This window comes from Meriones unguiculatus, assembly GCF_030254825.1.
Source record: "Meriones unguiculatus strain TT.TT164.6M chromosome 13 unlocalized genomic scaffold, Bangor_MerUng_6.1 Chr13_unordered_Scaffold_33, whole genome shotgun sequence".
In the NCBI taxonomy this organism is placed as follows: Eukaryota; Metazoa; Chordata; class Mammalia; order Rodentia; family Muridae; genus Meriones; species Meriones unguiculatus.
In genome coordinates, this window is record NW_026843645.1 from 414,482 (window position 1) to 554,211 (window position 139,730).

Below are 139,730 nucleotides of genomic sequence, written 5' to 3' on the forward strand. Positions count from 1 at the left end.
CTTGTGTTAAAGAACTTTTATATAGGTACACAGTTATGTGTACAAGAGATGTACTAACTTACCTAATATACTATGACTAGAAGCTGTGATTACAGACTATGCCAATATCAATGTCAAATATTACTGATTCCCATAATACTAAAAATTACATAGTTTACTAAACATTCACAGTTCTTCTTTTATTTACTTATCATTGACTGAATGAAAAGTTCAATTGACTTGCTCAGCCATCTTCTCAATAATACCCTCCTTGAAGGCTTGTATGTTTAAATGAGTCCTAAGTTTATATCTACTTATCACTAACATCTTGAGATATGGCCCGGGTTCATCAGTACTGTCTGTGTTCTAAAATTTAATAATGGAAACAGTTTTGGTTTAACCTTCAACTTACCTTATCAATACTCAATAATCTGTGAAAGCATTTACTTTTCAATTTCTGCTGACTGTAGAACAAGCTATTTATCATCCACAAAAGGATCTTCTTAAAGTTTTGTGTCGTAAATATAGATTGTATTTTAGATTAAATGGATGCTTTGGATATGACCCCTTTGTCTGTATCTTATGGCATTGGACAAATTGAATGAAAATATAAAAAATTTTGTTTTTTAACTTGTTATATTTTACATTGATTACCCATATATCTTTTTTATGACTTCTTTGTCATTTTTATTAAACTTTTATTTTTTTATATTATTACAGTTTATTTACTTTGTATCCCATCTGTAGCCTCCTCCCTCATCTCCTCCCAACCACTTCTCTAAGTCCACTGATAGGGAAGGTCCTCCTCCCCTTCCTTCTGCCCCTAGCCTATCAGTTCTCAGCAGGACTGGCTGTATTGTCTTCCTCTGTGGCCTGGCCAGGCTGCTCAGGGTAGGTGTACAAAGAGCCTCCCACTGAGTTCATGTCAGAAACAGAGGTTCATCTCACCCTAGGAAAACATTTGCTGAAATATATTTAAATGCAATGTCTTAAAGTCAGTGCTTTCAGTCCTAAAATCATGTAAGATAATTACTTATATAGACAAATAGCCTGTGATAGAACCTTTTTTCCATTTAAACTTATGTATTTAATTATAAGAAAAAATATTGTATTGGCTTGACAACTGCAAATTACTTACCAGTGATGTTAGATCTTAATGCTTCCGATGCTTATGAGTGAGGCTTCCATGCCATGGTAGAAGCCCCTGCTTGTTTTAGTCTTCTTTAGACCCTTTTCTGTTTTGCTCAACAGCATTTTACGGAGGACATAGGCCACTGCATACACTGCATTCCATATTTTGTAGATGGACTCACAAATGGTCATCACACCATTTTTTTTCTGGTTTAATCTTTATAAAAATATTTGCTGGGCATGTTTTATGATTTTCAGATAGCAAAGCAGGAAGTAAGCAATCAAAATTGTCAATCCAGAATTTATGGAATTAAGACTCTCCTGGGTACACGTATACTGGGAGGGTATATGAGAAAATGCTTCAAGCCAGTGATAGTTCTTGTCTTGGAATATGAGAAGCTTCCTCTGAAAAAGTTTACCAAACCATTATTATTAGATACAGACTCTAAATATAATGTGTTGTTTTGCCATGTTCCACACCTTCCTTCTGGTTGAAAATATTTTATTTACCATCCAGAAAACATCAGTTATTCATGTCACTATAGAATACCTGCACATTTACCTGTGTATGTTGGTTCAAATAAAGCATATCAACACTAAATCGTACCCATGTTTCAATTAGCTGGGAGTTTTTCTGTAAAAACCACACAGATATCTTTCTTACTTTTCTTCTTCCCTTTCCTCTTCTTTATCCTCCTCCTTTTTGTCTCTGCCCACGTGTGTATGCTTTCAGGCCAGCAGAGGTGACAGGATTCTTATGTACTGAGTCCCAAGAACCCTAACAACAAAGCACAGAGCACCTTAGCTACTCAGGCCCCTGCACCCTCAACACTATTTATACACTGTTCAGCATGTGTGTATACCCTCAGGTCAACAGCTGCGGTGAGATCCTTATGTACTGAGACCAAGTACCCTAACCACTAAGAACAGAGCACCTTACCTAATCAGTCTCCAGCACCCTAAAAATTATTTATAGTGTCCTGCCTTATTGCTTACCTGAAGGCTAGCTGAGGGCACCGATACAATCTATACAAGGTCGTGCACAGCCTGAACCCCTGGCAGTGTGCACCCACCTCCTCCAGGATGCATGCAGACATGGTGGAGCCTCATGCACAAGCCGCTCATGGACTTCAGGGAGACAGAAAGATGGACAGCCTCCCCGTGTGAGTGGGACTCAGAGTTTAGGCAAACAGCTTGGGATAAGAAGGATGCTGACGAGGGAAAGCCAGTCCTACAGTGGCGCAGGTTAGCAGAAGTCCCGCCCTTTCAATCTTTGCTCCCGGATCCACCCTACTGGGAGCAGAGACTTCCAGGATCAGAGTCTCCAAGGCCATACCACCATCTCCCTGGCCTGGCCGCTGCTCCGGGGATGTAAACACAAAGCTTCTAGTCACATACAGAATTCTATCCCTTCAGGTCCCACTTCAGAGTGCTCCCTGGTCAGGGAAGTACCAACCATCCCAAGATTTATTGCAGCAGAGGTCCACCTGCCTGATAACTACAAACATGGCTTCAGACCATGGACTTCTGGGATTGTAGCTGAGAACTATATAAACGGTATACTGGCGTTGCAATGCATACTGGGATTGCTTAGAGTCAGGCATCTATGTCTCTGCCAGTATTCTGCCTGGACTGTGGCCTGGGTGCCACCTAGGAATCCCAGAATCCACCACGTGCTATTCCCAATATAAAGTGTCCTTCTTCCTCAACTTCACTCACTTGGTGAGCAGCCTGGAAGTAGGAGGCTCAGAAAGCCTCTTCATGCTGCTGTAAGCAGCTGTGGCCCATTGTCATCCTCAGAGCCCACACACCCTTTCCCCTGGTCTCCCTGCAATGCTGTAGTGTCCCTGGGATCACAACTGGCCAGGAGCTGCGTGAGGTCATCGCACAGCCACTTTTCCCAGAAGTCACCACATCAGGAGCTGGTGGTGCTGCTTCATTAAAACATGTCCAGTCCCTGGCATTTTGAGAAGGTAGTCTTGGGTCTTTGCGCCTTTGATTATAGCATTGGGAGTCAGACACAGATAATCTTTTTAAAATATTAAAAAAAATAAAGCTGGTGTGTCGGCACATGCCTGCCACCCCAGCATTCCTACAAGCAGTGGCAAGCATGTCTCTGACTTTTTAAATATTCATTTATTTATTATATTACAATGTTGTCTGCATGTACACCTGCACACCAGAAAAGGACACCAGATCTCATTGTAGATGGTTGTGAGCTACCATGTGGTTGCGGGGAATTGAACTCACGACCTCTGGAAGAACAATACAGTGCTCTTAACCTCTTAGCCATCTCTCCAGCTCTGGGTCTCTAAGTTTTATTCACCCAAAAATCCCACTGCCAGATGAATTGTATAGTTTTGTTTGACAGTAATTAATACTCTTAGCCATTTTGTTTGTGTGAGGGTGTGAGATCCGCTGGAACTGGATTCACACACAGTGGTAGGTGTTGGGGATTGAACCTAGGTTCATCTGGAGGAGTAAGCACCACTTTAACCACTGAGCTGTCCCTCCAACAGTTCATCATTATGTTTACATGGTCAAGAGGAGGAGAAGAATCCACTGCCCTGGAAAGTTCAGGGTAGAGGGTTGGCTGTAGAGTTGCCAGCCATGTAAGCTAACAGGTAAGGACTGAGGAATGCTGGGAGAACCTGGAACTACCTGTACTGGGACTGAAACACATCATGCTGGGCTTTTGATAATAATAAGTGAATAACGGGTGTAGATTCTCTTCTGGATATGTCCTGCTGATACTGGGGGGCTCTGTAGGTAGGTCAAAAGGCTGAAACTCTGGTCAAGTCCAGGAAGAACAAGCTGTTTTGATGCTGTTCAGTGTTTGTGAGAACATCCATGGCTGGGAGAAAAACTGAAGTCCAGCTTGAGGAAGTGTGTGAGGTCAGACTGAAATACTTGTGGTAGATGCTTTGGTGCTGTTGTGGATATAGGAAATATCTGCATCTGGCAGGATACTGAAAAAAATATATTTGTATTTTATATATCTGTATATATATATGTATATTTGTATTATATATTTGTATTCTTTCTATATATATGTATTATATATTGGTATTCTGTCTCTATATATATACACACATATATATATGTATATATATAATACAAAGTCAGGTAGGTTATGCAGAAAATTTATTCAGGTGTACATTTAAAACTTTTGAGAGAGAGAACAGAGTTGGAAACTTTGGGTCAAAGAGACTTGAACATGGGAACCTCCATTTAATTGAAGTAACTTCCATTTACCAAATCACTGGCTGTAATTAGGAAGGGTCTGCTTTGGATCTGTCATTTAAGAAAATTAAAGCCAACTTTGGATACAGAGGTGTGTAAGCTTAGAGGCCCTTAAAGTGGGCACTATCTGTAGAAATCTTAAGTTCTCCAGAAGACATCCCAGAAGAGAATCTAGAGGAATGGAAGAATGGACTATTTACTGGACAGGTAGGAGTCAGTGACTGTCACGGCATCCAAAGAGCAAGGTTTAATTAGAGTAGTATGTACAATCTGTTCCAACAGCTGGTCAGCACTGGCCAGAGATCAAGGGCACAGTAGCATATAGCAGATATGGTTTACCTAGCTAGGATTTTCATAGACAAGTGAGAGGTGGATGGAGAGAAACCATGCCAGTAGAAGGAAAGTCTTAACCAAGAGAGAAGGAGGTCCTAGGGGAATGGTTTGAATGTAGGTTGGTGAGAATGGTAGGATTTGCCCCAAGCAGAAGTGAAGACTCACCAAATGGCTGGTGTTGGATGTATGGATGTAGCAAGGAATTGATACCAACCAGAAGGAAAGACTCACCAATAAGCCAGTGTTGGATGTAGGAATGCAGCAATCAGGTATCCAGGAAAGGGAAGTCCCAAAACCAGGGAAAGGGGAAGAATACCACCCTCTGATATAGACAATAAATGTAGTCCTTACCTGGAGCCCAATTGACCCGAGAGGTGGATTCTGATGAATTGCCTTCAGTTTACAAGAATTATTTTTAAGTTTTATGAAGGAGATAAAACTTAAGACATGTTAGCATAACAACTGTAATCTGCACTGAAATATAACTTGTAGAAAATGGAGTAGACATACAATTTGTGTTAACACGATAAGCATTCTTTAAGGTCAGCTCTGAGAAAGCAAAAAAACTTTTGTGAAGTTGAAGGGACAAAGCTCACTTGATCTGAACCTTATAGAGATTTAAAATGGAACCATGAAAGTGTGTAGTATAGCGGAATGTTTTGAATTAGAGTCAGATGAATAAATCAGAACTCTATTGATAAAGGTCAAAGCTCAGGACCATCAAAGTAACAGTAGCATAGCAAGAGGAGGAAATATTAAGCCTTTTTACCTATTTAGGATACCTTAAATCACCTTAGACCTTGCAACATTTATATCTTGCATTTACCAACCTTAAAACATTTAAACTTGCAAACATCTATAAGTTTTCACCAACCTTAAAATATTTTCTTAGATACTCAAACATTATTAGGCCTAAGAATCTAGTCACTTACTATGAGACATAGTTGAGACTGTTATGAACATTTATTGTCCTTTAGCTATCGAGATGACAAAAGGTTATATCCTGGCCTATTTCTTGAGTCTGACAACAAGGCATGTTGTGTCTAGGACTGACAGTAAGAGCTCTAGGACCCAGGCTTAAGCCTGGTCTCCTGCATATGAACAGAACTCAGAAGACATCTGAAGTCTCCCAAGACAGAAGTTGGTAACATGTCTGTGTGACCCCTTGTAAGGCCAAAACAGACCTGTAATGTTATCCTGGGGTGAGCGAGGGTGGTGGAGGTCTCTGAATCAAGGAGCCATTTGTCCTTTGCCAGGCCAAGGAGTTGGAAGGCTGGAATTGTCTATGGCTCTTGTGCTGGTTGAGCCTCCATGGCTGGGCACAGAGAACAAGCCTGCATGGGAGCATTTTGACTTCCAGAGGCAGTCTGCCAGCAGGCAGCCATAGCTTGTTGAGGCAGCTATGCGACCAGCATTTTCTGGCTGCATTTGAAACACTCATCTGTGGAATTGACTTTTGGCTATACCCCAGTGAAATGGGGCATTGCAGACCTCTTGTTTTCTGTGCGGGAAAGCCAAATGCCTGAGACCAGCAGCCAAGTTCTGGAGCATACTTTTTGCTGTAGGTGAGCCTTTCGGGAAGGCTCTATACTTTTACCACCTCCGGTATGGTGACCTAAGGACCATTCTCAGCTGTTTATTAAAGAAGGCAGTGAGACCATGTTTGCATCTGTAGGACTATAAATATATTTCTGGATTTGTTAGAGGACTTGATCAGCTATGAGATGACTGACTATTAACTAGCATTTATTAACCATCAAATAGTAGGACTTTAGGTTTTGTTCCTGTTAAGTTGGAGCCTTAAAAGTCATTAATATAGTCCATTTAAGTGACAACACAGAAATTTTATTGTGTGATTTAGTATATAAAAAGTTTATAGCTTATAAAAGTCTAAGGCTATAGAACACATTAATAATGATACCATTTTTTTAAGAAAAGAAGATCAAGCATATTTTAACCTTTTGATAGTGAAGATATAGCACAATGATCAAGTTTTAACATAAATAAATGCCTCTAAAATTAATAGATCCTAATTTATTATAACAATTGATAAAGTATTATTACTAATAGTACATAGTAACCCTTGAGTTATGAGTTTTAAAACAAACAATAGAGTAGAACAGTATAAAACGATTTTAAATTTACATTTGAATTTAGTATAGCAAACCTGTTAGCCAGAAAGCCTAATGGTGAATCTGGATCACAGGCAGTTCATAGCAGGAGACACAGCATTTATTAATTTAGGAATTGATAAAGACATAGGCAGTTAGACATACATTTTAAATTAGCTTAATTGAATAGACTTTTTAACTTTGCAATTTTAGCATTATAAAAATTATTTTGAACCAGGGCTGAATCATATATATTGTAAAACATAACTGAATTTTAATAGATACCAATTTAAAATGAGGCTTGTTGTTGTCCTAGTCTAAAAGGAGATAAAATAAACAGAGTTAGTTATGATTAAGGGAATCTTATGTATGTAAACACAGAGAAAATTATAAAAATAAGTACATAAGAATTTATAGCATTTAAATATATTCATATATTAAGAGCATACTGTACAGAAATCAGGAAGAAAAGATTTTTAAAAGCTTGGAAGTAGTACATTTGAGGTCAGAAATATTGAGAGCCAGTGTTTATAATGTGCTGTATGGAGTTTTGCAGGAATGAGGGTGGAGCAAGTACATGGCGTGGCTTCTCTATTTTAAAATCAACATGGCAGCTTGGCATGTGTGGTGTGAAACTGTGGCAACACAGAGAGGCCAGGTGCTTTCTGGTGGGAAGGCTGTAATGCCCTGGTTTGAAAATCTGCCTGCATGTGGCACAGCTGATTGGAAGTCTGCACAACTGAAAACCCTCCTCTGCAAGACAGCCTCTCAGGGCAGGCATTCAGCAGGAAATTTAAAATCTCTCCCATGGGGCCTGAGGCAGCAGTGCAATTTAAAGCCATCTCTGTGTGCACAGGGTCCCCAGCAATTGCTTACCTAACAGCAATAGCTTAGAAGCAGGCTGTGTCTGCGTCTGAAGTGGCAGTTTCAGCGTATGGTGTGAGCAGTTTTCTCAAACTGGTTTTGGTGCATCCTGAGTTAGCTTCCTCCCTGGTGCTTGGTGGTCAGAGCATCTGACAGGATGCTGAGTCTGAGCAGCCTTGAGCAGAGGTACAGGCGTGTGCAGTAAGGGCAGCTGAGAGAAAGTGTAGGCTTTAAATTGTGGTTAGGGATAGATAGAACAGGAAAAATATTGCAGGCCTCTTGGAGAGATTAAAGGGGTCCTTTAATGACTAGACCGGGTGCTACCAGGACAGTCCTTCCTGACAAAAAGCCCAGATGTCAGGACCAATGAAATGATGATGCACACAGCAGATTTTATATGAAAGAGGTTTATTAGATGGAAATGGAGAGAGTGAGAAGGAGAGATTAAGACATAATAGGGAGAGGAGAGTAGTGCGCCCCAACAGAGAAAAGGGAGATGATAAGAGACAAGAGGGCAAGAGAGAGACAAAGTGGCAGGTTGATCCTTTTGAGGAGAAACTTAACGATGCCTGTCAGGTGTGGCTACCTGGCAGATGACACATGATGACATCAGGGATGCTAGGCAACCCAGAAGCAAGCTGCCTAAATAGTAACAACTGTACCTTGGTACCTGGAAGAACACACCTCCTCTTATCCAGGCAGGCCCTGATTGGCCAGTGTGTCTTGAGTGACATGAGCCCCTCACTTAGGGTTAGAGTGTGCAGAAGGGAAAAAAGCATAACACTACCAGTACCAGGCTTCCTGTTCAGGGCCATGCCTTTTCAAGATCTGCACACATTTGTATTTCAGTAGCCCTTGTGACTGTCCTCCAACAGTGTACAAATCTGTATTTCCATCCAGCTTCAGGACCCACCACTCTATCGAGCTGTGCTCAGCAGCCTGCTACTCCCATTTGTGGGCAATGACCTTCCACTCACCATTTTGGGAATTTGGGGCTTGAGTGAGCTTCCCTCACAACATTCAGCAGCAGCTCTCACATCTCATCACAGGCAGATGTTCAAGCTTGCTCAGAAACAGAGCAGAACCTAGAGCAGGGCACCCAGAAGGACCCGCCTTCTCTTTAGACTAGACTCCCTGATTGGCCAGTGAGTCTTGAGTGACATGAGCACCTCTATTAGGGGAAGACTTTGCTGAGGGACACAGCATAATACTACCAGGCCCAGATTTCCAGCCCAGGGCTGTGCCTTTTCCACACCTGCAGAGACTTGCATTTCAGTAGCACTTGTGCCTGTCCTCCATCTGTCTTCCCACCTATCCCACCAGGCAGGACCCAACCACTCCAGGTAGCACTGCTCAGCCGCCTGTTCTGCCTATTTATGGGCTGTGACCCTCCACTCATCATTTTGGGATTTGGAACTTGCTTGAGTTTCCCTCACAAAACCTAGCAGCAGTGCTCAGAGCACCTCACACCGAATCATTCAAGCATGATCAGCTACAGAGCAGAACCTCCAGCATAACTAGCTGAAGAACTGCCTCCTAGCCTGACAGGCAACTCTCACCAATGGACCATTCCTTCAGACAAAAACTAAACTGTTGGCCTGCCAGCTCAAATGGGAAGCTGTCCTGGGACTTGGGAACACAGGAAAAAACAGCTCTGAGGTGGGACAGGGTCCCCATAGAATGGAATCCTGAGACATGAGAGCCCAAGAACCACACAACTCTGAGAGGAGGTCTCTACAGCATGAAGTGCTACAGCTTCCATGGAAGGGTATCCCCAATTGAACTGAGGAAGTACATCAGGATCTTCAGCTCTAATCCTTTGCCTCTTCTCTGCTGTGCTTCTTGGCTCTTTCCACTAAGAGTCAGAGCATCCAGTAAACCTCAAAAAAAGGATTTATATTGGAGGATCCAGCGAGTGGAAGAAGAAATCCAGGAGTGGCTGCCTCTTCTCCCTGGAGATGGCAGCAGAGAAGCGAGCAGACAGTCTTCATAGGAGATTTGTTATGGGGTAGAGCTTTCTAGGGCAGAGATTTTCAGAGTGAGGATTGATAAGATTTCAAGTTCTGAGCTTTGGGGAGTTCAGGATTTCCTGGTTTTTTTTGGTTGTTTGTTTTTGTTTTTTGTTGTTCAGAGATTGGTCTGATCTCCAACTCAGGGATAATTTATGTGTGTGTGTGGGGGGGGTTAATTTAGGAATTGATGGGCTTTCCTGCTCAAATATTAGTGAATTTTTGTTTAGAGTTTTCACTTAAACTTAGCATAATCTGGGATGGGTCCTACATAGGGGATGGAGATGCCCTTTGTGACAGTTACAGAGGCAAAGTGGAATTATGACAGTTACAGTAGTGTGCAGGAGAGGGTCCCATGGACTCCTGTCTCAAGGGGTTCACAGACTTCAATTCTGAGCTAAACAAAACAACTTTTCTCAAATAAACTCTGAACTTATGCTGAGTGGACAGATACCTGGCTTTGGTCCCTGGCTCACCATGCCAGACCATGTATAGCTCCCTGCATCAGGGGAATGACTAGTTTATTCATTCAGAGATGGTTCTGGAGCTCACTCACTAGCTCCAAATGGATAAGTCAGTTAGGAGCAGCCCCACCTGAGGCTTCAAGAGCTGCTGCCTTCTCCTCCTTTTATGGCTTTATACATTCTTTCATATCAGTTTTCAGATTTACACACTTAGTGTCCTTTGAAAAACAAATGGTATTTCACCCCTTTATACTACTGTAAATAGCACAACTGAAATGATGTATTAAAAACTGTTGGCTATATTCAATTTGCAGCATAAGTTCAATGCAATCCAAAGAAAATTTCTACAAATGTATAAGAGGAAAGATGATCCCAAAGCTATGTGTCATGTTAAAAAAAAAAAAAACCTAAGAATTCTCAAAAGGATTACAAAGAAATTGTACACAAATTGGGACAATGTGACTTCTGTACTTAGCACAAAGCTACAACAATCAAGAATATGTACAGTATTTCTGAAAGAATGAGGGGATGGTAAGATACAGCCAAAAATGCATGCCTAAAATATATTCACATTCTAACAAAATGATCTAAGGGAACTATGGAAAGAAAAATGTGAATTTGACCTGTAAGTTTTCATTCTATGTGCAAAAAAATACATGAAACAGACTTCACAGCTCCTACAGAAACAACTGCAAGTGATACCTTAATACTGTTGTATTTCTAACCCTTCAGCTACTACTGATCTCTCTTCCAAACAGAGAGGCCCCATACTCAAGCAGTCTCTGTGGGAAATAATGTTTATCAAAAGGTGGGCTATGGCTCTGCAGCCCTTCACCCCCAATTGTGTATTCAAGCAAATCCAGCACTATTGAATCCCGTATACATAACAAGGATGAAAAATTATTTAACATCTACTTCCTCCCACAGGGACTGTGTCACAGGATGTGGAATCTGCCATATCCAACCTACCTAACACCATCCACACCTGAGAAATCTCTGCATCTCAGAAATTGCTTTAGTATCCTTAAATTGAATTTCCCTGCATTGTGTCATTGAAGCTGGTGGTACTAGAAAGCCAATAAAGATTCTAATCAAGTATTGCTGAAACATGATCCTAATCATGTCACGTCTACTAGTTTCAAAACTATGTATAGAGTTTGTCACATAAAATTGGATGTAGAAGGCAAGGTTCAGAACTTCTAGGAACAAGACTTTTTGTTTTTTAATCAGTCATCCAATAGCACACCATAAGCAAAACTGTTTGTGCACACTGACAGTACTAGTATAACAACCATACCTTTCCACTGCCAGGGCTAAAGAGCTTCCCTGTTCCTGGGAAACCACACATGGGAAGGGTCAGATGACAAGGGCTTCTGCCCATGTCACCCAATAGACCAATAGAACCACAGTCTGACCCAGGTCCATGTCATTCCCAGTAGACTCTTATACATAGCTCAGCAGACTTGTTTATCCTGGCCCAGGGAAAACACACTTCACACACATACCATTGTATGGTTTGTAGCCTCCCTCAGAGTGTCCAATAGCTACATCAGGGGAGAATCTAGGAAAGAACTTGAATACTATCTTCTACTGATGTTCCTGATTACTAGGCCTTGACAGAGTCTCCTATTAACTTGGACAACCCAGCTGGACCTCAGAACATTAGCAGCGAGTAGGTCTTCTACTTGGGAATCAGAGATCAAATGACTCAGACAGCTGAGGCCTTTCCAGCTAGGGGCAAACAGGGCCCTCATCTGAGAAATTTCTATTTCTGTATAATTTTCCAATCTCCAGGAGCTCTTCTTGTTCCTCTTAAAAGGCACATTCATTTCCACATTCAATTACACATTCAACGTCCAGTGTTGATATCCCTACCTCATAGCTGAGAACCCCTGCAGCCCACCTTATTCAAAGTCAAACAGTAACAACAATTAATAAAAACGGTCGTCATCAATTTAAAATTAACACACAGTAAATGAAACCTGCCTTCTAGCTTGACAGGCAAGTCTCCCTGGAGACACTGATTGGCCAGTGTCTTGAGTGACAGGAGCCCTTCCCTTAGGGTTAGTGCCTGATGAAGGTACACAGTATAATAGTCCCAGTCCCAGGTTAGCCATTCAAGCCCATGCCTTATCCAGACCTGCAGAGATGTGCATTTCAGTAACACATGTGCCTGTCTTCCATCTATCTTTCCACCTATCCCACCAGGCAGGGCCCATCATTTCAATCAGCCCTGCTCAGTGGCCTACTCCTTCCATTTATGGGCAGTGACACACCACTCACCATGTTGGTATTTTGGAATTTGCTTGAACTTCCCTCACAACACCTAGCAGCAGTGCTCAGAGCACTTCATATGGAATCATTCAAACCTGATCAGCAACAGAGCAAAACCTCCAGCATAACTCCCTGAAGAACCTGCCTCCTGGCCTGACAGGCAAGTCTACCTGAAGGCCCTGGTTGGCTAGTTTGTCTTGAGTGACATGAACACCTTTGTTAGGGGTAGAATGTGCTGAAGGTACCTAGCCTGTTGGTTCCGGATTCAGGTCTCCTATACATGGACAAAACTTTTCTAGGTATGCAGAGATTTGTAATTCAATAACACTTGGTGCCTTATCTCAAAGCCTTCCTGTCTTCCCATCCAGCCCAGGGAGGACCCAGCACTTTACTTAGTGATGCTCATCATCCTGCACCTCCTATTTGTGAACAATGACACTCCAATCACCATTTTGGGCCTTCAGAACTTCCTTGAGCTTTCCTCAAAAGATCCAATGTCCACTCTCAAATCTCAGAACACTGGGGCCTTCCAGCTTGCTCAGAAACAGAGCAGAACCTAGAGTGCTGCATCTAGAAGGACCTGCCTTCTCTTCTGCATGGAGACCCTGATTGGCCATTTAATCTTGAGTGATATCAACACCTCTGTTAGGGTTAGAATGTGCTTAAGGTACATAGCATATTGGTTCCTGGTTCAGGCTTCCTATCCAAGCACAAAACTTTTCCAGGTATGCAGAGATTCACAGTTCAGCAGCATTTGTCCTTTCCTCCTGCCTTCCTGTCTGTCTTCCCATCCAGTCTAGGGAGGACTAACCACTTCAGCTTGCTCTGTTCAGCTGCCTGCTCCTTCGCTTTGTTTGTAGTGATACCAAACTCAGCAAGTAATAGCACCAATGAATACTTCCCCTTCTTCATACTGGAATCAAGGTGGATAACTAGTATAATGAAATTGGAGTTATCAGTCTGTCCCACAATTACAAAAAGAGAGTTTAGGAAACAAGGGTTTGAGCTTTTTTCTTTATGTTGTGTTCAGGTAAACTACAGCTACTTTTTAAATGGTAGGCATGAGACAAACCTAACAAAAGAGCAAGAAAGTGATGATAAACACTGAAGTGCATTATTGTTAGCCTGTACATCTTCCTCAGTGAGGAAGGGAAAAAGAAACACAGATATATATATATATTATATATATATATATATATATATATCTGTATATATATATATATACACACACATATATATATATATATATATATGTGTGTATATATATAATTCAAGGTTCCATAGATGAACAGAACTCATAGACTAAATCTCTATGTATATAGAAAGTTTATTCATTTGAATATCTCACAAGCTGTGGTGCAACTAGTCCAAACAATGGCTGACTACCAATCGAAAGTTGAAGAAGCAAATAGTTATTCAGTGCAGGTAGCTGAATATCTCAGATGGTCTTCAGTGTATAACAGAATTCCAAGGAGTAGGCTTAATGAGAGTAAAAAAAAAAAAAATGAACTTGGTAGCCAGAGGTAGGGCAAGCAGAAAAAGAGAAAAAGCTAATACTTTCAATGTCCTTTACATAGATAGAATATAATCAGACTAGACACTAGCTGTGGATGAGACTAAAGAAGGGTTGTTTTCCACTTTAAAAGCTATGAGTATGAAAAATTCCCCACAGTACCCAACTCTTTGTGTTTGCCATAGGTCCACATACAGTCAAAATGACTGCCTAGATTAGCCATCACACTAGGCAATGCAGAAAAACCGAGAAAGAGGTTTTTGCTGGGGCAGGCAATAAGAGCATGTGAGGCCTTTCCAAAGCAATGGTTTTCTTCAACAAAGCAAGCACTGGGATTTCACTTAGGGAATATGGATATGGCCAAATGTGGGTTCACCTACTCTGAGCCATGCTAAATAATATCTATGCTAAATTAAATCCTACTCTGAATGTAATCACAATGTAAAATCAGAGCTTTAAGGGCACTCTTTGCACAATGTCATGCTGAAATATATGTAATTTCAAAGAATGATGGACAGAAATGCCTTTGGAACTTTTATTTTGGACCACAATTTCTTACCTGAAAATTAAGTAAATGACTCTACTAAAGTAGATTGCTCAGTAGGCAATGCCTTCTAGTAATCATGATTTCTGATCTATCAGGTTGATGTTTTAATGCTACATTTCCCACTTATACAAAGGACAGAGAGCACCAATTCACAAAACTTCAATTCAAATATACATCTGTCAGCACTGGGGCCAGTATCCTTGAGGGGAAAATGCAATATACTGTATATTTTTGGAATCGTTTTGATACATAATACTTCCACATAACAATGGATGCTTTAGAATTTAATCTGTGGATTTGGGCATGGTGGCACACACCTAGAATAACAGCACTCAGGAAGGATGAAGCCCAAATTTGGGGCCAACCCGGTCTACAAATTGAGAACAGGACAGCCAAGGCTACACAAGGAAATTCTGTCTGTAAAACAAACAAACAAACAAACAAGCAGACAACTCACTCTGTGGACCAAGATGACCATAATCTCAGAGGAATTAGCCTACCATGGACTCCCAGGTCTAGGCTGACAGGGATGTACTTCTGATCCAAATGGAGATATGTTTTTAAAATGACCTATCCTTGAATCAAGGAACGAAATGATAAAATAAGATGTACAAAGGAAACATTTTTCTTTTAATGAACAGTGGTAAATCTTCAAATGCTACAATTATTTACACCTGAAAATCATTTGTCATCAATAAGTGGGTTCTTTGCTTTGTTAATATTATCCATTTAAACTTGTTTGAGTGTTTCTGTGTACATACCTATGCTATGGTGTGTGTATATGTGCCAGTGAGAGGACAACTTGTTGCTATTTATTATCTGCATCCCATATGTGAGTTCTCAGCATGGAACTCAAAGAGTCTTTTGGCCAGTGACCACAATGGCCTTTATTTAGGTTGAAAAAATATTTGTGTATGTGCTAGTGTGTGAGTTTGCATATACACAGCACAATTTTACAAATGTTAAAAACATTTGTAGGAGTGATATAGGCTACTCAAAGTTTGAGCTCAAATCAAGGTTAGCAACAACCAACTTTACCCACTGAGACAATTCTCTGACATTCACTTGTAGTTCTGAGAAAGTGTTATGAACAAGTCTTTACTCCTAAGAATGAACTAACCCATTTCAAAACACAAAACAGTAAATTATTTTCATTTGCTAATAGCATTTATTATTCAAGTCACATCATTTTTCCTCCATCCTCAGATGACAATTTGTTTACAATCTGAATAGAAGACAATATTATACTGATGTACTGTTTCAACTAAGTTTATTTGAGTATCAATGAACTCGGTGGGGGAATGACTGTGGTATGTAAAACTGGCAACATAACCTTGAACATCATATAACAATGACAAAACCCACAAAGTGTCACACACCCTTCATATATCTGCCATGGCCTAAGATCCCATATTTACATTACACACACACAACATGCTTTTTTGAAATACATCTCATTGCTTTTACATTATCTAACTCCTCAAGATAATTCTCTTAGAAGTCAGTTCTCCAAGATGATGTGACATATAGTAAATATGTGAACACGAAGAAGCATGGAACTTCAAACAATATATACATATATAAACACTTACTATTGAGCATCTTAATACTAATTACTGACAACCAAGCAAGACTGAAAACAAACGTCTTAATGGAATTTGTAACATAGAAAAAGTACCACACTTTCTCAGAGACCCTTCCTTGAAAACTATGATCACAGACTGCCTGATATAAATAAGCAATGGGCCACATAGATGATGGAGATCCCATTCTATACATTGCAGCAGAAAAATAACTTTCACCAAGTGGAAATGCATTAGAACATGAAAGCCACCACAGAAAGAATATCAGAACAACCTAATAAACTTCTGTGAATAGATTTGCTGCACATACAGCATACTTCAATATCTACTCCAGTGTTTCAAAATAATGACCACAACCACAGCTGGTGATCTCCTCCATTACATTTAAGTGAATATTGTAAATCATTTACTTCCTCCAAGACTATGAGAAAAACATTTAAAGGAGTTTCTTTTCTTGAAAGAGAATATATTTATTATGTCCAAAGTCATCACATCTTATATAAAAATAGGTTTGCTCTCTTCTAGGAATTCTTTTCTACTTCTTGACATCAAGATGATATATAAAGATTTAACATAGTTACAGTACTAGAGACATGGCTGTGAAGTTAAGACAAGTTCATTCCCAGGACCTAGGTCAGGTTTTTGACAACTTTCTGTAATTCCTGTTACAAGAAGATCAAATGGAAACCAGAATGGACAGGCATATAAACACACAAAGACACACTGAGATAATGATGGAAATTAAAATAAATTCTTAACCAAATATATGTTTACTCAAGAATGTTTTACTTGTGTAAGCATGCATTCCTGTAACTCAAGGGTTGAGGCAACTACAGTCTTATCCACAGAATTTTTCTTCATCAAAAATTCCTTCATGTAAGTGAAATCAAATGTGTAGGGTGAAGTGAGAGAAATGAATCCTTTTAAGTTGGTGGTATCATTTGTGAATGTTTAGGAAATACAGCACTCTTGGAGGCTGTATCTTACTTGGGAAGGGCATGATAGTATTCAACTGTATTCATCTGTAGTTCACACTCTGCTTCATGCTGCAGGTTGAGGATGTGAACTCCAAGCTTCCTACTTTATCTGCCATATATGATACTTGTGATGCCCATTTCATAGTGATCCCATATCCCTCTGGAACCTTAAGGCAAATTAAAGACATTTGGAGGTTGCCTTTGACATTGTGTTTTGTCACAGAAAGGGCAATAATACATACATGTAAAATTTATAACTGGACGATTTACTTCAGGTAACTGAAGAGAATTTTAAAATCTAAAAGGTTTACCTAGTGGTTTAAATTCCTAGGTCTTTTGTCCATATCAGTTTTTAATTGGAAACAAAATGAAGATGGATATCATAATGCATGAATACATTGTTGACACTTGTTACAATTTTCCTCCCAAATCTCCTGTAACTGAATGCAAGTTGACTTGTCAAAGACCTCAACAAATCTTTTATCCTGTTAGGTTTTCTTGAGAATGAATTCTTTCAGGTTCTCAATGACTCCTGTGATATGCAAAGGCTTTAAGAGCTTGCTCACACACTAAAGCCTTTACTCTTCTATAATGGTAATACGAAGTACAAAAGGTTACTGTACTGACTACATTCATGGGGTTTCTTTGCAGCATGACTTTTTCCTCATGATTTCAAAGACAAATCCATGAAAAGGATTTACCACATTGCATATTCACAGGGTCTCACTGAGGTATGTGTTCTTCTAAGTACGTGGAAATAACTGCATTAAGAAAAGACTTTATCACATTGATTACATGTGCAAGGTTTCTCGCTACTATCTACTCTTTTATAGACTTGAAGTTGACTTTGACATGCAAAACATGAAAAAGTAATTTGTAGGTGTGAATATGCTAAAAAAATTTTCTATATGTATTGCTTTTTAGATAACAATTCCCAATGAAATATAGGGTGAACCCAAATTTAAGTTCATCATTCCTAGGAAAGCTGCAGACTTCCCAATAGCTGACAAGCTTTCATCATTCATCTTTTGTTTCCCAAAACACGACTGTTCCATACCATATATTCACTTTGCCAAACATAGTGACTGTCCCAAACCACATTTTCTCTTCCCTAAAACATAATACCTTTTCCTAACCACAAAAGAACAAATGGATATGACTGTTTGGACTGTAAAATCTACACTTTTGCATCAGGTGAATTCCTCAATGCCATAAACAAATCCCATATCCTTAACCATGACTGATGGAAATAACTTAGTTGTAAAATGGCAGAGATGTTTATGATTTTCAACTCAGAACCTCTGTAACTTTCTGGCTTAGTGGGTGGATAGGTATCACAGTTCAGTTCCCAAGAATGTTATGTACCACTAACCAACCAGTAGTGACTGGGTGAAAATACATTTTTGTCATTTGCCTTGAACATGTGTTTGAGTTGTATTGGATTCTGTGGACCGAAAAACACAAAGGCCTTACCATGTTGCTTATGTACTCAGAATTTCTGTCCAGTATGAAACTTTTATGATGAAGACGATAGACATATGCAAAGGGCTCACATTTTGAAACATTTATAAAGTTTCTCTCCAGTTCTAATTCTTTCATGATGATGGTTATACAAATGTGGAACAGCTTAACCACCTTAAATACATTCATAGTCTTTCTGTTCAATATGAATGCTTCCATGACTTTGAGGATGATTGTGAGGAGCAAATTTTCCACATTGGTTACATTCATAAGGTTTCTCTCCAGTATGTCTTCATGTTATAGGAAATTACTATCCTGTCAAAATACTTTATCACATTGGTTACATTCATACAATTTCCAGTGTGCATTCTTCTATGTGCATGCAGATTATTATGGCATACAAAGGTTTTAACACATTGGTTACATTCATAGGGTTTCACTCCAGAAAGTGTTCTTGTTCAAGATGACTCTTACATGAAAAGACTTTAGGACATTGACAATATTCATAAGGATTTTCTGCAACATGGATTTTTATGTATTAGGAAATGACTGTGTTGTACAAAGGTGATTCCACACTGCTTATATTCATAAGGTTGTTCTCCAGGATGTGTTCATTTTGTCTTTAGAGACGATTCGGGAAATGCATAGACTTTATCACATTGGGTACATTCAAAAGATTTCTCTCCAGTGTGAGTTCTTTCATGTGCTACCAGATGACTATTCTGTGCAAAGGCTTTACCACACTGGTTGCATTCATAAGGTTTCTCTCCAGTGTGCATTCTCTTATGTTTTAGGAGATTACCCTTATGTGTAAATGCTTTACCACAATGGTTACATTCATAAGGTTTCTCTCCACTGTGAGTTCTTTTATGTAGCAGGAGAGTACTGTTACATGAAAAGGCTTTACCACACTGATTACATTCATAAGGTTTCTCTCCAGTGTGAGTTCTTTTATGTATTTGGAGAATGCTGTTACGTGCAAAAGCTTTACCACATTGGTTACACTCATAAGGTTTCTCTCCAGTGTGAGTTCTTTTATGTATTTGGAGACTACTGTTACATGCAAAGGATTTACCACAATGGTTACATTCATAAGGTTTCTCTCCAGTGTGAGTTCTTTTATGTATTAGAAGAGTACTTCTCTGTGCAAAGGCTTTACCGCATTGGTTACATTCATAAGGTTTCTCTCCAGTGTGAGTTCTTTTATGTATTAGGAGATCACTGTTACATGCAAAGGCTTTACCACACTGATTACATTCATAAGGTTTCTCTCCAGTGTGACTTCTTTTATGTATTAGGAGATTACTGTTACATGCAAAAGCTTTACCACACTGATTACATTCATAAGGTTTCTCTCCAGTGTGACTTCTTTTATGTATTAGGAGATTACTGTTACATGCAAAGGTTTTACCACACTGATTACATTCATAAGGTTTCTCTCCAGTGTGTGTTCTTTTATGTCTTCGGAAATCACTGTTAGATGCAAACGCTTTTCCACATTCGTTACATTCATATGTTTTCTCTCCAGTGTGAATTCCTTTATGTACTTTGAGACTACTGTTACATGCAAAGGCTTTACCACGTTGGTTACATTCATGAGTTTTCTCTCCTATATGTGTCCTTTTACGTCTTAGAACAAGACTGTTATTTGCAAAGGTGTTATCATGTTCGTTACATTCATAGTGATCCTCACCAGTATGCGCACTTTTATATGTGTAGGGACACCTGTGATGTGCAAAGACTTCGTCATATTGAGTATCTTCAGGGTGTTTGTCTCCACTATGACTGTTTTCATACCTGCAAAGATAATCAGCACATACGAAAGCTTTACCACATTCATTGCACTAAAGAATGCTATTGTCTATGTGACTTAATTTTTCAATTCGGTGGGAAGGTAAAGAATAATTACATCTTGAGTTTTCATCATTATTTTTACATTCATGGTGATATTATCTAGGGGGTTGTTTTGCATATTTCAAAATACCTGTGGTGGTAAAAATATTTGTTACCTGTCTCACATTTATATTACACTTTCTTCTATATAATGTTTTACCACAGATTTGTAGAAAACTGCAAGACCTCAGACCTTTAACACACTGACAGGATTCATCAATTTCCCTATACTGTGCACCATACTAAATATGCAAAGAAAACACGCAGAGTAATTTGCAGATTCCTAAAACTTATATTTTCTGTAGTGTGATTTTGTGAGAACTCCTAAAGAAGATGCATAACAAGTTCATTGATGCTGGTGCATACTTTGTGAAAGTGTGTGAATGCCGACTGCTAAGTCAGCAGAGAGATACGTGCTAATGAGATCATAGTATTGTTAGTTCTGTGGCCCATCACCTGTCCTATATTTTGTAAACATTTGTCTTTCATCACTTATCTATTGGGAATAATAAAGAGCTAACAACTGATAGCAGGGCACAAAATGGAGTGCAGAACTTCTGAGTGAGAGAGGGTTGCTGGGAAGAAAGCAAATGACAGGCAATTCACCACAGGCCAGTGATGTTAACAGAAGGACGTGAATATGAACAGAGAAGTAGAGCTGGCCATGCATCAGGACACTGTGCTAGGTTTATTTGTGTTAGGGAAAAAATGGTTCAGAATATGCCCAGGAAAATTGCCTAAGCTTTAAAATATTAAAAAGCCTCTGTGTCATTATTTGTAGTGCTGACAGCTCTAATTAGGGCATATAATCCATAACAGGTATCAATTTTTAAACATCTACTCAAAATGGGGACTACTATACCTTTTAGTTGTTATGGATAGTACATTGTTTATTTCAATATACATATACTAACATGACTGTACTCATTGTGATATATGATAAAACTATTAAAAGAATAATAAGTGACATGGTTTCATGATGCATTCAGACATTTGATTTTTTTCATCACAGACGTGCTATAGGGATTATGGTTTTTCCACAAACTTAGCAACATTACTACAAGTATATTAGTAACCTAGTTTTACTATGGACTACTTGATTAGTATAATGTTTTGGATATACTTTCATCATTCTTTACTTTGAATACATTTGGCAATATCTGAGTTGTAGGAGACTAAACAAATTGCAGTTCTACCTTATTACAGTAATGAGGCTATGAGTTAAAAATTGACCTTGTGTAAGGTATGTTTTCCTTGCATTCTTTCTTAGAGGATGCCCTGCAAAAACACATCAAATACCTAACATGGAGGTACATGGTTTAGTAACAAGTTAGTCATCATCAATAAATACACTTAAAGCAGTTCATTTACACTGTCCATTCTCTTTCCAACTTCCAAAACATATTAAAACTTTCTCAGAACCATATTCATATAAGCTTACACATGAAAATTACCTTGCATGTCTTCTATAAGGTTGACAATACTCTTCCATATTATGACCTTCCCAACTGTAGCCTAAAACATAGTAACAAAAAATGTATGCTTTATTATTGGAAATAAGACAAAATTAAAATCGTGATCTATGGTCAATCAAAGAACCATTCACCTCATTCTTCCATATTTTCAAGAGAAATTACAGAAACACATCAATAATGAATATAGATTTTTTCCCCACATTTTAAAAAGTAAAGAAAATTCACTGTCCTACCTATAGCAGTAAGGTTCCAGTAGGTCTCCAGCATTACATCTTTATAGAGATTCCTCTGGGAAGGATCCAGCAAAGCCCACTCTTCTTGAGTGAAGTTCATATGCACATCATTGTAGGTCAATGCAGTCTAAAATAACCACACACATGTATAAAAGAAAGCATGATGCTTAGAATACTGGAAATGTATCCTTCATTTACAATATTTTCAAAGTATTCTGGTTTTTCTTCTACTTATTTTGTGACACACAAGTTTTAAGGCAATAACTAACTCTTTTTAGGAGGAAACTGAATAGTGAAGTTCATCTCTCTCATCCTTTAACTAGGATACAGACTTGCAAGAGAAATGTCAATCAACAGATAAAGAGAGAGTAAACAGATCAACAGTACTGAGCCCAGATGAGAGAAATAGTATAAACAATTCCTGACTCTTATAAGAATGGGCAGGCTGGGTGTATTATCTGATGACTTTAATTCCAAAATCACTCAGGAAACAGAGGCTGGTGTATCTCATAGAGCTGGATGGTAGCCTGCTCAATGCAATAAGTTCCAGGACACTCAGGGGTACATAATCAGATCCTGAATAATACACAAAAATTAATCAAACAAACAAGATAAAAAACTTAAAGATCTTTCTCAAGTTTCTACAAAGAGTTACACATTCACTCCAGTTCTGCATACATGTCTAGATACCATAAGCGCCTCATTTCAAACTGTAATATTAATATGATCTTTTTAAAAATGAAATGTATGCTTGAACAATTACAAAAGGAGAGATGAAAATATTAGCAATTTAAATGTTGATCATCAATAGGCAACACAGGGAATGGAGGTATGGCTCAGTGGTTAAGAACACTGTTCTTCCAGAGGACCTGGATTAAATTCCCACACCCACAGGACAGCTAATAGCTGTCTGTAACACAAATATATTCAATAAAATACTCGCAAAACAAATCCAAGAACACATCAAAGATATACACGATGAACAAATTGGCTTAATGTCAGGGATACAGGAATGGTTCAACATATGAAAATACATCAATGTAATCCACCATATAAACAAACTGAAAGATCAAGATCACATGATCATCTCATTAGATGAGAAAAAGCCTTTGACAAAATATAACACCCTTTCATGTTAAAAGACTTGGAGAAATCAGGCATATAAGGAATCAGGCACATACTTAACATAATAAAGGCAGTAAAAAGCAAGGTGAGGGCTAACATAAAATTATTTGGAGAGAAACTTAAAGAAATTCCACTCATATAAGGTACAGGACAAGGATGCCTCCCCTCTCCATATCTTTTCACTATACCCCTTAAGTCCTAGTAAAGCAATAAGACAATTAAAGGTTATCAAGGAAATACAAATTGGAAAGGAAAAATTCAAAGTATCATTATTCACAGATGATTTACTAGTATACCTCGGTAACCCAAGAAATTCTACCAGAGAATTCCTACAGTTGATATACACTTTCTACAAAGTAGTTGGGAACACAATTAACTAAAAATTTCATTAGTCCTGTATACAAATGAAAAATGGGTTGGGAATGAGATTTGGGAAACAACACCCTGAACAGTAGCCACAAACAACATGAAGTGAAAGACCTCTATGACTAGAATTTGAAGTCTTTAAAGAAAGAAACGAAAAAAAATATCAGAAGATAGAAAGATCTCCCAAACTCATGGATATATAGGATTAACATAGTAAAACAGCATTCTTTTTTTTTTAAAAATATTAATTATACTTTATTCATTTTGTATCCCCCCTGTAGCACACTTCCTCCTTCCTTCACAAAACCCTCCCTTTATCCCCCTTCTTTAAAACAGCATTCTTAAAAAATGCAGTCTATGGGTTCAATCCATTTCCCAACAACATTCCAACACAATTCTTTACAGACCTTGAAAGAGCAAACATTAACTTCAAATGGAAAAATAAAACACCCTTGATAGCAGTAGAATCCTGTACAGTTGGAATAAGCACACAGAAATAAACCCACACTCCTACTGGAACTTTACTTTCAACAAAGAAGCCAAAATCATACAATGGAAAAAAGAAGTATCTTACACCACTCAAATGGCTAAAATAAAAAACTAAAGTGACAACACATTCTGGTGAGGATGTGGAGAAAAGAGAACTTTCCTTCAGAGCTGATGGGAGTGTAAACTTGTACAACTTCCCTGGTAATCAAACTGGTACATTCAAGAAAATTGGGAATAGTTCTACCGCAATACCCATCTATACCACTCCAGGGAATACATCCAAAAGATGTTCCATTTGTTCTACTATTTTCATAGCTGCCAGAAAGTGAAGAATGGATAAAGAACTTCTAGTACATTTACACAATGGAACACTCCTCAGTTATTAAAAATAAGAAATCATGGAAATTGCAGGCAAATGGATCGAACTAGAAAAGATCATTCTGAGAGAGGTAACCAAGACGCAGAAAGAAACACATTGCTAATAGACCTATAGTATAGTATAGGATATGCATACTACAATCCACACACCCACAGAAGCGAAGTAACAACTTGAAGAGTCCATGGGAGGTTGCCAGAACATCACTCAGAATAGAAAACAGAACAGACAGCAGAAGTGGATGAAAAGAGGGAACTGGGCAGGAAGGCAGAAGTTGGAATAGGGAGGGGAAAAATGTGGGTATCAGATGTGGGGAGAATTGTAGTAGGAGGTGAGAGGGTTGAGAAAAAGAAAGGAGACTGAGGCGGTTTCTCTTTGGAGTCATTTGATAGGGAAGGTTCCTGAGAGGACCTGGGTGTGACTGGGTGTGACTCCAGCTGAGACTTCTAACAGAGGGGCAGGGAAAAAGAGACATAGAAAAAGAAGTGACCACCTCCTAGACAGTCAGGACTAGGGAAGAGAAGAAACAACAACTGGACCACAAAACTCCTGATCCAAAAATTACCCTGCTTACAAGGAGTTTAGGGATGATAATGAGGGAACAAAGATTGAGGGAAAGTCCAACCAATAATTGGGTGAGCCTGAGATCTACCTAACACTAGAGAGCCAGCCAATGAAACTGTAGATTTTGCTTTGCTAAGCTTGTAGAAGAGCCTAAACGTGTCTGTTATCTCAGAGGCTCCACCCAGCAGCCAATGGAGACAGAAGCTGGAATTTGTAACTAAGCATGGGGTGGATCTCGGGGGGTCTTGTGGAAGTACTAGGGTAAAGATTGATGAACCTGGAGGGGATAGAAAGCCACAAGACCAACAGAGACAAGTAACCCAGACCCAGCAGGGGTACAGAAAATGAGACATCAACTAAGGAGCATGCATATGCATAGTGTGGACCTAGGCCCACTGAACTTATCTGTATGGTGAGCAGCTTGGTCCATGTGGGTGGAGTGCGAAGTGGAGTAATGTGAACTCTACTGCCTCCCCTTGTCAGGGCTGCCTTGCCTGGACTCAGTGGATGAGGATCTATCAGTCCTGATGTGACTTAATGTGTTGCAAGGGGTTGATACAGGGAGAGGAGAGCATCCCTTCTCTGGGAGGAGAGGGAGAAGTCTGAGGGTGGACTGAGAGCACAGGAAGGAGGGATCACATTGGGTTGTAAAGTCAAAAAACAATATATATTAATTTAATAGACTCAGAGAGAGGAACAGTGGGATTGGGAAGGCATAAGGGAGCTGTAGCTGGGATACAAAAGAACAAATTGTAATAAATAAAAGAGAATAAAAACAAAAAATACACTGTCTAAACAATCCAGAGTGCAAACTGGCAACATGATCTTGGCCATCATGTAGGAATGATCACAATAAATCCCAAAAATTCTCATCATGTCTTCACATATCTGTCATGGCCTAAGAACTCATAGTTACATTACACACATATAACATGCTTTTTTTAAAACAAATCTCACTGTTGTTACATTATCTAGTAATCTAGATAATTCTCTTAGAAGGCAGAACTTCAGCATGATGTCCCTTATAGTAACAAACGACAACATGAAGATGCATGTAACTTCAAACAATACATACAAACATATATACATATATTCTATTAAGCATTTTAATATTAACATTGGTAAATTATGTTGACAACATAGAACATATTGTGGGTACATCTTCCATCCTTGGACTCATACTCCGAAGGCTCTCACATGAGAATCAAGATTTCAAATGTAGCCTTGGCTAACATCCAAGCCAGCTTTGAAAGCAAGCATCACCATCTAGGAAATCATTTAGCATTTTTCAGTTCTACCTTACTTAATTTCTTAGAACATGAGCAGACTAAGAAAGATTGGGGGCCAAATTACCACTCAAATGACCTATAGCTTAAATTTTTATGGAGTCAATTTTCCTCAGAAATCCTAGGCTATCCACTTCCTCTGTATATACTACACTCAACATTCTGAACTTCCAGGTCCTAAAGGAAGAGCCAATTAAGCTCTGGACTTTTGCCACCTCAAGATCTGATATATTCCACAATCCTCTAAAAAGAGAACATTCTCAGGTCTGTCCAGGAGCAAAGTCACTTTCGGCATATTTTCTTTTTCCTAACCTGCTACTGCGCTGCTGTGATTGAATACTCTAAACAAAAACATCTCAGGTCATGAATGGGTTTACTTGTTTAGTCCTGTCAGACCAAAGTACATCATTGTGGAAGCCTAGGTTAGAAACTAAAGTTTCGAGAAAACTAAGGCAAAAACCATGGCAAATATTGTTTACTGCCTTGTGCTCTTGTATCTTCATCATTCCATGCTCAGCTAGCTCTTTTCTAGCCCAGGGCAACTTGCTCAGAGATATTGTCATACTCAATTGAAGAGCCTTCAATAGAAATCTTCAGTCAACATAATCTCTCATTTACATAGAAACCTGCCATTTTCTCATTATTTTGTCACTTTATATACTCCTTGCAGCTCCATACCTCCTCTCCTCCTGGTATCATCCTCCCATCCTCTTCCCCTACTCCTCCTCCTCTTCTCATGAAAGGGGAGGCTCCTCATACCAACTCTTCTCAGCACATCAAGTTGCATACAAACTAAGTGCATCTTCCTCCAGTGAGGCCAGCGAAGGCAGCACAACAAGGGTAAAGTGATTCATAAACAGGCAAATGTGTCCATGTCACAGATAGCCCCCATTTCAAATGTTACATGACTGATATGAAGAAAAGCTGCCCATCAGCTAGATGTATGTAGGGAGCCTAGGTCCAGCACATGCATTTTCTTTGGATGGTGACAACCAGTCATTTTATGATGGCATGCTGCTAACTGAATTTACCATGTGAAAAAAAACAAACAAACTGAGAATTCTCAGGATTATGAAGACATTTTACACACAGAGACAAAATATAACTTCTGCACTTACTTTACAGCAAAAACAATGTAGATTGTGCACAATATTTGTGAAAGAATAACGCAAAAATTCCTAGAACATAAGCCCAATAATCTAGTCAAATGTCCATCCAGATACCTAAGGAAACCCAACCATGAGTCTTGAGTGACATGAGCATCTCCTTTAGCATTAGAGTGTACGGAAAGAAAAAGGTTTAGTGATTTCTGGTCCAGGCTCCCATTTCAGGGCAACACCTTTTCCAGATCTGCTGTTTCATATTCCAGTATCATTTTGCTCTGTCCTCCCCTAGCCTATCCTCAGTCTCCCAACACTCAGTAGGCACTTTCCCTCTTTCTCTTGGAATCAAAGTGGATAATGGCACAGCCCATTATTCAACCTGAAGGGGAGTGAAAAATCTTTCCCACTGGTGGAAGAGTGCCAAGAATATTAAGAATTAAAGAAATATTTTTAGAAAATGCAATGAGCTTTTTTTTTTTCCTGTAACTTCACAGAAAAAAAATGGGCTGGGGATGTGGTTCAGCTGGTATAGTGCTTGCCTAGCATGCATGAAGCTGTGGGTTCGAGCCCAACACCACATAAAATTTGACATGGTGGCATTGCCTGTAATTAAAGCACTTAGGAGGTACATGTGGGAGAATCAGAAGTTCAAGCATATCCTTGGCTAGTGAGTTTATGACCATCCTCAGCTAAATGAGGTCATGTCTGAAAATGAAAAGCAAAACAAAACAAGCTTTTTTTCAGTATTGAGGATGAAATCTTTGGTCTCATATATGCTTGGCACACTTGCTACCATTGAGCTACCTCCCCAGTTTACCCAAATTTACTTATATCTATTAAAAATAATAATAATAAAAAACCTGAGAGGGCAAAAATGAGCTAAATGACTCAGTGAATGAAACACTTCCTGCTATTCCAAAAATAAATCTAAGTTTAATTCACAGTATCCACTTAGGGTGGCTCAAAGCAGCTGGTCCACCTCCACAGGATTTTGTGACTTCTTCTGGCCTACTCAGATGACAAAAAGAGGAACGGAACTAAAAGAAAAAGAAAAGAAAAGAAAAGAAAAGAAAAGAAAAGAAAAAAATAAAAGAAGAGAAAACAAAAGAAAGAAAGAAAGAGAAAGAAAGAAAGAAAAGAAAGAAAGAAAGAAAGAAAGGAAGGAAGGAAGGAAGGAAGGAAGGAAGGAAGGAAGAAAGAAAGAAAGAAAGAAAGAAAGAAAGAAAGAAAGAGAAAAGCCTTGAATAACAGCACTTGGGAGGCAGATTCCTGTGAGTTCAAGTCTAGCCTGGTGTACAGAGCAATTCCAGGACATCTAGGACTACATAGTAAGACACTGTCTTGAAAAAACAAAACCAACAAACTGACCAAACAAATAAATATATAAGAGAATTTAATTTTTTTTCAAATTAATTTCAGTGCATTAACAGGCCAAAAGGCAAAGCAGCTACCTTACAGCAGAGTTACAGGTAGCCATGAGCCATGAGATGTGCGTGCTGGGAAGTGACTTCAGGTCATATGCAAGAGTAACTACCAATCTTAACTCCTGACCCATCTGGCTCCTCTCCTTTTGAGACATGATTCCATGTAACCTAGGCTGCCTGCAAACTCTACATGTAGCTGAGAATGACCTTGAACTTCTATCTTTCTGCCTTCCCTTCTCCTGTGCTGGGGACTACAGGTGTTTACTACCATATCTCTCTTACAAAAGTGCTGAGGCTCAAACCCAGGGCTTCATGCATGTTAGCTAGTCACTCTACCAACTGAGCTACAGCCTCAGGAGGAGGTCCATATCATCTTGATGCTGTTCATCAGAAGCCAGCACACAAACTGGCTGTAGAAGAACATCTTTTTAAAAATAGCATAAAGGAACAGAGGAAAGTAGATGGCAGGAGCAGTTCATTGGTTTTTCTCACATGAAATTTTAGTAATACTTTGGACTTTCTTGACAGCTTCAAAATTTTAATGTGTGCAATGTAGAGGAAGAGAGTATGTGTGGCCCTAGTAATACACACCAGTAATATCTATACTCTGGAAGCCAAGGTAGGTAAATTCAGACTTTGTTGCCAGTCTCAGCTGCACTGTGAGTTGAAGTCCATCTTTGGCTATGTAGAGAAACTATATCAAAAATAAAATATTTTTTTAAAATTAAAAAAAAATATATATTTATTTGCTTGTTCATTCATTTATTACAATCTATTCACTTTGTATCCCTGCTGCAGCCCCCTCCCTCATCTCCTTCTCATGCCACCCACCCTCCCTTTTCTCCCTTTATGCCCTTTCCCTAGTGCCCTGATAGGGTAGATTTCCTCCCATGATGATACCTGATTAAAAAAAAAATAAAGGCCCACGAGAATGACAACTGTTACTCCCATGATAAAACAGAACCCCTAATTAAATGAAAGGTTAAGATCTCAGACTTTAGAGATCCTGACATTCCTTACTCTAAATAGATATCCTTGTTTTTCCTCCTGTCTCCTTATCTACAGTTACTATTATGCCCTGATCTTGAGATCCTCAGAAACCACCAGGAGACAACTCCCTTGGGAAAACAAGAGAGCTTTATTGAGAGAGCAATCAATCTTGGGACCTACATCTCACTGCTACAGCAGTAGAAAAGTGTGACCCTGAGCCCTGGGTGAACAGGGATTTTAAAGGGAAAAACTGCAAGCAGGGGATTTTTCCATGCCTTGGTGTTATGGGACGGGGTAACACCTCAGGAGTGAGGTGACCACTGATGCTTAACAATAACTGCTATTCTAAGCTATCTGAAAGTACATCTGGAACATTTGGGAATATTCTATTTTGCTTTCATTGGCTGTTGCTAGGGAGTTCACTTTGTTTTCTGCCAAATGTACATTCCATGTTTTTTCCTGGAACTGGAGTTCAGTGGCCTGTCACAGGTGCACACAGGATGGTTTCTCACCTCAAAATGGAGTCACTCAAGCTAAGTTAAGCTATTCATTACCGTGCTGAATTTTATTTTACCTAGACTCATGTAGAACTCTTTCTGTGAATCATGCTGTCATCAACTACTCAACAGTCTTGCCCAGAGGGGAATCACTACTCCTGCTGAGTCTATGATCTCACCTTTCCTTCTATGACACATCCCTCCCTACCCACCCTGTCCAAGGCCCATCCCCACAAAGATAGAATATCAAATTTATAAGTCATGCTGGCTGTCACTGATGATCCAAACATGGCCTTTGCCCTCACTTATTAAGAGAATCTAGGGTCTGGCCATGGTGATGAATGGGAGGTGGAGGAGGAAGGATCTGAAGTTCAAAGTCATCCTCTGTTACATAGAAAAGTTCAAAGTCATCCTGATCTACAGGAGAGCCTGTCTCAAACCTCAATTAAAAAAAAAAAAGAAAGGAAAGGGGAAGGAACAGGAAGAGAAGAGGAATCAAAAGCATCACGGGTTCATTCACTCATTCTTCAAGCTTTTATAAGCAGCTTTAACATGCGTGGCTGCTGACCAAAAAGACCTGACACAAAACACATACACCTGCCCTCTCCCATTACGGCTATGCCCCAACACAGGTAACAGTTCTGATAGGTGGATGATGCAATCAGAGTTTTGATGCCAGAATCGCACAACAGACCTGACCTGACCACGCTGCCATGGCACAAACCTGAACTCCAAAGATACTCTTTCTGTTCACGCCTTCTAAGACCCAAGCCAGAAGCCCCACCATTGTCTGATCCCACCTATACTTGCACTGGGACATGCCTCTTCAACTAGCTCCTCCACCATGTCATTTAGTCCCTGGCCTCAAGTCCCAATTCCCAGGACACCAACCTAATCCCCTTTCTCATGACTCCATTTGTCAAATACCACAAGGGCCCACCTTCCACCAGTATCACTGGCTGCTTCTACATCAATCTTCTTCACAGCGTACCTCCTCCTAGGGCCAAGGGCCAGGACCAAGGTTGTAGTAGAAAATAGATATCTCTGGACTTCTCATGACTGGGTAGGAATCCCCTAGCATGGGCCCCGCCTCATGGGTCACATATAGATGCGCCGGTTCTCTTGTTAGTCTTCTCTACTGGATCTAAGGGGCAGTAAATTAATTGAATGTGATTGTAGTGAGTCAGGGCAGTGGCTCCCATCAGTGGGAGAAATGGCAGCTAGCGAGCTGTCAATGTCCTCTGGATCCAGGAAGCCTAAAAACAGAGCCCAGCTTGCAGGGGTTGTAGGGCATGACCGCCGGCATTGGAGAAGCAGTACAGTGAAGCTTGGCACTGAGATAGTGGCACTCTCTATGCAGGTAGACCTGTCCCAGATGGCCTCTTCTCCTGCAGGCATCAAGTGCTCTAGGGCACTGTGGGGAATACCAGCTAGGAACATGACCTGGCATTGCCGCACCTCCAAAAACATGCTAGCATCATTAACAAAGTATTCCCAGCTCTGGACCCTGGAACTCAGGTCTCCTCCCACCCACTTTTTCAATATCTCTACAAGTCCCTCTCAGGGCATGTAGGACCTCCTGTCTCTCCAGGGCTCCCCACACAGGATCAGGATCCCTGTACATCTTTCCCAGAAACCCTCTCTAAGAACCTGTCCGGGGCCTCCCATCCACCAATGTGTAGATCTGCCCTCCACTATGCATGACCCTTTCCAATCCACCAGAAGGTTCCCGCACACCCTCCCATCTGCACTTCCCTTGCCTTTATGTCCTCTTAAACTCCTCATTTGTGTTAATCTTATGTGGCTGGCCTGAACCCAACAACAGAACCCTATATTCTTTACTTCTGACTCCCTGAAAAACCCATGCTTCACCTCTAAAATGAGATTTCCAACTGCATCCATAAACATCAGTTCAGCCTGCTCTTTTGGCATTCCTTCTGGTCAAGGGCACCACTATAAAAATCACTTCTTGTCTTCTGAGAAGAATATAGACTGTTGCTGATTTTGACCCATTTAGATACCAGCTTCCTGAAGAAATGAACACCCAGGAGCTCCCAAAAGATAAAATTAACACCAATTCCCCCTAAACACACCCTCGTGTGTGGGCCTGAGAAGTGTTGATCATCATAAAATTGGTTATCTCACTACACATTGCTAATGTCAACTGTTGTCAAAGCAGGAAAGTTGTCCCCTCCTTCTTGTCCATCACTTTCTGTGTTATGACTATATCAGCTTAAAATCTGGTCATAGAGCTCAGTTCTTGCACAAGGCCTTCACTTACTAAGCACACTACGAGCCAGCCAGACAGACTGGAGGACACTCAATTCAATGGCCCGTTTTACTTTTTCACTCACCAGTCAAGATCCAACATAGAAGGAATTTTAGGACTGTTTTCCCAGAATTGTGCAGCAGAGGTAGGGTAGGGTGTTCAAAGCAATTCTCAATATCATGGCAGGAGGCAAGGCAGGGCTATAAGAGGCATTGCTCTATACAGAAGTAACAATCAACAGCACATGGAAAAATGGAAAAACATTCCCAATGACATGGACACATCGGGAATAACAACACATAAGAGATTAGAGCGGTGATGCATTTAGAGACAATCAAATTTAAGAGAACTCAATAATTGACTTTTTAAAAAGATAAATATAATTGATAAAAAGACCATAGCTATAGTGACTTGAAAAAAGATCAGGCAATTTCCTGGCAGAGTTAATAGCATTCATAAGATACTGTGTGCCCTTCCCTCAAGCACAATGTTGCTTGTTTATATCTGTAACCTGACACATACAGCTACAGTGAATGGCTTGTGCCTCAACCCTCAGGACTGACATAAATGTGTAAGTGAATAAGACATATCTGAAAAAGACAGTTACCTAATTGGATATTCATTATTCATTGGATCAAGCTATTCTCCCCAAATTTTACACCTACCAATCTAGTTTGTCTTCATTCATCTGACACTAATTCATATGTACTGTAAAATAATTAGATCATGAGCAGATCCTTTTTCACAATGGTGTCACCAGCAGGTAGTTACCTATCCTATTTCTCCCCATGATGTGCACAATAAGTGAGTCCTCCTATTCTCGTCTGAAGTCAGAAGCCAAGCTCAAAGTGCATTTTTTTTTCTGCTAACTGCAATGGAAGGTTAACTATATGACTCTAATAGTGGTGGTACTGCGCTGTAACTGAAATTTTATTTACCCTAATCAAGATAACAATATCATTGCACTGAACAGCAACATATTGGGATCAAGGTCAAATGAGTCAACATAGAAGAGGCTGACTCAGAAACATTTTTCTAAAAGCTTTGGGCTGTAGATGTTCTAGAATTAACATCCTTCACAGGAAAAAAATCACTCCCTACATCTAAGACTTTAATATAGAAAATGTCTTCAAAGACAGAATGAATTCAACTATGTATACTGCTCAAAGAGGAACTGACTACACAGATTTTGCATTCCACATATGCTGTCACCCTTAAATCTCTTTCAGGTTCAGATTCCAGGTTAAACTTTGACTAATTCCAATAGGGACAGAAGACTGAATGTATAGTCCTGAAAGCAGACAAAATTCTACTGAGCACATCTGTCTTCTAGAACACAATATATAGTCTATAAGATAGATTTAAAGGATTTATGATTGTCAAAATTCCCACACATAAAAAGGAGAGAGAACACTCATGCAGAAAGCATCACAGAAAAGTTAACTATGAGCACTGTTTGCAGATCTTTGATGAAAGTTATACTGAGCTATTCTAACTTTAGAATATAGTGGCTTTTGCCTCTGAGGAGGCTGGCTCACAACAATACCACAACTGCTAATATGCAGGACCAAAATGAGTTCATTTCAACTAGCCTTAGCTGCAGTCTCTCTCAGGGCTATGACATCACTGCAGCAAATTCCATTTCATTAAGCTTTATTTTAATTTATATGGATGTTTGGCATGTGTCTTTGCACAGTACCTACAGATGCCAGAAGGGGCCATCAAATTCATTGGAAATGAAACTACAGATGGTCAGCTACTAGCTGGTTTGTGAAATGTGATCTGTGTCCTCTTAACACCCAGTGCTCTTAAGTGCTATGCCATTTTTTCTTTAAAATTTATTATTTTACATGTTAATTAAAATATATTACATCAATTTCCCCTTGCCATGTCCTTTCTTCATCTCTTCCCAAATTCTTCCATTCCAATATTTCTTTTTAAGTATGTGAGCAATTATGTGCAAATATATGAATTATACCTGAGTCCATTTCTGTTGCTTCTGTGTATATGGATTCAGGGCTGAAGACTTTCCACTGGATATGTAATGAGGGAGCTCATCCCCACCTGAGGCTAATTTTCCCACTTGCAGGAGAGTTCCATTTAAGGAGTCTGACCCTGAAGTGACCTAAGCTGCCTTGGACAAGAAACATTAGAAAACCCAAGTGGTAAGTAAATATGTTAGCAAATAATTGCTGGTGCCATGGCTCTGAGTTTCTGGAGCCGCAGGGAAGACTATGGATAGTGTCCTGGGCCAATCAACACCTCTCTTTGTTCTGAGGGCCTCCCACCATACCACTGACCATTCTTTCCTTGGGTGACTTTGAAACCTTGAAATTCCTGCCTCCTCTTTGTAAGCACCATGATTACAGACTTGTGTTGCAATACCTGGCTGTTGTGGCTTCAGTTCATTTAGTGATGTTATAGAATGACTATTTGAGTAAGATGAGCAGTTACACATTACAAAACGTTTATCTCATTGAGCCTGAGTTTCACTCTGTAAAATGATAGAAATCTGCCCCAGTCTTTAAATGAGTTATAACAGACTGGATGATAAAGGAAAACAACATTCCTCATAGATAAGTATATATATATATATATATATATATTACTTGATCTGGAAGAACTCAGAGCTATATGACACTGATTGCATTAGTAGATTTTTTTTTTGTAGCGTGAGTCACATTACATTAATAAACTAAACCAGGACAAATAGAAGAAATTCCACATTCCTAATACTTATTGGTATTTTCCACAGTGTAACATTGCAGATGTATTCCCAATGAGGTTGGAAAAGTAATTAATTATCTTAGTATAATGTTTTAGTTTAATGTATCAGTGATTAGTTTAATGTATTAGTTTAATGTATTAGTGATCTATTAGAATAGATTTGGGGAATGTGATACAAATTTACAATTAATTTATTAACAGTTAATTTTTTAACTAAAAATGAAATATAGATTCAAAGTGTTATCACTATACAATTTTTCATCATAAAGATGTATTGGATATTTTAGAATGTACTCACCTATGATGTTGTATATCTGAACTTCACTTGGAAAGAGTACGCTTTGCCAGATTTGCTCTAAGAAAAGCTCAGCAAGCATGTGATTTTGGTGACCTACAAATTCCTTAGGTTGAACAGTGATTATTTTACAATTTAACCATTGTTAACTACTTAATAATTAATAACAATGTAATTGTAATCTTCTATCACAACTAGAAAGTGCACTCAAAGTAGTGACTACTACATATCTTCTGCTTATTCTCTGAGAGAATTATGTTGCTTCTTTAGGTATCCCTAGAGTCACATGGCTTGTAAGTATTTTGACAAATTATATCCCTATTAAAAAAATAACAAGTGAAAGATTACCACATTCATATAGTTTGACATTTTATTCCTTGTGGACATGTGGTATAAGTATTAAGATTTCTCCACAACAACATTCTTGACTCTCATAAACTTCCCCTCTCTAAATAAGTATATGAATGAGTAACACCAGCTTTACTGTGGATTATTTGCTTATTAGAATATTATTGAACATATAGGTTCGTATTATGTTCTCTTGGAATATATACAATTTATCCTTGTTCATTCAAAGGCTGATTTCTCTACCCCACTATCTGGTTTCAATCCAGACACTGCATTGTGATGCTTATTCTAAGTATCACCTGTCTCAAGTTTGTGTAAACATGCCACCACTTTTTCTCTATATTTTCAATTAAACAACCAGCCCCAATACTGTGCAATGGAGAGAATAAGGTAGGACATCCTGGTTAGGAAAGGAGAGAAGAAAGTGAGGAGGAGAGATCAGCAGGAGAGAACTTGGAACCATGAGTAGAGATAAGCCAGACCCTAGAATATGACTGAAAGCAATAATGGGTGAAATCTGAATCGTTGGAAACAATGCAGGCTTGGAGGTTTAAGATGAAATAACTATTGCCCAGCATTGTGCACTGGGTTAATTAAATAAATCCCATTCTCTGTATGGTATTTGGGTATATAGTTGGTTTAGAATTAACCACTGTGGCAGCCAAAATGGAGTTGGTAGCCAAAAAGAGTGCATATTGCTGTTTGGTGCTGAATTTGAGCAGTGGCTTCTGGTAATTGGAATTTTGCAAACATGGCCTTGGCAAACATGGGTATTATCTAAAGCTCAGTTTCTCACAGACTGACCTGGGCATTCTTTACAGCTGGGTGTTCTGTCCCTGAGAACTAGATATAAATTCATTGCAACCATGGATACCAGATAAGTAAAGTTTTTGTAACCTTAAGTAAATCCTCAGCTGCTTTGATAAGTGAAACTGTTACCGTGAGATAATTGCTTGTGACATTTTGATTTATAAGCACTGTTTAAAGGCTCAATAAATGGCACCTTGATCAGAGTCTTGACTTGGTGTCTTCCTTGTGTCACCCTGCTCTTTTTCCCCCAGGCCTCACTTAGGCAGATTCAACTGTCACTGCGGGCAGCAAAAAAAACACTGCTTAACTAAAGGTAAATAATAGTAATCATTAAGAAACACAACAAATGGCACCCAACTAATCTAAGTATCGACACCCTTTAGATCATACTTCAACATAATTTGGTGGGAGGAATAAGCTCCCAGTGATACAACCCAAATTTAAAACCTAAAATCTTCCTGGTCAATTACTGTCCCTTTAAGAGAGACTCCCAAACAGGCCCAAGAGCAAAAGACAGCCTACTGTGGGCAGATCTGAGACTGAACATAATAAAACTGAAGGCTGCTACAGTCTAACAGGAGGGGGACACAAGCATGGCTTCCTTACACTGTGGCTGGCTTAGAGCAACAGCAGCAGCCATGGCTGGAAGGAAAAGGAACTGTAGGCAGACAGATCTCTAGACAGAGCTTGGGATAGAAGTGCGTCTAAAACAACAACAAAAATGCCATGGCAGAGGGGGTTTTAATCCCTTTGGCTTTGTTTTGGTTGTCATAGTCATGGATCTGGTTGCAATATGTTTAAGGGTGATGGGTCTTCTCCATGCCTTCTAAGAGAAAGTTCAAGGAGAAAATGGGAGAAAACCCAAAGATTGGAATACTAAGTTACAGACAATAAAAAGGGCATTCCCCCTAACAAAAATTAGATTAATAACGACTAAAATCCAAAACTCTCTGACTGCAAGATACTTGTCAGCTCTTTCTGGTAAAGGTCCACCATTTAAATATAACAACAACTAAATCCAAAAAATAACCAACTTGCTTGTTACAGTCTAATTCACACAACTGACCCAAAATGTAGTATTTTCTTGTCTCTTTGCTTGATTTTCATTTAAAGGCTTTGCTTTACAATGATATGGATTTGAGAATATTTAAACAAGTTGGTGAAGGCACATTCCTTTAATCCCAACACAAAGTAAAAAGAAACAGGCATATCACAGAGTTCCTGATCAGTCTAATTTACATAATAAAAGGGTGGTATCTCCTGCTGTATAGCCACTTGCAGAGATAAGATTCAAAATGACAACATTTTCCTTAAGGTTACCATGTAAGTTCTTTTTTTCTTAATAATAAATTCTATGTCTTTACTGTTCTAAAGATTGGATACATACCAATTTTAGGTTTATGTAGAGAGAAATTATATCACATTGACCTAAAAAGGCCAGCCAATCTCAAAAACTGGTACTTCCACAAAACTGGTATAAAAGGGTATTTTGGCTTAAGAAATATGTTCTGTAGGTCAATGTCAGTACTCAAAATTAGGCTGGGAGACAAACATGCAAACTGCATGTCTCCCATGTATAAAAACTTTTAAATGCTGACTAAATTAAGATGTCACACTGCTCTGGAAGCAGGCTTATCCTTTCAACTGTGAGACATGTTCACAGGAGACAAATGTTGATCATGCTTGATGTAAAAAAAGACACAGGAGGCTTACAGATGGCAAAGTACACACCAGCCTAGTTAAGTCCTAAAAGCTCAAAATTTATAATTCATATGTTTAAAAGGCAGAACTGTCCATCCCATATCAAAGAAGGGGCAAGCCAAAGATAGACAAAACAAATGTCAAAACCCAGGTGCAAGATGCCTAGGATATGTTTAAATGCTACAGGTAAAAGGGAGTTTATATAAAGTTTAGCTATAAAGGCTTAATTTCCCATTCTGTATAAAAAAGAGACAAGCCAAAGAATAGCCACAGCCAATGTAAAAATCTAGGTACAAGATGCCTAGGGTTTGCTTAAATACTAAAGGTAAAACGGAGTTTTTATTAAGTTTGGTTATGAAGGGATAACTGCCCATACTATAGAGGATAGTACAAAAACAGCTACAACTTATGTAAAAACCTAGGCATAAACCTCTAAACAGGTACAAGATGGCCAGGGAATGCTTAAACTCTAAATTAAAAAAAGGAGTTTATATGAAGTTTACTTAAAGCATGCCTTTTTAATTGCTCAAGGCAACCAATTTGTCTCAGCAATGGGAGGTCTTCTCTCAGGAAATAGGTAGCAGCTTGGCCTAATAAAACAGGCACTCAAGAGCCCAAAAATGTAATTTTGATCTATACAACCTTGTTTTGATTTTTAACATGATAATGATTGTATGTTCAATAATAATGGTAACTTATATTGCTGATCCCTTTACATGGGAAAAACTCTGAAACTGACTGACACATAAAATATGTCTCTAGTAAGAACTTCAACAATACACGGCCAAGAAATCCTTGGCTATAATAGTCTCAAAATTTATTATGCCATTCTTTCAATTGGCATAGATAAAAATGGCTTACATTTTAGTTTTATCCTGCACATCTCATACATTTATAATTTTATAACTGCATAATGCTTGTGGAAAGTTGTATGTTTGCAGAACAAAAGGACCGGACACTAGAGACACTAGATGAAACCTGACAGAAATCATCCTTTGAACATGCTGAGACATTGACATATCTGTTCCAGCATTACAAGTTCCAGCATTCTGCTTGTTCCTTCCTCAACTGCTTCAATAGTGATTTTTCATCAAAGCATGCTCCCAAGAGAACGCTGAAGAAAGCTACTAATTTCACTTTGTCCAGAATTTTAGACTGTTCCAAACAGGACTTTCATTAAGCCTGAAATTTCTCAACATTCAAGGACTAGACCACAGATGATAATGCTTGCTTAATTGGTGATTTTTCCCAATTTCCTTTGGGACCCCTAAAAGGATTTCTGCATGTCCAAAATGTCAGCTAGAAGAAATCCATGAGAACAACAAGGAATGCTTGTTAAATTTTTAATCAAGTCATAGTTGTGTAAGACACTAGTATAATTTATCATAGGAGTATACATCCTAGGTTACACAGATAGATATAAATCTGTAGACAGATCGATTACATAAAGATAGGTAGTCTTCAAAAACTTCAGAAACCTACAGAATATGGCTTCAAAAAACCTAAGGCAAAAACCAGGCAAATGTTTCATGGCCTGTTCTCTTGTTTCTACATTGTCTCATGCTCAGCTAGTTCTGTTATCCATTCCAGGGCCACTTGCTTAGGAATATTGCCACCATCAATGGAAGACCCTTCCACAGAAACCATCAATCAACAGAATCTCTCACATACACAGAAACCAGCCATTTTTCTCAATGGTTTATTTATTTATTTTTGCTTTACATCCTGCTTGCAGTTCCATACTTCCTCTACTCCTGATATCATCCTCCTACCCTCCTTGTCCCTGCGATTCCTTGTTCCATTCTTCTCAAAAAAGGGGACCCTCTCCATACTAACTCTCCTCAGCCCATCAAGCTGCATACAAACTAAGTGCATCTGCTTCCACTCAGGCCAGAAAAGGCAGCCTAGTTAGGGGAAAGTGATCCAAAAGCAGTCAACTCTGTCCATGTCACAGACAGCCCCCACTTCAACTGTTAGGCGAATGGCATGAAGACAAAGCTGCCCCATAGCAAGATATATGTCAGATGCTCAGGTCCAGTCCATGCATGCTTTATGGTTGGTGGGATCCAGCCATTTTATGATGGCATTCTGTCAAATGAAATCACCATGTGAAAACAACTCAGAATTCTCACTATGATTGAGAAAGCATATTACACACAGAAAAAAAGTGACTGCTGTATTTACTGTACAGCCACAGCAATGAGGATTGTGCACAATTATTTGTGAAAGAATAAAGCAAGGCAGAAAATAATGCCAAGAACAAAAGTCCAACAAAATAGTCAGTTTTCATCAAGGTATCTATGGGAACTCAGCCACAAAAAAATGTGAAGTAGTCCAATGTTACCTATGATTTTATACATGTAGAAATAAATACAAACATCAAAACTCTCACAAAAATAACTCAAGTAAACACTATCCTGTTCAAGTAAACCTCTGATACAACTGATCTTTTTTTTTTTTGAACAGAGTTTCCATGTGCTAGAGCTCTTTGTAAATGGAGGTCATTAGAAATGTGGTCTATGGCACTACAGTCCCCCCACTCACCGTGCGATTTAAGACAATCTCACCCCCTCTCATTTCCATAAAGAAAACAAAATTAAAAAGTAATTTTATGTCTACTTCCAGCCACATCATATATAGCACAAGATATGAAATCTGCCCTATCTAACTGCAACATAGCCTGCACACTTGAGACACCTTTGCAGCTCAAAAACTCCTTTTATATGTTGGAATTGAGTTCTTTAAATCACATCATTGTGGTTGCTACTTGTGGAAAGTTTAAAGGATGTTAATCAAATATTGCTGAAGGTTGATCTACAGTCCTTCCTTGACAACAGTTTCTAACCGATGTGTAAATTAATTTTATTGCAAAAAATGAATTTACAAAGCAATGTTGAAAACGTCTATAAATTTGACCATCATTTTTCCAAGCTGTCTTTCCACTGCATACAAAAATAGATAGCTCATTACATGACTCACATGGGTAATTTTTAAAATTCTGCTGTGGTACAACCTTTAACTTTAAGAATTTAGGAGTTTCAACTAAGAGGAAAGCCCTCGCAAACAACAGACTGTGATCAATGTGACCTGAACCAACATATCTTATCTGAGAAATATTTTTCCAACAATTTGAAGATGGACATATTCTATAATTAGTATGCATCCCCAGGGAGAAAGTAATGCAATTAAATTGTTAATAAAAAATTCTCTTTAATACTAGCATGCATCCAGCTCTAGTTAATGCTAAAAGAGAATACAGCTTTAAAATGATTTTGAATTCCCTATATGCAGTCATCCTTAAGTATCTTTTAAGCTCAGTCCCCATAGTAAACAATTTCAATATGGACTAGAGATTTCAAGTATGGCCAGTGAGGCAGATGGGAGATTTGTACAGCAAAGATGTTACTAGAATTATTTAAGCACTCCACTCCCCTGATACAGTGTCACGGTCATGTGTGGAATGGAACAGAGGTTTCAAATGATAGGAAAAGTTGAAGGGAGAAAGTATAAAAGCTGGTTTTAGAAGGTCTGACACAAGCTATGTCTTCTCCTAACTAAGCTTCTTAAGAAGAATTCCATCTTGTATCCTTCCAGAGAATAAATGGAAGGAAACAGGACACATCTATGAATTGATCAGAAATTCATATAATGGGAGAAAATCATGAGGAGTCTCGTGAAACAATGCTGCAAAAGGTGAACATTATTTACCAAAACCACAGTGGCCTTGAAACATAGTCCCATGTGTTGGAAAGAGTTGGCCTCTCCAAATGTGAAGCAAACCCTTTTCAAACACCCTGACCCAAATCTCAACAGTCATATACCTGGCTTTAGAAAATGAGCTCTTTTTTATTATCAATACCTCAGAATCCTGGGGAAATTTCAATGCTTATGCCCTAGGCTATACTGACTTGGCTAAGTATATCTAAGAAGCGGGGTGAGAAGCACTTATGCCATTCTCCATATATCACCACCCCTAGGAGAGCTGTGTTTCATCAGGCCAGCCCTCAACACAGCAGTGTTTTTCCTGTTCAAATGGCTGTCCCCAGATATCTTGCCCATGTGATAAAACTATGCTTTTCTCAAGAAAAAAACTGCAACTTTTTGGCATACCAGGCTTTAATGTTGGCTGTGATTCTGTAATGCACCATTGAGCAGCTTGATAGATGTCTCTTCTCTGACATGGATATGAGCCAATAGTTGCTATGCAACAAGGCTGTCCCCTTGGTTATGGTTGGAGACAAATTTGTTGACAATCCTCCTGGGCAAGCATGTTTCCTAATCTCTAACCGGCCGCGTTCACATGATACTTATCTATGGGATGATTTAAAACATCCCTTAACAAAATTATACTTGGTGTGACTTGCAGCTTCTAAGCACTGGTAAATCTATTATATCAACAATTCTACTCATTTCCATAACAGGTTTCTACTGAACGTCTACTGAACTCAACATAGATGTTATTTACAACCTCCACAATTCTTAATGCATCTTACACCTACGTGTCCAATACCAAGGGCAAAACTTTTAGAAGATACTAAAGAAAGTAGGCCTCTCCAAGTTTGGCATCTTGCCACATATATTTCTACATTCCTGCCCCTGTTACAAATATTTTGTGCATATGCAGCCCCAGGGCATATAATGAAGCAGCCTCCAGAGCACAGTCTACTCCAAGAAACTCTTACACTTTGCTACCTCATTTTGCTAGCAATGTGAAATAATTTCATATTCCCACACTTACAGAGCCATCTCCCAGTCAGCCTCTTGAAACATTTTCTTAATTATCTGTTACCTGGTTAAACTTGCTATTATTTTAATAAAGATGTCTAAATTGTTAAAATATATCACCTACAAAGCCCTCACTTACTAATGGATAGAGGACCCACTTCTTTGTTCCCTTATCACCGTGTACTCCAGAACAAACATCTAGGAATGTAAATTAAGGACCTTGGATTCCAGACCTGGGAGTAAAGTTTAAGGAATTGCAGACAGGTGTCCTGGATCAGTGCATACTCCAACAGAAACTCCCTTGCTTAACTAAACACAGTTTTAAAATTTGATTGGATGATCCCAGCACTCATCAAGTGGCTCTCCCCTTGTGGATTTAACCCTTTAAATATATAATAAAGCTTACCCAGGGCACCATTCATATCCTGAACTGGCCATCTCCCTGGTCTCAGAAAATAAAGCTTTCATTTTAACCTTCTGTTCCTGAAGTGAGTTTTCTCGGCTTCCACTCTAAACCAATATAGTGAAGATATTCAGATGTCCCCTCTGTGTTCATGGATAGGACAGGGATCTCTCCCCTGACTGCTTCTGGCTGCAGGTTCCCACCCAGCCCCAGGAAGAACCCTACACAGCAGCTCCGACTATTCAGCCTCCTGCTCCACCAGGTTAGGGGCAGAGGACATACACTCACCATGTTGTGACTTTGGAACCCTAAAATTCCCTCAAAGCACACAGCAGCTACACTCAGACCACAGCATACCAACCATTAAAACCTGCTCAGCTACAAAGCGAACAGGAAGCATGATGTCCAGAAGAACCAGCCTCTTCCTCTGACTGGGGGGATGGCCTCAATGTCCTGAGTGGCCAGTGAGTCTTGAGTGACATGAGCACCTCCCTTAGGATTAGAGTATACTGAAGGAACAAGGCTTAGTGATTCCTGTCTCAGGCTTCCATTTCAGGGCCAGACCTTTTCCAGATCTGCAGAGATTTGTACTTCATCATCATTTGTGCCTGTCTTCCCCTAGCTTACCCTCTGTCATCCAGCACTAAGTAGGCATGTTTCTTCTCTTCCTCCTGGAATTAAGGTGGATAGCTGCTCAGCCCATTATTCAACCTGTCGTAGAGTGAACAATATGTCCCACAGGTGGAAGGCTGCCAAGACTATTAATAATTAAAGAGAAATTTTAGAAAATGCAATGGGAAATTTTTTTCTATGAAATCAGAGGAAAAAATTGGCTGGTGTAGTGGCTCTGTTGGTACAGTGCTTTCCTTGCATTCATGAAACTGTGGGTTCAAGCCCAACACCACATAAAATTTGACATGGTGGCATTGTTTATAACCCAAGCACTTAGGAAGTACACATGGGAGAATCAGAAGTTTAAGAATAGCCTTGGCTAGTGAGTTTATGACTATCCTCAGGTCCTGTCTAAAAAGGAAAAGCAAAACAAAACATGGCTTTTTTGCACCATTGAGCATAAAATCATTTTTCATACATTCCTCACATGCTTTCTACCATGAAGTTACATCCTCCAAGTCCCCAGATGTACTTATGTCAATTAAAATTAAAAAAAAAAAAAACAAAAAAAAAAAACGAGAGAACTAAAGGAATGGCTCAGTGGATAAAACACTTCCTGCTATTCCAAAAATAAACCTGAGTTTGATTCATAGTATCCACCTAGGGTGGCTCACAGCAGCTGATCCACTTCCACTGGATCCCATGACTTCTTCTGGCCTCCTCAGATGACAAACACAGGAACCAAACAAAAACAAACAAACAAACTAACAAATAAATAAAGTCTTTAATGACAGCTGCAGCAGGCTGATACCTGTGGGTTCAAGTCCAGCCTGGTCTACAGAGTAATTCCAGGACATACAGGGTTACATAATGAGACCCTGTTCTGAAAAAACAAAAATAAATATGAGAATTTAATTTTTTTTCAATTTAATTTCATTGCAGTAAAGGCATATAGAGGCATCAGATATCCTAAACTTGGAATTGCAGTTGGATATGAGCCATGAGATATGGGTGCTGGGAAACAAACTCTGGTCCTGTGCAAGAGCAAACTCCTTACCTACCTGGTCAGGTGCTCCTTCCCTTCTGAGGCATAGTTCCATGTAACTTAGGATGGCTGCAAACTCTATATAGCTGAGAATGACCTTGAACTTCTGTCTTTCTGTCTTCACCTCTACTGTGCTAAAGACTACATATGTTTACTACCATCTCTCACTTACAAAAGTACTGAGGATAAAACCCAGGGCTTCATCCATGGTAGGTAGTCACTCTACCAACTGAGCTACAGCCTCAACAGGAGGCCCATTTCATGTTAATGTTCAACAGAAGCCAGCATACAAAGTGGCTATAGAAGAACATATTTTTAATGGGGTAAAGAAATAGAGGAATACAGATGGCAGGAGAAGTTAATTGAATTGTTATCACATGAAATTTTAGTGTTTAGATTTTCTTGACACCTTCAGTATTTTAGTAGGTACCATGTAGAGGGAAAGAGTATGTGTAAGCTCAGTAATACACTCCAGGATTCTCTGTACTCTGAAATATGAGGTAGGAAAATCCAGAGTTTGATGCCAGCCTAGGCTGTGCTGTGAGTTGGAGGTCAGCCTGGGCTGTGTTGAGACCCAATGTCAAACATAAATTGAAAAAAAAGGCCACATGAATGTCAACTGTTATTCACAAAATGAAAGAGAACCCCTAACTATATAATAGACCTTGTTTTTCTTCCTGTCTCCCTATCTACATCTACTGTACTGAGCTTTATTTTACCTAGAATGGTCTAGAACTCTTTCTGTGAATCAGGCTGCCCTCCAGCACTCAGCAGTCTCCCCCAGAGGAAAACCACCATGCCTGCTGTATCTATGATCTCACCTTTGCTTCTATTACACATCCCAACCTGCCCACCCTGTCCAAGGCCCATCCCCACATCCTAGAATAATCTATTTTATGAGTCATGCTGGCTGTCACTGATGGCCCAAACATGGTCTTTTCCCTCACTTATTAAAGAATCTAGGGTCTGGCCATGATGGGGAAAGGGAGGTGAGGAGGGAGGATATGGAATTCAAAGTCACCCTCTGTTATATGGAAAAGTTTGAAGTCATCCTGATCTATAGAAGATCCTGTCTCAAAAAAAAAAATGAAAAATAAATAAAAAGGAAAGGGAAAGAAAGAGGAAGGGGTGACAAAACTATCATGGGCCCATTCACTCTTTCTTCAAGTTTTTACAAGCAGCTTTCACATGTATGGCTCTTGACCTCAAAAGACCTGACACACGCACACACCTGCCCTCCCTACCCTACTCTGCCCCAAGACAGGTAACAGTTGGAATGGGTGGAAGATGCAGTCTGAATTTTGACGCCAGATTCACCCAACATGGAGGCTTAAGACCTACCTTAACCACCCTTCCCTTGGTCCAGACCTGGGCTCTGAAGATGCTCTTTCTGGTCATACCCATTCTAAGACCCAAACCAGAAGCCCCACCCTTGTCTGATCCCGCCTATCCTTACACTGGAACATGCCCCTCCACTAGCTCCTCCTCCATTTCATTCAGACTCTGGCCTTAAGTCCCACTGCCCAGGACTCCAACCTCATTCCCATTCTCATGACTCCATTGGTCAAATACCACAAGAGCCCACCTTCGACCAGTATCACTGGCTGCTTAGATGACAATCTTCTTCACAGCACACCTTCTCCCATCTCAACAGTTACCAGGGCTGAGACTGAAGTAGAAAATAATGGACATCTCAGGACCTCTCATTATTGGGTAGGAATCCCCTAACCAGGGTCCAGCCTCATGGATCACGTATCAAATGGCCATGTCTCTTATCAGTCTTCTCTGGTGGACCTAAGGGGGTGGCAAATTGATTGAATCTCCTTGGGATGGGGGAGGGCAGCTGCTCCCTTCAGTGGATGAAATGGCACCTGCAGACCTGTCAATGGTTTCTGGCCCCAGGAAGCCTTCAGAGACAGCCTGGCCTGCATGGGTTGCACAGATGTGATCATGGGCATTGGAGAAGCAGTAAAAGGACAGGGAAGCTCTGCTCTGTGATTGTGGCGCTCTCGATGCAGGTAAACCTGCTCCAGATGGCCTCTTCTCCTGGAGGCATCAGGTGCTGCCAGGCACTGTGGGGGAAGCCAAGCTTAGGGCATGACATGGGGTCACCTCACCTCCACAACCATGCTAGAAGCATGGACAAAGCATTCCCAGCTCTGGACGCTGGAACTCGATCCTCATCCCACCACGTTTGCAGTCTCCCTCCACATCCCTCTCAGGGCTTCTAGGACCTCATGTTTCCTCTTCACAATTCCCCACACAGATCAGGATCCCTAGACATCTTTCACAGGACCCCTCTCTCAGAACCTGTCCTTGGCTTCCCATACACCAATCTATAGAACTGCCCTTCACCATGTGTGTCCCTCACCAATCCACCAGCAGTGTCCCAGAAACCCTCCCATCTGTACTTCCATTTCCTTTATTTATGTCATCCTAAACCCCTCACTTGTGTTTGTTTTATGTGTCTGGCCTGTACCCAACATCAGAACCCTGTGCCCTTTCCTTCTGACTCCTCAACATCCCATGCCTTGCCTCTTAAATGAGAAGTTTCCCAACTGAATCCATAGACATCAGCTCAGCCTGATCATTTGGCATTCCTCCTCATCAGGGGCACCACCATAAAAATCATTTCTTGTTTTCTGAGAGGACTATACACTGTTGATGATTTTGACCATCTAGACCCCAGCTTCCTGAAGAAATGAACATGCAGGACTTCCCAGAAGATAATGCTGAATCCCACTCCCCATAGGCGTACCATGGTGTGCTGGCCTGAGAATTGTTGATCATCATAACATTAGTTACCTCACTACAAACAGCTAGCGCCAACTACTGTCAATGCAAAAAAACTGTCCATCTCTTTCTCTTCCATCACTTTCTGTGCTGTGACTATACCAGTTTAAAATCTGGTCATAGAGACCAATTCTTGCACAAGTCCTTCTTCATTTGTAAGCCCAATAAGAGAGAGAGAGACTGGAGGACACTCATTCAGTAGCCTGTTTTTCTTTTTCACTGATCAGTCAAGGTCCAGCCTGTAAGAAGTTTTAGAACTGTTTTCCCAGCACAGGGCAGCAGGGGTAGGATTGGGTTTCAAAGAAATTCCCCATAACATGGCATGAAGCAAGCCTGGGATCTAGGAGACATTTCTCTATACAGAAATAAATAATCAACAGCATTTGAGAAAAATGGAAAGACATTTCCAATGATATAGAATCACTGGGGATAAGAAGAGATAAGGGCAGTGATACATTTAGAGACAATCAAATATAATAGAAATCAATAACTGACCTTTTAAAAAGATAAATATAATTTAAAAAGCAATAGACCATAGGTATAGTGACTTGGAAAAAGCTCAGGCAAATCCCTGGCAGAGGTAATGGCATTCATAAGATACTGTGTGACCTTCCCTCAAGTGTGACATTGCTTAGTTCTGTAACCTGACACACACAGCTACAGTGAACTGCCTTTGTCTCAACCCTCAGGACTGGCATAAATGTGTAAGTGGATTAGACATATCTGCAAACGACAGTCCTCCAGTTGGATATTCAATATACATTGGATCAAGCTAGTCTCCCCAAATTGTACACCCACCAATCTGGTTTGTCTTCATTTATCTGACATTAATTCATACATGCGGTGACATAACAAAATCATGATCAGAACCTTTTTTAAAATGGTGACATCAGCAGTTGTTGGCCTAATCTATTTCTGCCTGTGATGTGCATAATAAGCCAGTCCTCCTATTCTCAGCTGAAATCAGAAGCTGAGCTCTACATGCATATTTTTTCCTGTGATTGCAATGGAGAGTTGACTATATGACCCCAATAAGTAATTTTCAAACTCAGTGGTGGTACTGCCCTTTAACTGAAAGTTTTATTTACCTTAATCAAGATGACAAGGTCATTGTCCTGAGGAGTAACAGACTGGGATCAAGGTCATCTGAGTCAATGTAGAAGAACTTGACTCAGAAACATTTTTCTAGATGCCTTGAGCTGCAGCCGTTCAAGAATTTACATCTTTCACAGGGAGAAATCACTTCCTACATCTAAGAGTTTAATGAAGAAAAACTTCTTCAAAGATAGAATGCATTCAACTCTGTATACTGTTTCAAGAGGAACTGACTACAACAGATTTTACATTCCATGTATGTTGTCACCCTTAAATCTCTTTTTTAGGTTCAGGTTCCAGGTTAAACTTTGAAGAATTCCAACAGGGAAAGAAGACTGAAAGTCTAGCCCCATAAGCACACAGAGTTTTAGAGAGCAAATCTATCTTCTAGACAATAATATATAATCTAAAAGGATTTATGATTGTGGAAGTTCTCACATATACAAAGGAGAGAGAACACTAATGTAGAAAACATCACAGAAAAGTTAATTATGAACACTGTGTTTGCAGTTCTTAGATGAAACCTAGACTGAGCTATTCTAACTTCAGAATACAGTGGCTTTTGCCCCTGACGAGTCTGGCTCAGAATAAAGCCACAACCACTTATATGCAGGACCAAAAAGATTCATTTCAACTAGCTCTAGCTACAGTCTCTCTCAGGAGAGTTCCATTCATTAATGACTAACAGGAATCTGACCCTATGCTGCCTTGGAAACAGAACATTGGAAAACACAAAGTAGTAAATACCTTAGCAAACAATTGCTGGTTCCATGGCTCTGAATTTCTGGAGCTACAGGGAAGACTATATATACTGGCCTGGGCCAGTTTCTCTCCAGTATGTGTTCTTTCATGCCTGCAAAGACAATTGGTACATGTGTAAGCTCTTCCATATTTAATAAAGTGATAAATGTTCTTATCTGTATGAGTTAATTTTATAATTTGTCTAATTGTAAAGAAAAATCAAATCTTATAGTTTTATCACTTTGTTTACATTCGTCATTTTCCCCTTCATTATGGAATGTTTTGTTTCTTTGAAGATACCTGTGATGGTGAGAACATTAATTACATGGCTCACATTATAGTGTACTTTACTATGAGGATTTTACATATCTTTATTTGGAAGAACTCAGTGCTATATGATAGTGATTGCACTAATAGATTTTTCTATAGAGTGAGTCATATTACATTAGTAAAGTGAACCAGGACTAACAGAAGAAATTCCACATTCATAGTACTTCCAGGGATTTTCCACAGTGTAAGATCGTAGATGTATTCCCAATGAAGTTGGAAAGGTAGTTAATTATATTAGTTTAATGGAGTAGTAATCTCCCAGGTAGAACAGATTTTGTGAATGTGATACACATTTATAATTAACTTATTAACAATTAATTATTTAACTAAAATGAAATATAGATTCACAGTGTTCTCATTATCCAATTTTTTATTGTATAGATGAATTGGATATTTTAGAATGCAGTGACCTATGATGTTGCAAATGTGAACTGCACTTGGAAAGAGTACACTTTGCCAGATTTGCACTAAGAAAAGTCTCTACAAGCATGTGATGTTGGTGACCTGCAAGAACCCCATGCCTACAGGTTGAACAGTGATTTTTTACTATTTAATAGTAATTTAACCATTATTAACTAATTATTAATTAATAATAAAGTAACTAATCTTGTATCACAGTCAGAAATTGTACTCAAAGTGGGGACTACTACATATTTTTCAACTTTATTCAAAGAGAGAAATATGTTGCTTCATTCAGTATCCTTATGCCCACGTGGGTTGCAATTATTCTGACAAATGATATACCTATCAAAAGAAAAATAGTAAGTGAAAGATTACCACATTCACACAGTTTGACATTCTGTTACTCATGGACATGTGCTTTAGGGATTAAGGTTTCTCCACAACAACATTCTTCACTCTTACAAACTGCCCCTCTTACTAGCAAGTACATGAATGAGTATCACCAGCTTTACTGTGGACTATTTGCTTATTAGAAGATTACTGGACATATACTTATCCCCTATTTAATGTGTATTCATTTTGCAATGTCTGAGTGGCATGAGATAATAGATTTGGAGTTCTATAGCATAGCTCTGATGTACCTATGATTCTAATGGTTGATATCTGTTAATCCATTGTTCCCTTTTCTGCTTCCTTAGAGGAATGCCTTGCAAACACAATTCATATATCTGACACTGAGGTATTTGGACTTGTGAGAATTTAATAATCATCAATATACTTAAAGTACTGTTTTTTTTTTACACTGTTGCTTTTCAGAGGCACTGTGAAAATACATATTTGCATCCGTTTGCACATGAAGATTACCTTCCACGTCCTCCAGAACTTTGACAAGGTTCTTCAATATTATGGTGTTCCCGATTGTAACCTAAAATGTGTAACAGAAAATGTATGATCTATTATAAGAAATCCCACAAATATACACTTACTATCCTCTGTGAACTGTAGAATGATGCCTGAGTTAATCAGCTTATTCTTCCTTCATTACAATTAAAATTACATAAGAACCTCAAAAACAACAACAGTTGCCCCATTGTTTTAGAAAGTGAAGTAAATTAGCAGTCTTACCTATAGCAAACAGGTTCCAGTATGTCTCTAGCATCACATCTTTGTAGAGACTCTTCTGGGAAGGATCCAGCAAAGCCCACTCTTCCCGAGTGAAGTTCACATGCACGTCATCATAAGTCAATGCATCCTAAAATATTCCATACATGTGTACAACAGAAACCATGATAGTGGCATCACTGTAACTGTATATATCATGGAAAATATATGCACAAAAGTCTCATGCTTCCTCAAGTTATTTCCTGACACAGAAGTACTAATGAAATCACTAATTCATTTTAGAATGAAAATTAATAAGGTTCACCTCTGTATTTTCTTCAGCTTTTGCATAGGATATGGCCTGGCAAGAGAAATGCCAATTCACAGACAGAAAAAGAGAGAAGCAACCAACAGAAGAAAAGTACTGAGCACACCTCCAAGAACTTGTATGAACAATTACTAACTACAAAAATTGGTGCGCAAGCTGTGAATGTTGTCTCATGCATTTAATCCTAGTACTTTGAGGCAAAAACAGGTGTATCTCACTGAACTGGATTCCATCCTGGTTTATGGTATTTGTCCTAGGACAGGCATACGTATATATTAAGGCTCCAAGTCCACTGCAATAATCACTCTAATATACATAAATGAATCGAAGGACTCAGGGGATTTTCCTTCGGAGAAGTATAAATTCACCTGAGCTCTGTATTGACCTTCTAAAAACCTGAAGGGTCCCAGTTTAAATGATATTAATAAGATCTTACTAAAAGTATATGCAGGTTTAAACAGTTATAAATGGACAAATGAAATAGTAGCAATTCAGGTGTTGATCATACATAAGCAACATAAGGCAGAACAAATGGGTCAGCAGTGAAGAGTTCCTGCTGATCTGGAAAATAACTGAACACAGTTGCCAGTATTTACATGGGGCTCACAACTATCCATTATTCCAACTTCAGAAGCTCTGAGGTCATCTTATGAATAACCTGAGGACTACTTCTAACTACCGTGAGGCACATAAGAGGTGGCATATTCATGCATACAGGTAAAGTACTCATATTCATTCATTTAAAAAATTCAAAACAGATAGGTAGTAAGAATGTCATGCACCTGGAATGCAATATCCTGAAGACTCAGATGTGGTAAACATATGACATCCTGAGAAACAGAATATACTCTGCCAAATTTAAAAATTCAGAGGGCTAATATTAAGAATATATGAAGAACCTAAGAAGTTAAACACCAACAAACCAAGTAATCCAATTAAAAATGGTGTACAGAGCTAAACAGAGAATTCTCAATACAGGAACACTGAATGGCAGAGAAACACATAAGAAATGCTCAACATCCTTAGTCATCAGAGAAATGTAAATCAAAACAGTCCTGAGATTTCACCTTACACTCATTAGAACTGCTAAGATCAAAAACTCAAGTGACAACACACACAGGAGAAGATGTGCAGAAAAGAGAACCTGCCTCCATTGCTGGTGGGAATGTAAGCTATGGGATGTTTTAAAGCAGTCCTTAGCTAAAGTCAACATGGTGTATGACTTACTATCGCCTATGCACTGGTAAATCCTTTACATCAAAAATGCTACCTGTTTACAACACAGCTTTCTAATGAGGTGCTATGAACACATATGTATTTTCAACATCCACAAGATTAAGTCCAAATGTATCTTACACCTACATGTCAAATGCCAAGAGCAAAACATTGAGAGGATACTAAGGAAACTAGGCCTCTCCGAATTTGTGTCCTGCCAAGGACATTTCTATGTTGAAGTCCCTGCTGCAAATGCTGTGAATATGCAGGCCCATGGTGTGTAAGGAGGCAGCCTCCAGAGCCCAGCCTTCTCCCCCATTTTGGTAGCAAGAATAAACTAACTTCACATTCCCAACCTTACAGAGCTATCTCCCACCGGGCCCCTTGTAACATTTTCCCAAGTATGTGTTAACTCGTTAAACTTGCTGTTACCTTAACTGAGGCACCTAAATTGTAAAACTATATCACCTGCAAAGAGCTCACTTACTATGGACAGAGAACCACCTTCTTTTTTTCCCTGATCAACTTGAGCTCTAGACCAAATATCTACGGGGATGAATTAAGGCCATGGATTCCAGACCGAATGCTTTGGAAAAGAGTTAAAGGTCTAGAGTTCAGGTGTTCTGGATCAGTGCAGCCTCTGACAGAAATGCCCTTGCTTAACCCATAAAGTTAAAATTTAATTGGATGACCCCAACACTCACCAAGGGCTCCTCAACTTGTGGATGTAATCCTTTAAATATACAATAAAGTTTACCTTTTAGGACTGTTCAGATCTAGAAATGGCTGCCTCGCTGAGCTTAGAAAAGAAAGCTTTCATTTTAACCTTCAGTTCCTGATGTGAGTTTTTTCGCCCTTCACCGTGAACCCAAACATAGATATTCAGATGCCCCCGCTGCATTCATGGCTAGTACAAGGGATCTCTCTCGTGACTGCTTCTTGATGACGGTTCCTACCCAGCCCCAGGAAGGACTCTACACGCAGGTCCTGCTGTTCAGCCTCCGGCTCCATCAGATTGGGGACACACACTTACCATGTTGTGACTTTGGAAGCCAGCTGAAATCCCCTCACAGCACACAGCAGCTGCACTCACATTAACCACTCAAGCCTGCTCTGCTAAACTGTGAGCAAGCAGGGTGGCACCCGGAAGAACCCGCCTCTTCCTCTGACTATAGGGATGGCCTGAAGATCCTGATTGAGTGACATGAGTACCTCCCTTTGGGTTAGAGTGCACTGAATGAAAAAGGTACAGTGATTTCTAGCCCAGGCTTACATTTCAGGACCAGACACTTTCCAGATCTGCAGAGATTTGTATTTCAGTATAATTTGTACCTTTCCTCCCCTAGCCTACCCTTTGTCTTCCAGCACACAGTAGGCACTGTCCCTCTTTCTCCTGGATTCAAGGTGGATAGCTGCACAGGCAATTATTCAACCTGCAGCAGAGTGAACAGTCTGTCTCACAGGTGACAGGATGCAAAGCATACTAAGCATTAGAGGCATTTTAGAAAATGCAATGAAAAAAAAAGGAAGGGATTATGCTCAGTTGGTACAGTGCTTGCCTAGCATTCATGAAGCTCTGGTTCAAGCCCAACACCACATAAAACTTGACATGGTGGCAACATAAAACTTGACATGGTGGCATTGCCTGTAATCAAAGCACTTAGGAGGTACACGTGGGAGAATAGGAAGTTCAAGCACATCCTTGGCTAGTGTGTTTATGACCATAATCGGCTCCAAGATGTCCTGTCTGAAAAGGAAAAGCAAAACTACACAAGCTTTTTTTTTTTTTTTTAACAGCATTGAGGATGAAATCTTTGGCCTCATTTATGCTGAACCTGCTTTCTACCATTGAGCTACATGGTCAAATTCCCCAAATTTACTTATATCAATTAAAAGTAAAAAAAAAAAAAAAAAAAATTGAGAGGGCTAAAGGAATGGATCATTGGAAAATAACATTTCTTGCTATTTCAAAAGTAAAGCTAAGTTTGATTCATAGTATCCACTTAGGGTGGCTCACAGCAGCTGATCCACCTCCACAGGACACCAAGAATTCTTTTGACCTCTTTAGATGACAAACACATCTTAAACAAAAAGTTTGTAACTAGAACAAACAAACAAAAAATAAACAAACAAATAAATAAATCTTTAATCCCAGAATTCGGGAGGAAGAATAAGGCACAGAGCTCATTTCTTGCAAAAGCCCTTCTTCATTTGTAAGCAGAATGAGAGCCAGAGAGACTGGAGGACACTCATTTACTGGCCTTTTTTTCTTCTTCACTGACTGGTCAAGGCCCAGCGTGGAAGGAGTTTCAGGACTGTTTCCCCAGCACTGTGCAGCAGAGGTGGGATAGGGTGTTCAAAGCAATTCTCGATAACATGGCATGAGGCAAGCCTGGGCTATAAAAGACATTGCTCTATACAGAAAAAAATAATCAACAGCACTTGAGAAAAATGGAAAGACATTCCCAACGACATGGAAACATCAGGGAAGAACAACACATGAGAGATTAGAGCAGTGACACATTGAGAGACAAACAAATTTAATAGAAATCAATAATTGACTTTGGAACTGATGAGTATATCTCCATGTGTTGGAAAGAGTTGGGTTCTCAGAATCTTAGAGCAAAGCCTCCTCAAATGCCCACAGCTTACCCTATTCCTGGTTTTAAAAAAAAGGAACACTGATTTATTTTAAATACTGCAGAATTTGGGGGAAATCTCCCAAGGCCTAGGCCACAGGTTGTACTGGCTTTTACAAACATATTTGAAGAGTGTGAGAAGTTAGGTCATTCTCCATACATGAGGACCTCAGGGAAAGCTTTGTTTGATCAAGGTAGCCCTTAACACAACAGTGTTTTCCCTGTTCAATTGATTTTCTCCCATGTGACAGATCTATGCTTTTCTCAAGAAGTGCATCTTTATGGTCCACCAGGCTTTAGTCATGGCTGTGAATCTGCAATGTCAATTAAGCAGCTTGTTAGATGCTTCTTCTTTGACATGGAAATGAGCCAATGGTTGCTATGAATCAAGGCTGTCTCCTTGGTTATGGCTGGAGACAAATTTGTTGACTATCCTCTTGACAAACATGTTTCCTAGCATCCTAATCTCTAACAGGCAGGATTGACAAGCTACTCATCTATGAGGTGTTTTAAAACAGCCATAAGCTAAATTCTGTCCTGTCACCTAAGCACCAATAAATCCCTTACATCAATAGTTCTATGCAATAATCACAGTTTTACACTGAAGTGCTACTCAATACATAAGTTATTTACAACTTCCACAAAACATGCAACCACATAGTGTGTAAGAGGTGGCCTCCGGAGCCCAACCTTCCCCAAGCAGCTCTTCCATTTTACTAGCAAGATAAATCTAACTTTACAGTCCCAAGGTTGCAGCGCCATTTTCCACTGAACACATTGAAACATTTTCCTAATTATCAGTTAACTGGTTAAACTTAGGTCCCTTAAATTGTAAAAACTATCAGTTAACTGGTTAAACCTAGGTCTAAATTGTAAAAACTATATCACTTACAAAGCCCTCACTTTCTAATAGAAAGAGGACACAATTCTTTGTTCCCTTTTCATCTTGAGCTCCAGAACAAATGTCAAGGGACATAAATTAGGGGCCTTAGATTGCAGACCGAATGTCTTGGAAAACATTTAAAGGCCTTGAGCCCAGTTGTACTGGATCAGCAAAGCCTCCAACATAAACTCCCTTGCTTAACCCTCATTTGATTGGATGACCCCGACTCTCTCCAAGGGGTCCTCACCTTATGGATTTAACCCTTTATATATACAATAAAGCGTACCCTGGGGCACTGTTCAGATCTGAACTGGCCGCTTCCCTAAGCTCAGAAAATAAAGCTTTCATTTTAACCTGCTGTTCCGCAAGTGAGTTCTCTCTGTTCCCAACCAGAAGTCAATATATTCAAGATATTCAGATGTCCTGCTATGTTTAGGGCTAGGAAACAGGGCCTCTCTAGTGGCTGTTTCTGTCTGCTGGTTCCCACCTAGCCTCAGGAAGGACCCTAAACTCCTTCTGTTCAGCCTCCTGCTCCACCAGGCTGGGGGCAGTGGACACACACTCACCATGTTGCAACTTTGGAACTTGGCTTAAATCCCCTCACAGGACACAGCAGCAGCGCTTATAGCAGAGCAGACCAACCAATCAACCCCGCTCAGCTAAAGAGCAAAAATGCAACATGGCACCAGGAAGAATCCACCTGTTCCACTGACTGGAGGAATGAAAGCATTTGATTGGCCAATGAGTCTTAAGTGACATGAGCACCTTCCTTAGGATTACAGTGTACTGAATCACAAGGTTTAGTGATTCCCGGTCCAGGCTTCTCTTTTAGGACCAAACCTTCTTCAGATCTGCACATGTTTGCATTTCATCATCATTTGTGCCTGTCCTCCCCTAGCCTACCCTGTGTCTTTCAGCACTCAGGATACAACTACCCTTTTCCTCCTCGAATCACAACTATTATTCAACCTGTAGCAGAGTGAACACTCTGTCCAACAGGTGGAAGAGTGCCAAGAATTTTAAGAATTAAAGAGAGATTTAAGAAAATGCAAGGAGTTTTTGTTCTGTGACATCACACTGGGGTCACGTAAACTGCAGCCACTTTTCTCCTGGAAGATAAGAGACAATCCAGGAAAAAAAAATAAATACAGGAAAAACAAGACACTTTGGAGTACCATCATCAGGTAAAACTTCTTCCTCAATAGGAAGAAAACAGAAACCTGCACTAGTGAAGGCTCTCTGCATGAAATGAACTGACAGAATAAATTTCTCTGTGTATGTATACAGCTAATACATATATATGTATGTATACACACGCACACACACACACGATTTGGCGTTTTGAGACAGGGCTTCTTCTTTTAGCCCTGGTTGTCTTGGACTAGATCTGTAGACCAGGCTGACCTTGAACTCACTGAGACTGGCCTGCTTCTTCCTGCCAGAGGGCTGGGATTCAAGGCCTGTGCCACTAAATCGATCTCAGATATTCTGGTTTAATTTTATTTTTTGTTTTGTTTTTTTAAGACCAGGTTTCATCATGTAGGCCTGTCATGCTGGACTCTCTTTGTCAACCAGGCCAACACTGAACTCACAGAGAACAGCCTGTGTCTGCCTTTCAGGTGCCTGGATTAAACCTTGTGCAAGCATGGCTGGCAAGACCTTAGACTTTTAAGGATATGTTTAAGGGAGGGTTTCTTATCTAACTAAAGTTTTTTTAAAGATTTTTGAGTGTGTGGATGAGGGGACCTCTGATTATTATTATCTGTATGTGTCTGTGTGTGCATTAAATCAGACATTGTTGCCATCCTCACAGACCTTCTTAGATCAGAGCTTTTACTCTTATGCTTAAGAAATTTTATTTTATTTTTTTAGAAGAACATCTCCCTAGGCAGTGAGTTCTGTGCTGAGCATCACTTGCACTGTGGGTCTGATCCTCTGAGGGCAAGGAATCATATGAAAGAAGAGAGAGTTAGTATCACCTGGAGAGGACAGGAGCTCCACAAGGACCAAATATATCTGGCCACAGGGATCTTTTATGAAACTGTATTTCCAATCAAGGACCATATATGGATATAACCTAGAACCCCTGCTTGGATGGAACCCATGGTAACTTAGTAGATAAGTAATGTGAACAGGGACTGTTTATGACATGAACACAATGGCTGTCACTTTGATCTAACCCCCACTCCCAGGGAGGAGCAGCCTTCATAGACCACAAAGGTGGACATTGCAGCCAGTCCTGAAGATACCTGATAAGGTAAGGTGAGGAGGACCTCCCTTATCAGTGGCCTTGGAAAGGGGCATGGAGAAAATGAGGGACAGAGGGTAGGATTGGAAGGGAGTGAGGGAGTGGGCTACAGCTGGGATAAAAAGTTAATAAACTGTAACTAATATTAAAAAATTAAAAACAGAGAACAGATCTCAATATAGAATTCTCAACAGGAGAATCTCAGATGGCTGAGAAACACTGTTCAGGTTTAGTATCCCTAGCCTTTAAGGAAATGCAACTGGAAACTACTTTGAGCTTTAATTTTACACATGTCAGAATGGTGAAGTTTAACAGGACAAGTGACAGCTCACTCACACTGACAAAGGTGTTGGGGAAGGGGAACACTCCTCCATTGCTGGTTGGAGGGCAAACAAATACAGCCAACATTGTATTTTCTCACACAACTGGGTTGTTGTCCCAGGAGGTTGTATGAGGATGCCTAAAAGCCCAGGCTGATGTTAGGAGAGAGCGTTGCTCTCTGAAAAACAACAGTAGGGCCACACTCTGGAGGAAAGTTTATACACAGTGCACTGAAAGTGGAGAGGTGGACCAGGTGCAGGCTGAAAGATTTCACCCCTATGTTCTAGTCTCTTTGGGGTGAGACAGTACTGTACAGGCTCCCAAAAAAGAAACCTGGACAGAAATCCAGAATAAAAACTACTCCACCTAAAATCTGTATTGCGTGCAAGATGTAAAGGGGCAGTGATGGCCCCAACATTGCTTGAGTGGTGACCTAATGTTTGGTTTAACTTGCAGCCCAATTCATGAGATGGAACCCACTCCCTTGATGGCCAGGAATGTCTCCAAGACATAAACATGCTGAGATGTCATGGCTGTTAGTCCTATATTTTTGTGAGACTCCTAACATTAAGAACAGGTGTAGCTTTGACTCTCTCACCTGCTCTTGAGAGTCTTTTCCCCTATTGGGTTCCTTGTACATCCTCACTGTGAGGTCTGTTGGCCTTGTCTTTTTTGTATCTTGTTTGGCAGTCCTATCTTAGAGGCCTGTTCTTTTCTGAAAAGAATATAGAGGAAGGAAGTAGTTATGGGGAAGAAGGGAGGTATGCTGGATGTGGGAGAAGGGCAGGGAGGGAAAACAGTGGTCAGAATATATTGTATGAGGGAAGAATCCTTTTCAATTAAAAAGCATTAATTTAATTTTCCTACCTAAAAATGCAAAGAAGAGACGCAATCAAAGAGAAGTGAAATAGTGAAGACAAGGAAAACAAAATCATGATGTACAGTTATTATTCTGTGTGCAAAGAGGGGAAACATCACTCAGGAGTTTAACAAGCTTATTCTTTGGTCTTATCTAGATCTATGAAATCAGATGTTTTGCTCTCACCAATGTGAAATGTGTAACACACAGGTAAAATGAGGTAATTTTCTGGTGTTATGTGGAATTACAGGGGTCCCTGCTCACTTAATTCCAAAAGAGTACTCTTTCTTCTCTATAATAAAAACTAAAGTTTGGAGCTAGAGAGGTGGCTCAGCAGGTAAGAATACTCTCTGTTCCTTCAGAGGTCCTGAGTTCAATTCCCAGAAAGCACATAGTGGCTCACAATCATCTATACTGAGATATGTTGCCCTCTTCTGGCATGCAGGTACAAATGCAGATAGAACATTAATTAAATATATAGTCTTTAAAAAAACAAAAAAGTAAATTTGAATAATATTCACAATAATATAAATAAGTATGTAATGTCATACACTATTTATGCATAACTATATAATACATTAAGTATATACAAACTGATATTTTAAAATGCTAAGTGTTTAAACATGTTTTCCCAATAAAAATAAAAGTGTCATCATCTAAGGTGGGTTAGCTGATCAAAACAAAACTAAGAAAAGTCTTACTTGTCTAATATTATTACATTTTTATTCAACTGTAATTTGTCATTATTTCAATTCAAACAAAACAAGTCAGTCTGTTTCTTAACTCATTTTCACTTCATGCAGCATGACTCATTGGCAGAAAACTCTTATGCCATGAAAATAAACCAACTTTCTGCATTTTTATAGTATATTGTAAAAGCACATTTGCTTTTTATTTCAATAACAACTTTTGCTCTAAAAAGCCTGAGATTTGATTTTCCTTCTCCGCATACCAACTAAAAATGTTACAAAAATTCTTTGAAAGTGATTGCTTTAGCTAGGTTGTGTTGTTTTTGCTCTTCATTTTCTATTGTGAACTATAAGTTAGACAAGTTGACTGAAGCTCTGCTACCCAATGAACAAATGGGAATGCAGCAAGATTGAAATCAGAGAGAGAGAAAAGTTTGTTGATTTGACACTGCTTATGCTGTAATTATACACTGTTTCATGACCAATATAGCACTGACTGTGAAAGTCTTTTGTAAGTGTGTAAGCCCTTTACCATTGTTATTGTCTTCATTCATTTACCATACCGTCCTTCTGAGTCACAAACCATGACCTCAACAAAAACGGAATTAGGTTATTTTAAAAGTTATCCACCACGAACATAAACACAATAAGAGTGAGAATACAGATACTTTTTTAAAACTAAGCAAAAGCACATGAAACTTTACTGAGAAGTAAATAGCAATTTTGTCATTTTATGAGAGCTACGTGCAATGTAGGCACATGTAAACATGGATACAATGAGAAGGTGTGAAGAACATGGTTTATTGTGTTTTTTTTTTGGTAATGAGGAGGTGTAGGTGTAGGTAACACCAACAAATGCATCAGATTACAAACACTAAATACTTGCAGTTTTACATGAACTATAAGAACACAAACTGATGTTACTTAATTTTAGTTCAAATCTGTGGGAATTCCTAAATTCTGCTATCAAGAGATTATTTTGTATGCTAATACATGATCCCATACCACATTCAAATTTATTGTTCAATTGCGAACCATGTTTTATTTTCACTTTTTGTCTTCTCAAATTATACATGGGGGAATAACTTTTATAACCATAGCAATGTATTTTGTATCAGTAAACTCTATACTAAAGTCTTCTTTCTATGGCTGTGTAAATTATTTCATCACTTTCAATTTTATATACTAACTGTAGTTTGCTAAACAAATGATTATGTAGGATATCATTTACCCTTTTATACTAGAGTAAACAACAACAATGGGATGATGTATTTAAAAAAAAAAAAAGATGTTGGCTATTTTCTATTTCAGTATGAATTCACCAGAATCCAAAGAAAATTTCTATGAATTTCTAAGAGGAAAGCTGATTCCAAAGCTATGTCCCATGAAAAAATGACAAAGAATTCCAAATAGGATAATGAAGTAAGAGTACACACATATGCAGCTGTGACCTCAGAACATATCTCAGAGCTACAACTATCAAGAATGTGTACAACAGTTGTGACCAAATTAGGAGACAAAGAGAAAAAGCCAAAATCATAAGCCTAAAAATATATTCAAGTTTTCCTCAAAAGACCCAAGGAAACTTTGCCAGGAAAAATGTGACTTGACCAAGGTTACTTATGGTTATATGTGTATAGAAATTAAATAAGCACAGACTGCAAAACTCTTACAAAAGCAACTCAAACTGACCCCTAAATAGTATATTTCTGACAAACCAGCTACTGTAGATCGCTCTTCTAAAAGGAGAGACCACATGCTCAATGGTCTGGAGCCCACTGTGGAAAAAAAGTGATCAAAAAAGAGGGCTATGATTCTAAAGCCCCTCATGCTTTCTTGTGGTTTCAGGCAAATCCAGTCCCACTGAAAGCAATACACAAACCAATGTGGTGAGTGTTTTCATGTTTGTTTATTCCCACATGGATTGTGCCATAAGATATGGAATCTGCCTTATCCACCTCCACAACACTAGCACACCTTAAAAACCTATGCATCTCAGAAATTCCTTTTATGTCCTGAAATTAAATTTTCCTGAATCACACCACTTTGGCTGAAAGTAACGAAGAGAAAAAGATTCCAAACAAAAATTGATGGAGGATTCACATTGCCCACTTTTTGCAGCTTCAAAACTATTTATAAAATTTGCCACACAAACCTGAATGTGGAATGCAAGGTTCAGAACTTCTAGAGAGCAGACCATAAGTTTTCCAATTTCTCTTCTTACCACACACCAAAAGCAATGTGTGTGTGTGTGTGTGCGCGCGCGCGCACTGGACAGTGATATTTTAAGTATCACAGCTTTAAGCTGCCAGGGATGCAGAGGAATTCTCCCAGCTCCCACCCACTGCCCCCAAGGAATCCACACTCAAGGAAGATTCAGAGACCAAGGACCAATCCCCAAGTCACCACATAGATCAACAGAATGACAGTTGACCCACAGTCTCACAATATCAGACTCTGAGAGCTTAGCAGATCTGTTCCTCCTGGTTTTGGTACAGTGGCCCACACACTCACCATTGCATGGTTTGAAGTCCCCCTCACAGTTCTCTTCAGCTTCATGAGAAAAGAATCCTGGAAACAAACTATGAGCTACCTCCCACTGGTGCTACTGACTGATAGGTCTGCCTAGAGTCCCTCGTTTCCTTTGACTACCCAGCTAGGCTTAAGGGCACTAACAGCTACTCTACTGGGGGATGAGATCAAATAGCTCAGGGAGCAGAGACCTTCCCAGCTTGGCCCACACCTTAGGCACACCCAGAGCCCTACTCTAAGAAATCTGTATTTTAGTATGACTTTCCCATTTCCAAGACACAAGGAGACAGTTCCTCTTCTGCCTCACAGGGTCCTTTGTGTGCACATTCCAACACACAATCATTGTTCAGTGTCGCTATCTCTACTTTATAGCTGGGAAACCCTGAAGCCAAACAAGTCAAAGTCAAACAGTAACAATTAAAATAAAAATTGACGAAAAATTTGAAAGGAGTGGTACATGGGAAATGAATGAAAAAAAAATAAAAAATAAAAAGGAAAGGTCATGGATGATTCTAGGTATGGTGGGGTAGAAATTTTATTATAGAGAAAAGGGACAGAATAGCCAGATGCAGGGACATCTGGGGGAGTCCAGAGGGGACATGACTGTGAGCATTATGAGGAAAAGTAGGAGGGGAGAGGGGAAAGCTAGACCAAGATGCCTGGATAGTAAATGATAGATGAAAAAGCCCAGGTAACCAAAATGGTTGGATTACATAAGGAAGACCACCCAGGGGAGGGGGAACTCAGACCCTGGTCTAGAAGGCTGGGTATGCCAACCATTACCCTATGGCAGGTAGAAACAGGGATGCTGGGAGAACCAGCAGCTGAGCCTGCTTTTATTTGTTAAATAGGTACCTCAGCCATTTGTCCCAGGATTTCAGACTTAACAATAGGGAAGAATGAGGAGGTTAAATGATTTCACTATAATCTCAAAACTTGTTTTAAAAAGTTGAAACTGGAGAGCATCAGAACAAGAAAATTTGAACACAGGGAACTTCCCAGAGACTCATACTCCAACCAAGGACTAGTCATGGAGATAACCTAGAACCCCTGCACAGATGTAGCCCACGGCAGTTCAGTGTCCAAGTGGGTTACACAGTAATGGGAAGAGGGACTGCCTCTGACATAATCTGATTGGCCTACTCTTTGATCACCTCACCCTGATGGGGGAGCAGCCTTACCAGGCCACAGTAGAGGACAATGCAGCCACTTTTGATGAGAAATGATAGACTAAGATCAGAAAGGAGAGGAGAACTTCCCCTACCACTGGACTTGGGGAGTGGCATGCATACAGAAAGGGGAGGGAGGGGGGATTGGGAGGGGAGGAGGGAAGGGCTTATGGGGGATACAAAATGAATAAAGTGTAATTAATAAAAAATTAAAAAAAAAAGAAAATTTGAAACTGGCTTCATTCCCCAAGATTTTTCTGGGACTAGACATACATAGAAGAGCACACCAAGTATTATGCACTCCTTTTCTCTTGGGATGCACCATTATTGTTAGAGCAATAACATTCCTGTTACGCTCAGCCACACCTGTTTGCCCAGGTCTTCTGTGTTTGTTAACCAGTGTAACTATAGAAATTTGGTTTCTAGAAATAAGTTCAGTTCCTCTTCCAGAATCTTGATTGCCTTGGTCTGTGAACTCCAAGTAGTGCCAGTTTGGACTTTTCCTAACCATTTAAATTGAATAACTGACACTTCTGTCCAAGCAGGAAAGCTCTCACCATCCTTTTTCTCCATCCCTTTCTCTGCTATGATGACACCAGCTTCAAAGTAGGTCATTGAACTCAATTCATACACAGGTCCCTCTTTATTTGTAAATACCCACCCTATGAAAGCCAGGGATGATTGAGGGACCTCAGTCACTGGTTCCTTTTCTATTTCACTGACCAGGCTAAGGTCTAGCCTGAAATGAGTTGCAAGACGCCGGGCCACAAAGGCAGGATTAGGTGGTTCAAAGCAAGTCTTAACTACATAGCATGAAGAAAGGCTGAGTTTTTGGAGACATTTCTCTAAGCTAATGAGAAATCCATTTTTAATTAGGCATGAAATTCTTTTTAAAAAATATTTAATTTTATTTTCTGTGTATTAGTGATTGCTTGAAATTGGCATTACAGACAGTTGTGAGCTGTCCCTATAGCTGACTGCCTTAGTCTTTGATCTAGCTATTGCCTACCCTGATTCACACAGCAATTGTATATAATAGATTGTTCTTCCTGTTCTGAACAGAAGGCACAAACCATGCTCCACATGCAAATCCTTTCACTGTAACTACAACACGGAGAGTTTGTTACCAACTCAAATTATAAAGCTCTTTTGTGATACAGCCATTTAACTAAAGAATTTAGAAATTTTAATCAAGAGAAAAGCAAGGTCATTGCCCTAGGGAGAAACAAACTCAGTCTGAATAGCTTGCCTTGAAAACATTTCTCTACAAGGGTGAAGATGCAACTGTTCTAGAAATAGTATCCCTTCCCAAGGAGAAATCACTGCAAACACAATTAAAAGAGTAATTAAGACAGAATACATTTAATGACAGCATACATTCAGCTCTGGCCAATGCTTAAAAGGAGCCAGTCGAGGACAGAATTTTGCATTACACATATCTTGTAACCCTTAAGTCACTTTTAGGTTCAGTCCCAGGTTATGTTTTCAACAATTAAAATGTGGACTGGGGACTTGTAAGTCTAGCCACTTAGAAAGATTTACATGGCAAAAATATTGCCAGAAGTAGACTGGTGCCCTCAAACAGCAGGTCACTCTTCAGTGACAGGGTCCTGAAGTGAGTATGCCAGAAGAGGAAAAGACAGGAAAAGGCAACATTGGAAAAAATAAAAGCTGGGGCGCGGAGGTCTTATGCAAGGTATGTGTTAAGCCGAGTAAGCATTTTTGTCCTTCAGTTCATTTATTTAATCACTTAACAGCCAGATGGAAAACACCACCCTCCTTTCCTCCCTGTCTCATCCCCACACCCCACTCCTCCCTACCTCTATCCTCATAGAAGCAGATCCTCTTCCCCACTTAAGTACCAACATACCCTGATGCATCAAGTCTAAATGGAACCAATTGTTCCCTTTCCCACTGAAGCTAGGCAAGTCAGTCCAGGTGGAAGAAAAGTGATCCAAACCCAGGCACAGAGTCAGAAACAGCCAGGACTCCCACTGTTAGGCGAGCTACATGATGACCAAGCTGCACATCTGCTACATATGTCCAGCATATGGGGTTCTATGTCCAGCCCATAAATACTATTTAGTTGGTGGTTCAGCCTCTGAGAGGTCCATGGCCAAATTAGCTTCTCAAGAATAGCATCTGGTATGCTACTTTCAGGGGAAATGGAAGGAAATGGTTAACTTCTGTGATGTCAGAAGAAAATATCATAAGTAGAAACAAATTCACGAGGAGTCTAATGAAACAGAGCTGCATTAAGAGGAACACAGGGTCTCTCAAGAACATTACTAACCAAGCCTACAGTGGCCTTGGAATTGACAACCACAGCCCCATGTGGTGGGAAGAGCTGCAATCTCATGATCTGAAGCAATGCCTCCCCAAAGGCCTGGGACATAACAGTCTCTCCCAAACATTTTTGTGGCTTTTGAGAATAAACTCAATTTTATTCTCAATACATGGAGACGGTAGAGAAAGTTCCAAAGGCCTAAGCCCCAGTCTGTTACTGGCTATGCCAAGAATGTTAATGGGTTTAAGAAAGAACTATGCCATTCCCCTTATATGAAGGCCTCATGGAATACCTTTATTGATCAAGTCAGCCATGAACACAAACAAGTTTTTTGTTTGTTTGTTTTTCCCTTTTCAAAGAGTTGTCAACCAACCAGTATAGGCTCGCCCCTGTGGCAAAACTATTCTTTTCTCAAAAACAAAACTGGATCTTTAGGTAAATGAATTTTAATTCAGAACATGGCTGTTCTGGCAAGAGAACACATCCAAAGACTTTCTAGGTCTATATGATCTGGTTGGAATACAGACACACCTTTACTCCCAGGAGAAAGAGATAAGCAGTCTTTGTCATCAAGGCCAGCCAGTAGAGCAAGCTTCAGCTAAAGAAAAGCTTAGGTCTGGGTGTGGTGGTACAAAACTTTAACCCTAGCCCTCGGGAAACAGAGGCATTCAGATGACTGAGTTCTAGACATTTCTGCTCAGGCTGTTCTGGTAAGTCAGTGAGTTGAGAGGCAGTGCGCTCAAGTTGAGTTTGCAGAATTCAGAAAAAGTTTTCACTGGGAGACTTTTACAGACACAAGTTGAAGAGAGAAACTAGACACAGGTGACGACAGACAGAGCCTGAGAATGAAAACCATCAGGAATATTATAACATATTGCCAAAGTTAGCAGAGCAATTCAATCAGAAAAGGCGGGTTGATTCAGTCAACTTGGAGGGGAGTCTGAGCCAGAACAGTTGAGTTGAAAAGGCCAGTAAGAGTTCAGAAACAACTAGAAAGGGTGAACTTATTCAGCACTAAGTCTCAGAGGATGAAAACATTCTAGGCCTAGATTTGATTGTATGGAGGCTAGAAGCTTGCAGGACTAGGCCTAGGTTAGCAGATGAAGGCACTAAGCTCCTGGAGGACAATTACATCAGGGGAATAAATGTTACTTTAACACCTTTATGTCACCACAGGCTATAATGTTGGTTGTGACCCTGTAAAACCGCCTTGAGCAGCTTGGTAGAGGCCTGTTTTTTTGATATGAGGATCGGCCTGGTAGCTGGTTGTAAATCAGAGTTGTCTCTCTCCTTTGCTATGGTTGGAGACAAATTTCTGGACAAGCCCGGTCAACATGTGTTTGCTAGAGTACTAATCTCTAACAGGCCTGGTTAGCATCCTATTTACCTGTGGGGTGATTGTGAGGCAGTCCTCCCCTGGCTAAATTGTATTTACTGTCACCTACTATTTCCCAAGCATTGGAAATCCTTTACATCATCAATTCTACTCTTCCTCATCACAGCTTAATATTGGAGTGCTACCCAACACACAAGATGCCGCTTACAACCCGCCCCCCCCCCCCGCCAAAACTACCTCCGAATGGAACTCACACCTAAAGGTTAAATGCTAAGAGCAGTACTTGTAGAAGACATGAGAGAAACTTGAACACCAAAGACTCCCGCCATGAGGATGATTCTGCACACAAACCCCTGCTGCAAACACTCTACGCGGATAAGGCTCCAGCACATGAGTGACTCAGTTGCCACCACTGGGTCCAGCAAGCGCCTAGGACCACAAGGTCCCTCCCCAGGGGCCGCTGCTGATCAGCCAGTCGCGGAAGAGACCCCGCATACCAGCTCCCGCCGCTCAGCTGCCTTCTCCTCCCTGCACTCACCATAGTGCGACTTTGGAGCTTGCCTCAGTTCACCTCGCAGCACCAAGCAGCAGCGGTGGCGCTCAGAGCACTTCACCCGGAACCACAAGAGCCTGCTCAGCAGCGGGAGCTGAACCAGCAGAAAGGGATACGGAAGGACACGCCCCCTCTTCACTGGTGGGCCCAGGCGGGGACCTGACTGGCCAGAGCGTTTTGAGTGACAGGAACCCCTCCCTTAGGGGTAGGGTGTCTCCCTTAGGGTTAGAGTGTGTGGAAGGGACACAGCCCTTTAGTTCCTGACTCTGGCATCCAGTCCAGGACTGCGCCTTCTCCAGATCTACAGAGATTCGCATTGCAGCAGCACTAGTGCCTGTCCTCCCATTGCCTACAAGTCTGCCTGCACATCCAGCCTCGGGACCGCCCAGCCCTCCTACCCTGGCCGCTCGGCCATCTGCTGCTCTCCTCTGTGGAAGGGGACCCTAGGCTCCCCAACTCAAGATCTCAGGGCATTCCTGAGCTCCCCCACAGCTCTGCTTCTTCCTCCTGGTGGATCAGGCTTCCACAGCCCATTACTAAAGTGCAGTGGAGTTGCCCATCTGTCCCACAAATGGAAGGGGTCCTAGAATAATTAACAGGTAAGGAGAACTTTTTAAATTATTCATACATTTTATAATTAAAGAACAAAATACAAATCAAGGTGACTTCTCTATTAAATTGCCATGGTGTTTAAAAGCTTTGGCAGTAATATACATATATACACACGTACATATGTGTATATATGTATATTATATATATATATGTATATATGTATATTACTGCTAAAGCTTTTAACTATAAAATATAAAAGGTAGGAATCACATACTCCAAGAACCCCATTCCTGTGAGATGATTAACATGTCTAGAGAACATATTCAGTACAATCAAACAATTCTGACAAAATGATTGCAGGCTTCATAAGTTGTGCTAAATCATATTCATCTTTGGTGGAATATCTAGTTTATAGTGATTTACAAGTACCACAAAGGAATTTATTAGATTTTATAAATGACTATCAGAGAGTTATATAGTCTTCTCAGAGAAAAATATGAATTGTGTTTTGTAATAAATGCAAAATGCACGCTTGGCAAAAAGTATAAAATCTGATAACAGAATTTTGGTTGGGACTGTGTGTTCCTTATACATTTCATTTCTTAATGTTATGAATATTTTTAAATTTTTTATATTAAGTTTATTCACTTTGTATTCCAGCTGTAGCCCCATCACTCAATCCCTCCCAGTCTCATTTTTCCCTCATTTCCATCCATGCCCCACTCCATCTGTCTTTTCTGAGACTGAGTCTCCAACCAAGGACCATGCACGGAGATAACCTAGAACTTCTGCACAGATGTAGCCCATGGTAGCTCAGTATCCATGTGGGATCCAGATTAATGGGAACAGGGACTGTCTCTGACATGAATCAGTGGCTATCTCTTTGATCACCTCCTCCTAAATGAGGAGCAGGCCATAGAGGAAGACATTAAAGCCACTCCTGATGAGACCTGAGGAGGACCTTCCCTATCAGAGAAATTTCAAGAAACAAGATTTGTGTTTTGTGGTTTCATACTGGGCTCAGATAACTGCACCTATGTTTCACCTGGTACCTGTGAACACCCTGAGAGAAAAACAGTTAACAAATGAAAAACTTTGTGGAGCAGTGTTTTTAGCAGCCATAGCTTCCCAAATGGAAAGGTAAACAAAACAAAACATATGTATTAGTAAAGATTCTCTAGCTAAACAGAACAAATGGAATGCATGTACATATGTAGACAGTGGGTTTTTTAGAATGGCTCACAGGCAGTGTTCCAACTGGTCCAATAATGCCTGTCTACCAATGGAAAGTTGAAGAACCCATGTTGCAGGATTATTTAGTTATACTGTGAACCCTGAGATGGTATCCTGGAAAAATCTGTCTCTAGTTGTGGTGTGGTTTAGTGTAAGCATATACCTTTAATCCACAAAACAGGCTTGGATTAACTCAACCATAGGTCAAGAGGCTAAGCAAGCAACCAGTTGGGAGAGATTCACATGAAGTGGAATGTAGGGACATTCAGTTTGAGAGGATTTTAAAAAAAGCATGGAAGGTGAAGTAGTTTTTGTTTTGTTTTCTGAGCCTTTGGCTGAGTAGGAAGGTAGGCTGGGTGCTTTCTCTGCCTCCCTGAGATAGTAAGTTTTCACCCAGGCATCTGATTCCAGCATCTTTATTGGTGATATCCAATATTTTGGATTTTGCTTAAAAACCAAAAATACAGTAATGGTTCAGCCAATGTAGCTCGATGTTTCAGATGGTCTTCAGTATATACCATAATTCTTAAGAAATAAGCTTTAATGCCAGTTTTTTTTTTTTTTTAATGAGCTTGCTAGCCAGAGGTAGGGCCAGCAGACAAAGAAAAAGAGCTACCATCTCCAAAATTATATGTATGTATTGTGTGTGTGTGTGTGTGTGTGTGTGTATGTATGTATGTTACCATCAGAGACTGTGGATGAGATTAAAGGTGGGTTTTATCACATCAAAAATCTAGATCGTGATTGAAGAGTTTTTCCACTTCCCAACAATTTGGGTTTTAGTTAATTCCATACATATAGTCAATTTGGCTGCCTAGAATAGCCATCACAACAGTGAAAACAGATTTTTTTTTTCCCCTGTGGCAGGAAAGGAGAACATGGGAGTCTTTTCCAAAGCATGATTTTCTTCATCAAAGGAAGCTTTGATGTTTTACTTTGGGAATCTGGAAAAGTTCAATTATAGGTTTGCCTATGTTAAAGCATGCTAAGTTAAATCCTTTTTCTTAACATGGTGGTAGTGTATAAGGAGATATATTTAAATGCATCTTAGCTCAAAGTCATGCAGAAACATATGTAAATTATAAAAGTGGACAGAAATGCCTCTGGAATGTTCATCTTGTACCACAAGGTCTTAGATGAAAATAAGGGACACTAGAAATCGTTTGCATGTGGCCAGTGCTACCTGTCAATCATGTTGTATGATTTCACAGATAGAAGTATCAAGGCCATTTTCTCACACATACAAATCCAGAGAATACAGATTCAGAAAATATCAAGGAAGTCACCTATCAGCACCATGGACACTATTCTTAGAGGAACAGCTTTGCTGAGCTAGTCTAACCTCACAATGAGCCTGTTTTTGCCTGTGAGATGGCTGGTTCAGAGGAATGCTGCAGCTACTTTCATACAGGAATAGAAAGAGTTCATTTTTAACTAGCCCTGGCTGCTGTCTGTCTCAATGCTGTGATATCTCTGTAGAGATTACTACAATTTTAAGTTTTATTTTTATTTTATATACATGGGTGTTTTTCTGTGTGTGTCTATGTTCAGTAACAACAGAAGCCAGAAGATGGCAGATGACATTGACTGGAATTAGAGCAAATGGCTAGCTACCATGTGGTTTCTGGAGATGGAACCTCTATCTTCTGTACCAATATCCATTGTTCTTAACTGCTAGACTATCTCTATAGCCATGTTCTAATTTAAAATATATTTAATTAAAATATATTACATTGCTTTACCCATTTCTTGTCCTCTCTCTATTCCTTATTCTTCCCAGGCTATTTCTTCCAAGCTAAGTATGGGTGAATAAGTGTGCTCAAATATTTGAATAAAACTTGCTGAGTCCCTTTCTGTTGATTGTTTATATATGGTTTCAGGACTGAACACATTGTATTGGAAAAGCAATTAGGGAGCTCATCCTTGTTTGATGCTAATTATCCTACTTTCAGGAAAATTCCACTCTTCAGTGAACAACAGGATGTTGAACCACAAAGGTCCTTGTACCCACAGATCACTAGGGAAACCAGGAATGTTAAACATGCAGAGGCCTCTTCTCAGTGCATTAGATCAAATACCTGCATTCAATCCAAAAGGCTGGGAGTGGAATTTGTTAATGACTTCTTTGCTAGCTGTGGGGGCAGACCTCACCTACTTCTTGCTACAGAGGCAGACTTTACCAAAATTTTCCAGAATGATGATTATCTCAGACTATTTCTTTCCTAGATAGTTACCCATCTGAGTGACCAAAGATGCACCCCTATCTGTAAAGGGTGGGAGAGCACCCAGTTTTTTATGAGGACAAGGTAGGTATGATGTGCCTGATTTGAGAAATGCCAAAAGACCACTAGGAGTCCAGTCCATTGAAAATTACACGAGGATCTTTATTCAAGCTAAATCTCTGGCCACCAATCTTCCCCAACATAGCAGGTTAGAGAGTGAGGCCCTTAATCTCAGGGAGGCACAGTTTTTAAAGGGAAAAAACGGCAAGCAGGGGATTCCTAGCCTTAGAGTTACAGAGGATAAGTTTTAGGTAGGGGGTTCAGCAATCTGACCTTTTGGTTAATTGTTCCAAGCCCCCTGGCCAAACCGACAGATAGTGTTATACCCAGTTTGCGGTTCGAGAGCCCCCAGAAGATCTCCAGGAATCGACTCTGTTGCAAAACACATGAGGGTCTTTTTTATTGTAAATTACAAGCTGCAGCTTAGGCCTACACAGCCCCACTGCCGAAATGGTGGGAGCTGAGCGCGACACGCCCAGATTAGTTGGGTGATATAGATTCTGGTCCCTCCCAGCATGCCCAAGGCAGGGGCGATTCCTGCCTGGCAAGCATCTATTGGTCAAGATGCTAAATTTTGAATCGATTGGCTATAGGAAGATTCCCAGACCATTAATGACCAGGTGTCCCTCCCTAGGGGGAGGGTCCAGTTTCCTAGCAACTGTATTTCTAGTGGGTGGGGAAAGAATGCAGCGAGGCGGTCCTTCCCCTCAGGGCATTACTAGACTTCTCCACCCACATAGTTCAGGCCTTAATAATAGCTGCTAATTTTTAATCTTTTTGGTCTCTCAATAGCAATCTGTATGATAGCCAGCTGGGTGAAGAGGAGGCTCCACTAACACACTCTGTGGCATTTATGATAACATGTGGGGTGGAGGCCTGGTTATAATTATCTATTTACACATTTTGTGGTATCCACAAAACCTGCAGGATGGAGGGCCATGTGGCCCTTTTTGGAACCCAAAGGTGGTGACCAAATCATTCCAAGGTCAGTCAACTTAAGATAGAGTCTGAGAAACAAAATGGAGCCACCGCTGCCATCCTCAGTTCCTTCAATACAAACAAACTGAAAAGGCCAGAATGAGCCTAAATTCGGTGTTATTTGTATACCACTAGCTTAAGACAGTCACACTGTGAATCCCAAATCTGGCTATAGATTAAGAAATTCTGTTGCCCTGGAACTCAGTATGAGTGGTGAAATTGCCATCCTGATTCACAGGGACCCATAGCCCTGCTAATAAATTCTCTAGTCCATGTCTACTCGCAAGTGTCAGTGGATGTTCCCCTGAACTGTAAATGGCAAGACTGAAGAGCTAGCAAAGAGGAAAGCTCAGGCAGCAGGTCTCTATTATGAGTATGAGGCCAGAAGGGTCTATGCAAATGAGTGCAGGTGTCCTCAGACTCCCGAAGAATGCATTTTGCACAACAGGAGCACTGCAGACACAATGGATTGTCACAGGACACCGCATAGATGCATGCGAATTTTTAAATGCTCATGGTGTGTACTGTTCGGCTTTAAATTGAATGAGTGCAGATGAGAAATTGGGTAGGTGATGCATTTTCCATTGTCAATGGTTTTTAAACTTTGAGAATATTCATTCCGAGGCATTCCTGAGACATAAACAAAAAGCTGGGAAGATGACTCAGCAGTTAGGACATTGGCTCGGTGGCCTCCCCACTATCTCCCGGGCCACCATGTTTCTGAACTGTAAACACAAACCTGCAAAGCACAGGAGCCATTTACCTCTTTCGTTGATCAATACAGAGCTCACCAAAGTCAGAAAACTACAAACAGTCCCAGAATGCATTGTGCCCACAGCAAGCTTCTGTGAGAACTACAAGCATGTCTCAATGAGAACTACAAACATGGCGGGGTGCAGAGCAAACACTTCTGGGATTGTTTGTAGTCATCTCCGCTTACGGCCAAGCCATAACGTGGTGCAGGCGCAGAAACACAATTCCCAGAATGCTGCGGGCATTGTTTATGCCTTCACAAGGCAGCCTGGGTTGTTTTCCCTCCCTGGTAGGGTAGCCTGGACCGGAAGTCGCCCTGAAGCTGTTTTCCACTGCTGCAGAGGCCCTGGTCTGGGAAGTCACCGACCAACCAGTGCACACATCCTTTCCCCCGGTCCCACGGTTCTGTAAATGTCCCCTCCCTTTGCCCCTTGCCATCTTAGGAATCAAGACCTTTCTAGGAGCATCTCCGTGATGTCATCGCCCCGCCCCCTGGTAATGGAAGTAAACACCAGCTGCTGGAAGTAGCTTGTGTAGAGGAAGAATGTGCAGTTTGCATTCTTCTGCTCAGAGGCCGCCCACCTCGTCTATGGGAAAGGAATCCTGGGGTCTCGGCCCCCCTTTTTTTTGTAATTGCGGCCCTCCCAGTCAAAGCAGCGCTGCTCTCTCGGGAAGGCAGAAATGCGCTCACCCTGATAAATATTTTTAAAGATTAAACAACATCAACAACAAAAGGCGGCGCAGTGGCATACACCTAGGATCCCAGGACTGGGGAGGCAGGGGCAGGCGGTTCTCAGTGTGTTCCTGAAGAGAAAGCGAGTCCAGGAAAGACAGGGACACAGAATCGCTATTTCTTTCCCAGGATCCCCAGGGACAACAGGTTGGATCCCCAGGGACAACAGGGTGGTGCATGAACATCTGGTTCCCTCTGGTGATGTGCACGTGTCCATGAAGACAGAGCGCTCCTGCACCTAATAGCTAGATTTATATATGTGATAATTTTAATACTGTATATTTTAATTTAGTAAAGACAGAACTGTCTTGAGTACCCACATCCTCTAGTCCTGTGGCATCGTTGGATGAACCACTGAAAGATAATGGCCTTATTCTGCCCTAAGCATGGAGGGACCCTGTGCCAGAATTAAGCTCAAGGGAGTGGAGGGGAGGGGGATGCTAAGGCATTTACCTGGGCCCCTGCACCTGTATTCAACCTCTAAAAGTTGTTGCTGCAGGCTATGGAGGACACAGGTTTTCCCTTAATTTAGAAAAAAAAAAACTTGAGAGAATTTATTCCAAATTTTAATACAAACAAGTAATTGACCTGTATTGTACATGCACAACAATTTCAGTTGCTCTCCTCTGCTCACACACACAAAAAGCATAAAGTGTACATGACACTACTTCACTCTTGGAGGAAAACATGGCTGTGCTTTGGGCTGGTTTTGTGTTTCTGAGTTTTCTGCAGTGCTGTGGCAGTTATGATCCCACAGGTGATAACACATAGGGTGATCAGGTGTACCCACCCAGGTACATAAAGGGGCAAGGTGCAGCAACTTTGATACAAAGGATAAAGACCAAACAAACCATTACCGGATGTGTAAATGGACAAACACACACACACACACACACACACACACACACACACTTGAGGACCACTTCATTCCTTCTCAAATAACAAGGGTTCCAGGTCCTGAAGTAGTTTTGAACAATTTTTGTTTTGTTTTCATTTTAATGGCCCACATACAGAAAAAATTTGGAGAGGGATTTGGTTCTGGCTCCTGATTGGTATCAAATGAGAGCAAATTCCCACTGATCTCCATTTATTGAGGAATATCTGAGGATGCATATGTCTTCAGTCATGGCCTCTTAAAAGACTATCATAATATTTAGTGAAGTTTAAATAGCAAATGATGATGTTATTCCTGTTACTCAATTTCATCTCTGGTGAAAATTCATATTCTGAGGAACATGTGGAAGGTTTTCTAAAACGACTCTCCCCTACATGCACCACTTTCACACACTCAAAAAAAATACAGCATTACTCTTTTCCCATGTCTGACAAAATTATAATTTCTGAAGAGCCTACGCTGCCAAAAACTCACTAGCTAGCACCCAGAACACATGCACCTATCACGAAGTATAAGAACCTTTGATACAATGACCATCATCATGTACCAAGATGGCCAGTATGAACCAGACAATCACAGTGAGGCTGCCCACTGACCAGTGTTATAGTGGAATTCAAATAAAATTATAGTCTTTAACCCAATAATCACTCTGCATGGTAGACTGTCCAGGTGAATCAGGGAGGGAGAATTGTGCTTGTGAGAGTAGCATCACTCCCAGCAGCCACAGAAGTAGACATGCAGCTCAGCTCTTCCTGCCAGTCTTCACATTCACCCAAATTGTGCTCAGCCTAAACCCAGAAAACCATCAGTACCCCTACCTTCCAGCTAGCTCCAAATGACAGTGAAGCATCTCCAACACTTCTAAGAACATGAACACTTCCTGATGTGTGCTTGACATCACTGAACCAGCCAGGAAAATGTCTGTTATTATCCTGGAAGTAGTAACTGCGTGGCTTTCACCACCATCATACAAAATGTTTAAATAATGTGACATCTTCCAAAACACACAACAGGTCAATGTAACTTGGTATTGTTGCCTTTTTTTCCCCTCTCATTCATCACAGCAAATTCTCAGTGTAGCTATGATTTTCTAGGTCCCAAAGTTCCTTTCTTACAATCCTAATATCTTCTCAAACCAAAATGAATGTTATAACCCAGCAGCTATTTCTTTCTTCCTGAGCAAATGTAGTTATCAAAATGGAATTGGTGAATTCCTTTTTGATGGGGTCACCCAAGCCGGTGCACCTCTCCAGAGAAGATGGAAAAGAGTAAATTCCCTAGGATGGTGTCCTAAAGTGAATCAAGTATGGCAAAGCATGATAACAGGAGCCATGCTGGCCCTGCCTTGATTTCCAGAGTCTTCAATATTTCACAAGGACAAACAGTGAGGTCAACCAAATCTCAGCATATGGTTCCTATATTATCATTTAAGATATGCTCAGGAAAACAATAGGATTTTTTATTAGGATTTCCCCCAAATACCTTCACATTGGCTGTTTGTGCATGGGGTGCCCACAAATACCCAAAGTCTCATGGGTCTGAGAAAGGTAAGAAATAATAGTCAGAGAACCAAAAAAACACCCTTGAGAGAAGACAAATCCTGTACAATTGGAATAAGGACACAGAAATAAACCCACACTCCTACTAAAACTTTACTTTCAACAAAGACAAAACCATACAATGGAAAAATGACAGCATCTTCAACAAATAGTGGTGGTCTAACTAGATGTCTGCCTGTAGAAAAATGCAAATTGACCCCTTTGTATATCACCATGCAGAAACTCAAGTCCAAGTGGATCAAAGACCTTGACCTAAAACCAGAGACTCTAAATCATTTAGAAGACAAGGTAGAAAAAAGTTTGGAACTCAGTAACATGGGAGACAATAGAAGAAATCAGCGCAGGCTCTGAGATCAACGATTAATAAATGGGATCTCAAGAAACTGAAAAGCTTCTGTAAGTCAAAGGACATTATCAAAAGAACAAAACAGCAGCCAACAGATTGGGAAAATAGCAACACCAACCCTACATCAGACAGAGCATTAAAAATGCAAAATACACAAAGAACTTAAGAAATTAAACACCAACAAATCAACTAATCCAATTTAAAAATGGGGTTCAGAGCTAAACTGAGAATTCATCACAGAGGAATCTCGAATGGTTGAGAAGCACTAAAGGAAATCATCAAAGTCCTTAGTCATCAAACAGAAATCAAAATGACTCCAGGATTCCATCTTACACCACTTGAAAGACTAAGATAAAAAACTCAAGTGACAACATATTCTGGTGAGGATGTGGTAAAAAGGGAACATTCCTCCACTGCTGATGGGAGTGCAAACTTGTACAACTTCTCTGGAAATCAATCTGGTGCATTTGCAGAAAATTGGGAATAGTTCTACCTCCAGACCCAGCCATAGCACTCCAGGAATAATAGCCAAAAGTTGTTCCCTTATATTATATAACAAGGACATTTGTTCTACTGTGTTCATAGCTGTTTATTCATAACAGCTAGAAACTGGAAACAACCTAGGTGTCCCTCAAATCTAGAAGAATGGATAAAGTACTTCTGGTACACTTACATAATGGAATACTCATCAGTTATTAAAAATAAGAAATCATGGAAACTGCAGGCAATGGATTGAACTAGAAAAAAATCATCCTGAGTGAGGTAGCACAGACACAGAGAGAAACACATAGTATATACTCACTTATGAGCGGATATTAGATCTATAATACAGGATAACCGTACTACAATCCACAGACCCAAAGAAGCTAAATAACAAGAAGGGTCCACAGGAGGGTGCCAGAATGTCACCCAGAATAGAAAACAGAATAGACAGCAGAAGTGGATGAAGAGAGGGAACTGAGCAGAATTTTCTTTTGTGACTCTAAGACAGTCTATTTATTGTCCACAAAAGAATCTTTTTATGGTTTTTTTGCCATAAATATATTCTATTTTATGTGAAATGGTTGCTTTGGATACAGTCCTCTCGTATATATATCTTATAGCACTGGACATATTCCATGAAATCATGAAAATTTTGGTTATTGAACTTGCCGTATTTTTACATATTTACACATATATCTTAAGAATTTCATCTCACACTAGGAAAGCATTTGTTGAAAGACATTCAAATTAAATGTCTTCAAGTGAGTGCTTGCAGTCTCCAAATCATTTAAGATACAGATATATACACATACATGTTGACAGAACCTTTTTCCATTTTATTTTGTACTTTCAACTATAAGGTGAAAATGTTTTATTGGCTTGATGACAGTGAATTACTTACCAATAATATAAGATCCTGATGCTACCCTTGCTTACCAGTGAGGCTTACCTGGCATGGAAGAAGCCGGTCCATGTTTCTGTATGCTTTAGATCCCATTTCAATTTTGTTCAACAGCGTTTTATGGAGGGCATGGGACACTGCATTCCATATGGAATAGCTGGGCTCAGAAATGGTCACCACATCATTTTCTTCTGGTTTAATCTCTATAGAAATTGGGTATGGGTCATGATTTTCACATAGCAAAGCAGGAGGTGAGCAATTAAATCCTGTCAATCCAGAATTTATGGAAGTAAAAATCTCCTGGGTACTGGGAGGCTACAGAAGACAGAAAGTTCATTAAGCCAGGGATAGCTCTTGTCTTCGAATATGAGAAGCTTCCTCTGAAAAAGTTCATCAAGTCATTCCTATTTGATAGGGACTCAAAATAAAATGTGTTGGTTTGCCATGTTCTACACTTTCCTTCTGGTTGAAAATAATTTATTTACCATGTGAAAAAACTTAAGTTACTTATATGACTACAGAATACCTGCACATTTACCTGTGTATGTTGGTTCAAATTCAGCAAATCAACAGCAAATAGTACCCAAGTTTCAATTAGCTGGCTGTTTTTCTGCAAAGCCAAACAGATTTCTTTCTTTCTTTCCTTCTTCCCTTCCTTTTCTTTCTTTCTTCTCTCTCTCCTTCCTTCCCTCTTCTTCCTCCTCCATCTCTTTTTTTCTCTTTGCCCATATGTATATGCCCTCAGCCCAGCAGAGGTGGTTAGATCCTTATGTACTGAGTCCCCAGCACCCTAACAACTAAGCCCTGTGCACCTTACCTACTCAACAGCCCCCTAAAAATTATTTATAGGTTCTTCCCTGCTCGTGCACCCGCAGGCCAGCAGAGGGCGCCAAAACAACCAATACAAGGTCTTTCACAGCCTCACCCCGGGCAGGGTGCACCCATCTCCCCCAGGAAGCTTGCAGGTCTGGAGGGAGCGGAGGACTGTGCGTCTTCTCATCCCGCCAACCCTCTGCCTGAAGTTCTGCCCTCCGCACCACCAGCTGGGGGACTCCAGGCGGACGGATGGAAGGCGAGGAGTGGACAGAGGAGGGAGGCGGGGAACCCCAAAATCCCTCCTCCCCTTCCTCCCCGCACCCACTCCACGTGTGAGCAGGACTATGAATTCATAACTGCTTGGGATAAGAAGATTGCTGACCTGGAAAAACCGTTCTGGGTAGCAGCACGTCTCTGGAGGAAGTCCCGCCCCTTAGGGCTTCGCTTCCAGATCCGCCCCGCAGAGAGTCGAGACTTCCGGGCTCGGAGGCACCAAGGCCGCCCCGCCATCTCCCTGGCCCCTGCCACGGGGATGTAAACACAAACCTTCTAGTCACAGACATACCTTTATCCCTTCGTTTCTCACTTCAGAGCTCTTGCTGGTCACAGAAGTCCCAAGAGTCCCAAGAGGAATCGCGGCTTAGACTTACCGGCGCGAAAACTACAAACATGGCTTCGGAGCAGGGACTTCTGGGATTGTATACTAGAACTACAAAAATGGCGTCCAGGCGGCGCCATGCATACTGGGATTGTTTGTAGTCACGAGCCTGCGTCTCTCCCGCTCTGTTGCCTGGACCGTGGCCCAGGAGTCGCCTACAAATCCCAGAATCCGCTGAGGGCTGTTGCGAGCATCATATGCATGTGTTCTTTAGATTACCAGTAGTTGGCTTGGCGAGGAGCGTGCAAGTAGGCACGAGAAATCTTTGTCCTCAGACCCCACACAGCCTTTCTCCTGCTCTCCCTGTCTGTAAATCTCTCTGCCACTCCTTACTGTCCTAGGGATCAGGAGCTTTGTGACGTCATCGTTCCGCCCCTTGTTCACGAAGTCAACACACAGTAGCTGCTCCTGCTACTACAGTAAAAAGTCCTGTCCCTGGTAGCTTTTCCTATGTCACTGGGAGTCAGACACAGACAATAATTTTTTTTTTTTTTACATGAATACCACTCTGCCTTCTTTTGGAGGGGGACTTTTTTTTAAAATTTTTTATTAATTACACTATTCATTTTGTCTCCCCCATGTAGCTCCCTCCACCCTCCCCTCCCAATTCCTACCCTCCTCCCTCTTCTCCACGCATGCCCCTCACCAAGTTCACTGATAAGAGAGGTCTTCTTTTCCTTCCTTCTGATCCTAGTCTATTAGGTTTCATCAGGAGTGGCTGCATTGTCTCCCTCTGTGGCTTCTCCTTTCAAAATGGAGTCACCCAAGCTAACTTAAACTCTTCAATCACAAAAGTAGGAAAGTAACTAAGATACCATGCACACATGATATGTACCCAAAGTTAAAATGTAAAATTCTGCTGGAGACATAAATGTATTCTACTGCCAATCAGTGACTAGTGTTTCCTTTCTATATCGCTTGTTTTGACTGGACTATGTTTTCACAAACTCCACAGGAAAATGAGTGTCACAAATTACAGGCTAAAAATCGGGACTGGGGGGATGACTCAGCAGTTAAGAGGACTTGCTGCCCTGCCAGGGGAACTGAATTTAGTTTCCAGCATTCACATTGGCCTACTCCCAATGGTCTGTAACACCAGATCCAAGTGATCTGACACCTTCTTCTGGCCTCCGTGAGGACCCACATTCCTCTGTAAACACACACACACACACACACACAGAGAGGGGGGGAAGTGAGAGGGGGAAAGGGTAGTGTGTGTGTGTGTGTGTGTGTGTGTATGTGTGTGTGTGACAGGATCTCCCATTTGTATTATCTTTTAAAATCACATATAAACTAAAATGACCTTAATCCAATCATCTTGCCTCTAACTCCTGGGTGCTTGGATTCCAGGTGTGCAGCACCACACCTCAGTACAAGCAGTGGTGAAGAGGGGACTCAGATTTTCTTGTGGTTGCTAAGCATTTGGTCAGCTGAACCATGTCTCCATCCCCTGACTTTATTTAACCTTTCATTTCTCCATGCACTGTGCCTACTGTGAGAATTTTAGGAGGACGTGCTGATCTAATTGGATATCAGTGGGGGTATTTGAGGGTTCGGTGGGACTGTGCTGACTGCCGGTTTCTTCACCTCCTGCCTCCATCTTTCTGCCGCTTAAAATGTTTCCTCCATGAACTCCATGACAGGTAGAGTTGCCCAGCTGGGAGAGCCTTATTTAGCTACAGAGAAATGAAGTCAAAAAGAACAGAAAGTAGCTTTAAGGAATCTCCATCATTGGCTGGGGGATAGTCTGCCCTTCCTCATCAGTTCTTTGTGTGTGTATGTGTAATTATATTTTATTTCATACAGTTTTTCATAATGGATAAATACACCAACTATTGTAATTTCTTTTATAATTTATTACAATTTATTCACTTGTATCCCAGCTGTAGCCCCACCCTCATCCCCTCCCAATCCCATACTCCTTCCCTCATCTCCTTCCAGGCCCCTTCCCCAGTCCACTGATAGTGGAGGACCTCCTCCCCTTCCATCTGACCCTAACCTATCAGGTCTCATCAGGACTGTCATTCGTAGTCTTCCTCTGTGGCATGGTAAGGTTGCTCCCCCCTCAGGGGGAGGTGATCAAAGAGCCAGCCACTGAGTTCATGTCAGAAACAAAATGTGGAAACAACCCAGATGTCCCTAAACTGAGGAATGGATACAGAAATTATGGTACATTTATACTACTCGGCAGTTAAAAAAAAATGAAATTTGTAGGCAAATAGTGGGAACTAGAGATCATCCTGATTGAGCTATCCCAGAAGCACAAAGACACATGGTGTATATACTCACTTATAAGTGGATATTAGACTTATAAGATAATCATACTAAAATATATATACCTAAAGAAGCTAAGCAAGGAGGACCCTGGGTAAGATGCTCAATTTCATTCAGAAAGGCAAAGGGGATGGACATTGGAAGAAAGTGAAAATAAGGAACAAGACAGGACCCTACTACAAAGGACATCTGAAAGACTCTATCCAGCAGGGTATCAAAGTGGATGCTGAGACTCATAGCCAATCTTGGGGCAGAGTGCAGGGAATCTTATGAAAGAAGGGACTACAAAGAGACTGAGGGACCAAAAAGATTAAAAATTAGCAGCTATTATTAAGGGCTAAACTATGTGGGTGGAGAAGTCTGTTGATGCCCTGAGGGGAAGGACTGCCTTACTGCATTATTTCCCCACCTACTAGAGATAACAGTTGCTAGGAAACTGGCCCATCCCCCTAGGGAGGGACACCAGGTCATTATGGTCTGGGGACCTTCCTATAGCCAATTCAAAATGTAGCATTTTGACCAATGGATGCTTGCCAGGCAGGAATTGCCCCTGCCTTGGGCATGCTGGGAGGAACCAGAATCTATATATCACCCAACTAACCTGGGCGCTTCGGCAGTGGGGCTGTGTAGCCCAAGCTGCAGCTTGTAATTTTTCAATAAAAAAGACCCTCATGTGTTTTGCAACGGAGTCGATTCCTGGAGATCTTTTGGGGGCTCGAGAACTGGGTATAACAAGACCAACTGAACTAATAAATCTGGGCCTAGGGATCTTTTATGAGACTGATACTCCTCATTAGATGTTTACAGAGGTGGGTGCCATTCTGTTTTCATTTTGTTGTTGTGATGATAAAACTTTCTACTCAGAAGCAACTGGCAGAGAAAAGGATTAGACTTAACACTTCCAGGTCACAATCCATCTATGAGGGAGGTCATGATGGGACCACAGAGGAACAACCCTGCTTGCTGGTTTGCTCTCTAGCTTGCTTGCTCACAGGCTCACACTTAGCTATCCTTCTTACACTGCCCAAAACTTCTGGAGTTGAAATTGTGCCACCTGAAATGGGCTGGGTTCTCCTTAATCAGTGAATAACCAAGACAATTTCCCACAGATATGTCCTAAGGTCAAACTAATCTAGACAATTCCTCAGTCAAAGCTTTCCTCTCAGATGAGCCTCCTAGGGCTCAAGGTGACAATTAAAATGGGTTTTAGAAGGTGAAAGCACATGGTGAAGGCACTGGCCACCATTAGTTTCATCCAAAACAGATCTGTACAGCAAGACTATACGTTCCTTCAGTGAACCGTCTGAAGAACCACAGTGGGTCTTTGAGAATAAGTTTCTGAAGGAAAATTTGAGAAGGATATGGAGCCTGGCAGTGGGGGCACACACCTTTGATCCCAGCACTTGGAAAACAGGGGCAGGTGGATGTTTGGGTTTGAGGCCAGCCTGGTCTATAGAGGTGTTCCAGGACAACCAGGGCTACACAGAGAAATCACATCTTTAAAAAAAAATTAAAAATAGAGAGATAGGGAGGGAGACAGAGACACATTATCATGTATATACTAGAGATCAAAGTGCACACATATGGTGGAACCAACAATTACAGTCTAGCCACAAAGGAGGAGGCAGATGAACCCTCCTTCTTGTGTCACTGGCCAGGGCTGCAGCTCCAGCCACAGGATCATAAAGGAAAGCCAATCATACAACATGGAATTTGGCCATACTGAGCTATCAAAACTAGTCCATTAGGTGTGAAGATGGTCAGTTAGTAATTATCAGGTTACTGAAATTCAGAAATGGTGATTGTTAATTGATAAAGGAAGTTCTAGGCCCTAGTGGGCAGTGGTATTCCTGAAGCAGGGGATTTTGAGCAGTATAAGAGAAAAGCACTTGGGAGCTGCAGAGATGGCTCAGTGGTTAAGAGCACCAGCTGCTCTTCCAGAGGTCCTGAGTTCATTTCCCAGCACCCACAAAGGAGGCTTACAACTATCTACACTGGTATCTGAGGCTCTCTTCTGGGATGTGATAGAGCACCCAAGTGAATATTTTTGTTTGTTTGCAAGAGTAAGTTTCAAACCACCTTACATACATACATATAGGTGGATGGAACAAACTCCAAAGAGCAAGCACCAAACCACCTTACCTACATATACATACATCATGATGGATGGAACAAACACAAAAGAGCAAGCTCCATCCCAACCTTACATACATACATATACATACATCTTTTCAGATGAAACTAACTCCAAAGAGTGAGGTGCAAACCACCCAACATACATACACCTTGGTGGATGGAACAAGACCCAGAAGGCCAGTTCGGACCACACTTTTACTCTTTTTCCACAGCTTATCTATCCCAGCAAGATCTTTCAAGCTAAACACACAATATGGTTACACTCAATTTTTCTTTAAGTGAGTGAGTACAATGAATATATGAAAAAAAAACCCACATATTCCCCTATACCTTCACATGATCAAATGTTTTATGTATTATGGGTGAAAAACAAATATAAAAAAACAAGTTAGTCCCAAGACCCCATATACACTTCTAATTAACCAACTTGTGATAAATTAACAAGATGAGCCAGCAACTTAACTTCTCAGCCAGCATTTCTTTACTGGCAAGGTGAAATTTGGGGTAACCAAGAATCAATTACAATAAAAATAATCTTATGAAAGTCTTTAAAGTATCACAAATCTAAACTTTTATATAAAAAATAAGCCACCTCTACTTTAAATCTTGATGGGTGGGGTGTGCATCTGCTCATTAATAACTTTATTAAAACATATCAAGAAGCTGAGGGCAAAAAACAAGTATAAGGAAATCAATTGTTGTCTCCGTTACAGGCCCAGCTGGAGAGTGTCAGTCAGGAGGTGCTATCTTGGGCTTTTATTTCTGCTCATCAACCTTAAAGAGTCCCTGGCTTTACTACTAAGAGGGTATTTTTTTAACTTTACATGGTTCTCTAAGATTTTTTACATTAGTCATTAGTAAAAACATCTTCCCTGACCTTGCAAAACAATCTACAAGTTGCTAAGGGGAAGAGAGGTTAGCCCAGACTCTGAGCAGGTAAACTCATAGTAGGGAGTGGGGTATGCCAGCCAAAAGAACCATATTATGCTTTGGAATGACTGAGGGATTTCTTGGAGGAAATTGGCAGCTAGGTTTAATGTGATAATAAGGAACCTCTGCCATTTGTCTCAGATTTGAAACCTACATCTATGGAAATAACAACTTTAGAGAGCAGTATGGTCTCCAATGAGTAATGATTATCAAATGAGCCTACAAGAAAGACAGGTGGCAAAGAAGATTCTATAATTTTTTTACTTTCTTTAAATCTCCTTTCTTTTCTGTAAGGGAGGGCAGTTACACAGGCTGGCCTCAAATTTCTGCTCTTATTTCTTCTCCATAGGCCGCTCTGTTCAACTGAGAAGATTCTGTAACCTGAGTCTTGCTTGCAACATCACTGAGAAATAAACGTTACCTGTAACTCATTTTACAGAGTCCCACCCCCAAAGCACTGGGTGAGTGGGCATCTCACATCCAGAAACATCTGAAATAAGAAATGCTGTGACGTCTCAAACTTTTTATCCCAAGCATTTCAGAGATAAGGTGTTTCTCTTCCAGCCTCAGGGCATGTTTCCCACCAACCCAGGAAAGCAGGAGGGGAAGATTGGGTGAAAAGCTTGGAAGCCCAGCAAACATGACTGAGATCAGACATTCTAGGAACCACCGCAGAGCACAAGTTCTACTTTAATTCAAGAAAACAAAGACTATATGTTGCTGGAGCCTGCCAGTTGAGTTGAATGGTTCTTGAGTTGGGAGTGAGGATTAAAATAAATAAACTAACACACAACACATGGAACCTTTCCGAGAGGCTCTATTGGAGAGTAGACTCAATCAGCAGCCTGGCTTTATTGCTGAGTGCTTTTAAGCCAGAGTAAAAACAGCTCAGAACAATGGGTTAAATTTACAAGAAGGTGAAACAAGAGGTGTGATCTTGACAAGCTATCTCACCTGCTGTCACAAACAAAAGGAGATGGGCTTGGAAATTCTTCCCTGACTTCAGTGAAGGCCTGGTAAAGCAGTCTTTCCGCTGAGATTTAAATATCAAAGCAGCTGCCAGAACAGTGGCTCCCAACAACATATCCCTTGGGACTGGGGTGCTCCAAGGATTGGTGTATATAATTGTTTAAAATTAGGCACGTCTAGGATGCTTGCTTTGCATTAAACAGCACACTCCTATCATATGAACAAGAACACAGTACCAAATAATTATCCTATAGGTGAAGGGAGTGGAGAGTTAGCTAGGCTGTGTCCAAGGCCATCCATCAAATGTGGTTGGTGGCATCTGAGAGATCAGGAGGCTCTGGTGGGGAGAGGGAGTCCTGCACCTTAATGCATAGCTCCGAATGGCTATACAGAAGGGAGGGCTGCAACCTTAAACAGCAGGGTACTTCTATCCAGAGAAGAGACATTCTGCCTGCAATTTGCATGTAATTAACAACTAAAAATGGAGATCTTTTGTTGGCAGATCTTTTCAAATTCACAAACTCGGGTCCTCAAGAGCAAAAAGTGCTCTTATCCAATTAATTAGCCAATTAATCAGCCACTGTTCTAGAGTACCAGTTCAGTTCCTACTGTGCACATCAGTCAGGTTACAATCTCCTTTAACCTTACCTTCAAGGAGTCTGAAAGTTTCTTCTGGCCTCCAGGGATACCTGCACTTACTGTGCATATACGTCCATACAGACCCTTACAAATATACTTAATTAAAAATAAAATAAACCTAAAAATATATCTTTAAAAATCAACTTATACTTTGTTTTTACTAAAGACAGATGAGCATGTAACTTGGTAAAAAGCTGAAGATCTTCTGTGTTCCTTATTCTTCTCCTCTCTCAAATGTTGATATTACAAGCCATGTGCATCAAAGTCTTTATACACATTTTCAAAAATACTGCTTCATTAATGAAATTTATCAATTATACAGAACTGTAATCTGTGTGTGAATAGGCACACAGTATATATATTTGTGTGTGTATACATAATTCAAAATAAAATAATTAAAACACTAATAACAGTTGAATACAATTAACACTGTCATATTGTTACCTAAAAATTAATCAGAATCATCTGGATGGTGGGTGGCTTAGGCCTTTAATTCCAGCACTCTGGAGGCAGAGGCAGAGAATTCCCTGTGAGTTTGGGGCTAGTCTGATCTACAGAGGGAGGTCCAGGATAAATATAGTTAAAAACAAAAACAAAAAAAAAATCGTAGTTTAGCTGACTAAAAGATTTGAGGGATATGCAGCACAAAAAACAAACAAACAAACAAACAAAAAAACCCAAACAAACAAAAAAAGCCATGTAGACTAATATTTTGAGTGTTTATTACTTAATTTCTTTTTAAATATTTTCATGTTCTCATAAAGCATTGAGTGTCATTTTTTCATCTGGTGATATGTTTGGAACCAGTTCTCAGTTTCTGGACAAAGAAAAGAGGGATCCTGAGACCATAGGTACCATTTCTCTGTAAAACAACTTAGTCTGTTCAAGGGAGAAAACTAGTTCAAGCTCTAGGCCAGGCACATGGTCTCACTGTGGGAGTTGGAAATGAGGTTTACAACAGGTGTTAGTTAGCTTTTTAAAATGAGGTTTTCGGTATTACACATCAGTGCCTGTGATTATGTGGAAGTGTTCCATCTCTTTGGATAAGCTACTGTATTAAGATCAGTGCTGTGGGATTGCAGAAAAATCACAGGCCTGGCCAGGCTCAGATCCAGAAAGCCAGGAGGTGCAGGCCTCTTGGACTAAAAGGCAGGTCTCAGCCCAGTGGGTGCTTCACCTGAGGTCAACAGAGTTTGTAGATATACTGCACTATCCAGCCACCATAGTTGGCAGCCAAGCCCTGGGAATTCAGTGGCAAATCTCCAGGAAGGAGGGGAGTACTCCCTCCCCCCAGGATAAATGATTGACAAATTTCAAGTAGCCATGGTGGAAAGCTGATTATATCATGAAACACATTTTTGTCCTGTGATATCAAGGATTTATAATCCTTGGGCCTTAGGAGAGATTAAAGGGTACATGTATTTGATTCCCTGGGGATAGAGATGCTATGGATATAGTTGATTTACATGTTGTGGTACAGTACCTCATTTGCATGTAGTATCACAGTACTATTACAAGGAGAATATGTTAATTAATTATCCTATTCATGGGGGAACATCTCCAGGTACAGTTGAAGGGCATTTGCTGAAAGCCAAGATCTCCTTAGGATAGGGTAGATTATTTTCAGGAATCCACAGGTGCTTGCTGAGCAGGTTTCTTATCAGGAAAAGGACAGGCATGTAATTGTTACTTAGGGCCATGTGGTACTCCTTATAGGATCTGAGGTTCCCCAGATCAGGCAAAGAGAGAATTCCACTGAGAAAGTGAGTACACTGTTACACACCAAGTTCAGAGGCTATCTGGAATGGTCATACTACAAAATTATATTCAGAGTCCCACAACTGAGGTTCTGCAACCACTCCTCAGTATCAACAGTTTGTTTAACAGTGCTCCTTATACAGTACCAGCCTGTCTGTTGGCTGTTTTGTGATGATGAGAATCAAGGCAAGGGCCTTCTGCCCTGGCAGGTCCTCTAGCAATTACCAACATCATTTTTTTCCCATTATCAATGACAACATCTTATATAGTTATGGTTTTGCATTTCTGTGAAGATTTTTAAATAGTGCAAACGTAATTTTTAATATATTATGCCATAAAAGGAATCATGCCTTGTCAACACCAAGAGTCACTTAAGAGCAGTCAAGGTCAGTATGTAAACTGTTAGAAGACTGAAGGACACATTGGCTACCTGAGTCAACAATCCTTAGAAACTTCTCTAGGTTGTAGAATTCAGTCAAAAACAGTTACAGGAATCAGGTCTGTAGTGTCTGTAGTGAAGGAAAAGGAAAGTAAGAATGTCCAGAATAAAGAACACAGAAAATCAGAGAAAACTCACTCTTGCCATCATTACACAACTAGGGTCTTACACAGCAGGGTCTGGCAAAACTTATGCACCTAAAATAAATCTATTTTAATTTCTAAAGAAAAAATAACATATACAGGAAGAAAACCTTAGGAAATTACATGTGCATGTGTATTGTCACCATTTTCATTGTCTTATCCTCTAGGATGCCAGAAGACTACATTTGATATCCTGGACTTGAAAACAGACAGTTCTGAGCCCTTGATGTAAGTGCTAGGAATTAAAATTGGCTTCAAAAGGTAGTAGTACCACTAACTCTCTAGATCCCAGTGATGTCATTATAATGGAGAGGATGAAGATGCTGTATTGTGCTTCTGTCTCCTAGCACTTAAAGGTGATGAAGACTCTGATAAATGGCTGCTGGATTTCTCCCCCTATGTGAATGGACTTCCCATATTACTTCTTTTTTTAATTTTATTATCATTATTATTATTAATTACACTTTGTTAATTTTGTATCCCCCCATATGTCCCTCCCTCCTCCCTTCCGGATCCCACACTTCTTCCCTTTTCTGCATGCATGCTCCTCCCCAAGTCCACTGATAGGGGAGGTCCTCCTCTCCTTCCTTCTGATCTTAATCTATCAGATCACATCAGGAATTGTCTTCTCCTGTGGCCTGGTAAGGCTGCCCCCCCTCAGGGTGAGGTAATCAAAGAGCAGGCCAATCAGTTTATGTCAGAGGCAGTCCCTCTTCCCATCACTATGTAACCCACTTGGACACTAAACTGCCATCGGCTACATCTATGCAGGGGTTCTAGGTTATCTCCATGACTAGTCCTTGGTTGGAGTATGAATCTCTGGAAAGTTCCCTGTGTTCATATTTTCTTGTTCTGTTGCTCTCCTTGTAGAGTTCCTGTCCTCTCCAGCACTTGCTATTTCCCACTTCTTACATAAAATTCCATTCACTCTGCCGTCAGTTGGCCATCTGGCTCAGTATCTGCTTTGATAGTCTGCAGGGCAGAGGCTTTCAGAGGCCCTCTGTGGCAGGTTCCTAGGTTGTTTCCTGTTTTCTTCTTCTGAGGTCCATCCTCTTTGCCTTTCAGGATGGGGATTTACTGTTTTAGTTAGGGTCCTCTCTTTTGTTTAGTTTGTTTAGATGTACTGATTTTAGTGGGTTTATCCTATGTTGTATGTTTATATGAGTGACTATATACCGTGTGTGTCTTTTTGCTTCTGGAACAACTCACTGAGGATGATCTTTAACAGGTCCCACCATTTACCTGCAAATTTCATGATTTCCTTATTTTTCATTGCTGAGTAATACTCTATTGTATAGTTGTACCACAGTTTCTGCATCCATTCTTCAGTTGAGGGGCATCTGGGCTGTTTCCAGCTTCTGTCTATTACAAATAAAGCTGCTACAAACATGGTTAAGCAAATTTCCTTTTTGTGTACTTGAGCGTCTTTTGGATATATGCCTAGGAGCAATATGGCTGGATCTTGAAGAAGCACTATTCCTAGTTGTCTGAGAAAGTGCCAGATTGATTTCCAGAGTGGTTGTACAAGTTTATATTCCCACCAGCAGTGGAGAAGGGTTCCCCTTTCTCCACAACCTCTCCAGCATGTGTTGTCACTTGAGTTTTTGATCTTGGCCATTCTGATGGGTGTAAGGTGAAATCTCAGGGTTGTTTTGATTTGCATTTCCCTAATGGCTAATGAGGTTGAGCATTTCTTTAAATGCTTCTCTGCCATTCGATATTCCTCTACAGAGAGTTCTCTGTTTAGCCCTGTTCCCCATTTTTAAAGTGGATTGCTTGGTTTGTTGCTTTTCAGCTTCTTTAGTTCTTTATATATACTGGATATGAGTCCTCTGTCAGATAAAGGGTTGGTGAAGATTCTTTCCCAATCTGTAGGCAGTCACTTTGTTTTGATGACAGTATCCTTTGCTTTACAGAAGCTTTTCAGTTTCATGAGGTCCCATTTATTGATTGTTGCTCTTAGAACCTGTGCTGTTTGTGTGCTGTTCAGGAAGTTTTCTCCTGTACCAATGAGTTTTAGGGTATTCCCCACATTTTTTTCTAGCTGATTTAATGTGTCTGGTTTTATGTTAAGGTCTTTGATCCATTTGGACTTCAGTTTTGTGCAGGGTGATAAGTATGGATCTATTTTCATTTTTCTACATGTAGACATCCAGTTAGACCAGCACCATTTGTTGAAGATGCTATCTTTTTTCCATTGTATAGCTTTGGCATCTTTGTCAAAAATCAGGTGTCCATAAGTGTGTGGGTTTATTTCTCGGTCTTCTGTTCAGTTCCATTGATCCACCATTCTCTTTCTATGCCAGTACCATGCAGTTTTTATAACTGTTGCACTATAGTACAGCTTGAGATCCGGGATGGAGATACCTCCAGAAGATCTTTTATTGTAGAGGATTGTTTTGGCAATTCTGGGTTCCTTGTTATTCCATAGGAAGTTGAGAATTTTTCTTTCCAGGTCTGTAAAGAATTGTGTTGGCAATTTGATGGGAATTGCATTAAATCTGAGATTGCTTTTGGTAAGATGGCCATTTTTACTATGTTAATCCTGACAAGCCATGAACATAGGAGATCTTTCCATCTTCTCATATCTTCTAATTCTTTCTTCAGAGACTTGAAATTTTTTTCATACAAGTCTTTTACTTGCTTGGTTAGGGTTACACCAAGGTACTTTATGTCATTTGTGGCTATTGTGAAGGGTGTTGTTTCCCTAATTCCTTTCTCAGCCCTTTTGTCTTTTGTATACAGTAGTGCTACTGATTTTTTTGAGTTAATTTTGTATCCGGCCACTTTGCTGAAGGTGTTTATCAGCTGTAGGAGTTCCCTGGTAGAGTTTTTGGGGTCACTCATGTATACTATCATATCATCTGCAAATAGTGATAATTTGACCTCTTCCTTTCCCATCTGTATCTCCTTGATATCCTTAAACTGCCTTATTGCTCTAGCAAAGACTTCCAGCACTATGTTGAAGAGATATGGAGAGAGTGGGCAGCCTTGTCTTGTCCCTGATTTTAGTGGGATTGCTTTAAGTTTCTCTCCATTTAGTTTGATGTTGGCTATAGGCTTGCTGTATATCGCCTTTACTATGTTTAGATATGTGCCTTGTACCCCTGATCTCTCCAATACTTTAAACATGAATGGATGTTGGATTTTGTCAAATGCTTTTTCAGCATCTAGGGAGATTATCATGTGTTTTTTTTTTTCTTTCAGTTTGTTAATATGGTCAATCACATTGATGGATTTCCATATATTGGACCACCCCTGCATACCTGGGATGAAGACTACTTGGTCATAGTGGATAATATCTTTGATGTGTTTGTGGATTCGGTTTGCAAGTATTTTGTTAAGTATTTTTTGCATCAATGTGCATAAGGGAGATTGGCCTGAAATTCTCTTTCTTTATTGAGTCTTTGTGAACTTTAGGTACCAAGGTGAATGTGGCTTCATAGAATGAGTTTGTTAATGTTCCTTCTGTTTCTATTTTATGGAATAGTTTGAAGAGAATTGGTGTTAGCTCTTCTTTGAAGGTCTGGTAGAATTCTGCTCTGAAGCCATCTGGTCCTGGGCTTTTTTTGGATGGGAGACTTTTGATGACCACTTCTATTTCTTTGGGAGATATAGGACAATTTAGTTGATTTACCTGGTCCTGATTCAGCTTTGGTAAGTCAAATCAATCAAGAAAATTGTCCATTTCATTTAGATTTTCAAATTTTGTGGCATATAGACTTTTTAAGTAAGTCTTAATGATTGTTTGGATTTCCTCAGTGTCTGTAGTTATGTCCCCCTTTTCATTTCTGATTTTGTTTATTTGGGTGGTGTCTCTCTGCCTTTTAGTTAGCTTGGCTAAGGGTTTGTCTATCTTGTTGATTTTCTCAAAGAACCAATTCTTGGTTTCATTGATTCTTTGAATTGTTTTATTTGTTTCCAATTGATTGATTTCAGCCCTGAGTTTTGATTATTTCCAGCCGTCTACTCCTTCTTGGTGTGTCTGCTTCTTCTTTTTCTAGGGTTTTTAAGTGAGCCATTAAGTTGCTTGAATGAGCTGTCTCAAATTTCTTCTTGAAGGCACTTAGTGCTATGAACTTTCCTCTTAGCATTGCTTTCATTGTGTCCCACAAGTTTGGGCATGTTGTGTCTTCATTTTCATTGATTTCTAGAAAGACTTTAATTTCTTTATTTCTTCCCTGACCCAGCTGTCATTTAGTAACAAGTTGTTCAGTTTCCCTGTGTGTGTAGGCTTTTTGCTATTTCTGTTATTGTTGAGGTCCAGCTTTATTCCATGGTGATCAGACAAGATACAAGGGATTATTTCAATCTTCTTGTATCTGTTGACGCTTGCTTTGTGACCCACTATATGGTCTATTTTGGAGAAGGTTCCATGAGGTGCTGAGAAGAAGGTAAATTCTTTTGTGTTTGGGTGTAAGGTTTTGTAAATGTGTGTTAGGTTCGTTTGATTCATGACCTCTGTCAGAGACATTGTTTCTTTGTTTAATTTCTGTTTTGTTGACCTGTCCTTTGTTGAGAGTGGGGTGTTGAAGTCTCCCACTATTAATGTGTGGGGATCTATATGTGGTTTAAATTTTATTAATGTTTCCTTAACAAATGTGGGTGCTCTTGTATTTGGGGCATAGATGTTCAGGATTGTGATGTCTTCCTGGTGGAATTTTCCTTTGATGAGTATGAAGTGTCCTTCCCCATCTCTTTTTATTAATTTTGGTTGAAAGTCTATTTTATCAGATATTAGAATGGCTACTCCTGCTTGCTTCTTGGGTCCATTTGCATGGAAAGTCATCTTCCAACCCTTTACCCTCAGGTAATGTCTATCTTTGTGCCTTAGGTGTGTTTCTTGTATGCAACAGAATGCTGGGTTTTGTTTACTTATCCATTTTGTTAATCGGTGTCTTTTTATTTGAGAGTTGAGTCCATTGATGTTGAGAGAGATTAATGACCAGTGGCTGTTAGATCCCTTGATTTTGATGTTGGCTGTGGTCATCAGGTTGTGTGCTTGGCTGCTTTACTGTAGTAAGGTTAAATATTTCCTGTGTTTTCTTGAAAGAAGCTAATTTTTTGGGGTTGTATTTTCCCTTCCAGTGTCTTTTGTAATGCTGAATTTGTGTGTAGGTATTGTTGAAATTTGTTTTTGTCATTGGATATCTTATATTCTCCGTCTATGAGGACTGATAGCTTTGCAGGGTATAGTAGCCTGGGCTGACATGTGTTCTCTTAGGGTCTGCATGATATCCGTCCAGGCCCTTCTGGCTTTCATAGTCTCTGTTGAAAATTCAGGTGTGCCCATAAATTCAACCAGAGAACTCCTTCAGCTGATAAACACCTTCAGCAAAGTGGCAGGATACAAAATCAACTCGAAAAAATCAGAAGCCCTCCTATATACCAAAGACAAAAAGACTGAGAAAGAAATTAGGGAAACAACACCCTTCACAATAACCACTAATAACATAAAGTACCTTGGTGTGACTCTAACCAAGCAAGTGAAAGACCTGTTTGAGAAAAACTTCAAGTCTCTGAAGAAAGAAATCGAAGAAGATATCAGAAGATGGAAAGATCTCCCGTGCTCATGGATTGGTAGGATTAACATTGTGAAAATGGCCATCCTGCCAAAAGCAATGTACAGATTCAATGCAATTCCAATCAAAATACCAACTCAATTCTTTACAGACCTTGAAAAAAAGATTCTCAGCTTCATATGGAGAAACAAAAAACCCAGAATCTCCAAAACAATCCTGTACAACAACAGATCATCTGGAGGTATCTCCATTCCTGATCTCAAGCTGTACTACAGGGCAACAGTAATGCATGGTATTGGCATAGAAACAGAAAGGAGGATCAATGGAACTGAACAGAAGACCCAGAAATAAACCCACACACCTATGAATACTCGATATTTGACAAAGAAGCCAAATCCATTCAATGGAAAAAAGACAGCATCTTCAACAAATGGTGCTGGACCAACTGGATGTCTACATGCAGAAAAATGAAAATAAATCCATATTTATCACCCTGCACAAAACTAAAGTCAAAGTGGATCAAGGACCTCAACATAAAACCAGATACCCTAAATCAATTGGAAAAAAAGTGGGGAACAGCCTAGAACTCATTGGCACAGGAGACAACTTCCTGAACAGAACACCAACAGCACAGGCTCTAAGAGCAAAGCAAAGGACACCGTCATCAAAACAAAACGACTGCCTACAGATTGGGAAAGAATCTTCACTAACCCTTTATCTGACAGAGGACTAATATCCAGTATATACAAAGAACTAAAGAAGCTGAAAAGCAGCAAACCAAGTAATCCAATTAAAAAATGGGGAACAGAGCTAAACAGAGAATTCTCGACAGAGGCATATCGAATGGCAGAAAAACACTTAAAGAAATGCTCATCCTCATTAGCCATCAGGGAAATGCAAATCAAAACGACCCTGAGATATCACCTTACACCCATCAGAATGGCCAAGATCAAAAACTCAAGCGACAACACATGCTGGAAAGGTTGTGAAGAAAGGGGAACCCTCCTCCACTGCTGGTGGGAATGTAAACTGGTACAACCACTCTGGAAAGCTATCTGGCACTTTCTAAGACAATTAGAAATAGTGCTTCCTCAAGACCCAGCTATACCACTGCTAGGTATATACCCAAAGTTCGTTCAAGTACACAAAAGGGATACTTGCTCAACCATTTTTATAGCAGCTTTATTTGTAATAGCCAGAACCTGGAAACAACCCAGATGTCCATCATCGGAGGAATGGGTACAGAAATTGTGGTATTTTTACACAATGGAATACTACTCAGCAATCAAAAAGGAGGAAATCATGAAATTTGCAGGCAAATGGTGGGATCTAGAAAAGATCTTTCTGAGTGAAATATCCCAGAAGGAGAAAGACAAACATGGGATATACTCACTTATATAAACCTATAAGATATGATAAACATAATGAAATCTATACACCTAAAAAAGATAATCAATTGAGCGGACATGGGGCAAGATGATCAATCCTTGTTTAGAAAGACAGATGGGATATGCATTGAATGTATGACAGGAGTCTACTGAGCGCATCTGAAAGACTCTTACAGCAGTGTTTTCAAAGCAAAGACTCATGACCAAACCTTTGGCAGAGTACAGGGAATCATAAGAAAGAAGGGGAGTTAGTCTGATGGGGAAAGGATAGGAGCTCCACAAGGACCAAATATATCTGGGCACAGGGTCTTTTCTGAGACTGACATTCAACCAAGGACCATGTATGGATATAACCTAGAACCTCCACTAAGATGTAGCCTGTGGTAGCTCAATTGGTTTCCCAAAGTGAGGGGAACAAGGACTATTTCTAACAGGAACTCAATGACTGACTCTTTGGCCTCCCCACTTCCGAAGGGAGGAGCAGTCCTGTTAGGCCACAGAGGAGGGCTTTGCAGCCAGTCCTGAAGATACCTAATAAAACAGGATCAGATGAATGGGGAGAAGATCCCCCCCTATCAGTGGACTTGGAAAGGGGCACAGTGGAGATGAGGGAGGGCGGGAGGGACTGGGAGGGAATGAGGGATTGGGACATGGCTGGGATACAGAGTTAATAAAATGTAACTGATAAAAAAAATAAAAAATAAAAAAAGAAATTACTATTAATAGCTGAATAAAAGTATAAGGTAATGAAGCTCAAAAAATAATCTTATTATATGGTTAATTTTAAATGATTTATTGTTATATATATTTTATATACATTGGTGTTTTCTGTCCATGTATATCTGTGTGAGTGGGCCAAATCCCCTAAAATGAGTTGCAGATGGTTGTGAGCTGTAATGTGGATGTGGGGAATTGAATACTGCTTCTCTGGAAAAGCAGCTGATGCTCTTAAATGTGGTTAATTTACAATATTTTCATTAGGATAATAACAGTAACAGAACATACAAAAAATTAATAGGAAAGATCATACATGAGACAAATTTCTGCGTTTTTTTTTCTAAATTTCTACAGAATCAGAGCGTGTGAAAGACTTCCATGAAAAAAATAATTTGAAGTCTTTGAAGAAGGAAATAGATGATGCTATCAGAAGATGGAAAGATTTCCCATGCTCAAGGACTGTTAGGATTAACATGGTAAAGATGACTATCCTGCCAAGAGCAATGTACAGATTCAATGCAATTCCCTTCAAAATACCAACACAATTCTTTACAAATCTTGAAAGAACAATTCACAATCTCATACGGAAAAAAAAAACAGAATTGCTAAAACAATCCTGTATAATAACAGATCATCTTGGAGGTATCGCTATCCCTGATCTCAAGATGAACTATAGCACACTAATAAAAACTGCATGTTACTGGCATAGAAACAGAATGGTGTATCAATAGAATCAAACGGAAGACCCAGAAATAAACCCATACAGCTCTGGATACTTGATTTTGACAAAGATCCCAAAATGATACAATGGAAAAAAATATAGCACCTTTAACCAACGATCCTGTTGTAATTGCATGTGTACATGTAGAAAATGCAAAAAGACCCATATTTATCACCCTTTGCAAAAATAAAGTCAAAGTGGATCAAAGACCTCAACATAAAACCATACATACTACATCTGTAAGAAGAAAAAGTGGGGAGGATCCTTGAAATTATTGGCACAGGAGACAACCTTCCAGAAAAGAATAACAACAGCACAGGCTCTAAGATCAACAATCCATAAATGGGATCTCATGAAACTGAAAAGATTCTGTAAAGCAAGTATCACTGTTGTCAGAACAAAACAACATACAGATTGGGAAAGGATCATCAGCAACCCTATATCTGACAGAGGGCTAATATCCAAAATGCATAAAGAATGTAAGAGTTAAATACCAACAAACCAAGTAATCCAATTAAAAATGTGGTACAGTGAATTCTCAATAACGGAATATTGAATGCCAGAGAAATAATTTTTAAATGCACAAAATCTTTATTTATCTGGAAATGCAAATCAAAACAACCCTGAGTTTCACCTTACAACCATGAAAATGGCTAAGATCAAAAACTCGAGTGACAACACATGCTGGAGAGGATGTGCAGAAAGGGGAACACTCCTCCATTTCTGGTGGGAATGTATACTTGTACAACCACTTTGTAAATCAATCTGGCACTTTCTCAGAAAATCGGGGATAGTGCTACCTCAAGATCCAGCTATACCTCTCCTAGGCATACATTTCAAATATGCTCAACAATACAATAAGGACATTTGTTCAACCACGTTCTTAATAGCTCTATTCATAATAACCAGAAGCTGGAAAAAAACTAGATGTCCGTCAGCAGAGGAATGGATACAGAAATTGTGGTACATTTACATGCTGGAATACTACTCAGCAATTAAAAACAAGGAAATCATGAAATTTCCAGGCAAAAAGGGTGTGAACTAGAAAAGATGATCTTGAGTTAGGTAACCCAGAAGGAGAAAGACATACATGGTATATACTCAACTCATTAGTGGTAAATAATAATAAATAATAATAAAGGATAAACATACTAAAATCTAAACTCCTAAAAATGCCAAACAACAAGGAAGACCCTAGGGAAGATGCTCAATCCTCATTCAGAAGGACAAACAGGATAGACTTTGGAAGCAGGAGAAGACAGGTAACATGACAGGAGCCTACCACAAAGGGCCTCTGAGAGACTGTACTGATTGAGGTATCAAAGAAGAGGCTGAGACTTATAGCCACACTTTAGTCAGAGTGCAGGTAATCTTATGAAAATGGGAGAATACTTCATGAAGTGTTTACTTATTTAATTAGAGTAAATAAATTTGCAACATAATACAATGTAATACTCTTATAATCTCTAAATTATAAGAGAAAAGTAATCTACTAAGTAATCTACACAGTTCTGAATTCACCTCAATTTCTGTAAGTAAGATTTTGAGATAACTGGTTGAACAATAAATGGTAGAACAATGGTGACAATGATTGCCATCAGAACTCACTTCTGCTAGACTCTGAAGAAAAACTTACATTTTTTATTAAATTATCTGAGAAAAGAGGAGCTGAAAAATACAACTGGGGAACCAGTTAAAAGAACAATTTGGAGATGTAGAAGGATCAGTGGATACAGATGAGCAGACACCAAAGGTGTACTTCTCAGGTAAATGAATGCAGGCCAGGTACATTATAGATCTCCACAAAAGGATTTAAAGGACATGAATGGCCATTCTGACTGTGTACAAAGAAAAGGCCACAGGACTGCAATTCATGAAAATAGAGAACTCATTTATAAGGCTGCAGCCAGGAGTGGAGGAATGTACTCATGCTCAAGATACAATTTTCACTGTAAATATTTGGAAGGGTCAAAATGGAGAAAAAAATTCCAGGATGATTTTTACACATACTTGTAGAAAACTTTCAGTTGCTCATATACACATGTACACACACACACACACACACACACGTATATATATCTCCAGGAGAAAATAATACAAACTAGTGTATGTGTACTTAGAAAAATGTTTGGATAAAGAAATTGATGATATTTTATAGTAAAAATACTGTTTTCCGGTTGTGAATTACTTTGATTTTATTTTGACTATATAAAAAGCTAACTGCTTTTTAAAGGTTACAATCCTTTCATTCATCAATTACAACAAGACGCTCACGGGTCATATAACTGAAAGTAAAGTCTTTTCACATATTGGCTTGTTGGTACACGATGATTGAGAAAAGTACACTGGGGCCTGAGCTGCTGAAAGCAGAGAGCAGGGGAAAGGGAGAGTAACAATTGGTATTAGTTATGATGAAGTAAATGTGTTCTACCCAGCATCCCAAGTCCCCAGTCTGCTAGGCCTATGAGACATATTTGTGATTTTGAAAGAAAATATGATCCTTAAGAACTTATATTTACCTTGAATTGCTGATTATAATTATTGAGTTACAAATTATTGCATCTACATATAAAATTTTGAATCTGTGGCTATCCTTGATGTGTTTGTTTTAAAATAAATGTGTCATTACCCTCATATATCTGATAACTTTTTACATCTGATCATATTTCTTACTTCACTGTCCTTGTTTTATTTTACTTAGCATCCCACCAAGGTTTTAACAAATATGTAATGTCACACTGAGCACAATTCACCTTCATAACTATATTTAATGTTGTAAAAACCTATTGTCTTTCTATCAATTTCCTGTGTATTCATATATTTACAAGTTCTATTGCTCTATTTCATGGTCTTTTTAATTTATTCATAGAGATTTATGATGTCTGTATTAGATAAGCACCCTTTATTTCCTCTATAAGAGATACAATTGAATATTTCTCTAGGGAAATCTGACTTTTCTGACATTATTCCTTAAACTTGCATACTTCTGAAAAGCTACAGTAAAAACAGTCTTAAGTGGCCACTCTCACATAATGAGCATTTTAATGTGCACAACCATATAATTAGAACCAATGCACTGGAAACATATGGCAAACAGGTAAACATATTAAAATCAGTCTGATAATAAAAAAATAGCAAGGAAACACTGAGATGCAAAATAAAGAATATGAGATAGAAAAAGTTATATGTTGAGAAAAAAGTACTCCCAAAATGATGTACTGTACCCAAAGTGGTGACAGATATGCTGTAAAATCAACTGTATGTAACATAGACAATATTGTCACTTTAGCAACATTGCAGGCACTCAGGAGTCTCTACATTCAGTGGCATCATTTCTTCTTACAAGAGCATATCTGGACTTAAAGAAAGCCCAGAAGCTTTCTTTATCATGTTGTACTTAGGTAAAATTATCCATACTCTAAAAACATATCTCCAAAAATATTCAAATCATTTTCCATTACAAGCATGATAAAAAAAATCAGGAAGTTCCAAAAGCATAAGAGGAAAGCAAACTAAATAACATAAAAATTATCATTTTTCCTTTGAAAGAGGTAAATAAGTCCACATGAAAATATACTTGAACATACTTGATCATGGAAAATATTGTGAAAAAAAGGAAGATTTAATTCATACATCATTTAAGTCACAGAATTCTGAACTTTTAAAATGAATAATTATACTTACTGTACATAAAAGTCTTGGAAATAGATTTCCTTTAGACTGGTTTTGGTTGTATAAGCAATATGAAGAGGGAAAATGCACCAAGCATCACATCTCCTTCACGGTGAAAATCTTCCTCGATTTTTCCATAGCATTCATTGTCAGTAAAGGCACAAACAAAATTGGGAATATATAGGAAATCGAAGATAAAAACCCAGATCATTGTATTAACAAGCACATATGCCCAGCCATAAGACTGGTGCATACAGCTCTAACTATGTCCAGTAGGTATATATTAAGCTCAAGTGTTTGGGAACGTGTGTTTCTCACTTTGTTAATGAGTTCAGCTGTCACACTAATCACCCTAAGTTCTTCCTGACACTTCCTCCACTGCCACTGAGAGTTTTGAAACTCTGCCCTTATGCTCTGCATCTGAGGTCCTGTGTTCTGCTTGAAAACAAGTAGGAAAATATGTTTTGAATCTTCTCTAGCCACAGGCACCATGATTTCAGCAAAGAAAATAGACAGTAAGAGCTCAGGGATCAACTTCCTAATTGGGGTGTTTTGGCCAAGTTTGAAGCAAGAAACTTTTCATATGACAAGTTTGCCTGGTGAAGGCATCCTAGATCAGAGGAAGGCCTGAAAATGCACATGTTGTGCATACACAGCAAAATAAGAGGACCATGCTTTTCCAAATCAAAGACAGCCAGTGGAATTGACTCTTCCTAATAAGTATAAGTCTTTCATATAGTCTTCCATGATACATACATCTGTATCTTCAAATGGCTGTGATGTCCACACTCAACAAAATCAGCTCATTTCCCACTTTGGAAAAGCCAATAGTCCTGCTGCTTTCTTTCCTTCTAAATAATTTACTTCATTTCAGTGCAGAAATCAAGTTTCCTGTTTATATTCTGAGATTTGAACTTCCATAGTCCTACACTACTCTTTCATCCTGGGTTAGTCACTAAGTAGAGGTGTCCTCCATTCCTGCATTTTGATCAGTATCAGTGTCCATCTACTCCTTAGCCTGCTTTGAAAACATTTGTGTGTGTGTGTGTGTGTGTGAGAGAGAGAGAGAGAGAGAGAGAGAGAGAGAGAGAGAGAGAGATACTACTCAGTTCTGTAAAACATCCAATAATATTAAGCTTTCACAGTCTGTATTTTCACATACTATATTGAGGAAAGCTATTCTTCCCAGGGATCTATTCCATAGCCACTAGGAGTTTAGGTCAATAAATATACTATGTATTATGATATGGTAAGGACAGCAGGACCCCTAAAATAAATTGACTTCCGTAAGAAAGGATGGTTGAGTTTTGAGTGAACAGAAGCTCAAATGACATAACAATTATAAAAGCACTACAAAAAGATATGTTAGCTGGCCATACTGTGGCTTGTTATGACTTCCTTTCTTTTTCAGATTAACAATTTGCAATGACTACATAAGAGATAGAACCTATCTGTTATAAGACTATATGTAATGAAAAGGCGCAGGGAAACTTGTTTCTGAGTAAACCAAAGTTCTGTGCAATTCTGGATAATAGATCAAACCCATGTCTCAATCAATTCAAAGTTGATCCTCCCTTAGAGCACTAAATGTGTATAATATGGAGTTTACTGAGAAATTCTTCAACAAGATCCTTTGATGCAGAATAACCATGAGACTTAAACTCATAGGTTTGAGAGAATGTCCTGGTAAGAGGAGTGGGCATCTATTAAGTCTTTTTGTTCTATAGATTTTCTGACAAAAAATCATTGTTACAAGGTATGAAGAGAGTGATTTTGAAAATATAATCAGTTTATTACTCATACAGTTATAATAATCTAAGAAGAACATAAGATACAGCAAACTATTTTCTCACAATTATTTAGAGATGACAATTGAAGAGAAATAAGTTCTTTAGTAAACAGATGGGACTGACTGTGAAATATAAGCTCATTTCCTGACTTTTAAGGTGCAACAGTGCAGCACTGTGCACCATGTCCTCATCAGAAGCTAGGAGAGCAGGCTATGTTAACACTAGTCTTACTTTCATATCTGTCAAATTCAAGTATGAGAGTAAAGTTAAAACATATTCATTTATACTTTTTCTCAATCTGTGTTCTTCTGGGTGTCACTCAACTCTTCATATAAACACAGACACTTTAAAACTATACTTCGCAGACCCAGGGAATCTATAAGAACCACACATGACCCAGAGTCATATATACATAAAATATGTCTTACTAGAATTTTTCAGTTTCCCTATCCACCCTTGAGACCCAGGATCACTGACACTGTTAGAGGAATTTTTTTGTAGATTCCTTTTCCTAACTATTGGAAGTTCTGTACTGTAGCCATGAAAAAGGAGACCTGAATGAAGACTGTATCCCAAAGATCAGACAGAGTAAATCAAGGCACCAACATTGTTGTTGGAGAGCTGGTTCAGCATTTAAAATCACTGGTAAGACTTCCACAATTCAGGAAGTTGTGAAGTTGTCTCCTGAGCCAATGAGTTCTATGCTCTTCTCCAATTTTTCTTCTAACTGATTCAGTGTGTCTGGTTTTATGCTGAAGTCTTTGATCCACTTGGACTTTAGTTTTATTCAGGGTGGTAAATATGGGTCTATTTCCATTTTTCTAGATGTAGACATCCAGTTAGACCAGCACCATTTGTTGAAGATGCTGTGCTTTTTTTTTTCCATTGTATGGTTTTAGATTCTTTTGTCAAAAAAGCAAGTATCTATAGGTGTGTGGGTTTATTTCTGGGTTTTCTATTTGATTCCATTGATGCAACATTCTGTTTCTATGCCAGTACCCTTCAGTTTGTATTACTATTGTTCTGTAGTATATCTTGAGATCAGGAATGGAGATATCTCCAGACGATCTTTTGTTGTGCAGGATCATTCTGGCAATTCTGGATTTTTTGTTTTTCCATATGAAGTTGAGACTTTTTCTTTTAAGTTCTGTAAAGAATTGTGTTGGTATTTTGATGGGAATTGCACTGAATCTGTAGATTGCTTTTGGCAGGATGGCCATTAGCACTATGTTAATCCTACCAATCCATGAGCACAGGAGATCTTTCCAATCTATTGAACACCAATAGCACAGGTTCTAATATCAACAAACAATAAATGGGACCTCAGAAAACAGAAAAATCTTCTGTAAAGCAAAGGACACTGTCCTCAGAACAAAATGACAGCCTACACACTGGGAAAAGATCTTCACCAACCCTATTAACTAGAACCTGGAAACAACCCAGATGTACCACAACTGAGGAATGGATACAGAAAATGTGGTACATTTACAGAGTGGAATATTACTCAGCAATTAAAAACAAGGAAATCATGAAAATTGCAGGAAAATGGTGGGAACTAGAAAAGATCATCTTGAGTGAGGTATCACAGAAGCAAAAAGACACACACAATTACAAACCTCAGTGTAAATCCACACTAACAAAAATGATCATGTTGAAAACAGAGAGTTGAGGAAAGAAGGCTAATTAGGAGAACTAAAATACTCAATAACAGAAAATAAGAAACATTTTAATTGAAATGAGAAATGTTTATTACCTCATTGCTGTAGAAGTCAGAAATATTACATCAATGTGATATGAGTAGTTTGTTTCCTTTTTAGTTTATTTTTTCCTTTAACTAATTTTTATTAATTACAATTCATTCACTTTTTAAAATCTTTTATTTTTATATTAATTACAGTTTATTCATATTGTATCCCAGCTGTAGCCCCCTCGCTCATTCCTTCCCAACCCCACCCTTCCTCCCTCTCCAAGTCCATTGATATGGGAGGTCCTCCTCCTCTTCCATCTGACCCTAGCTCATCAGGTCTAATCAGGACTGGCTGCATTGTCCTCCTCTGTGGCCTGGCAAGGTTGCTCCTCCCTCAGGTTGGGTGGTCAAAGAGCCAGCCACGGAGTTCATGTCAGAGACATTCCCTGTTCCCTTTACTAGGGAAACTACTTGGACACTGAGTTGCCATGGGCTATGTCTGAGCAGGAGTCCTAGGTTATATCCATAAATGATCCTTGGTTAGACTATCAGTCTCAGAAAAGACAGCTATGCACAGATTTTTTGAGGGGTTCTGTTTTGTCCTTGTGGAGCTGCTGTCCCCTCCAGGTCTTTCTATCTCCCCCTTCTTTCATAAGATTCATTGCACTTTGCCCAAAGTTTGGCTATGAGTCTCAGCATCTGCTTTAATACCCAAGAGATATTAAAGACCTCCAATACTCATGGATTGGTATTACCAATTGGATTACCCAGCAGAATATCAAAGCAGATGTTGAAAATGTGAAATTTAAAAGCACATATGCATGGAGGATAAGAGACTTTGGCATACCAAGAAAATACTTAATCCCTAACTTATGATTATAAAAAGAGGAGAAGAAAACATCAGCCAAGGCACAGAAAGTTTATTCAGTAAAAATATTGAAGAAAAATTCCAAAAGCTTATAAAACTGATGCCTAAGAAGTTCTGAGTGAATTACATAATGCCAATTACACGAGATTATAAGATAAATTCTCCAGAATCTATCATCAGGATCCACTCTGTAAAAGCAGCTCTTTAGGCAAGTGGGCCTTCTAGAAGGTGATTTGGCATTTTGCATCTGTATTGTGATGCAGCCCAGAAATGCTTCTAGCCTCTGACATGATGTCAAGAACCATTTGTTTAGGGAAGTTCAGTAGGTATGAGAGTTTTCTGGTATTATGTTATATCTGTACTATGATTCACCCCAGAATTTAGTCCAACCTCTGACAGCCCCATCATTTTTGCCCTCCTGAATCTCTCTAAAATCTGGTATGGTGTGATTTGTCGCTTTCTGGGTATTTACCTATTCTGACTGAAAAAAAAAAAAAAACAACAACTTCCTAAATGATGTTATTGAAGATGTACTGCTGTATAGATGGATTAGTTCTTGATTATGAAATTCCTGATTTGATTCAAACAATTTTAAAGTTATATAGCTTTAGAACTTCCAAAACCATTTTAGCAAGTTTATGTCTGCAATAAATACCTTTGTGCACTAGGAACAGGTATGAGGCATATTCGTGACCACAGATAGCCTTTACTCCAGACGATAACGTGATTCCTGGTATACAACATAAATATAGGTATGCTGGTTTATAATTTCCATGAACCCAAAATATAATGGGGCTACCATGAAATGTCTAAATTAAAAATAAATATTAAGGTCTTTAAATACAAACTATATTGTTGTAATTCCTCATACCTTGTCAAGTAATGGCAAAATATATTGTCATTTTAAATTAATTTTGTTTGTTAGAATGACAGACAGAGAAAGTTATTGTTCTGAATTCACTGTAAAATAGAGATGGCTGAAAATGTGTAGCCAGGTCAGTCCTAATTGAAAAGACATATTCTTGTAACTTTTAGACCTTTTTCACCCTTTGTCATTCTGAGCTCACTATGAATGCATGTAATGGATACATAGATAAGAAATGTTTAGTTTTAACATATATAACCTGTTGTATTTAGAATTCATCTGTTTTTGTAATTAAATGCCCTTTTACTATGAGGTAATTTATTTGTCTCTGAAGTATAATACGATAACCAGACAATAAATGAGGGTTGAAGCCCGGTGGTAGAAAACCATTGTGTAGAAGCCTGTTAGGGTGGAGCCTGATAGAATTTGATTCATCCTTGAGAATCATATATGTAAATAAGTCCATCTGCCTGTATCTTGTATGTGTTTTACATGAGGGTATGTCACTTGTATGTAAGGAGCCCCATTTATATCATCTATGTGATGTGTTTAGGAATATGAACATGTCTATATGTCTGATTGTTTGTCTATGTGTGTGCACAGGTAGATACCTGGGAACCAGCACCCTGAACTTGCTGCAGTTTCTACAGAGGAGATGCTAGTTAAAAGCAACATCATTATTGTATGTAAACTTGTGAAAATTTGTCAAAATTGAACTTTAAGGTTTTAATTTTATTCACCATTTCCATTAAGCACTTATGTATGGATGCTGTTTTGTTAATTTCCTCTTTCCTTTTCTTATCAATTCACAAATACGTGAGTAGATTTGGGATCTAACTTGGAGGTCTCTGCAGAAGCCTGCTCCTTCAGAGGAACTAATCTCAGATCAGGTTTGCCTAGAAGATGCTTTACAATTTTTGTCAGAGTAAAAAAAAAATATGTAGTCAGCTTTAGTTTTCCTCATTAGCAAAAGTGTAGCTGGTCCCTAATCCTAGAAAATAAATCTTGGCCTTCTCACCCTTCCCCACTTCTTTTTCCTTTCAGTCATCCTTCCTGGTAAGTTGCATGGTGACCCAAGTGATAAAGCACACAGGGAATCTTCATCCTGTCCCAGATCCTAACCTGAAACATGCCAAAGCAGATAGAGAGAGGGAGAGAAAGAGATTAACATGTGAACTTTAACAATGTATTATACTTAAAATAGTAGAAACACAAAAAATAGTATTAAATTTGAATTGAGAAAGATCAAATAACTTACAAAAGTGCAAGCCTATTAAAATAATACCAAACTGAAATAAACTTTAGCATCAGAAGGAAATCAAAGATATACTTTTACTCCTGAGACTTCATAACTGTTAGCCAAGATGTTCTAGTCAGCAAAGGTATGAATCAAAATTGATGGAGGAATAATCTTTTGTGAGTTTATATGTACAAAGACAGCTGTACAGACAAAATTAGCAAAGCAATAGGATAACTAAAGGAGCTTAATGGGATATAAACTGGAAAGTAAGAAGTCAAACTATTGCTAATCACAGATGACGTGATGGTATACATAAGTGACCCCCCAAATTCTACCAGAAAATTCCTACAGCTAATGAACACCTTCAGCAAAGTGGTTGATACAAAATTAAATTAAAAAACATATCAGTAATCCTCCTGTATACAAAAAAATAACAGACCAAGAAAGGAATTATGGAAACAGTGTCCTTCATAAAAGACACAAATAAAATAAAATATCTTGCTGTAACTCTAGCCAAGCAAGTGAAAGAAATGTATGACAAGAATTTTAAGTCTATGAAGAAAAAAATGGAAGTGGGAACATTTCCCATGCTCATGGATCAATCCTTAGGATTAACATAGTAAAACTGGCCATCTTACCAAAAGCAATCTACAGATTCAATGAAATTGCTATCAAAATCCCAACACAATTCTTTATAGACCTTGAAAGAGCAATTCTCAACTCCATGTGGAAAAATTAAAAATTCACATTAGCTAAAATAATCCTATACAATAAAAGAAATTCTGGAGGTATCAACATCCCTCATTCCAAACTGTACTACAGAGCATTAGTAATAAAAACCTGCATGATACTGGCATAAAAACAGAGAGGTTGATCAATTGAATTAAACTGAAGACCCCCAAAATAAACCCACACACCTACAGACACTTGATATTTGACAAAGAAAACAAAGCTATACAGTGGTGGTAGTGGTGGGGGAACTTCAACAAATGGTGTGGAGCTAACTGGTTGTCTGCATGTGGAAGAATGCAAATATTTATGTTGAATAAAACTCAAATGTAAGCAGATAAAAAACCTCAACAAACAACGAGATACACTAAATCTAGCAGAAGAGAAAGTAGAAATATTCTTGAACACATCAGTGCAAGAGACAAGCTTCTGAAGAGAACACTAACATCTCAGGCTCTAAAATAAGCAATTAATAAATGGGTGCTCATGCAATGGAAAAGCTGCATGTCAAAAGACACTGTCAAGAAGACAAAATGGCATCAGATAGAATTGGAAAAGATATTCACCAACTCTACTTCTGACAAAGAGCTAATAACCAAAATATATAAAGAACTCAAGAAATTAAACACCATCAAACCAAATAATCCAATTAAAAATTGGGTACAGAACAAAATACAAAATATTCATCAGGGATCTCTAATGGCTGAGAAGCAGTGATATTCCATCTTACACCTGTCAGAACCTACGATCAGGAACTCAAGAGACAGTGCATGCTGGCAAAGATGTGAAAGAAGGGAAACACTCCTGTTGCTGGTGGGGATGCACACTTGTACAACTACTGTGGAAATCAGTCTGGTGGTTTCTCAGCAAACTTAAATAGTCTTACCACAAGACCCAACAATCCCATTCCAAAAGACTCTTGTTCAACTATGTCTATAACAGCTTTACTTATAAAGCTGTTATTATATATCTGGAAACAACCTAAATGTCCCTCAAAAACAGGATGAATACATAAAATGTGGTACTTTTACACTCAGGTATTAAAACTACTCAGGTATTAAAAACAAAACACCAGACAAGATTGGACATGTTCAGGGTGGTATGCGGAAGGCTCCTGGATGTCTATGGGTGACCCTAGCTGAGACTCTTAGCATGAGGGATATGCAGTCTGAAGTGGCTACCTCTATAGCCAGCTATGAATTCCAGTGGAGGGATAGGGACAACAACATACACACAGATGATAGAGATTATAGAAATGGGCGTGTATGTATGCCAGAAATACCTTAAGTCAAAAAGTAATGCTGCTCAAAAAAATGATGGAAATGGGACATATCAAAAACACACAGAAGGATCTGGAGAGATGGCTTAGGGGTTAAGAGCACTGGCTGCTCTTCCAAAGGTTCTGTGTTCAATTCCCAGCAACCATGTGGTGGCTCATAACCATCTAAAATGAGATCTATTACCCTCTTCTAGCTTGCAGGCATACATGCAGGCAGAAGAACATTGTATAAATAATAAAAATTCTCATAAAAAAAAACACAGAGGCCAGATATATAAGCTCTTGTTGGTCAAATAACAAAACAATTTAAACATCAAAATAATTTGAATATCTATGTCCTCCCAAAATTCCTATGTTGAAGTCCTAAGACACAAAGTAACAGAACTGCATGAGATCTTTGGGCGGTATTCAGGTCTTGGAGGTGAAGTATTTATAAATAGGTTCATAACCTTATTGAAGAGATCCTATAACATATTGTGGCCCTTTAGGCCACTGAGATTAAAGTGAGAACAGGACTGTAGACAAGCATGCCCCCATCTCACCTCATATTTTAACTTTAGACTTCCCAGAGGTTCCAACTGTGAAAAGTAAGGCTTTTTTTTTTATAAATCATTTGTCAGAGCAGCCCCAGAAGAGTAAAACAAACAATAACAGTACAGTCCACTACAGAAGACACATAAATCATGAATCCATATTGATGTAAGTGAATGGCAAATGCATTAACATTCTGATAAATACCAAGACACAGAGTTCTAAGGTACTCATGGGGTGCAGGGTATTAACTCTCTAGTAGAAAAGCCTGGCAGACACTGAAAATGAAAGTATGTACCACCTAACAAGACATAGGGTGCACCACTGTTGTAATACCCTTGCCCAAGTATACATATCGATCCATGAGAGCACAGAGAGCTGAGAGACAGTCTACAAAAATAACTAACCTGGGATCTTAGCCATATAGTACAGGATATGCATGGTAGAACCCACAGACCCAAATAAACTAAGTGACACAGAAGGATCAAGAGAAGAATCCTTGAATCTGACAAAGAAGGGGAAATAAAATAGACATCACAGACATGGGAAGTGGAGGGAGAGAGGAAATGGATGGGAGAGGGGAGTGAAGAGAGGAAAAGCAGGAGGGATCAGCTGTGGGGAATGTATAGGGGTGAAAGGGCTAGGAGAAAGGGGAAATTGGTGTTGGAGCATTTCTGAGACAAGATAAAGAACTAGAATTTTGAAGGGAACTGGGAAGATATGGGGGTGACCCTGGCTGAAACTCCTAGCAGCAGGGATATTGAGATTGAAGTGGACACATCCTATAGCCAGCGGAGGGAGGGGGACACCAGTCAACACAAAAAAACCCCTCAAGCCAAATTTGTCTGCCTACAAGATATGCAGGGATAAAAGATGGAACAGAGGTGGAGGAAATGGCCAACCAATGACTGGCACAACTTGAAACCCAACCCATGAAGATACCCAACTTCTGACACTATCAGTAATACTCTGCTATGCTTGTAGTGAAGAAACTAACATAACGGTCATCTGAGAGACTTCATCCAGCAGCTAATGGAAACAGTTGCAGAGACCTACACCCAAACATACATTAGGCAGAACTTGGGGAGTCTTGTGGAAGAGTTAGAGGAAGGAGGGGGAGGACACCACAATAAGACCTACATAGCCAGCTAATCTGGGACCATGGGGCCTCATAGAGACTGAACCTTATGTAGGACAAGGTTCTTGATTGTATAAAACTGACAGTAAACCATTCAGAGTGGCAGGGCATAAGGTCAGCAACTTGCTCTCAAATGTCCAAAGTAAAACAGTAATTAACTGTGTACCATACTTGGTACTTTTTTCAAGTTTTGTTTCAAAATTGTTATGGGGAAACTCGGAATGGTCTTTAACTTCAGCGCTTGGGAGGCAGAGGAAGGCAGATCTCTGTATGTTCAAGGCCAGCCTCATCTATATAGGGAATTCCAAGACATTCAGGGCTCTGCAGAGAGAATTTGTCTAAATAAATACATACATACATACATACATACATACATAAAATTGTTGTAGGGGGAAGAACAATGTTACTAAAAACTTAACAGCATTAAAAACAAAATTGATTCCCCACACTGGCAGTGTGATAAGACTATGTCTGTAAGAGACAGACAATTGAAATGACATGTCATTATGGAGCAAGAAGATTCTCTAAATACAGCCCAATGTCTTCTTTTTTTAGTGTGTGTTTGTGTTTGTGTTTGTGTTCATGATGCAGGTAAAGCATGCAAACACATACACATAGGAAGTTCCGAACACAACTGTGTGTAATCACTTCTTGCCTTCTACCTTTTCATGAATTCAGGGATGGAACTTAGGTCTCCAGGCATGCCCAGCAAGAGCCTTTATCTGCTGAGCCATCTCACCAACCTGGAAGCTGTTCCCTTAAGTGACCTCAATTAGGTAGTAGGGAGAAAAAAAATGTGAAGGATCCCTTCTCTTAAACAAATTCTTAGGGATGAATAAATAATAAAAAGTGATGAGAAGAACATTAGTACCCTAGTGCTACCAATGACTAACAATCATCAAAACACAACCTAAGCACCTCCTGAGACAAGGGGCTACGGGGCTGGTAGCTAAAATTCCTTGCAAGGGTCAAAGTAAAATTAACCTGAAATAAAGGAGGTTTCCCCAGCTCTACAGTAACGTTGTTATTACATCCTGCTTATCTATACATAGCAATGCAAAGAGATGCAAATAGGAAAGTAAGCCTGTGTGAACCCTGTATACTCCTGGTTGTGCAAGTCCATCAAAGTATAAACAGCAGTGTATCCGCCAAACTGTTCCTTATGAAGAATTCTCTGACAAATAAACAGAACACTCAAATCACGTGGAAGCTAAGTGAGAGAGAGCACCTGCAGTGGCTGTCTTTACTTATGAAGAGTCATTTCGTTCTGGAATGCCTGCACATAGGTCCTCAAACAATGTTTCTAGAAATGTGCATGGATCCTGTGGACTTTCCAAGTACCCTGCTTTCTTTCGACCTGGATGTCCAAGCTCCCCCTCCCCCCCCCTCCACGAGCCCCAGGGCAGTCAGGAGGCAGCACTGGACTCTCTGTATTTCCTTTCCGGGACGTCTACACCCAGCATCACTCTTCCTCAGGATGCAGGGCACAAGTGTATCCCTAGGAACTCCGCACAGCGTGCTCCCAACCCCGGCTGCCCAAGGGCGCTGTCCTGGGTACCAACAGGCCCCACAGATGCTCTTGGCAGAACTCACTCTGGCAGGCTCTCCCGACCCGCCCAGCCCGGGTCCCTCACACACGCCCTCACACACGTCCGGGTCCCTCACGTGTGTGAGCCCGGGTCCCTCACACACGTCCTGCGGGTCCCTCACACACGCCCACAGCCAGCCAGGCTCGGCTGCACTACGCAGGCCGACACCCGTGGACCCGCCGCTCTTCCACCGCGGGACCCAACCCTCTCTCCTCCCCTCCTCCCAGCCGAGATGCCAGGACCATCACCACCTGGCCCGATGTATGGATGCTGGGGGCGGAGGTGGAGGCCAGAGGCCGAGGCGGGGGAGGAGCCCGTGGACGGGGGCGGAGCCCGGGGGAGGCGGGAGGCGGAGCCCTGGGAGGTGAGGGTGGAGCCCGGGGGAGGAGAGAAGCGGAGCCCGGGTAGGAAAGGCAGAGCCTAGTGGGGCGGAGGAGGAGCCCGGGGCGGAGGCGGAGCCCAAGAGGGTGGAGGCGGCGCCCGGGAGACGGAAACAGATCCTGGAGCCAGGCGGGGGCAGAGCCCGGGGGCAGAGGGAGGAGCCCGGGAGCGAGGGTGCAGCTCGGGGGGGTGGGGGGGTGGAGGCGGAGCCTGGGTGGGCAGAGGCGGAGTTCAGGGGCAGAGGTAGAGCTCGGGGGGAGGAGGGAGACATAGCCCGGGGGCGGCAGAGGCAGAGCCTGGTAGGGCGGGGGCGGAGCCCGGGGCGGGGTGGGGGGAGAGAACCCTGGGAAGGAGGGAGGAGCGCGGGGCGGAGCGGAGCGTGGGTGCGCAGAGGCAGAGCCCAGGCAGCTCCCGCCCTACACCCCTACCTGGCTTCTCCTGGTCTCAGCCTACCACGATGAAGTAGTCCACTAGCCGAGCCACGACCGCTGCCACTGCGCTCGGGAAGCGGGTTCCCGTCGCCAACCCTCGCCGCCCCTGTGAGGTCTGAAATTTCTGAAATCTTGTTATTAATTTGACAGGACAAAAGGATCATTGAGATGAGTGTACATCAAAGCATTTCTCTCCTGTTTTCAAACCCCTTGTCTTAGCTACTTTTCTATCACTGTGCTAAGATATCATGACCAAAGCAGCTTATAGAAGAAACGGTTGGTTGGGTACCTAGAGTTTCAGAGGGTAAGTCCATGACCATCATGGAAGGGACCATAGTGGCAGACAGGAATGGCAGGCAGAGCACCAGAGAGAACAGTGGCTGTGAGCTTACATCCTGATCTACAAGTATGAGGCAAAGAGCTAACTGAGAATGGTGTGGGATTTAAAAACCTCAAAGCCCACCCACAATGACACACCTCTTCAACAAGATCACACTTCCTAATTTTTCCACCAATGGGGGGACCATATTTTCAAACATATGAGACTATAGTGGTCATTTTCATTCAAATAACTACATTCCTCAATAGCTTCCTATGGAGCCAAGAATTAAGATAAAAATTTTGAATGTCCCAAAGCATCCCAGGCACTCAGATTCTTGTGCTGTTTTGTTGTTGTTGCTTCTGTTTTGTTTTTGAGACAGTTTCTTATAGTCCAGGTTGACCTTCATTCCTGACCTTCCTGATGCTCCATTTACAGGCATGTGTCACAACACTTGATTTATGATCTTTTTCGTTTGTTTTTGTATTTTTCTGTTTTATTGTTGTTTGTTTTGCTTTTCAGGACAGCATTTCCTGTGTAGCTTTGCCTGGACTGGACTAGGTCTGTATACCAGGATGGCCTCCAACTCACAGAGATCCAGTGTGTGCCAATAAGCCTGCTGATCCCCTTTTATTTTTTGAGGGGGGTATTTTTATCTTTTGTGTAGATGAGTGATAAGAGTATTTTCCTTGCATGTATATAAGCGAACCACATGAGTGTCTTATATCCCAGGCAGCCATATGGCATCAAATTCCCTGTAACATGAGCCACAGTAGATTGTCATCCACCAAGGACATGCTAGGAAGTCGGAAAGAAAAAAAAAAGAGAATATTTTGTTTCGTTTTAAGATTTATTATTTATTATGAATAACATATTGTGTTTGCATGTACACCTGCACCCCAGGAGAGGGCATCAGATCTCATTATAGATGGTGGCTCACAATGTGGTTGCTGGGAATTGAACTCATGACCTCTGGAAGAACAGCCAATGCTCTAAACCTCTTAGCCATCTCTCCAGGCCCAAAGAAAGTATTTTTTCATCACTAAGCCATCTTTTCATCCTTTAATCTTTATTATTATTGTTATTAATATTATTATTATTCCTTTCTTTTTCCATAGTATATTCCAAACCAAATTCACCTTCTTTCATTTCCCCTACTGAACTAAAATGTTCTCTGGGCCTTTGAATATGTATGTTCTTTATCCCATCTGGGATGTTAGGTCTCTCTTGCTTTTCTTTAGGCATCATAGTGTAATTTATAGTGATGTATACATGTATATACATTGTTTATGGGTTTGTTTATGGTGGATTATCCCACAAGAATCTAAGCTTATAGAGAAAGAATGATGTTTGCATGAATCATTTTTGTGTGTTCAGGACATAGCATAGTATTGGGTACCTAATTCACAAACAGTAACTATCTGCAGAAGGACAAATAACCTTTTAAATAGTAAACGCCTTGAACAAAGTCTTCATAATCTGATAGTAATACAGAATTCCCACCTAAAGGATGGGAGCATGTAGTATTTTATTTGTTAATGCCAGTCATTGTGCCATCTGTAAAAAAACATTTCCTGAAGTCTTTTTATCTTGTTCTGTTATTGCTGTTACTAGGACAGCCTCCTTTATGTCTGTTGCCTTCTCTGTGTTCTCTTTAATTTATCCCATAACAAGTTACTTCCTTTAAGCTTTAGTGAGGTTTATCATCTGGCTTTATTATAGCCAAAGATTTCTGTTTCTGCCTGTTTTGTACAGAAGCTAGGAATACAACTCAGAGGTAGAACATTTGCTTCACATATAGGAGGAAAGGAAAGCGGAGGAAGGGGAGGAGAAAAAAAGGAACAGGGAAAGCAAAACATTGCTTTTCTTTATGCAGATGCACTGCCTTAAATACAGGGGTTAACAGTCTTCTTGTCTCTGCATACCAAATACAGTAGAAATTCCAGATACAGCAACAGTGATACTTATTTGGTGTTAGTTTTTAACCTGGTCCTTCTCCTGACATTTACTCTGTACCTGCTTTATATGTGGTTGGTTTTATGTACATGTTCATTTTCTGGGAAGAATCTATATTTTCATTAGGTTTTATGAGAAGTCATATCCTCAGAAAGTGTCCTGAGCTTTGAATCCTACCATACTTATCCCTAGGAGACCATATCTGCAAAGGTGATTATGTCCTCTCTGTACATCATTTGATGTTATGACTTCAGGATGCATCTTGAACTTTGTTTTCAAGAGAATGTTGTAAACAAGCCTTAAGCTTAGCAAACATTTTGTGCCTCATGAAAAAAAATTCATCATAAAATGTCCTATCTGAAAAGAGCATCTGAAATCATTGTACAATGCACTCAGTTATTTTCATTTTAGTCGTTAACATTATTAGTAATATTTACTGTTTTTCATTACTTTGTTAGAGACCCAAATATGATGACCCCGGTATAAGGGACTGTGTATACACTGTTAACTAAGAAAATAAAACCACACATTCAAAACAAGTAAAACCTCCAAATATTGATAAGAATTGGGTTTAGATTTAGTGCCCAAAAATAATTCAGTTGAAATGTGGGAAAAACATTGAAACACCATTATTCAGCAAACGTTTAGAGTATATATGTAAATATGATGAAAGGAATGTACACATAAACACAACTTAAAAATTCTTGGCACACGGTATATACTCACTCATATAGACATATAATATAGGATAAACCTACTAAAATCTGTACATCTAAAGAAACTAATCAAGAGGGAGGATCCTGACTAAAACGCTCAATCCCTATCCTGTAAGGCAAAGAGGATGGACATCAGAAGAAGAAGAAAACAGGAAACAAGTTCGGAACCTGCCACAGAGGCCCTCTAAAAGGCTCTGCCCTGCAGACTATCAAAGCAGATGCTGAGACTTATGGCCAATTGTTGGGCAGAGTACATGGAATCTTATGAAAGAAGTGGGAAATAGTAAGATCTGGAGAGGACAGAAACTCCACAAGGAGAGCAACAGAATGAGAAAATTTGAACACCAGGGTCTTTCCAGAGACTCATACTCCAACCAAGTACCATGCATGGAGATAACCTAGAACCCCTGCATAGATGTAGCCCATGACAGTTAGTGTCCAAGTGGGTTACATAGTAATGGGAAGAGGGACTGCCTGTAACATAAACTGATTGGCCTGCTCTTTGATCTCAGGCCACAGAGGAAGACAATGCAGCCACTCCTCATGAGACCTAACAGACTAAGATCAGAAGAAAGGAAAGGGAGACCTCCCCTATCAGTGGACTTGGGGAGGATCATTCATGAAGAAAGGGAAAAGTAGGTGGGGTTAAGAGGGGAGGAAGGAGGGGCTTATGGGGGGGATACAAAGTGAATAAAGTGTAATTAATAAAAGTTTAAAAAATTAAAAAAATATTTAACACAAATAATTAAATAAATAATGATAAAAAAATTCTTGGGCACACATACAAAAAGTGGGACTTCATTAAGATTTTTTTTTCTTTTCGTTTTCTTGACAGGAAAAGTTTGAACATGTTTCTCCCCTGTCCTCCTTTTTATTCTCCTCCCTCCCCTTCCCTTCCCTGCCTTCCTTACTCAGTGTGAATTTACAAACATTGCACTTGAATGGATGCAGTTCTTCAAAAGCATTGCCAAAAGGACCCCTGCAGCCTCACTTCTAAACCTTGAACCTCAAATGCATTCTAGCTATTTTTTTTTCTTGCATTGGTGATTAAGTAAAGCAACTCATTTTCTGGGGGGTAGGGGTAGATACCCAGACATGGTGAATTCCTCATCTACTCCTCCCCATTCCCCATGCTTACGACCTTTAGCACTTTGGGGAGCACATTGACAGAGGTTCCCCACCCATTCAAACCACAATCATACATGTGCTTTCTAAGATTTTCTAATAAAATTCTTTTAGTTGCCAGTATGAGACCTTAACTAAAAAAGAATTGTTTTCATTCTCAGGTGACAATCTCATAAGTACAGCCATGCTAATAAGTGACATATGAAGATGCTCAGGTGGGTATTCTGTGTACAGTGCCAGTACACAGGCTCAGACCCAGGAACTCAGTGGAGCCAAGCCTTCCCTATTTGAGTTTGGTTCACTTCCTTGTTGAAGCCACCTATGGCTAAAAAAAAGAAGTTTGTGGGATTGGGAGTGTACCTCACTTGATACGAGGTGGAGCAGAAGGATAAGAAATTCAAGGTCATCTTATAGCTGTTTAGTTTAAGGCCGGGCTGGGCTACAGGGGACCCTAACCAAATAATAATAATAGTAATAACTACAATACCTTTCAACTAAGAGCATTATTTGGTGGTCATTGTTCCAAGCTAGTGCTAACCTCAGGTCACCGAACTTCCTCATAGAGATAGCAAGGAGGCAACAAGGTCAAGCCCAGAAAGATTATCTGCACACAGACCCTTCTCCAACCGAGCCTTCCTAGCCAAATATGTGGAAATATGTGTTTTTACTGATGACCAGAGGTGCCCCAGCTTGTAGTGTTGGGAGCATGGGGAAGGCAAAGTCACAATGGAGCACAGCTGTTTGATCACCAGCCCACTGAGACCATCACAAGCAAACAAAATCACAAAAGTACAACAAAGGAAAATGTATTGGGTATAATGTGCTCAAAGAGTATGGAAGAAGAAAATACTAAAACTCAAAACAGTTGCCTGTCTCTCTATGGGCCCTCTATCCTGTTCCATTAGTGGTGACCTACCCCCAAATCAGGCTCCATCCAACTACACCCGAGTTTGGAATGATGACCTGCATTCAGCCAGACCAGAGAATGGAGCAGCAACATATTTGTTGATCTCTGTCTACCAGACCAGAGCCCAAAGCACCAGCCAAACTCTGCCAGACCAGAGACCACAGCAGCAGCAAATTTCTGCCAGATCAGAGGCCAGAGCAGGGGACACACTCTGCCAGACCCGAGGCCAGAGTAGTGGATAAGATCTGCCAGACCAGAGACCAGAGAACATTGGCAGAGGTGCCAATCCTGGGGCTCCACATACTGTATCAATCCCTTGCCACATTCTTGCCACTCTCACTGGAGACTATGAAGCATGGCTCAAGCCTCCTGAAATGGGAAAAAATCAGGTCTAGGGGGATAGAAGGATTTTGTCCCATGTCCTCAGTCAGTCCCAGAGACAAAAAATGACAGCGAGAGTCAAAACAGTTAAACAAGACACAGACTAGATCTCATTGCTTGTGCAGCAGAAAAATACACAGAGCCAGACAGGAGATCTCACCACTCCTGCAGTGGAAAAGGAAAGTAGGATATCAGTGAATCTCTGCTGCAGGAGCTACCTGCATTATCCTTGTCCAAAGATCCAGAGATCAAAGAAAACTCGGTGCTCAACTCCCTTTACAGATGTGCCCTTTTGGGGGGGGGGTCTGGAAAGTCTTCCAGACCCCCTGTGGCCCACAGCTGTCCAGAGCATCAGCTCTAACCTTTCTGATGACACATATTACACATTTTGCCTTGAGTCCCAAAAAAAACAAACTAGAGAAACACCGAGAAAGACACAGACAGATACAGACAGAGTGCTCATTTACTGGCTGTTGTTCAGCTCCATGTGCCTGGGGTGCTTGGGAGACTTGGGGATCCAATATAAGAACTCATATGTTATGGCCAGATCTTAGGGTGACCAAAGATCATCAGGAGCCAGACCACATATTCAAGAGCAAAGAGTTTTATTTGGGCTTATGCTGGGTCTCTCCATTTTTACAAACACAGTGGATCAGAGAGAGCCCTGAGCAGGTGCATGGCAGGGTTTTGATTGGGGTTTTAGGAAGGACCAGGAAGTTCTGGTTTAATAGTTACAGGATTGGTTGACATTCAGCAAGGGCAAGCTTTTTACAAAGTGATTGGCTAGCTAACATAACTAACATTGACGGAGCTATCTCTAGGCCTCAGGAATGTTGGGTATTTTCTTTGTCACTGAAGGTTCTACTACAAAGTTGGTAGACTGCTCAGCACAAATGCCCTAATTTGAGATAAAATACCTTCCCATTCTTGTTATCCTCAGGCTGTTCCTTGGGTAAGGTATCTTACGACCTTGTATTTGGAATTGGTGACCCATGGTCCAATTCCTGGTGGCTTTATAATAGAGTCACTATTCTAGTGAAATTTAAGTGCCCTTTTTTAGGCCTAGTTCCTGGTGACCTTTGAAGATGTCTCTCCATTCTAAAAGATCCATTTGGATTTTGTGGGGGTTATAAATTATATGTCCTGTGTCAGAGAGCACTCAAATATTAAGCTGTGATATAGAAGAGTAGAACTGATGATGTAAAGGATTTACTATCGCTGAGAAACTAGTGGTACCAGTTAGAATTTAGCTGAGGGAAGACTGCCTGTAAAACACTCCACAGATAAGCAGTATGCTAACCAGACCTGTTAGAGATTAGGATCCCGGGATACACATGTTTGCTCACCAGGATTGTGTAGAAATGTGTCAGGGTTATGTCTTTTTAATTTGTAAATTCCCAATGTGTATTTATTAATTCATGAATGCAAATGAAAGCAGACAAGATTGGTGGGTGTACAATTTGGGTCAGGTATCTTGCTCCAGTAAATATTGAATTTCAAATTAAGGGACTGTCCTATGCCCATATGTACAATCCTCATTGACACAGTTCTGTCAGTTCAAATTTGAGACACAGGCTATGGGCTTAAGCTGTGTCTGTCAGGTTACAGGTCTCAGCAGCTAATATTGTACACAAGGATAACATCAAACAGTATCTTATTAATGGCTTTCCCTCTACAAGAGAATGGCCTGTGTTTTTCAAAGTCAGTATGCTATGTGTTTTTTTTTTTTTCAACTCTGAGTTTAAGAGCACTGGCTGCTCTTCCAGAGGTCAGGAGTTTAAGTCCCACCAACCACATGGTGGCTTACAACATCTATAATGAGATCTGGTGCTCTTTTCTGGCATGCAAGTGTAGATGCATGCAGAACACTGTATCCACAATAAATAAATATATGAATAAATAAATAAAAAGTCAGTTGTTGGTATTATTAAATTTTATTTTGTTAATGCATTACTGCTCTAGTCTCTTATTAGTTAATATTCTTTGATAATCCAGTCATTAAGAATTTCATTCCTTTTCCCCTAGTGCTTTGATATTTGTTTTTGTTAAAGCAATGTCTCCTGTAGATCAGCCTTTCACATGCTATGTAGTTTACACTTTATTGGAACACTGAATGCTGCCCCTACTGTCTAGTGCCTAGAACATAGTCCTGCAGCTCTTTTTAGGTGGGCCCTGACTAGTGAGTGTGAAGTAAAATAGAAGAGTGAATTAATGTCCCCTGAAGACCCTAAATTTTTAGAGGTGGGCAATTACAAATAAAGAGGGACCTGTGTAAGAATTGAGTTCACTAACCTACTTTGAAGCTGGTGTAGTCACAACACAGAAAGGGAGGGGGAGAAGGGAAGATGGTAATGAATCATGTAATCAATTTTAGATGGTCAATAAAAGTGAAAACTGTACATTTGGGGGGAGTCATACACAAAGGGAATCAAGAATATGGATTAGTTGCTGAGCTTGTTTCTGGGAAGCAAATTTCTATAGTTGCATGAGTTCAAACAAAACAGAAGTTCTGGATAAAATGCTGTGGTAGTGACTAACAGGTATGTTTCCCCTCCCCACATTTGAAAGTGCACAACCTGAGAAAAAAAGTTGTGAGTAATACTTGGTGTTCTCTAATACATATTCAAAGTCTCTGAAGAATATTGGACCATAAGGCCATTTTCAACTTTTAAAAATAATTTTAAGGTTATAATGAAATCATTTCAACCTTTTCATTCCTCTCTGCTCTTACATCTCAAATGCTGGGATGAATTGTTAAGGAGGCTACTTAACAATCAAAGCAGACCTGGCTGTCAGGTTCTCCCAGCATCCCTCAATCTTTTCCTGTTACAAGGTATAGGTGTCATACACAGATCTCTACCCCAGAAGTTGAGCTGCCCTCCTCCCAGCTCTCATTCCTTATGTATTCCAACCATTTTGGTTACCTGGTCTTTTTCATTTATCATTTACCTTCCCACCCTTTTCATCTGGCTCTCGACTTCCATCTCTCTTCTCCTCTCACATGGCTCAAGTTCATGTCAATCCTAGACTGTCCCAGATGTTCCTGTGCCTGACTATGTTCTCTCATATATCTATAATAAACTTTCTATTCCAACATTCCTAGGTACAGCCATATCCTTTTTGTTTTATTTCTCATTTTCATTGAGCTCCCATTACCTACTCCTTTCTTTCAAATTCATGGCCATTTGTTTCTTTAATGGTTGTTACTATTTGGCTTTGACTAAAGTTTGGCTGAAGGACTTCCCAAATATGAGGTAGAGATGACTGCGTTGGACACTGATCATGTAATGGAATGTGCAACATAAATGACCTGTATCTTGGAAGATGAGCAGGTGCCCTGGGAAAGTAGAAGATTGTATTTTAAAACATTTCCAAGATGAGGATGTTGCAGGATATTTGATCCCAGTGTGATCCCATAGATTGTGAACTGTAAAAACCTGTGCTTTGTTTGGTATGTTTGAGCCCTAACACAAACCTTAATTCCAAGAACTTTCTGTTTATTCTAAACAGGTGATTATGGTATGGTTCCGTCAGCCCTGGAACATACCTTTAATTCAAAAGCTCTCTGTGCACAGGATTTAATAATGTTAACCCTAGATCAAGAGGCAAAGCAAGAAGCCAACTGACAGGGATTAAAGAGTAAGTGGAACTTTCAGCTGAAATGTATTTAAGAAAGAGTGTAAAAGTGGAAGGAGTTTTAGCATAGTAGATTTTGGGCTTTTTGAGCTTTGAGCTAGAAAGCCTTTGGCCTTGGGTTCCTTTGGCCTATCCACCCTGATCTGTCATCTGAACTGGTAAGCTTTTGGGGCTTTTTACTCTTGGAGTTGAGGTGAGTAGGATGGTCAGATGGGTGCTTTCTCTGCCTCTCTGCACTGGAAGGTTTTAAAATAGAATAATTGGGATTTTCATTCTTTTATAACAACATTAGCATTCTGTGTGCCCATAGGGGTTAGGGCAAAGCTAGAATGCCTCTGCTATCAGCATCATTTGATCTTTGATCCACTGGTAGAGGAGCTACTACTGTCCTAAGACTCAGCTGTATTGTTCAAGCTAATGAGGGATTCTGGGTAGGCCTAGCAGTCAGGAGCAATAGTGGGAGGTAATTTATGGGTTTGTTTTGGGATTTTCCTCTGATGTAGCTCTAAAGAGCTGTGAGTGAGACCAGAGGCCACGTCATGCTGAGTGTGGGGCCATTGTCCCCAGGCCAGGAATAGCAGGATCCTGAGCTATCACAGCCTGATCTGCTTTGAATGAGATGGACTGTGGTTCAGGCTGTGGTTCTGTTGGTCTCCATGTGGTGATCTTGACAGAGACCCTTGGCCTCTGACCCTTCCTGAGTGTTGATTGTCCAGAGAAGTGAGGACTTTGCCGCCTGGGCAGTAGAAAGTTGTGGTGCTTATAATATCACTATCTAGTGTACACACCCAAGCATTGGTTTTGCAGTGGACAGATTGGAAAAATGAAGGTCTCATTTCTAGAAATGATTAATGTTGTATTCCACATAGAGATTTGCATAACAAATTTTACAACTCGTTTTGAAACTGGAAGAAAAGAGGGGGTGGTGGTCATCTTTCAGCAATACTTGATTACATTTTTTTTTAACCTTTCAACTACCACCAGTCACAATGGCATGATTTAGGGAAATTCAATTCCAGGATACAAAAGGAATTTCTGAGATGCAGAATTTTGTCAGGTGTGCCTGGTTTTAAATAAGTGGATAGGAAAGATTCCACATATTGTGACATAAATCATGCAGCAGCAAACATAAACTAAATTATTCTCCATCATTTTTTGTGTGTGAGTGTCTGCAAGGGCTGGGCTGTGCCTGAACCCACAAGGGGACATGAGGGACTGCAAGCCATAGCCCAGCTTATGATCACCTCCATTTTTTAAGAGACTTCTAAAGCAAAAGGACTCTCTGTAAAGGAGGTTAGTAGTAGCTGGAGGGTCAGGAAAATAAAACTGTTTAGGTGTCACTTTGAGTTTGTCTTCTAGCAGTTGTGAAATCTGTGTTTATTTAATTTGTATTAATTAGAAAATCAAAGGTATCTCTGGTCCTATGCAAATTTTCATGCTAGAAGTTACTTATGTCTTTTCATGTTAGCTTGGCTATATTTTAGGCTTATTTTTTGGCTTTTTTTCTCACCCCCTTATTCTTTCACAAACACTGTACACATTCTTGATTATTGAAGTTTGTAGTAAGTACAAAAGTCACATCATGCCAGAAGATTATGAGATTCATGGCAATGGAATCATCCCTTATTTTTCTGTTTTCCTCTGTTTCTTACCAGGTGGATTTTCTGATATGAGATAGAGATTTTGGATTGTTCTTTAGCAATCACATAAAGACAATTTGCACTTATGTCTGTAGAAGACAGAAGAGATAACATGAAGGTGAGTGATACCAGTTGGCCAGTTTACTCCTTCTCTTTTGACATTTTTTTTGTGATCTGTCATTTTCTTCAGAAGTTTCATGTGTCCAGTGGTCTCCATATTCTTTAGTTGGATGATTTTATTCTCCTGAAAAGATTAAATCAAAACCCTGCCCCATCCCTAATTCAGGGGTGAGGGTTGTAGCTTTTTAGGCATGTTATATCTTTTATAGAGCAAAATGTTTTTTTCGAAATAGAAAAAGTATAATATCTCAATTAAAGTTAAAAAAATCTTTGAAAGTTTCCAAATATACCTTAAAGTGTATTTATTTCTAGATAATAAAGTATATTCACTTTGATTTTCAGTCTGCCTTTTACAAGCAGCTTTTAAATAAAATCACTATAAATCCAATGTGCCTGCCTCTGCCTCCCAGGTGGTATGAAAAGGCACGTGCCTCCCAAATGCTGGGATTAAGGCTATGAACCACCAACACCCTGTCATTGTAACTCCTGAATTTAGAAAACAACTAATTAATATAGAACTGCTTGTCTCTTCTGGGATTAAATGCATGGTCTATCACCATGCTGCTCAGATATGTTATATTCACTCCAAATTATTCCAACTCAAAAAGTTTATACCTTAGAATTTACTTAAAACTTTTTAAAGCTCTTAACTGTTTTTAATATGAAACAACAAAAGTATCTTTTTGATTTAAGAAAAAAAAAAAAACTTCAGTCTTTATTAAGTTAGTTTGGAGTGAATGACCACACTGTCTGATGAAAAGTTACCTCTGCTTATTCAGGAGATCTCCACTATTAAAATCTAATCATTATCAATTTTTTTAGGATCCTCCTTTCTTTTCCTGTGGTAACATTCGTTTTTACCAGTGAAGACATAGTTCAGTAATTTCTCACTGTCTACTCCTTTTACTTTTGTTTACTTCATTTTTTTTCTAGAGTATTTAGGTGTGCTGTTAAGCTGCTACTAAGAGATCTTTCTGATTATTTTTTCTGAATGTACTTAGTGGTACTGAATGTACAGAACTGTCTTCTGGTCAACAATTCCATTGTGTACTATGACTTTTGATATCTTATGTATTCATTTCATCGACTTTTAGAAAGTCTTTAATTTCTTTCTTTATTTCAGTTTTGATCCAATTTTTATTTAATAGAGTGTTGTTCAATTTTTATGAGTTTGTAAGCTTTCTATTGTTTTTGTTATTGGTGATGTGCTGCTTTAAACCTTAGTGGTCTGATAGGATGCAGGAGGTTATTGAAAGTTTCTTATATCTTTTGAGACTTCCACAGTTCAAGTATATCATCAATTTTGGAGAACAATATATGTGTTGCTGAGAAGAGAGAACAATCTTTTTGTTTGGGTGGATGTTCTGTAAACATCATTTGGGTAGTGTTTTGATGTTGGTTATCTGGACCATTTCTCTGTTCAGTTTGGTCAGGAGGACCTGTCCATTGGTGAGAGTGATATATTGAAGTCTTCCCCTATCGGTTTATGAGGGCCAGGATGTGATGCCAGATGCAGAAGTGTTTCTTTTATAACTTGGGTGCTATTAGGTTAGGGACATTGATGTTAAGTATTGAAATGTTATATTGCTGGATGTTTTTTTAATATGTCATGTCTTTTGCCATCTTTTGATTAGTTGTTTTTGAAGTCTGTTTTGTTGGATATTAAAATTGCTTTACAAGCTTGATACTCTAATTCATTTATTTGGAATATCTTTTCCAACCCTTTACCTTGAGATAATGTCTATCTTGATGTGAAGCTGTGTTTGATGCATTTAGAAGAAGGGTGGATTCTGTTTTATCATCCGTTTTGTGAGCCTGTGTCTTTTTATTGGTGAATTTGGGTCAATGGTATTAAGAGATATCAACAAACAGTGATTGTAAATCCTGGTATTTTGGTGGTGGTGGTGGTGGTGGTTTTAGCACCCTGTGTTGGGCTATATTTATAGATACATATTGTTTAAATTTGACCTTATCATGAAACATCTTATTTTTCTTCATTTGCTGATTGAAACTTTCTGGGCATGGTTAGTAATTTGTCTTGGCTTCTGTAGTTTTTTAGAGTCAGAAGCACTCTGTCTAAGCCGTTCAACTTCTAGCATTTTTACTGAGAATATAGGATTAATTCCAATAGATCTGCCTTTTTTTTTTTTTTTTTGGTTGGTTTTTGTGGGTTTTTTTTTTTTTTTTTTTTTTTTTGGTTTGTCTGGTTGATTAGTTTGGTTTGTTTTTGTTTTTGTTTTCAGTTGCAGCTTTTCATATTCTTTCTTTGTTCTGCATGTTTTGTATTTTGATTATTCTGTGCTGAGAGGACTTTCTTTTCTGGTCCAGTCTCTTTGGTGTTTTGTATGCTTCTTGTGCCTTCATAGACATCTTCTTTAGGTTAAGAAATTTTTCTTGTATGATTTTGTTGAAAATATCTTCTGGAACTTTGATCTCATCCTTCTTCTTCTAATCTGATTATCAGCATGTTTTTTGTTATCATAATGTCCCAGAGTTCCTGGATGTTTCCTGAAAGTTTGTATGTAGACCAGGCTGGTTTTGAACTTAAAAGCTCTAACTCCAGTCAAGTGTTGGGCTTAAATCTAGGCCAACATGCCTGGCATCAACATCACCATCATTGGCTACTGAGCATGGAATATAGAGTTTTAGGTATTTATTTTCTTTTGTTTTGTATATGTAAGCATAGGTTGTTGTGTTGATATTCATCAACATCTTGCATTTGAAATTTGGCAGGGAGTATATTTAATTTCTTAGGATGCCCTTTATTCATGACACTAACACTATCTGAGCTTTCCAAGTCATTGAATTGTAGGTGTGTGATGCTCTTCTTACCAGTTGTATTTTTTTAATTTTGTTTGTTTTATTCACATTTAATTTATTTTTAATTTAAATTTATTTTTTGTTTTTATTTATTCTCTGACATGAACTTGAGTGTTTGATCACCTCCTCCTGGGTGGTGCAACCTTGCAAGGCCACAGAGGAAGATGATGCAGCCATCCTTGATGAGACCTGATAATCTAGAAGGGAAGGAATCCCTCCCCAATTAGGAGACTAGAGAAAGGGCATAGGAGCAGAAGGAGGGTGGGTGGGACTGGGAGGAGATGAGGGAGGGGGCTATGGCAAGGATACAAAGTGAACACATTGTAATAAATAAATTAATTAAATTAAAAAAATAATTTATCCACTTAACATCCCAATTGTAATCTTCTCCATTGACTCTTCCTTGTCTCACCCTCCATTTATTTTTGTCCTTATCCCACTTCCTATATCTCAGATACAGGGAACCCTCCTCTCCGACCATCTGAACCCAGCCTATCAAGTCTCACTAGGACTTCCTGCATCCTCTTCCTCTGTGGCATAGCAATGCCCCTCCACCAAGGGGAAATGATCAAATAGCACACAACAGAGTCCATGTCAAAGCCAGCACCTTCTCCCCTTACTATGGATCAAACATGGAGACTGAGCTGCCTATCAGCTACATCTGAGCAGGGGTCTGTTTCCTCTTCATGAATGGTCTTTGGTGAGTCCATCAATCTCTGCAAGTCCCCATGGGCCCAGATTTGTTGTCCTTGTTGGTCTTCTTATGGAGGTCCTGCCAGCTCTGGGTCTTTCTACATTCTATCCTCTCACTCTTTCCTATGATTCCCTGTGCTCTACCCAAAGTTTGGCTGTGAATCTTAGTATCTGTTTTGAACCCCTGCTGGGCGTCTTTCGGAGGATATATATGTTAGGCTCTCATCCTCTTCCCTCTCCTCAGTCACTTCTGGTGTCGATTTTATTTGCACTTTTGCATAAGAATTAAGCATCCTCCATAGGGTCCTCCTTTTTATTTAGCTCCTTTATGTCTATAGATTGTAGTATGTTTATCCTATATTATGGCCATTATCCATTTACAAATGAGTATATACCATGCATGTCTTTCTGGTTTTGGAATAACTCACTTAGGATGATCATTTCTAGTTCCATCTACTTGCCTGAAAATTTTATAGTTTCCTTTTTTTTTTTTAATACCCGAGGTGCATTCCATTGTGTAAATGTACCACAATTTCTCTAAAACAATGGTTTGGTTGAGAGACATATAGTTTGTTTCCCTATTATGGCTATTATGAATATAGATGTTATGAACACAGTTGAGCAAATATCTTTGTTGAATGGTGGAACATCTTTTTGATATATGCCCAGAAATGGTATAGCTGGGTCTTGAAGTAACACTATTTCTAATTGTCTGAGAAAGTATGAGATTCATTTCTAAAGCGGTTGTATAAGTTTTCACTCCCATAGCAATGGAGGAGTGTTCCTTTCTTCACATTCTCACTAACTTGCTGTCACTTCAGGTTTTGACCTTAGCTATGATGGGTTTAAGATGGAATGTCATTTGCATTTCCATGATGACTACACATATTGTGCATTTAATGTCCACCATTTGATATTCCTCTGTGGAGAAATCTTTGTATAGTTCTGTACCCCAGTTTTAAATTGGATTATTTGGATTATTTGAGTTTAATTTCTTCAGCTCTTTATATATATTGTTTATTAGCTCTTTCAGTGGTATGTAGGGTTGGTGAAGATCTTTTGCCAGGCTGTAGGCTGTCATTTTTTTCTATTGACAGAGTTCTTTGCTTCATAGAAGCTTTTTGTTTTATGAGATCCTATTCATTAATTCCTGATTTTAGAGCAAGTGTTTTTTGTGTTCTGTTGAGGAAGTTACCTTCTATGCCAATGAGATTGAGGATCTTTCCCACTTTTTTATCTAACAGATTTAGTGTATCTGGTTTTATGTTGATGTCTTTGAACAACTTGGACTGCAGTTTAGTGCAGGGTGATCTATATGGATCTATTTTCATTTTTCCACATGTAAACTTCCAGTTAGACCAGTACCATTTGCATGATTTTGGTTTCTTTGTCAAAAATCAAGTGGCCATAGGTATGTGGGTTTATTTATCGGTCTTCACTTCAATTCCATTGATCTACTGATTGTTTTTAATTCAGTACCATGTAGTTTTTATTACTATTGATTTATAATAGAGCTTGAGATGAAGAATGGTGATACCTACTGAAGATCTAGTATTGTACAGGATTGTTTTAGCTATTCTGGCTTTTTTTATTTTTCCATATGAAGCTGAGAATTTTTTTAAATTCCTTAAGGAATTATGTTCATATTTTGATGGGCATATCATTGAATCTGTAGATTGTTTTTTCGTACAATGGCAATTTTTACTATGTTGATCCTACTAATCCATGAGCATGAGAGATATTTCTATTTTCTGGTATCTTTTTCAATTTCTTTCTTCAGAGACTTGAAGTTTTTTTTTTTTTTTTCCATATAGGTTTTTCACTGGCTTGTTGAGGCTAACATAAAGATATATTATGTTATTTTTTTCCTGGCTATTGTGAAGGGTGTTATTTTCCTAATTCTTTCTCGGTCCAATTATCTTTTGTATACAGGAGTGCTACTAATTTTTTTTTTTAGTTCACTTTATATCCAGCTACTTTGCTGAAGTGTTTTTCAACTGTAGGCATTTCCTACAGTAGAATTTTTGGGGTCATTTTTGTATACTGTCATATCATCTGTGAATAGTGATATTTGACTTCTTCCTTATCAATTTGTGTCCCCTAGATCTCTGTTAGTTGTCTTATTGCCCTAGATAGGACTTTGAGTACTGTATTGAAGAGATTTGGAGAGAGTGTGTAGCCTTGTCTTGTCCTTGAGTCCAGTAGAATTGATTTAACCTTCTTTTCATTTAGTTTGATGTTAGCTATAGGATTTCTGTATACTGTCTTTACTATTTTTAAATATGTGCCTTTGTCTCTGGTCTCTCCAGGACTGTAAACAAGAATAATTGTTGTATATTGTCAAATGCTTTTTCAGCATCTAAGAAACTGGTCCTGTGTTGTTCTGTTTTTTGTTTTTTTTTTTTTTTTCAATTTGTTTATATGGTGGATTACATTGATGGATTCCATGTACTTAACTACCCCTGCATGCCTGGGACGAAGATTACTTGGTTATGGTGGATGATATCTTTGATATATTCTTGGATTTGATTTGCGAGTATTTTTACATCATTGCTCATAAAAGAGATTGGTCTGAAATTCTCTTTCTTTTTGGGGATCTTTGAGGATTTATCAAGGTGACTGTGGTCTTAAAAAAGGAAATTGTTCATATTGCATACGTTTCTATTTTGTGGAATAATTTGGAGAATATCAGTATTCACTCTTCTTTGAAGGTCTTGTAGAATTCTGCTCTGAAATGATCTGGCCCTTGGAATTTTTTGGTTGGGAGTATTTTAGTGGCTGCCTCTATTGTCTTAAGCACTATAAGACTATTTAATATTTTTACCTGATGTTGATTCAATTTTGGTAAGTGGACTCTAAAGAGAATTGTATATTTCATTTAGATTTTCAAATTTTGTGGCATACAGGCTTTTGACATAAGAGTTAATGGTTCTTTGGATTGTCTCAGTGTCTGTTAGATCTTTCTTTCAGACTTTGTGGATTTGGATAGCATCTTTCTGCCATTTACTTAATTTGGCTAAGAGTTTGTCTGTGTTTTTTATTTTCTCAAAGAACTACCTCTTGGTTTCTTCGATTCTTTGAATTATTATCTTTGTTTCTAATTCATTGATTTCAGTCCTGAGTTTGGTTTTTCCTAGTGATCTACTCCTGCTGGGTGTGCCTGCTTCTTTTTTCCTAGGGCTTTTAGGTGTGCCATTAAGTTGCTTGTATGGGATGTCTCTAATAGCTTACGAAGGCCTTTAGTGCTATTAAAACTCCTCTAAGGACTGCTTTCACTGCATCCCATATGAAGTTGAGAAATCTTCTATCAAGGTCTGCAAAGTATTCTGTTGGTATTTTGATGGAAATTGCATTGAATCTGTTGATTGCTTTTGGTAAGATGTCCAATTTTACTATGTTAATCCTGCCAAACTATGAACATGGAAGATAGTTCCATCTTCTGAAATCTTCTAATTCTTTCTTCAGAGACTTGAATTTTTTTTCATACAAGTCTTTGACTTGCTTGGTTATGGTCACACCAAGATACTTTATGTCCTTTGTGGCTATTGTGAAGGGTGTTGGTTCCCTAAATTCTTTCTCAGCCCTTTTGTCTTTTGTATACAGGAGGGCTACTGACTTTTTTGAGTTAATTTTGTATCCAGCCACTTTGCCAAAGGTGTTTATCACCTGTAAGAGTTCTCTGGTAAAATTTTTGGAGTTACTCCAGTATACTATCATATCATCTGCAAATAGTGATACTTTGACTTCTTCCTTTCCAATTTGTATCCTTTTGATTTCCTTTAATTATCTTATTGCTCTAGCAAGGACTTCAAGAACTATGTTGAAGAGATATGGAGAGAATAGGCAGCCTTACCTTGTCCCTGATTTCAGTGGGATTGATTTAAGTTTCTCTCCATTTAGCTTGATATTGGCTATAGGCTTGCTGTATATTGTCTTTACTATGTTTAGGTATGTGTCTTGTATCCCTGATCTCTCCAATAGTTTAAACATGAATGGATGCTGGATTTTTTCAAATGCTTTTTCAGCATCTAAGGAGATTAGCATGTGTTTTTTTCTTTCAATTTTTTAATATGGTAGATCACATTGATGGATTTTTGTATATTGAACCACCCCGGCATACCTGGCATGAAGCCTATATGGTCATAGTGGATGATATATTTGATGTGTTCTTGTATTGGGTTTTCAAAGTATTTTGTTGAGTATTTTTGCATCAATGTTTATAAGGGAGATTGGCCTGAAATTATCTTTCATGGTTGTGTCTTTGTGAGGTTTAGGTTACAAGGTGACTGTGGCTTCAGTGAATGAGTTTGGTAGTGTTCCTTTTGTTTCTATTTTGTGGAATAGATTGAAGAGAGCTGGAGTTCCCTCTTCTTTGAAGGTCTGGTAGAATTATTCACTGAAACCATCTGGCCCTGAGCTTTTTGTGGATTGGAAACTTTTGATGAATGCTTCTATTTCCTTAGTGGATACAGAAATATTTTATTGATTTACCTGGTCTTGATTCAGCCTTGGTAAGTTGAATCAACCAAGAAAATTGTCCATTTCATTTAGATTTCCAAATTGTGTGGCATAAAGACTTTTGAAGTAAGTCCTAAGGATTGTTTGGATTTCCTTAGTGTCTTTTGTTTTATCCTCGTTTTCATTTCTGATTTTGTTAATTTGGATAATCTCTCTCTGCCTTTTAGTTTGTTTGGCTAAGGGTGTGTCTATCTTGTTGATTTTCTCAAAGAACCAGCTCTTGGTTTCATTGATTCTTTTAAATGTTTTATTTGTTTCTAATTTATTGATTTCAGCCCTGAGTTTGATTATTCTACTCCTTTTTGGTGTGTCTGCTTCTTTTTTCTAGGGATTTTAGGTGAGCCAATAAGTTGATTGTATGAGGTGTTATAAATTTCTTTTTGAAGGCACTTAGTGCTATGAACTTTCGTATTAGCACTGCTTTAATTGTGTCCCAGAAGTTTTGTTATGTTGTGTCTTCATTTCCATTGAATTCTAGGAAGACTTTAATTTCTTTATTTATTTCTTCCCTGACCCAGCTGTCATTTAGTAGTGAGTTCTTCACTTTCCATGTGTATGTAGGCTTTTTGCTATTTCTGTTGTTGTTGAGGTCCAGGTTTAGACCATGGTAATTAGATAGTATAGAAGGGATTATTTCAATCTTCTTGTATAGGTCGAGGCTCACTTTGTGACCAATGATATGGTCTATTTTGGAGAAGGTTCCATGAGGTGCAGAGGAGGTAAATTCTTTTGTGTTTGGGTGTAAGGTTCTGTAGATGTTTGTTAGGTATATTTGATTCATGACCTCTATTAGAGATATTGTTTTTTTTAATTTCTGTTTTCTTGACCTGTCCTTTGTTGAGATTGTGGTGTTGACATCTCCCACTAGTAATGTATGGGGATCTGTGTGTGGTTTAGGTTTTATTAATGTTTCTTTTACAAACGTGGGTACCTTGTATATGGGGCATAGATGTTTAGAATTGCAATTTTTTCCTGGCACAATTTTCCTTTGATGAGTTTAAAATGACCTTCTTCATGTCTTTTGATTGATTTTGGTTGAAAATGTATTTTATTAGATATTAGAATGGCTACTCCTGCATGTTTCTTAGGGTCCATTTGCTTGGACCCTTCTAGCTCTTTACTCTCAGGTAATGTCTATCTCTGTGATTTAGATGTGTTTCTTGTATGCAACAGATAGTTGGGTCTTGTTTATGTATCCATTCTGTTAGTCTGTGTCTTTATTGGAGAGTTAAGTCCATTGATGTTGAGGGAAATTAGTGACAAGTGGCTGTTAGTTCCTTTTATTTTAATGTTGCTTGTGGTAGTGTGTTTGTGTGCTTGGTTACATTTAGTTTTGCGGTAGTGACATTATTTATTTTCTGTGTTTTCCTGAATGTAGTTAACTTTCCTGGGTTGTAGTTTTCCTTCTAGGAGCTTCTGTACCTCTGGATTTATGGTTAGGTATTGTTTAAATTTGCTTTTGTCATTAAATATCTTGTTTGCTCCATCTATGATGACTGAGATTTTTGCTGGGTATTGTAGCCTGGGCAGACATCTATGTTCTCTTAGGGTCTGCATTATATCTGTTCAGGCCCTTCTGGCTTTCATAGTCTCTGTAGATAAGTCAGGTGTGATTCTGTTAGGTTTGCCATTATATGTTACTTGGCCTTTTTCCCTTGCAGTTTTTAGTAGATTTTCTTTGTTCTGTATACTTACTGTTTATTATATGGTGGGAGAATTTTCTTTTCTGGTCTAATTTATTTGGTATTCTGTAGGCTTCTTGTATTCTTATACACCTCTCTTTTTAGTTGGGGAAATTTTCTGCTATGATTTTCTTGTATTTTTTTAATTGTTTGTTATTATTAGTTACATTTTATTAATGCAGTATCCCAGCTGTATCCCACTACCTTATTCCCTCCCAATCCCACCCTTCCTCCCTCAACTTCTCCCTGCCCCTTTCCAAGTCCATGGATTGGGGAGGACCTCCTCCCATTTCATCTGTCCCTGTTTTTTTCTGGTATCTTCAGGGCTGGCTGTGAAGTCTTCCTCTGTGGCCTAGCAGAACTGCTGCTCCCTTGTGGGGTGGGGAGTCAAAGAGCCTGCCATTGAGTTCCTGTCAGAGATAGTCCCTGTTCCTCTTACTATGGCAAACCAATTGGTTATTGAGCTACCACGAGCTTCGTCTGAGTAAAGGTTCTAGGTTATATCCATACATGGTATTTGGTTGGAGAAACAGTTTCAGAAAAAAAAAACCCTGTGCCCAGATATATTTGGTCCTTGTGGGGCTCCTATCCTTTCCCTGTCATACTAACTCTCCTTTTGCTGAAGGTTTGGTTATGAGTCTTAGTATCTGTTTTGAAATGCTACTTGGTAGGGTCTTTCAGATGCCTTCTGTGGTAGACTCCTGCCATATGTCCAATGCACATCTCAGTTGTCTTTCTAAGTGAGGATTGATATCTTACCTCATGTCTGCTTTCTTGTTTATCTCCTTTAGGTGTATAGACGTCATTATGTTTATTATATCTTGTAGGTCTATATATGCGAGTATATACCATGTTTGTCTTTCTCCTTCTAGGGTACTTCACTCAGAATGATCTTTTCTAGATCCCACCATTTTCCTGCAAATTTCATGATTTCCTCATTTTTTATTGCTGAGTAGTATTCCATTGTGTAAAAATACCACAATTTCTGTATCCATTCCTTCGATGATGGACATCTGGGTTGTTTCCAGGTTCTGGCTATTACAAATGAAGCTGCTACAAACATGGTTGAGCAAATGTCCTTATTGTGTACTTGAGCAAAATTTTGGTATATACATAGCAGTGGTATAGCTGTGTCTTGAGGAAGCGTTATTCCTAATTGTCTGAGTAAGCGCCAGATTGACTTCCAAAGTGGTTGTCCCAGTTCACATTCCTACCAGCAGTGGAGGAGGGTTCCCTTTTCTCCACAACCTCTCCAGCATGTGTTGTCAATTGAGTTTTTCATCTTGGCCATTCTGATGGGTGTAAGGTGATATCTCAGGGTCATTTTGATTTGCATTTCCCTAATAGCTAATGAGGTTGAGTATTTCTTTAAGTGTTTCTCTGCCATTTGATATTCCTCAATCAAGAATTCTCTGTTTAGCTCTGTTCCCCATTTTTCAATTGGATTATTTGTTTTGTTGCTTTTCAGCTTCTTTAGTTCTTTATATATACTGGATATTAGCCCTCTGTCAGATAAAGGGTTGGTGATGATTCTTTCCAACCTGTAGGCAGTTGTTTTGTTTGGATGATGGTGTCCTTTGCTTTACAGAAGCTTTTCAGCTTCATGAGCTCCCATTTATTGATTGTTACTCTTAGAGCCTGTGCTGTTGGTGTTCTGTTCAGGAAGTTGTCTCCTGTATCAATGAGTTCTAGGCTGTTCCCCACTTTTTTTTCTAACAAATTTAGAGTATCTGGTTTAATGTTGAGGTCTTTGATCCACTTGGACCTTAGTTTTGTGCACAATGATAAATATGAATCCACTTTCATTTTCCTGCATGTAGACATCCAGTTGGACCAGCACCATTTGTTGAAGATGCTGTCTTTTTTCCATTGACTGGATTTGGCTGCTTTGTCAAAAATCAAGTATTCATAGGTGTGTGGGTTTATTTCTGGATCTTCTATTCAGTTACATTGATCCTCCTTTCTGTTTCTATGCCAATACCATGCAATTTTTATTACTATTGCTCTGTAGTACAACTTGAGATAGGGGATGGAGATACCTCCAGATGATCTGTTGTTGTACAGGATCGTTTTGGAGATTTTGGGTTTTTTGTTTCTCCATATGAAGCTGAGAATCTTTTTTTCAAGGTCTGTAAAGAATTGAGTTGGTATTTTGATGGGAATTGCATTGAATCTGTAGATTGCTTTTGGCAGGATGGCCATTTTCACAATGTTTATCCTACCAATCCATGAGCATGGGAGATCTTTCCATTTTCTGACATCTTCAATTTCTTTCTTCAGAGACTTGAAGTTTTTCTCAAACAGGTCTTTCACTTGCTTGGTTAGTGTAACCCCAAGGTATTTTATGTGGTTAGTAGCTATTGTGAAGGGTGTTGTTTCCCTTATTTCTTTATCAGCCCTTTTGTCTTTGGTATACAGGAGGGCTTCTGATTTTTTGAGTTGATTTTGCATCCTACCACTTTGCTGAAGGTGTTTATCAGCTGGAAGAGTTCTCTGGTTGTTCTTCTATGATTTTACTGAAAATATTTTCTGGCCCTTGGAGGAGGAAATCTTCTTTTTTCTCTATTCCTATTATTCTTAGGTTTTGCCTTTTCATGTTGTCTTGGATTTCTTGGACGGTCTGTGTCAGGAATTTTTTAGATTTAACATTTTCTTTGATGGATACATCGATTTCTTCCATTGTGTCTTCCACACCTGAGATTCTTTCTTCCATCTCTCATAATCTATTGGTTATGCTTACCTCTGTAGTTCCTGTTTTCTTCCCTAAGTTCTTTCTCTCCACAGTTTCCTCCATTTGTGTTTTCTTTAATTTTTCCAATTGTATCTTCAGATCTTGAGCTGTTTTGTTGATTTCCTTCACCTGTCTGAATGTATTTTCCTTCAGTTCCTTCAGCTGTTTGTTTGAACAATCTTTTGTTTCTTTAATTTCTTTCACTGATTTAAGTATTTCTTCTGTAAAGGCCACAAATTCTTTGGATGCAACTTCCTGTATTTCTTTACGTTTGGCTGTAATCTGTTTGTCTTTATCTTCTTCCATTTCTTTGCAGATGGCCATAATCTGTTTGACTTTATCTTCCTCTAGTTCTTTACACATTTTATTTGTTTCCTCTATTATCCTCTTCTTAAGCATAGATATAAGGTCATCTTCTTGAATTTCATTTATGCTGGGGTATCCAGGGCTACTTCCCCATGGATATGGAATTCTCCATATTGATCTGTCTTTTTTGAATTGAGCTTTTACACTTGCATCTACCCATTTGGCTATCTTAGATGTTGACTGTTAGTTTCTGGTGCTTCCTCAAATCTTGTGGTGGGGAGAATCCCCTTGGCAGGAAGATGATTTTTCCCAAAGGAGCCCTCCTTAGATTTTTAGGTATGGTCACTGAATGGCAGGTATTTTTCAGGAATTGCCACAGCTCATCTCAGGCATACACACCTGAGTAGTAATTGTGGCCTTTGTTAGTAAAGGGGGCTATCCTCTCACCCAGAGAAGTTCTGGAGACAGCTGCCCTGCTGCTGGATTTCTTGATGTAAATTTAGTGAGGTGCTGCTGTAACCTGAGTGCCCCGTGGTTTGGTCAGTTTAGTTAGGGATAACTGATTGTCCCTTGGAGCAGTATCTGGGGGTTGATCTCAGGGAACCCAGGCTTCTGGAGGTCTGATATTGGGGCTCTCTGCCCCAGTATACAAGTGGTAATCAGTGGCACATGAGCACTACTCTCATGTGTGCAGCAGGAGGCTAGAGTCTGGAGCCTGTGGATAACCAGAAACTTTTCTGGAGCTAGGTGTCCTGAGGTAGGGCCAGATATTTCCCCAACTTTGGGTTTTCTCCCAACAGGAAGACTCAGTCTGTGGTGTTTGACGTGGCATGTAGAATGCATAGGCAATTGCCAATGATGGTCCAAGCAGGTGACTGGGAAAGGAGCTGAGAACTTTTCCAAGAATGTTTCAATGTATGGTAGTTGTAGTGTGTGTGTGGGGGGGAGTTGGCTGAGTTCTCTAATCTGGGATCTGCTGTTTCCCTGCCTGTGGAGTTTTCTCCAGACAGGGAAACCCATCCTCTAGTGTCCTGGGGCACACAGTTCTGTGATGGAGAGTAGGGCATGCAGGGCTAGCAGCTGGAGGCACACTTAGACATGACAGCTGTGCACCCACTGGTCTGCAGGACCTTTCCAGAGATAGACTGGGTGACCTGAGGTCAGTCCTGCTTTCTTCTTCCCTGTTTCTTTTCTAGACTGGGGCTCCCAGTCTCTGGTGCCCTGGAGAACATAATTTACTCTGGAAAGGTTATCAGGACACAAAGGTGTATCCTGCAACCCGGGATATCTTCTGGGTTCTCGCTGAGTGACCTGAGAGTGGACCTGACTGACACCCACACCGTGGAGTTTCCTCTCACCTGGGAAACAGGATCACTGTTGCTTTAGGGC

The 139,730-nt window shown here is 39.7% G+C and overlaps 1 protein-coding gene across 1 annotated transcript; it reads right to left on the reverse strand.

The window, feature by feature from the left end:
* Window positions 1-15,699: 15,699 nt before the first annotated feature.
* On the reverse strand, window positions 15,700-79,687 carry LOC132650797 (zinc finger protein 431-like). Its single transcript, XM_060376117.1, has 5 exons — window positions 79,530-79,687; window positions 51,732-51,858; window positions 21,837-21,897; window positions 20,215-20,286; window positions 15,700-20,130 (listed from the first exon to the last, which is right to left on the reverse strand). Exons 1-5 carry the CDS (start codon window positions 79,575-79,577, stop codon window positions 19,101-19,103), a joined length of 1,338 nt encoding a protein of 445 aa, XP_060232100.1. The 5' UTR covers window positions 79,578-79,687; the 3' UTR covers window positions 15,700-19,100.
* Between the last annotated feature and the right edge of the window lie 60,043 nt (window positions 79,688-139,730).

Coding starts and splice junctions, on each gene's coding strand:
- LOC132650797 (XM_060376117.1), bottom strand. CDS start 79,577: ATGGGATCTAAAGCATACAGAAACATGGACCGGCTTCTTCCATGCCAG. Junction 51,859..79,529: donor ACCGGCTTCTTCCATGCCAG/GTAAGCCTCACT, acceptor GGAATATTTTAG/GATGCATTGACTTATGATGA. Junction 20,287..21,836: donor CCTTATAGAAGACATGCAAG/GTAATTTTCATG, acceptor TTATCTTTGCAG/GTATGAAAACAGTCATAGTG.